Source organism: Triticum urartu, chromosome 4A, assembly GCF_056163025.1.
Source record: "Triticum urartu cultivar PI428250 chromosome 4A, HENAU_Tu73, whole genome shotgun sequence".
Classification (NCBI taxonomy): domain Eukaryota; kingdom Viridiplantae; phylum Streptophyta; class Magnoliopsida; order Poales; family Poaceae; genus Triticum; species Triticum urartu.
Genome location: NC_141876.1, coordinates 575452725 through 575596903, shown reverse-complemented (window position 1 = coordinate 575596903; position 144179 = coordinate 575452725).

The window sequence follows — 144179 nt, the reverse complement described above, 5'->3', positions numbered from 1 at the left end:
ATCGGAATGCCCATCCCTTTCAATGTTTCAGCATACAATATGTTCAGGCCACTGCCACCATCCATCAGGACTTTGGTCAGTCAAGTGCCTTCGACAACTGGGTCGACCACCAAAGCTTGCCTCCCAGGGGTGGCAATGTGCGTAGGGTGATCGGACTGGTCGAATGTGATGGTAGTCTGAGACCACTTCAGATAACTGGGTGTCGCTGGAGCAACCATATTCACCTCACGGTTAATGACTTTCAGTCGACTTTTGCTTTCGACATCAGCAAAAATCATCAGGGTGGAATTGATTTGGGGGTATCCGTCGTCGCTATCTTCCTTGTCCTCGACCCTGTCCGACTCTTTTCCCTTATCTTTGGGCTGTTTGCCCTGAAACTGCCGGATCAGGAGCCGGCACTGTCGAGTGGTATGCTTTGGGTAAATGAAATTACCCTCTTCATCTTTCTTGGTGTGGATGTGACATGGCAGATCCAAAACATCATTTCCATCTTGATCCTTGACTTTCTTGGGCTTCCAGGGGCCTTTGGGTTTTCCCTTGAAATTTCCCTGGGTTGCGGCCAGGGCCTCCCCAGGGGCGGCTGGCTCGGCCTTCCGCTTCTGCTTCCGACTGGAATTGCCTCCGGTTTCCTGGGCGACTGCTTTCTTCTTGCCACTCCGGAGTCGATCTTCATCTTCTCCATTAGCGTATTTGGTGGCAATTTCCATCATCCGATTCAGGGACATTTCTCCGGTCCGACCGAACTTCAGGTTCAACTCTCTGTTCTTGACGCCTTCTTTAAAGGCACAAACTGCTTGGTGATCCGGTACGTTCTCAACTGTGTGATGCAAAGTGATCCACCTCTGGATGTAATCCCTCAGAGTTTCACTCGGCTTCTGCACGCAAGACCGCAATTCTGTAAGGCCTGCGGGTCGCTTGCATGTTCCCTCAAAGGTTGTGACAAACACTCAAGAGAGATCCTCCCAAGTGTAGATGCTGCTGGGTGCTAACTGATTCAGCCACGCTCTGGCCGAGCCCTCTAACAGGAAAGGCAGATGCTTCATAGCCACCTCATCATTGCCACCGCCAATCTGTACAGCCACTCGGTAATCTTCGAGCCAAGTGTCAGGCTTAGACTCACCGGTGAACTTGCTGACTCCAGTCGCCAACCGAAAGTTGGGAGGAATCACCGCAGCCCTGATGGCTCGACTGAAACACTCTGGCCCTGAAACACGTATTCTGCTGCTGGCAGGCGCATCTCTGTTCCGGCCTTCCCGATGAGCCCTATTCCTGTCAACCAAGCCTTGAACGAGGACAGATCTCGTGTCAAAGCCTGGGTCCCTGGGGTCGACGGGAATCCTCTGCCCAACGCTATGAGGGCGCCTGTCATCTCGATGTCGAGGCGCATATGACCCACTCCTCGGGGGAGGGGTTGGCACTCGACGTCGATCATCACGATTGGATCGGTGATCATACTGCTCATTCCTTCTGTACTGATCATGCCGGTCGCCACGTCCCTCACGCCCGGGGGCGACCGCGAGCTGTGAGCCGACTGGACTGTATCTGTCACAACAGATCGACTGTGGATCCTATTCCGCGACTGAGAAACAGCGGAATTTTGGTTTCCCGCCGCCCGGAGCAACGCTCTGATCTGTAACAAGCCCCTGCCAGCCTCCGACTGGGAGGGCTGAATCGATTCCGCTATACGGGCCGCGGCGGCCAAATTCTGAACTGGGGTTCGGTATACCTGCGTCGGCGGGAAGAGCTGGCGTCGACTAGACTCGGGAGCCCGCTGACGCGCTTGCTCGTCGAGTGCTCACTGGAGATTCTCTAGTCGAGTGCGCTCGGCCAAATTAGCCAAGTGCGCGTCCTCCAAGGCCCGGGCCTCGGGGGACTCTCCGACGATAGGAGTGCGGAGTGCGTCCGTGTTCCGGCGGCGAAGCTCCTCTCGCTGTAATGACGTGAGAGGTTCGGGGAGATACTCATCGTGGGGACTCGACGGGTCGCCCCCACCCGCGCCTCCATCAGCGCGAGGGAAACCGGGAGGACTGTGCGTTCCATCGACCGCCAGGATCTTAGCCGCTGGGTCGCTGCTATCGCACTCGGATGCGGTCTCCGCGGAGCCAGTCGACAGGTCGAACAGGCCGCAGAGGGATTCGCAGGCTCGATTGCCATGACTTGCGGGGCGGCCGACTGGCGAGCCACTGCATGCCTCACCCACCTTTGAAGTCTCGACCGACCGGAGCGCTTGCGCCAGTGGGAGACAGAGCGGGGAGACGATACGGGGGCCGACCGATACGGGGTCGACGGCTGCCGCAGGAGGACGCCACGAACGCATGCACGGAAATGCGTCCCACCGCGGACGGGGAGCGCGTCGATGTTGAGTGGCGCCTCCTGAAGCCAGGCGGAGTCGTCGGCGATGAACGTGAGCGCGCCGAGGCGGATCTCGCGGCCCTCCACCAAAACTCCGCACGAAACCATGATCAAAGGGATCGGAAAAATCGCAACTTCTCCAATCAGGCGCTAAGATTCCGGCCCCACGGTGGGTGCCAACTGTCGTGGTTCTAACTCTGATAGTGATGTAGGGGGGTATGTATGGATAGGCTAGATCTCAGCTATTGGGAAGTTGTAAACACACCAAGATGTACGAGTTCAGGCCCTTCGCGGAGGAAGTAACAGCCCTACATCTCGGTGCCCGGAGGCGGTCGACTGGATTACTGGCGTGTGAATAACAGGGGTGTGAACCCTTCATACTGAGGAGGGGGGTGGCTTATATAGAGTTCACCGGCCCCCTCCTGCCCTCAGTAATGCAGGGTTTAAGGTACATTTAAGGTTGGGCGTTACCGGTAACGCCCTTAATAAAGTGTGATAATGACCATAAAGACTACTTAATAGCCGACTGCTTGCCTGCGGAGTGACTCTAGGTCTCCTGGCAGTCGAGTGGTTGGCTTCATGGTCGAGTGGTTGGCTTCATGGTCGAGTGGTTGGCTTCATGGTCGAGTGTCTTGAACTCGTCGAGTGGGATACCTTCAAGTCGATTGAAAGGTGACTTCTCCTAGGGATGTCCCAGGGTAGGGCTTTTTGGACAGGCCCGTGCCCCTACCCTAGGTACATGGCTTCATCAATGATCAAACCCAGAACTCATTGAGTATTAATCACATAGTGATGTGAACTAGATTAGTGACTCTAGTAAACTCTTTAGATGTTGGTCACATGGCGATGTGACCTGTGAGTGTTAATCACATGGCGATGTGAACTAGATTACTGACTCTAGTGCAAGTGGGAGACTGTTGGAAATATGCCCTAGAGGCAATAGTAAATTAGTTATTATTATATTATATTTCATTGTTCATGATAATCGTTTATTATCCATGCTAGAATTGTATTGATAGGAAACTCAGATACATGTGTGGATACATAGACAACACCATGTCCCTAGTAAGCCTCTAGTTGACTAGCTCGTTGATCAATAGATGGTTACAGTTTCCTGACCATGGACCTTGGATGTCGTTGATAACGGGATCACATCATTAGGAGAATGATGTGATGGACAAGACCCAATCCTAAGCCTAGCACAAGATCATGTAGTTCGTATGCTAAAGCTTTTCTAATGTCAAGTATCATTTCCTTAGACCATGAGATTGTGCAACTCCCAGATACCGTAGGAGTGCTTTGGGTGTACCAAACGTCACAACGTAACTGGGTGGCTATAAAGGTGCACTACGGGTATCTCCGAAAGTGTCTGTTGGGTTGGCACGAATCGAGACTGGGATTTGTCACTCCGTGTAAACGGAGAGGTATCTCTGGGCCCACTCGGTAGGACATCATCATAATGTGCACAATGTGACCAAGGAGTTGATCACGGGATGATGTGTTATAGAACGAGTAAAGAGACTTGCCGGTAACGAGATTGAACAAGGTATGGGGATACCGACGATCGAATCTCGGGCAAGTATTGTACCGCTAGACAAAGGGAATTGTATACGGGATTTATTGAATCCTTGACATCGTGGTTCATCTGATGAGATCATCGTGGATCATGTGGGAGCCAACATGGGTATCTAGATCCCGCTGTTGGTTATTGACCGGAGAGTTGTTTCGGCCATGTCTGCATGACTCCCGAACCCGTAGGGTCTACACACTTAAGGTTCGATGATGCTAGGGTTATAGGGAAGGTATGTACGCGGTTACCTAGTATTGTTCGGAGTCCCGGATGAGATCCTGGACGTCATGAGGAGTTCCGGAATGGTCCGGAGGTAAAGATTGATATATAGGAAGTATGATTTTGGCCACCGGAAGTGTTCCGGGCGTCACCGGTAGTGTATCGGGACCATCGGAGGGGTCCGGGGGTCCACCAGGTGGGGCCACCAGCCCCGGAGGCCTACATGGGCCAATAGTGGGAAGGGACCAGCCCCTAGGTGGGCTGGGGCGCCTCCCACCAATGCCCAAGGCGCAAGGGAGAGTGGGAGGGGGCAAACCCTAGGTCCAGATGGGCCTTAAGGCCCACCCTAGGTGCGGCCCCCTCTCTCCCCCCTTGGCCGCAACCCTAGATGGGTTTTGGGGCTGCCGCCACCCCTAGGGAGGAACCCTAGATGGGGGCGCAACCCCTCCCCTTCCCCTATATATACTTGAGGTATTGGGGGCTGCAACATACACGAGATCATCTCCCTCTTGGCGCAGCCCTACCTCTCTCCCTCCTCGTCTCTCGTAGTGCTTGGCTAAGCCCTGCTGGAGTTCCGCGCTCCTCCACCACCACCACGCCGTCGTGCTGCTGCTGGACGGAGTCTTCCCCAACCTCTCCTTCTCCCCTTGCTGGATCAAGGTGTAGGAGACGTCACCGGGCTGTACGTGTGTTGAACGCGGAGGCACCGTGGTTCGGCGCTTAGATCGGAATCAACCGCGATCTGAATCGCTATGAGTACGACTCCTTCATCCGCGTTCTTGCAACGCTTCTGCTTAGCGATCTACAAGGGTATGTAGATGCACTCCCCTTCCCCTCGTTGCTAGATTACTCCATATATTGATCTTGGTGATGCGTAGAAAATATTAAATTTCTGCTAAGATCCCCAACAATTAAGGAGGCAGCAAAACCAAACAAAATAGCTTTGGTCTATATACAGAACTTATTCTGGTGAACCCATGTAAAATATTAGTTGTATTTTATTGCAAAGTACATAATAAAACCAGGTTCCAAACATATGACCATGTACCATCGCTAATGTATTGTCTATTTCTTCACATTGTATTGAGGGCTAAGGATAAAGAGACGAAGTTTATAATACGGTAAGCATAGTATGACATCATTCATATCACAAAACAACTGAGAACAGACAAACATGCAATTGTAACGTTGTGTGGGCAAGTCCAGCACGGAACTAGATTACGGGTCAAGATCAAAGGAACATCACTCCTCTCTTTTAAACCTTGTAAGGTGCAATGATACGCTAAGACAATTGTGTATAAAATTGAAAAGAGTAATAGACATTGGCTGCAAACCATGCAGTTCAAGGCACAAGTCAGAGTAAGTAGTAGTTAAAAGGCATGAGGATTAAGGACTTACAACCGCGGCTTTGACTGGTGTAGTCATGCCCTTCTTCTTGCTGGTGTGACAGTCCTTGAAGATTTCCACAGCATTTGGTTCAGGTACTTTTTGGTCCTTGTGGGCTTTCCTTTGCATTTGGAACAAGTCAATATAGATCTGATAATATGGTACAGCGAAAAGAGTGAAACATCAGCTAATTACAAGAGCCTCGCAGTGTGCAATATAGCTACGAGATCCTGTCGTCTGTTGGAATTTCACTTTCATACTGTTGGCCTTGTTCTTTGAACAGTTCACCTACAAGAAGATAGATTTGTGTGGCACATGCGTAAATAGGACTGCAACATGTGATCTAATGACATATATATAATGCACCTGATACTTCGGATCGGACCAGTGTTTAACGAGGCCTCTCCAGTCTTCATCAGATATATTTTCCACTGGAGATGTTTGGGCAAGTTCACTGTTAGCCTTGCCTTCAAAGTGAGTTTTCCTCAAGTTATACCGATACTGTCGCAGAGCAGACTTGAAAACATGGGTGCAAGCTTGTCTGGTTGCATCATCTTGGCTATCCAACTTGACCCTCATTTGTTGAAAATTATGGGAGTCTCATTATCAGCAACCTAGAAAGTATTGGACAGAGCAAGACGATATTACTAGTTTCCATACATAACCATACTTACAGATAAATGGTCGAGGAATATGTTGAACTGGGTTTCATCTTTGTCATTCCTATACTGAATCCATGTTGGGAGGATACGTACATGACACCTAACAGCAACCGCTGCCTCTGATACTAACTTGGTTGACTCTGTAGCATCACGTGGCCTTTTTAAACCTGCCTCAAAACGGATCTCCATTCTTCCTCCTTTAGATTTAGTTAACCTATCGAGTATTATCCCTGATGTTTGTTTCCTCTTGCGCCTAGGTGCTAGTCCAACAACAAACATAGGAAGTGTTAGTGTACATCAAACTGCGAGATTACATATAAAGAAGCATGCAACTGTAACTTGACTCCAGCAACTACCTTCTTGCTGTTGAAGCTCACAAGGTTCATCTGATATTGCCAACTCGTCTTGTGTCAATAGTGCTTGGGAAGTAGTGTTAGGTGGCAAGGGAGCTTGGGAACGTGCTGCTAGCTCAGTTGACACACGAGTACGTCGTGCTGCTGGTAGTACTGTGGTAGGTGTTGCAAGAACTAGGGTTGTCTCTGCTTGTTTGGTGGCAGCTATTTGTTTCTGTTTGTCTTTTTTTGCAACCCGTGTAGCATGGGATGCCGTGTTTGTAGAATTTTCTACTGGACTTTGACCTTCTATTGCACCATCAGTACCAGCAGAATCTGTAGGATTCATCCGCTTCTCATTCCATGTCATTCTGTGTTTCTTCCTCTTTCTCTGTGCCATGTTAAGTCAAGCCGACAAGAAAAACGAATAACAATTTAGTTCTTCAGAACAAATTGATGCGTGATGCAGACGAACCGAACTTTGATGTTAGACAACCACATGATAGGAGGATGCAATATGTATGAAAAACAGGACGGAAGAGATAACCAGAACTATGATGTGTAAACTAAGAAGAAGACATTTCACCAGATTAGAAGCAATGCAATGGAAGGTAGACACCATATGAATCGCTCTGCCAAGTTAATAGTGTCTCATCATAAATGGCATTTAAACAAATGTGAAGCAGTACAAGAAATAAATCATATGCAAGATGCAAACAACATCACACTACCATGTTAGAGGTCTCTTGTCATTAGTGCCATTGCATATTCACAGCATTGCATATTCATAGCTTATGATGTGTAAACTAAGGAGAATGCATTTCAACAAATTAGAAGCAATGAAAGCTAGACACCATATGAAAGATGCAACGAATATCACTCTACCAAGTTAAAACTATCTCGTCATAAGTGCCATTTCAACAAATTAGTAATACAAGCTAGAAAAGAATGTGAGATGTAATCTATATCACACTCCGAATTCAAACGTGTCTTATGATAAGTGATTGTTGCAGGTTACACAACAGTAGTAATTTGATGTAAGAACATGGTGTGATAGACAGATATTGTATGTTCTAGAAACAGGAACACGTGTCTTATTCAAGTATAATGTGTAAAGTAAGCAGATGGAATTTAACAAAATTAGAAGCAATACAAGCTAGACATCACACATAACATGCAACCACATATAATAGTGCCAAGTTAGAGGGAGCACCGGTGATGCTGCACTAGGGGAGACGTGCTCATCATAAACACAACTTTGTTGAGTGTCTATGCATGTGTTGTCTTGGAAATCATCTTGGGGGTGTGGAGGAGTAGAAACTGTAGAGGCCCTCCGTTCGGAAGGAGCACCTTTATCCGCTGCCTTGCTAACTTCCTTCCGCTTTATTGATTTTGAATTGTCAAGTAAAACCGACAAGAAAAAGCAATAAAATTCTCTCTTCAGAACTCATTCATGCATGATACTGACAATCACTACTTTGATGTAAGGCAAACACATGATACCAGGATGGAATATGTACGAAAAACAAGACGGCATGGCATGTTCACAACTGTTTGTGTAAACTAAGCAGAAACCATTCCAGCAAATAAGAAGCAATGCAAGCTAGACACCACATGAAAGATGCAACCAATATGACTCTGCCAAGTTAAAAGCGTCCCATCATAAATGGAATTTCAACAAATTAGAAGCAGCGCATGCTATAAATCATATGAAAGATGCAACTAATATCGCACTGCATATACTAAAGGTGTCTCGTCATGTTGATTGATGCGGGATACAAAAAAACAATAGTTTTATGTAAGGACATGCTTAATAGACAGATGTACTATGTAATAAATACAGGAAGGCATGTCACATTAATAGGTATAATGTATAAGCTAAGCAGACTAGCACATGCAGTTTAACCAGATTGGAAGAATTATAATCTAGACACCATATGCAACATGCAACCACATATCACGCTGCCAAGTTAGAGCAAGCACCTGCGATGCTAGTGTAGGGGAAATGCTGTAATCAACTACAGAGCTACGTTCACTATCTTCATCTAGCATTTCTGTTTCTTGAGAATCATGTCAGGAGGCTGACGCTGCATTCTTTAAATGAGGAGTAGTCCCCTTGCCTGCCTGCCTCATCATAAGTGATTGATGAGGGATACACAAGAACATTAGTTTGATGTAAGAACATGGTTAATACACAGATGTACTAGTATGTACCAAAAACAGAAAGGCATGTCATATTCAAAGGTATAATGTGTAAGCTAAGCAGATGCAATTTAACCAAATTGGAAGCAATACAAGCAAGACATCCGGCTGGAGTGGTGGGCATGATCATCTAAGACCTGAGAGCCTGGTGGGAGACGGGCTGCTTCGCCACCATCACAGATTTTTAGTTGGCTTCCAGGTGATGCCTATCTTTGCTGGGCTTGTCACTGGCTCGGCCAGTGCCCTAACTAGCTATTTGTCTTCTGGTGCTCACGGGATGGTGGTTCATGTAAAAAAATATATTTCCTTATCTTACCGACTTCGGCCTTTCGAATACAAGCTAGACACCATATGGAACATGCAACCACATATGACACCGCAAAGTTAAAGCAAGCACATGGGATGGTGGTTCATTGCGAGCGAGGTCATCAACTCCAGAGCTACGTTCCCCGTCTCCATCTGCTGACACTACACCCTTTAAAGCGTTGAAACGTGTCTTGCCTAGCCGCACACCAAACTGGAGCGACTTCTCTCTTTTCTTTTTGGCTTCTCTCATGGCAGCAGAGTCTGAAATACCCTTGCATAAATACACAACAGTGAGAGTAAGGGTGAAGTGTGTGCAGAACTAGTGCACTGTAAAAGTAACAGATAGCAGGTGGCTGAAAAATAAATGACAAGAGACATATGATATCTCTACAACATTGCATGGCAAACAAAATTAGATTCTACCCTGTATGATTTTGTAATATATGAGCACAGGAAATGCAGGTACTCCTCCAGCACACCACCACATGTGGTCATATCTAAGATAACAGTCGACTGAAAATAAATAGGTCAGTCGATTTTTTTAATGAACCGTCCGATCTATAAGGAACGGGCAGATGGCCTTCATCTACCTCCCGCCAGTCACTATTGACGATCTTTCTCGAACCGCCAGCGACCACCGGCCCAGACCCCTGCCTCCGCCGCCCCGCTGTCCCATCGACCTCACACCACCGCCGTGCTTGGCAGCGCCCCCAGGCCATCCCTTCAATCCCGGCCGATCTCCAGATCAGGCGCCAGTAGCTCTAGGCCACACACGCCCCTAAGATAAACACCAAGGTGCTGCTTCCCCGGCGTAATAGGCATACTAGCGCTTGTTACGCCGGGGAATGCTTCCGTTAATTGGGAATCAAGTGGCCAGAAATTGAAATTCAGGGGGGCGACGGACCTCTAGCTAAGGTGAAATAGTATATGAGGAGAAACCTTGTGCATCGCGAGTTACTAGGAACATCTAGTATCAAGAAGAAGTGGTCAACTAGTGTCTTCTGTGGGATGAATACCGTGCAAGCAGAGACGTAAGATTTGCACGAATAAGGGAAGAGGAGTACCTTTTTCGGTTGCCGGTGTGGTCACCTCCACAAGTCGCGCTGATTTTCTTCTTTTTACTGGGGAAACCGATGTTCTAGAGGGTGCAGGCTTGGACGAATCCATGGCCAAATTGTTGACTATGTTGCCATGGCCGTATGTCGGTAGAGGGGAAGCAGATCCGAGGCGGCGAAGGACGGCGTAGCAGGAACAACTCTGGTGCGGTGGAGGGTGGTGAAGTTGGAGTGGCAGCGGTGAGGCGCAGGACGGCGTGGTTGAACTGGCTCGGGTACGGACAGCTCGGCCTCGGCTTCAACTACTAGCCGTGGAGGGCGTTGCGGTTGAGGTTGCGGTGGACGACGACGTCGGGGTATCGGCTCCAGCGTGATGGAGGAGGGTGGCGGTCGATGGGTGGGATGGGGTGGCGGACGGAGGACGCCGGGGTTTCGCGGCTAGTGGAGAGGTAGTTTTGGCACCCACGGAGTACGAATGAGGAATCATACGGGTGGGGGGAACCATGTTTCGGTCTGGGACACGCTTGTTTTTGGCTTTTTTGAACAGAAATGGGACGCGCTTGTTTGAAATTTGGGGAAAGTACAAACTTTGCCCCCCTCTTAAATTCCGGACCTACTGCGGGTCGGGGGTAGGATTGTAATCCCAGGTGTCCCAAATAGTGGGTGGGAGCGATTTCGGCCGCGCGCATGTGTGCTTAGGCGACCATTGTGTATGAATGTTTTTCGGATGCGGTTGCGTGGCATCCAGATGAAGCTACAAACCTACCCTGGTTTAGACCTTTGGACATCGGGCCGGTAGGTTTCACGGGTCGGAGTTATTAGAAAAGTAATTTCCTTGTACTACCAAACATTGGTCTCACGCGGTTTCGGGCAAGTAGAGGCTCTTTTGGCGCTTCGTTCGAAATTTTGAAACACAAGCATTCACGTTTAGAGTACTCTTGAACTATGAGGATTGACCTAAATATACAACGTTATATTTGACCTTGTATGTTTGAAAACCTCATTAAATTATCCGCTTCTTTTTGAAATTTTGACACTTGAAAATCCTACAACTACAATTATTTTGGAATGGAGGAGCTAAATTTGAATCTATTTTGTACACGACTACATATGCTATTATGTACAAAATCAGAGCAAAGATTGGTGCCCCCATAATTTAGGTATGGTTTACAAATGCCATGATATCAAATTCAAATAATTGAATGGACTTCATGTTGAATTCGATTTTTTTAAACCACCTTAAGTTGAATCCAAATGTATGCTAGTTCATAGGTAGTAGCTATTTATAATGTCCATTGTGTAACTTTCGTATGTATAATGTGCTTTACACACACAACATGAACTATACTCACGTTTATATTCGATTGCTAAAGCAATGCATTGTCTGGAGTTCAAAATACTAACTATGTGGATCAATTGTGTCGAATAATAACATAGACATGCTCAAATTCGATAGAATCTAGATGTCTGATGGATCAATGACCGCTCCTTACGCGAATTGCAAATATCATGATCCCATCCTAATATTTGGATACAATTTATATCTTTAATCAATGTGTAGAGCAGTCTTTTACGTGTAGTTTCACTCTCCATCGGTGGTCTCTCACACATGCTCACACACTCTCTCCCGAGGTGTCTTTCTCGCACACATGCTCTAGATATAACCCTCCCTCCCTCTCGTAACCATTTACAACTGTTTTCACTAACCTTTATCACAATCACTCTTCCTCTCGCAAACATACACACACACAATCCTCATCGACCCTTTCTATATACATGGACCTGCCTACGTGTCTCATGTACGCACATTATCTTTACGCCTATCTCTCACGCATTATCTCACACCTCTCTTCCTAATCGACGAGTATGATTCTAGCAGAGCATTCTGTAGGATGCCCCTTAAAGTTAGGTTGGATGAATAGTAATATCAGAGATAAAGGGGTTACCTTAGTCCGAGAACCTAGGGTTACAAATCCTAGCCGGCTTTGTCAGTGGACACAGAGTCCTTCACAATTCTGCTATCTTTGTCTTGTACGACTAGTCATCCATGGGTCTTCCTAAATGCATCACGGGCCGACCAATGTGGCGCAGGACGGAACAGAACGAAGGGCCTCACCTCGACCCACCGGACCTCACGCGGTGACACACCCTCTGCCCCCACGTCTCATTATCTTCTCACACCCACACATACCAACACAAACACCACACACACAGAAAATTTCTCCTGGTGCCTCTATTCCCTCCCCCCTTGCATATACACACTCAAGGGAATGGAATCTCTTGCCGTGACGTCATATTCGTCTCTCTCTCTAGACCACTCTCATTTCTCGTGCTATCTCTCCCACGCCCCCCATCAGCTCCTCTATCCATGCCTCTCTCGAATACGTAATACACACACATACCTCTCTAGGCCCCGCCAAATGCATCAACTACACATTCACACATGTTACATCACGTACCCCATTGATCTAAAAAGCCCTCTCTTCACGTTTATTTCGCATACAACATTCCTTTTGAATAAAGTGTGGCCAAAAAAATTATTTTAGAGTTTCTACATATATACAACATTACAAAGTTATATGGAGGAGTACGAACGCTAATTTGCATTGCATGGTGCCCACAATGATATTTATTCCGCACTGTGAATTTGTATATTTTTATACTATATACAAAGTTAGTCATAATAAAGAGAAACGAAGAGCATCTATCTCTCCATCGCATACCCCCCCGTATGCCCCTTTCACGTATGCACACAAAACTATCTCCAGGTCCTCTAAAAGTAAGCCCCCAGAAAATTCACGCATGTTTCATCTTTCTCTCGCGATATATGCAATGACGATCATTGTATTTGAAGTGAAAGCACGATACGTACATTGGACTTCAGAATCCACTCATTACGGTCACCATTTACGTTTAGTGGTTATTATGCAGTCATGGGCTCACCGTACAACTCTATATTTGCTCATGACATGACTAGTTGACCAGTTAAACGCTCCACATGGCACCTCTAGTGTTGCATCACATTATCTCACTACCATCGTGCCCACCTGTCAACTTGTATCTACTCTACATCTACACTCTTATAAAATACATAAAATACACTCTTATAAAAAACAGAGTTGGTGATGATGGTGTGCCTGCCATCCTGCAATATAGGCCGTCCGATTTATATCTGACGGATAGGAAAGAAACTATGGCAATTTTGCAAAAAGGTACCCACACACCTCTCCACATTTGCAAATAAGGCCTTCCCTCGTTCATCCTTTTCTCTCACAAGATAAACAGGTCATACAAATGCATCTTGATGTTACATGCAACGCACGGGCATCTTGCTAGTAAGAATGAAAACAAACGACAAAAAATATTTGGACGGTGGTTCGAAGTCATGACCGCGGGCACAACGGACAAGGTGGCCTTCTATTGGTATGCTGAGCCGTCTGTTTTAACACACAGGAGCTGGTGTGGTGATTATACACACACACGCATGCACACGAACTGCATCCACGCAACACTCACACAAACACATGCACCCACGCACGCACGCAACACTCACACGTACACACGCAGCCATGCACGCACGCACGCAACACTCACACGCACACACACACGCATGCATGCACACACCAGTACACCACATGATCAACACACACTCTCACGCTCAAGTGCTCAACCTACACGTGCATGCGCACACATCAGACCCTGACAAACACATACACAACCAGGTGATTTCCGCGCACGGGTTGGAGCCTTGTCGCGCCTGTATAAATTTGTGTTTATCTGACCTTTTGCCTATGCGAACTGACAAGTGGGACCCACAACGAACGTGGTCAATTTAACTAGTCAACATGGCGCCACGCAGACTATTTGGCCGGTCAACAGAGTGCAATCCGATGCTGAGCTGTGAGCAAGTGACCGTATAATCACCACAAAACGTATATAGTGACCGTAATCAGCTTATTCTGAAGTTCGGTGACCGTATTACGCTTTTCTCTCTGTAGGCCCTCCAAAACTACATCTCTACACGTTCTCGAATGTTACATCTAACAACTATGCAATACAGCACTACTACTACACTCTAACACAATAAATCATATGTGTTTTTAGTTTTACTAGATATCATATTGTTACTTATAATTATTCAGTTTGCATACATTAAAATTGCCTTTGAAATGTATGGCCAGTATCATCTACCGCGCGGGAAAAATCCCGCCCTTTCCTGTTTAATTGGGTTTGTATCGATGGATTGTGCGAAACAGCAAAACTATAGTACTATACAGTACAAGTGACAGTTCACTGGGCCGTCGTGTCGTCTACTCCTCCGTCGTAAGAGTGGAGCGCTCGCTTTCATAAATCTTCTAGTCCCTTTCGCCGACATGTGGGACATCAAGCTACCGGGTCCACATGCCATACCGGAATATAGTGCAGAGCAGCCGAGGTGAAGCACCCCAGTCATGGCGCCGGCGTAGTAATGAGCAATGAGGCGTCAAATCACAAAGCTGCACCTTTCCTGCGGTTAAGTTGGAGGGACGAAGCAACCATCATTTCACTCATTGCTGAATCCGCTTCTCCCTCATCTTCTTCAACTTAACCACGTGTTGCTTCTGCCATTGTTCTGCCTCATGTGGGATGCGGATCGGCTTGGTAAATCACTGACACGTGGGACCGCATGTTAGCAAACCGCCAGGACAACGTCCTCCGAAAATAAGAAGCCTAATCCTAGACTTACAAAGGGCTACGTAGCTGCTATTTATACTTTCCATCTAATCTATATATGCCCCCCCTGATTTTCAGGTGGGGTGGGCCTAATCCTCTCCTTTAATCCAATCAAATAGTCCCACATCACATCAGTTCGTAACTTTACGTAAACCATTACGTGGATGTACCATTGCTCAAATAAGAAACCTCCCCCGCCATCCGCGCGGCAAAATCACCTCCTTTTTACTAATCTCGATTCTATAATTTTTTAGATCAATATAATTGAGATTTGTATTGATAGCACACAGGAGCAAAACCAAGTGGTACGGTTAAGGGCATCCACAATGTGTAGCCAAATGTGAAAATAGCTTTTGGCATCATGGGAACCATTGTGGACGGCGTTGCCAAAGCCAAAAAGAGGGAACCAAAGCTCCCTGATTGATTCATTGAAGGAATAAAAAAATGCAACGTCTCTCCTCTTTCTCCCATGCTTGGACGCATGTAGTACAGTATAGAGCACAGAGTCTACTCCCCTGTCCCTTCTATCACAAATCACAAAGCAGTGAGGCGTCAAATCACAAAAGCACAGACGAATCAACCATCATTTCACTCTTCGCTGACTCCACTTCTCCATCGTCCTCTTCGAGAAGCCATCTCACCACATTAGTTATAGTAGTACTAGTAAAGGACTTCCTGGATGCAAATAAGGCGGTTGTCTCGGCTTGCAGGCGGCACTTGCGAACGACTTACCGTGGTCTCCCTCAATGGTGTTCTCCGTCGAACGCACTTCGCCAAACCATCAAAAAAATATCGTCGATGTCACTACAATGGGGAAGGAAGTCAAATATAGTTACTACCTCCATTTTTTTGTACACAAGGCTAGTATATCAAAATTACAATTTGCAAAGGGCCACTAACACTAATCGAGGCAAAATTGATGGGGTTAGCAACCAAGGACATTAATATCCCCTGCATGCATGCGGAAGTGAGAAGGTTGGTTTGCATGGCGCTGCATTAATCAAGCGATGAGGAGTGAGATGGTTAGCTCTTTGGTCTTTGGAGAAAAAATACGCATTAATTGACACGTGAAACGAGGATTTGTATCGATTAAATCCCGTGAAGGAAAACCCAACCTTTCCTTTTTAACACTAGTACTCCTAGTACGTACGTACTTATCCTGTTTGGGTCTAGGCCTTGCATTGCCAAACTTCGCCACACATTTTTTCCAAGCTTGCCTAAAGTTTTCAAAATGAGAAGGAGATACACTTGCGCACGGCTATCGCGGTCGCACCGCACCCTCACACGGTCGCTCCTGCATGCCGCGGTCGCACCGCACCCTCACACGGTCGCTCCTGCACGCCGCAAACCCAACCAAGGTAATGCACCCTCACTGACACATGCTGTCGCATGTGAACACACCAAACTCAGCCATCCTATCGTTGACACATAATTTTCGTTCATAGAGTATGTTTATCCAACCGCATGTTGGGGAGTATCCGTATGGCCCATGCGGTGGTCTGTTGGGGAAGAAGAAGAGGTGAGGAAGAAGGAAAGAAGGGTTAGGAGACGTAGGATATTCATCCAACCGCCTGAAATGGTAGACTGACCCAAGTTAGGCGACTTGCATAACAAATACTTCCTCCGTCCGAAAATACTTGTCATCAAAATGGACAAAAAGGGATGTATCTAGAACTAAATACATCTAGATACATCCCCTTTTATTTATTTTGATGACAAGTATTGGACGGAGGGAGTATATGTTTTTACACAGTAAAAGATCCATAAAAACAACAACATAAAGAAAAACTATCACTGCTAGCGGAAAGAGATGACCTCGTCGTCTTTGGCTGCCGGCGCGAACCAGCCGTCGCTGCCGACGTGTGTCTCCGCACCATGGTTGTCCCCAGCCTCCAGATACTCGTTCAAGTGGAGCGTGCGGGCGCTCTGCACGGACGAGAGCACAACCCGGTTCAATTCGAGGACATCCGGTTCCGCCTGCAGGAGGGCCTCGATGGCAGCGGCATCCGCGCGCTCCGCGTCGAGTCAAGCCTCCGCCGCCCGGTTCAAGTCCAAGACGTCCGGTTCCGCCTGCTGGAGGGCGTCGATGAGAGCGGCATCCACGCGCTCTGCATCGAGTTGAGCCTCTGCCGCCCGGTTCAAGTCCAGGACGTCCGGTTCCGCCTGCAGGAGGGCCTCGATGGCAGCGGCATCCGCGCGCTCTGCCTCAAGTTGAGCCTCCGCCGCCCGGTTCACATCCACGACATCCGGTTCTGCCTACAGGAGAGCCTCGATGGAAGCGGCATGCGCGCGCTCCACGTCGAGTTGAGCCTCTGCCTCTCGGTCCTCCTTTAGTATCGCCATGTTGAACCGCTGGTCCGCTTGCACCATGGGGGACTCGGACGCCGGCACGAAGTCGACGTCCATCGTCTCATACCCATCGGGGGCCTTCTGCGCCGTGACCTCCGCCATGAACATTGGATCAGCTTCCTCCTCCTCGTAGCTTGGCTCCAGAGAACTCAGGGATTGGCCCACCACAAAGCGAGCTTGGGAACGGAGGTCTGTGGCGCCGACTGCCGCCACGATTTCTGCGCGGCGCTCCGGCGTCAGCATCTTGTAGTAAGTGATCTTGCGGCGCACCATGTCTTTCCAGCGAACTAGGGGACGCTTGATGCGGGCTAGGGGATCGAAAGGTGGGGGAATGGGCTGGAGATTTGGTGTGGTTTTAGGGCAGTGGCTGGCGTAGGCCGAGCAGCGAAGGTTCTGGTGTGAATAGTGGTTCCGGTGACGACCGGTCAATCGGTTTTGACTGTACATCGCTCTTGTCGCGTTCGCGTTGCAGCCTGGCACGCTGGACCCTCCATGTCGCTCACCGAATGGAATGCGCTTCGTCTTGCGTTTTTGCTCGCTTGTGGGACCGCAGTTGAGAGCAAACCGACGTCCCTCCCCCTCCCCCGCCCGCATCATTTATTATACCACCACTCCCTCTGTTTTATGCGGAGTAAATAAAAACAAAGGGAGTATACTACAGATGAGGATCCCCTGACGTGGCTGAACCCATTGAGTAACTGACATGCGGGGCCTAGCAAGCATGGGGTCCGCCAGTAAGTGACCGAAAGGGAGGGTAAGGCAGGGATACCTACGTCAGAGGATCCACTTCCACTATACTACTTTGACCAAATGTTAGAGTAATAATACATGACATGCAACTTACACAAATGTTAGAGTAATAATATATGACATGCAACTTACACAAAGCATACAGGGTCTAATGCGTTTTTCGAGGCTAACTTTGACCAAATGTTAGAGTAATAATATATGACATGCAACTTACACAAAGCATACGGTCAAATTCGTATGTGAAAGGAGTTTCCAATGATATAATTTTCACATTATACATCTCATGTACTATTAATCTTGTCAATAGTCAAATTGGAAACCATCTCGAGTACAAATCTAGGAGTACGTACGAATCTAACAATATTGATTGGGAATTGTTGAATGTTGATACCTTTTTGATCAAAGTAGATATACTTTGACTACACATAAAACTTATATGTAAACTAGAAAGGATAGGAGGGAGTATATTGTACGTTCAAAAACGAAACAAACATTGAATACCCTTTATATATGATTTGCAGATGCTATGATCACCGGTTCAAAATTTTGAATCCGCCTTAGGTATCACGTGCCCCCACTTGTTCCCTCTCGATTTCATCTCGGGGTCTGGAGATCTATTGAAAGAGGACTAGGGTGGGTACATGCGAATGATACTCGGCGGAATGTTCAAATGAGGCATGCGGGAGGATGGACTCAACTGGAGGGCGACATGATCGATGGAGAAGAGGGTTGGAGAGGAATGAGAAATAAGCAAACGCCACATGATTATACTTGAACGGCTCAAATAAACAATAAGTTGTCTCGCTTGGCCTACATAGTGAAAGGCCTAATGCGCAACGCGGAGCACTGACGCTCGAATATGGCCGAGAAAATAGGGAAACAGACATGTGGGGCACACCCGTCAGAACAACGTAGCGCAGACTAGTCCAATGGAGGAGCTGGCCCACGACCTCCTCGCCACCGACAACCGTTCATGTGGGTCGTTGGGGCCAACAATGGGCGCAGCTCTAGCACCGCCTCTGGACACGGCGACCGCGGTGAGCGACACACTCATATCGTCGCTAGACACGGTCGATTTCAGTTTGCCGAGGGTGGCGTTAGTGCTGTGGCACGACCAACGGTATGTTTGGTTTGTGCCCAAGGTTGCCCCATCAAAGCATTGGGTAGCCAAAATTTTGGTTGAGGTATTGGTTGCCCATGATTTGGCCGACATTGGCAAGAAAAATGAACTTGAGTTGGCTAGAGTTCATTGGCATGCCAAAGAAATGGCAACCATCCAAACAAAGACCAATCTTCGGGTCATGACCAAAATTTTGGTTGAGGTATTGGTTGCCCATGATTTGGCCGACATTGGCAAGAAAAATGAACTAGAGTTGGCTAGAGTTCATTGGCATGCCAAAAAATGGCAACCATCCAAACAAAGACCAATCTTTGGGTCATGACCAAAATTTTGGCAAGGTGCACTTTGGCCACAATCCAAACACACCCCAACACCCGGCTCGTCGAGGATGCACGGGGCGTCGCACCACGTCCGCGGAGTGGTGTAGCGCGGCCAACTGCATCCTCTGGACCTGAGACCATGCCGGGTCGTCTTGCTTTTCCAATGACATGCGGGGATCGCATGTGAGCAAACGGCATCTCCAACGTTGCCATGACCGTACCTGACTACCCTGGCACACCAAAAACCTCGTCCCGCGCGCCGTCGCGCGGTGTGTTCCCAGCCGGCGCCAGCTGCCCGCATTCATGCCGTCTGTTCGTATGTCATCATTAAGAGACTCGGTGCGCGCGGAACCAACTCCGGCGACTTAATGACGCACCTTGGCCTCACCAGAATGCGCTACTTAAAGCGGCAACGCCCAGCTAACCTCCACACCATAGCGCATCGTCCTCCTACCTGGAACCACATCCGCCATGACCGCAAGCGTGAACGCTCTACGGGAGAGCTTGTCTTCGGGGATGGAGCTCGAGGTCGCCGCCCTTGCTCAAGTCGCCGCACAAGCGGTGGCCACGCTGGCGGCCGACGACGGGAGCACCGTCAGCCACGCATCCTACTTGCCGCCGTCCAACTTCCGGCACCACCGAGGTCGGGGACTCCTCCGAGGATGAGTAGGGCATGGGAGGCGGCAGGGCATGGTGTGCCAACTGGCCGGTCCGTCTCCCGTGTTCTACTTTTCCTCGCCGGAGACCGCACCTTCACTTCACGGGTCTTGAACCCCGCCCCGTACATGGAGATCACAGATGGAGGACGTCGGTCGCCGCCGTAGAATAGGTTTAGGGTCTGGTTTCTTTTTATTTTTTTGTCCTATAAAAGTTCGAAATGTAATGAAAATCTGTCGTGTTTGCATTAATCTCGGCCGGTGTATATGAACTTGCACAATAATATACATATTGTAGGAGTACTAGCAAGATGCCCATGCGTTGCACGGAAGATCAAGATCTTGTGGGAGAAAAGGATGAATGAGGGAAAGCCTTATCTGAAAATGTGGAGAGGAGTGCGGGTAAATTGTCATAGTTTCCTTCCTATCCGTTAGATATAGATCGGACGGCCTATATTGCAGGATCGGACACATCTTTCTACATCTACGGGAACCTACGAAAGGGTTAACGTAAATTGCCTCTCTCTCTCCTCCCCTGATTTTCATGGTGGTGGGCCCCTCCCTCCCCCCAATCTACAATCAACAGCTCACACGTTTCACATTACGTTAATTACGTAACTGGGATTACGTAGGTGTAGCATTACTCGTCCTAAAAAACCCAACTAAGCAAACCTCCCAGCATATCGCGCGGGAAAAGACCCGGCCGCGCCGTTTTAGTTGGGATTACCGGATTACTAGTAGTAGTATCGATGGATCGCGTGAAGAAACATATTTTTTTTGAGGGGGCGAAGCACCTAGTTTAAAAGGAAAAAATGCGGTACACTCACAGCACTCCTGTCGCGGTCGCATTGCACCCCACACACGTTCGGTCCTGCACACGGCTCACGCAAACGGAACGCGCTTCAGCTTGCCCCTTCACTGACACGTGGGACTGCACTTGGAGAAACTGACCATGCGCCAAACTCCCCCCGCCCACCGCGCGAAAATCCTCCCCCCACACCCAAAAATTCCCCCCCAAATCCAATTCAACCGCCCTTCAGCCAACTAGCCAATAATATTCCCCAAACCCCCCTCCCCCCTGTCCCCCTCCACTCCATTCGCTCTGCCAAAGCTGCCCTCCCCGCCGCGCCGATACGTCGGCGCCGCGGTTCGGCGATCCTCTCGCTCCCACATTACGCTCTCGTAGACTGCCGTCCTCTAGCCGCGCCACCACCTCTGGCTATATTCTTGTGGAGGCGCATGGCAGTCAGCGCCGCCACCGCTTGCAACATTCGTGTGGAGATGCACGGCGGTTAGCTTCTCCCATGGTACGCGCATTCTAGACTGAGGCCCCGTTCATGTCGGTGTAGCGCTGAATGTTAGCTGATAGACGCTGTTAATCTCACTGTTTGCCGAAGTAGTATACTGTCAATATGCTCTGCTTAAGAAGCTTCCTTGCCTGTTCTGCACTCAATCTGCTTAGCTGAGATGGCATGCCAAGGCCGATTAGTTGCTAAAATATCCTGCCATATATTTATTGTGACGTAGATTGCCATGGTCAAGTAGCCAATCTGTTAGCTGAAATAGCTCTACACCGTTTTATACTCGATCTTTGTTGCTGCGATGGCCTTCGATAGTTCGATGGCTGTGTGCTTGGCCTCATTGACTGCTGAAACAGCCTGCCATAATTTGGCACTCAAATCTGTTTGCTGAATTAGCTTTACATATATTTTGTTACTTAGATCTGCTCGTCCAAATATCTTGCCATAGCTTTAGACATCGACCTAGGTATTTTTTTCTGGACTTCATAAAAAAGCATATATGTTTTTCCTGTAATATCTAGTAGAAGAACTAATTTGTATGTCTAACAGATGGACATGACTTGGATAACTTCTGCTCGAAGATTCTCCGCTGCATATGTCGAGGGGGTTGAAAACTTCATGAACTTTATCAGAGCTGAGTACGATGGTCCGAAATCAGATGTGCTTTGCCCGTGTAGCAGTTGTATGAATTCAGTTACAAGACCCCAGTCAACTGTGCAAAATCATCTACACTTGTATGGGATGTCGGTCACATATACAAGGTGGGTTCATCATGGTGAAGCTGTGAACGTCAATGTTATTGACTACGTGGAAGCAGCAGATCACCATCTTGATCTGCCTGATGCTCAGGTGGAAGAGGAGGAGGTGGTGGCGGAGCCAGTGAGTTTGACCAACATTGAAACAATGCTACGAAATGCTCGTGCATTCCGTGAACTTTCACCTGCAGAAGAAAAACGGTGGGCCCGCATGTTGGAACAATGCAACGTTGCTATCACCCCAGGAAATAAGCTGTCAGTATTCTCAGCTATTGTCACCTTTCTTCAGGTGAAGACCTCTGAGCGGATGACCAACAAATCATTTGATGCGATGTTGGCTGCTTTCCGCGAATCTTTCCCAGATGCGTCTGAGCTGCCACACACCTACAGTAAAATGAAGAATTTCCTTCGTGCAGTTGGAATTGGATATGATATGATCCATGTTTGTAAGAATAATTGTGTTCTGTTCCGGAAGGATTATGCCAACTTAAGTGAATGCCCGAAATGAAAATCATCAAGATGGAAAGATGGCGATGCTGTGAAGAGGATTCCTCATAATGTTCTGAGACATTTTCCAATTACACCAAGATTGCAGAGGTTGTTTCATGATGCTGAAACAAGAGAGGATGTACTTTGGCATTCTAGGAACCAGGAGTACAGAGATCATAATATAATGAGCCATCCATCTCATGGTAGTGAGTGGAAAAGCTTCAATGATAAACACAAAGAGTTTGCTGCTGACCCGAGAAACATTAGACTTGGCTTAGCTTCAGATGGATTTAACCCATTTGGCCACCAGAGCGCCACATATAGCATGTGGCCAGTGCTTGTTATCCCTTACAACATGCCTCCAAATGTCTGCACCAAAGAATCAAACTACATGATGGCCTTGCTCATCCCACGTCCAAAAAGTCCTGGAAAGGATTTTGATTTGTTCATGGAGCCTCTTGTGGAGGAACTTCAACAACTATGGAAGGGTGTTCTCACTCGAGACCTATATAGCAGCCCACCAGCTGATTTCTTTCTGCGTGCTATTATAATTTGGTGCATCCATGATTATCCGGCTTTGGGCACTATGTCAGGGAGAACGACACATGGTTACAATGCATGTGTTCGCTGTGACAGGAATCCGCTGTCATACGCAATACTTAGCAAGACCTGTTACATTGGACACCGCCGTTTCCTTGCCAAGGACAAGCCGCATCCTAGAAAATACCGAAGACATGTGTTCAATGCAAAGCATGAAAACCGTGATGCGCCAAAGAGGCTCACCCCGATGAGTTGCAAGTGGAATTAGAGAAGGTCAGGCATATTACACCAGGAAACCATCCTGGTAATGGTAGCGGGAAAAGGAAGCGTGGCAGGGTAGAAGAGAGATTATTGTTTACCCGCAGGTCCACTTTGTGGGACTTGGAGTATTGGAAAGATTTGGATCTAAGGCATAATCTTGATGTGATGCACATCGAGAAAAATATATGTGACAGCATTATCGGCACACTTCTTAATATTGAAGGCAAGACCAAAGATACCTTAAAATCTAGGATTGATTTGACACACCTGGGTATCAGAAAGGATTTGCAGGTGCAGGATGAAGGTAAACCACGGTATATGGCACCAGCTGTGTACGTCTTGGACAAGGTAAAAAGAAAAGAATTCTGCGAGGTCCTGTCACGTGTGAGATTCCCACATGGATTTGCTTCCAATCCTGAAAGGAGTCGGTGCAGATGGAAACAAGGTACAAGGGTTGAAAACTCATGACTGCCACGTCCTACTTCAAAGGGTTTTTCCTGTTATCCTTAGAGGATTGGGCCGCCCTGACTTATACAGAGCAGTTGCAGAGTTGGGACAATTCTTCAGGGAACTCTGTAGTAGGAATATCAGGATAGATGCTTTGGAGCGTCTTAGAGACAAGATACCAACTATCCTATGCGACCTTGAGAAGATATATCCTCCAGCCTTCTTTGATATGATGGTGCATTTGGCTGTTCATCTACCTGATGAGGCACTACTTAGAGGTCCATCACAGTATGGCTGGATGTACCCTATTGAAAGGCGGCTAGGCACTTTCAAGGGCTATGTTAGGAACAGAGCTAGACCCGAGGGTTCCATTGCAGAGGCCTACATTGCTAAAGAAGCATTGACATTCTGCTCAAAATACATTGAAACAGCTGATCAGCTTAGCAAAGAGGTGGGTGAAGACAATCCCGGGCTCAATGTTTTCGATTATTCTGTTCGAGTTACAGGGAAGAGTCGACAAGAGGACAAACCTAAAGATTTGGACAAAATGGTTTGATATGTGTTGAATAACTGTCCTGAGATACTACCTTATATCAAGTAAGTGCAGTACTGCAGCTTATACATCGTAATCTACTAAACTTGCAGCACATTCTTATATATTTAGATGTTTGACGCGATCACTATGTTGTGCAGCATCTACAAAGAGGAGTTACTGCCGCAAAATCCAAGAAACATCGACAAACTGGTTATGGCAGGATTTGCGAAATGGTTCAAGAACCATGTAAGCTTTTGAAGTGCACTGTCAGTTTTTTTAATATATTGAGTACATAAGATGATCAGCTTGTCTATTTTCTAACCATAGGTTAAGAAGATGCGGGAGGATGGGCAGGCAATTGATGATGCCCTTTACTCACTAGCAATGGGTCCTGATACTCGGGTAAGACATTATGAATCTTGCGTTGTTGGAGATGTGCGCTACAACACCCTTGCACGAGACGAAGGCAGGAAGACACAAAACAATGCCATCATGAGCACGGATACGTATGACGAAGAGACAACTGAAATTTATGCTAACATAACAGACATTATTCAGTTGCAGTATATCTCCAGTTTCAAGGATCATTGGTGTGTGGTTCTGTTGTGCTGTCGTTGGTATAACCTGTTTTCCAGGATCGCAAAACCCAGAGCTGATGATTATTTCAAATCCATCAATGTCAAGGCGGCGTACCAGACCAACGAGCCTTTTATTTTGGCAAATCAAGCAACACATATATTTTTCTTGGAAGACACATTTGCACGTAGCGATGACTGGAGAGTATTGCAAAGGTTTGAGCAGAGGAATTCGTTTAATGAAGTTGCACAACAAGATGATGCTTACACTGCTCTTGATGTACAAGATAACACAAATGTTCCTAATATCTTTGAGAACCATCACGTCAATGACGCCGGCGAAAAGATTGTCTGTCGTGCTGTGGACATACAATAGTTGATCAAGAAGAAGCCAACATTCGAGGACGTTGAGGACGAAGAAGAAGATGACACTGTGGGGAATTACGATTCAGACTGATACACATGGTGAAGATGTTGACGCTGCTGCTGTGGATGATGATTACATTGCTTTTGTCGTATTTGCCCGTCCGAAGACGTTTTTTTATCTACTATGTGAAATTGTGTTTGCTATGACAACTGAAACCTGATGAACATGTTGTTTAGTATTTTGCTGTGAGAACATCACTTGTTATGTATGCTGATTTGTGTTTGGTGATTGTATGACAACTAAAACATGATGACATTGTTATTTAGTTGTACTCATATTTGGCTGTGAAACTTGAATTTGATGACATAGTTTGTTGTTGGACTACAATTTGCTCGACGTCTTTGAATGAGAACAAAGCTGACCCGACAGGGCCTATGCTATTTATTTATTTATATGAGCAAAAGGGGATACCCCCTGATTTCCGTTAATAGAAATCATTAGATGTTCACAACACTACGCACAGCCTGCTACACAGGTTTCATTCATTACTAGTTTCAGCAAAGTGCTCATGTCGTAGCCACTGAATACATCACGAGTGCTACATACACTGCAAATAAAGAGACAATCATCCTACAGAGCACATCGATTTTTCCCATTATCTTCACAAGCTCTTTCATCTCCTCATTGCTGTTAAGGCCGTTCAGCAGCTATTGCTTGGCCATGATCAGAGGAACTGCATCTTTAAGCTTCTGCTCTGCATCTTCCTCTTCTGCCGTTCCTTCAGTTACTTGTCCAACACCCCAACCTGCTGGTATTGGGATTCCTCGGCTAACCAAATAATCAGCGTAGTTGCATTCCCCCACACCAGCAACTTCCCTAAAATACAAATCACACGAATCTTCCCTTTTCTGCATGAATCAAATTGGTAGATCATCAACCAAACTATTAAAAAAATCAGCAACTGAAAGCAGGAGAACAACACTTAAACATATTACTACCCCATGATTCGGGCATTTGTAGAAGACTTGGCCAGGGTTGCGGATTGTGGTTGAGACGCGACGGATGACTCTGCGTGATTTGCAGCAGTGGCACCACACCAACGATAGCGGGTTGCGATGAGCAATCGGCTGCGGTGCGCGTGCCGGCGAGGGTGTGATGAGACCCACAGGCGATGGTACGGGTTGCGACTTGGCGCATATCTGGTTGTTACCTGCTGAAGAGCAGGTGGACGAGCAGCCAGCGGACATGGTTGCTGCGGCCAGAGCTTCTGATGCTAGGCAGAGTAAGTAGAAAAGAGGAGAAGCGAATGTTGGATATGTCAGTTTCATTACTTGCATAGTAGTACAACACCATATATAGTCATAGTCTAGGTTTGGATTCGAACCAGCTACAGGAGCACGTCTTTCTTTTTTCTAAAACTCGGCAACGTCTCATTACTGGTACACTAGCTTGTTCTGTACGCCTTCCCAAGTCTTTGATTTTCTTTCCCTTTTTTTGCGAGGGAGGAAGGAGGACAAAATTGAGAGTTCCTGGGACTCGAACCCAAGACCTCTCGGTTGAAAACCAAGGGTGCTAGTCACTTATGTGGCGAACGTTCCCTGTGAGGAGGACGGCAGACAAACGCATTTTCCTCGCAGTTTTCTTCCTATATATAAAAAAGTATGCTACTTGGTGTCCTCTTAGTCAACAAAATGATTGTGCCAACCTTGACCGTTGGATTGACATTCAACGTCTATCGCGTTTCTTCAGTCTCTTCTTCCTCGAGCCGCCAAAGCCAAACCAGCGCCGGCGGGACCGCCTGTTCCCGCCTCCCATGGCTGGCTGTGATCTGCCCCGGCTCCTATTTGTTCCCGTTCGAGGCCTCACCATCGTCCTCTGCCTTGGTTCGCTCGCCGCGGCGCCGCCCTCCGGTGTTGTCAACATGGTCAACAACCGAGAGGAATAAGGAGATGACTGTACATGGTGAGGATGACAGTAGGGACCCAGCAGCGTGCGCAGTAATTTTGTTTTTTCGGGACGGAGAAGGGTATCAACTAGGTTGTGCGGGACCCGTGGCCCGTCTAGCCTAGGCTTTTATTTCATATGTTTAGCACATGGCCAGCCCAGCTTGTTTTTTTCCTTTCTGAAAATTGCTAGCCAGCTATTTTGTTTTTTGCAGAATAACCAACGTAGGCCTACTTGCTTTTCTACGCCCTGCTGGGCCGGAAATTTTTCAAGACGAGGAGGGATGCATTTTGGCCAGAAAATGGGCTATAAGTAATAAGAAATGGGCTATAAGTAATAATAAATGGGCTATAAGTAATAATAAATGGGCTGTAAAATGAAAAAATACAGCAAACAGACAATTAGTTCCAAAATACTGTTTTCTTTCGGATTTTGATATTTTAAATTTCATTGTTTTTGTGCGGGTAAAATTTCATTGAATTTAAATTAAGGTATGTTTAGATTTAAAATTAATTTGAATCTGGCTAGAAATTTCGGGCTGTATGCTGTTTGGGACAGATTTGGAGGCTGACTTGTGGGTCTACTAGGTTGACGTGTACTTTGGCTTTGTCAACTTAGTCCACAAACGATTCTAGCAGCAGTTACTGTTGGATGTTAATCCAACGGCCATGCTGGTTCTTCAATATCTGATCTTTTTGGTCCAGCCGCCCAAACCAGCTCCGGTGGGACTGCCTGCTCCCGCCTCCCGTGGCCGGCTGTGCTGCCGCACAGGCCGCACCACCCCACCCTACTTCATTGCTGGCTAGGCCATTCCTCTACTCACCCACACCTCCTGTTATTTTCGGGCGACGGCAGCTGGACCAGTAAACCCTCGTACTCCCCACCGCATGGGAAACCATTGCCGAGTCTTCCCCGGCTCCGTGTTGTTCCCTTCCTAGGCCTCACCGTCGTCCACCGCCATGGTGCTCTCGGCGTGGCCTGGTCAACTTGGTCAACGAACGACATCCATCGGCCGTGGACTGTACCTGCAAAACAATGATTCCTCCACCTGATAGCTGGGACCCACCGGAAGGGCCTCTGTATTTTGCAAAAAAACGTTCCCCCCGCTGACATGTCGGACCCACCAGCTATATCTTCGCATGCAAGGAAGTGCCTCCTTATTACGCACAAAAAAATGAATACCCCCCTGCTAGCTGGGACCCACCATAGTGGGAGGATGACTTGTGGGCCAACAAAGTTGACGGGGACGGAGGGCTTTGTCAACTTAGTCAATATGGACGATTCTAGCTCTAGTGACTGTACGATGTCCATCCAACGGCCGTAGTGCTTCTTCAACCTCTAGTCTTCTTGCTCCAGCCGCCCAAAGCAGCGCCGGTCGTGCCGCATGCTGCTGCCTCCCGTGGCCGGCTGTGCTGCCGCGGAGGCCTCACCGCCCCCTACTATTCCCACCACTGGCCAGGCCCTGCGGCGACAGCATCCTCACACCGCAGCCGAACCAGTGAACCCTAGTACTCCTCTCCGCGCGGGCTTCCACTGCCGCGTCCTCCCCGGCTCCGCGTCGTCCCCTTCCTAGGCCTTGCCGTCGTCCACCGCCGTGGTGCTCTCCACGCGGCGTGGTCAACGTGGTCAAGGAACGACTTCCATCGGAAGAGTACTGTACGTGGAGAGGCTGACAGCTGGGTCCACGGCCACATCCCAGTTTTTTTTGTGATTTGCCAAGTAAGTTGCTTTGTGAGGCCTGTTGGGCTGCAAATCTTTCAAGACGAGGAGAGCTTTCATTCGGCTGGCCGAGAAAATGGCCCATCAGTAATGAGAAATGGGATGTACATTTTTAAAACACATCAAACCGGCAATTAGTTTCAAATATCTTTTTTTTTTCATTTCAAGATTTTAAATTACATTAATTTTTATGCGTGGAGAATTTGTTGGATTTTATATTGATATACATTTATTTTTAAAACCAGTTTGAATGTGAGTAGAAATTTCGGGATTAAAAACAGTTTGGACTGCACCAAAATATGCAAAATTTCGTATAATTTTTTAACCGTGGCCACAATTTGGGCTGTAATGCTAACAAAAAGAATATGAGCTCCAAAAAAACCTTAAGAATTAGCAAATGGGCTGAAAATTATTAGAAATAATGGCAGATGGGCTGTATGCTGTTTTCCACAGATTTGAGGCTTTCCTAAAAAAAGGTTGACGCACAAGCAGTGACTGTTGGATGTCCATCCAATGGCCGTCGTGCTTCTTCAATCTCTGCTCTTCCTGCTCCAGCCGCTCAAACAAGCGCTGGCGAGACTGCCTGCTCCCTCCTCCCCGTGGCCGGCTGTGCTGCCGCGTAGGCCTCACCGCCCCACCGTACTCCCATCGCTGGCCTAGCCAGCCCTCTACTCACCCACACCTGCTGTTATTCTCCGGCGATGGCAGACGAACCAGTAAACCCTCGTACAGTCGTACTCCCCTCCGCGTGGGAAACAACTACCAAGTCTTCCCTATCTCCGTGTCGTTCCCTTCCTAGGCCTCGCCGTCGTCCACCGCCCTGGTGCTCTCGGCGCGGCCTAGTCAACATGGTCAACGACCGACATGCATCTGAAGTGGATTGTACGTGGAGAGGCCGACAACTGGGTCCATGGCCGCACGCAAGGAAATGCCTCCTTATTACGCGCAAAATAATGATTCCTCCACCTGACATCAGGGACCCACCAAAAGGGCCTCTGTATTTCACAAAAAAAACGTTACCGCCGCTGACAGCTCGGCCCCACCAACTATATCTTCGCACACAAGGAAGTGCCTCCTTATTACGCACAAAAAATGAATACCCCCCTTTTAGCTGGGACCCAGTATAGTGGCAGGCTGACTTGTGGGCCTACTAAGTTGACGGGGACGGAGGGCTTTGTCAACTTAGTCAATATGCACGATTCTAGCTCCAGTGAGCGTACGATGTCCATCCAACGGCCGTAGTGCTTCTTCAACCTCTGATCTTCTTGCTCTAGCCGCCCAAACCAGCGCCGGTTGTGCCTTGTGCTCCTGCCTCTCGTGGCCGGCTGCGATGCGGCGGAGGCCTCACCGCACCCTACTACTCCCACCGCTGGCCAGGCCATCCGTCTACTCATCCACACCCCCTGTTACTCTACGGCGACAGCAGCCTCACACCGCAGTGAACCAGTGCCCTCTTACTCCTCTACGCGTGGGCATCCACTGCTACGTCTTCCCCGGCTCCATGTCGTCCCCTTCCTAGGCCTCACCGTCGTCCACCGCCCTGGTGCTCTCGGCGCGGCGTGGTCAAGGAACGGCTTCCATCGGACATGGACTGTACGTGGAGAGGCTGACAGCTGGGTCCACGGCCGCAGCAAGGAAGTGCCTCCTTATTACGTGCAAAATAATTATTCCTCCACGTGACAGCAGGGACCCATCGGACGGGCCACCATATTTTGCCCCCCTGACTGCTGGGACCCACCAGCTACATCTTCGCACGCAAGGAAGTGCCTGACAGTCGGGACCCACCTGGTCGAAGCGTACGTGGCGTTGTCATTCTGGCCGCGAAGGTGTACATACATATATACTGGTGGATGTAGAGGCGCGCACGTGTCGTAGTAGAGGCGGCCAGGGTGCAAGAAAGAAAATACGGCCATGTATGTGTACATATGGGCGGGGTCTCGAACGCCTACTCGCGCATACGTACGACGAGGGCTCGTTGACATGGCTGGGTCGGAACGGAGAAACATCGTCGTCGTCGTGTTCATGGGGAGGCAACGGAATGCGTCGTGTTCATGGGGAGGCAACGGAATGCGTCGTGTTCATGGGGAGGCAACGGAATGCGTCGTGTTCATGGGGAGGCAACGGAACGCGTGGGAGCCAACCGGCTGGGTCGGAACGGAATGCGTGGTCGTGTTCATCGGGAGGGCTTGGACGGAACAGGCGATGGAAACGAGGCCTGGCGTACCGCACAACGGAGGAAACAAACCTCCTACGTTCGAAACGGGGTCCTGTTGATCAGGAGGGGTCTGGCGTACCGCAAAACGGAGGAAACGGACCTCCTACGGTCGAAACGGGGGTCCTGTTGATCGGGAGGGGTGTGGCGTACCGCAAAATGGACGAAACGGACTTGTGTTGGAGCGCTACGGTCGAAACGGGGGTCCTGTTCATCGGGAGGGGTGTGGCGTACCGCCAAACAGGACTCCACGGGATACTGTTCATCTCCACCATCGACCCCCTCCAGCCTCCACGAGCTACTGTTCATCCACCGTTGACCTCCTCCAGCCTCCACCTACGACTGTTCATCCATGGGCTCCTGTTCATCCAGCCTCCACCGCGCGCTACTCCACCGGCTACTGTTCAACCAGCCCTCTCCACGGGCTCCTGTTCAACCACCCCTCCATGGGCTACTGTTCATCCTACCCTCCACCGTCTAATGTTCATCCTGCCCTCCACGGGGTGGTCCTGTTCATCCAGCCCTCGACGGGGTCCTGTTCATCTAGCCCCAACCGGCTTGATCGATCAGGGTCCTGTTCATCCAGAGGCAACACCACGGGGTCCTGTTCATCCACCCCCACCGGGAACTGTTCATCCAAACCCCCCGCAACGCTCACTGTTCATCCAGAGGCAGCATCGACCGGCTTCAGTTAGCAGCAGTAGCGAAGGAATCGCTCGATCGGGTTCAGTTAACAACCATCGGTCGATCGCTTGGGTTCAGTAACACGTAGCCTGCCATGCAATCGCTCGGGTTCAGTTAGAGCCAACGCCTCGCACACACGTGCGTACGTGTACGAGAGAAACGCGCATCGCTCGGCCCCCGACCTCTCACCATAACCGGGAACTCCCCGAAATTTTCCTCCCCCTCGCTTCTACCACGGTTTTTTCCGTCATGGACGACCCAAAGAATGTCATGCAGCTGCGTCTCCGGCCCGCCCAGGACGAAAAGCCCATTTTCTGTCATGGTTTTTTGTCATAGAAGTAGGAGCCCACCACATCTATGATGATACCGGGTTTTGTCACAATTATCGTCATAGAAGTGTCATATGTATGACAGAAAAAATTTCGTTCGGCCCAAAATGTCATGGATGTGTCTTTTTTTGTAGTGTACCCGCGGAGACTTGATCTTCGACGGATTTGAGCCCCTGCCTTGTGCGCCGCGCGGTCACGATGAGTACGATTTAGCTCTACCATCGGACAGTGTTCGAGAAATCGCACCGGCAGCCGCTCCGACCCTCAATTTGGAGCCAGTTTCGCCATCCGTGGACGGGTGGATAGACCCCGCCATGGAGGCCGTATCCCCTACGGCGATCGAGCCGAATATCGACCTTACCCTTCACGAGAGCCGTGTTGCCAAACTGCCGGATCCTTCTCCGGCCACGGACTCCGAACCGCCTGGCCCGTTCCTATTGAATCCGATTGGGCGCCGATCATGGAGTTTACCTCCGCGGATATTTTTCAGCACTCGCCTTTAGGCGACATACTGAACTCATTAAGGTCTCTCTCTCCTTGTCAGGAGGATCCTGGCTGAACCACGTCCGGCAGGATTGGGACGCGGATGACAAAGAAATTCGCCGCCCACCCACCACCCACTTAGTAGCCACTGTCGATGACCTAACCGACATGCTCGACTTCGACTCCGAAGACATCGACGGTATGGATGACGATGCGGGAGTAGAAGAAGAACCACTGCCCACAGGGCACTGGACAGCCACCTCATCATACGATATATACATGGTGGACACACCCAAAGAAGGCAATGGCGACGAGACAATGGAGGATGACCCCTCCAAGAAGCAACCCAAGCGCCAGCGTCAGCGGCGCCGCTCTAAGTCCCGCTAAGGCAAAAGTGGTGATATTGGCACCGGAGATAATAGCACTCCGGACAGTGCCGAAGACAACAACAATCCCCTCCAGCAAGATTTAGAGCAGGAGGATGGAGGAGCCAGCCCTCCTGAGAGAGCGGCAGATGGAGAGGCGGAGGATGATAATTACATGCCTCCCTCCGAAGACGAGGCAAGCCTCGGCGATGACGAATTCGTCATGCCAGAGGATCCCGTCGAACAAGATCGCTTCAAGAGCCGGCTTATAGCCATGGCAAATAGCCTTAAGAAAAAGCAGCAACAGCTTCAAGCTGATCAAGATTTGCTAGCTGACAAATGGACTGAAGTCCTGGCGGCCGAGGAATATAAACTCGAACGCCCCTCCAAGAGTTACCCAAAGTGCAGGTTGCTACCCCGACTGGAGGAGGAAGCACCAAAACCTACATCCCCGGCGTATGACGCGGCTGATCGGCCACCTCGTGGCCGCGACAGAGAGACATTCCAGCCAAAAGCTCATCCCGCACCCCAACGTCATTAAAATAAAAAGGCATGGGGAAATACGCCAAACCTGCGAGACGTATTGTGTTGGGGAACGTTGCAGAAAACAAAAATTTTCCTACGGTTTCACCAAGATCCATCTATGAGTTCATCTAGCAACGAATGATCGGATGCATCTACATACCTTTGTAGATCGCGAGCGGAAGCGTCCAAAGAACGGGGATGAGGTAGTCGAACACGACGTGATCCAAATCACCGGAGATCCTAGCACCGAACGGACGGCACCTCCGCGTTCAACACACGTACGGTCAGCGTAACGTCTCCTTCTTCTTGATCCAGCAAGAGGGAAGGAGAGGTTGAGGAAGATGGCTCCAGCAGCAGCACGACGGTGTGGTGGTGATGGAGCTGCAGTACTCCGTCAGGGCTTCGCCAAGCGCTATGGAGGAGGAGGAGGTGTTGGAGAGGGAGAAGGAGGCAACCAAAGGCGTGGATGAAAAAGCCCTCCTTCCCCCACTATATATAGGAGGGCCCAGGGGGGGGGGGGCGCCGGCCCTAGGAGATCCAATCTCCTAGGGGGGGCGGCGGCCAAGGGAGGTTTCCCTCCCCCCCAAGGCACCTAGGAGGTGCCTTCCACTAGTGGGACTCTTCCCTTTTGTGAACCCTAGGCGCATGGGCCCCTTGGGGTTGGTGCCCTTGGCCCATGTAGTCCAAGGCGCACCCCCTTACAGCCCATGTGGCCCCCGGGGCAGGTGGACCCACCCGGTGGACCCCCGGGACCCTTCCGGTGGTCCCGGTACAATACCGGTGACCCCGAAACTTGTCCCGATGGCCGAAACAGCACTTCCTATATATAATTCTTTACCTCCGGACCATTTCGGAACTCCTCGTGACGTCCAGGATCTCATCCGGGACTCCGAACAACATTCGGGTTACTGCATATACATATCCCTACAACCCTAGCGTCACCGAACCTTAAGTGTGTAGACCCGACGGGTTCGGGAGATATGTAGACATGACCGAGACGACTCTCCGGTCAATAACCAACAGTGGGATCTGGATACCCATGTTGGCTCCCACATACTCCACGATGATCTCATCGGATGAACCACGATGTCGAGGATTCAAGCAACCCCGTATACAATTCCCTTTGTCAATCGATATGTTACTTGCCCGAGATTCGATCGTCGGTATCCCAATACCTCGTTCAATCTCGTTACCGGCAAGTCACTTTACTCGTACCGTAATGCATGATCCCGTGACCAGACACTTGGTCACTCTGAGCTCATAATGATGATGCATTACCGAGTGGGCCCAGTGATACCTCTCCGTCATACGGAGTGACAAATCCCAGTCTTGATCCGTGTCAACCCAACAGACACTTTCGGAGATACCCGTAGCATACCTTTATAGTCACCCAGTTACGTTGTGACGTTTGATACACCCAAAGCACTCCTACGGTATCCGGGAGTTACACGATCTCATGGTCTAAGGAAAGGATACTTGACATTGGAAAACTCTAGCAAACGAACTATACGATCTTATGCTATGTTTAGGATTGGGTCTTGTCCATCACATCATTCTCCTAATGATGTGATCTCGTTATCAATGACATCCAATGTCCATAGTCAGGAAACCATGACTATCTGTTGATCAACGAGCTAGTCAACTAGAGGCTTACTAGGGACATGTTGGTGTCTATTATTCACACATGTATTACGATTTTCGGATAATACAATTATAGCATGAATAAAGACAATTATCATGAACAAGGAAATATAATAATAATGCTTTTATTATTGCCTCTAGGGCATATTTCCAACAGTCTCCCACTTGCACTAGAGTCAATAATCTAGTTACATTGTGATGAATCGAACACCCATGGAATTCTGGTGTTGATCATGTTTTGCTCTAGGGAGAGGTTTAGTCAACGGATCCGCTACATTCAGGTCCGTATGTACTTTACAAATCTCTATGTCTCCATCTTGAACATTTTCACGAATGGAGTTGAAGCGACGCTCGATGTGCCTTGTCTTCTTGTGAAACCTGGGCTCCTTGGCAAGAGCAATAGCTCCAGTGTTGTCACAGGAGAGCTTGATCGTCCCCGACGCATTGGGTATGACTCCTAGGTCAGTGATGAACTCCTTCACCCAAATTGCTTCATGCGCTGCCTCCGAGGCTGCCATGTACTCCGCTTCACATGTAGATCCCGCCACGACGCTCTGCTTGCAACTGCACCAGCTTACTGCCCCACCATTCAAAATATACACGTATCCGGTTTGTGACTTAGAGTCATCCAGATCTGTGTCGAAGCTAGCGTCGACGTAACCTTTTACGACGAGCTCTTCGTCACCTCCATAAACGAGAAACATTTCCTTAGTCCTTTTCAGGTACTTCAGGATATTGTTGACCGCTGTCCAGTGTTCCTTGCCGGGATTACTTTGGTACCTTCCTACCAAACTTACGGCAAGGTTTACATCAGGTCTGGTGCACAACATGGCATACATAATAGAACCTATGGCTGAGGCATAGGGGATGACACTCATCTCTTCTATATCTTCTGCCGTGGTCGGACATTGAGCCGAGCTCAATTTTACACCTTGCAACACAGGCAAGAACCCCTTCTTAGACTGATCCATATTGAACTTCTTCAATATCTTATCAAGGTATGTGCTTTGTGAAAGACCTATGAGGCGTCTTGATCTATCTCTGTAGATCTTGATGCCTAATATATAAGCAGCTTCTCCAAGGTCCTTCATTGAAAAACTTTTATTCAAGTAGGCCTTAATGCTGTCCAAGAGTTCTATATCATTTCCCATCAAAAGTATGTCATCTACATATAATATGAGAAATGCTACAGAGCTCCCACTCACTTTCTTGTAAACACAGGCTTCTCCATAAGTCTGCATAAACCCAAACGCTTTGATCATCTCATCAAAGCGAATGTTCCAACTCCGAGATGCTTGCACCAGCCCATAAATCGAGCGTTGGAGCTTGCACACCTTGTCAGCATTCTTAGGATCGACAAAACCTTCCGGCTGCATCATATACAATTCTTCCTTAAGGAAACCATTAAGGAATGCTGTTTTGACGTCCATTTGCCATATCTCATAATCATAGAAAGCGGCAATTGCTAACATGATTCGGACGGACTTTAGCTTCGCTACCGGTGAGAAAGTCTCATCGTAGTCAACCCCTTGAACTTGTCGATAACCCTTAGCGACAAGCCGAGCTTTATAGATGGTCACATTACCATCCGCGTCTGTCTTCTTCTTAAAGATCCATTTATTTTCTATGGCTCGCCGCTCAACGGGCAAGTCAGTCAAAGTCCATACTTCATTTTCATACATGGATCCTATCTCGGATTTCATGGCTTCTAGCCATTTGTCGGAATCCGGGCCCGCCATCGCTTCTTCATAGTTCGAAGGTTCACCGTTGTCTAACAACATGATTTCCAAGATAGGGTTGCCGTACCACTCTGGTGCGGAACGTGTCCTTGTGGACCTTCGAATTTCAGCAGGAGCTTGATCAGAAGTATCTTGATCATCATCATTAACTTCCTCTCTAGTCGGTGCAGGCACCTCAGGAACATTTTCTTGAGTTGTGCCCTTTTCCGGTTCAAGAGGTAATACTTCATCAAGTTCTACTTTCCTCCCACTTACTTCTTTCGAGAGAAACTCTTTCTCTAGAAAGGATCCATTCTTGGCAACAAAGATCTTGCCTTCGGATCTAAGGTAGAAGGTATACCCAATAGTTTCTTTAGGGTATCCTATGAAGACGCATTTTTCCGACTTGGGTTCGAGCTTTTCAGGTTGAAGTTTCTTGACATAAGCATCGCATCCCCAAACTTTTAGAAACGACATCTTAGGTTTCTTCCCAAACCATAATTCATACGGTGTCGTCTCAACGGATTTCGACGGAGCCCTATTTAAAGTGAATGCGGCAGTCTCTAAAGCATAGCCCCAAAAAGATAGTGGTAAATCGGTAAGAGACATCATAGATCGCACCATATCTAATAGAGTGCGATTACGACGTTCGGACACACCATTACGCTGAGGTGTTCCAGGTGGCGTGAGTTGTGAAACTATTCCACATTTTCTTAAGTGTGTGCCAAACTCATGACTCAAGTATTCTCCTCCACGATCTGATCGCAGGAACTTGATTTTCCTGTCACGTTGATTCTCAACCTCACTCTAAAATTCCTTGAACTTTTCAAAGGTCTCAGACTTGTGTTTCATTAAGTAGACATACCCATATCTACTCAAGTCATCAGTGAGGGTGAGAACATAACAATAGCCACCGCGAGCCTCAACACTCATTGGACCGCACACATCTGTATGTATGATTTCCAATAAGTTGGTTGCTCGCTCCATTGTTCCTGAGAACGGAGTCTTGGTCATTTTACCCATGAGGCATGGTTCGCACGTGTCAAATGATTCATAATCAAGAGACTCTAAAAGTCCATCTGCATGGAGCTTCTTCATGCGTTTGACACCTATGTGACCAAGGCGGCAGTGCCACAAGTATGTGGGACTATCATTATCAACTTTACATCTTTTGGCATTCACACTATGAATATGTGTACCATTATGCTCGAGATTCATTAAGAATAAACCATTCACCATAGGAGCATGACCATAAAACATATCTCTCATATAAATAGAACAACCATTATTCTCGGATTTAAATGAGTAGCCATCTCGAATTAAACGAGATCCCGATACAATATTCATGCTCAAAGCTGGCACTAAATAACAATTATTAAGGTTTAAAACTAATCCCGAAGGTAAATGTAGAGGTAGCGTGCCGACGGTGATCACATTGACGTTGGAACCATTCCCGACGCGCAACGTCACCTCGTCCTTTGCCAATCTCTGCTTATTCCGCAGCCCCTGCTTTGAGTTACAAATGTGAGCAACTGCACCGGTATCAAATACCCAGGAGCTACTACGGATACTGGTAAGGTACACATCAATTACATGTATATCACATATACCTTTTGTTTTGCCGGCCTTCTTGTCCGCTAAGTATTTGGGGCAGTTCCGCTTCCAGTGACCACTTCCCTTGAAATAAAAGCACTCAGTCTCGGGCTTGGGTCCATTCTTTGGCTTCTTCCTGGCAGCTTGCTTGCCGGGCGCGGCAACTCCCTTGCCGTCCTTCTTGAAGTTCTTTTTACCCTTGCCCTTCTTGAACTTAGTGGTTTTATTGACCACCAACACTTGATGTTCCTTCTTGACTTCTACCTCTGCTGATTTCAGCATTGCAAATACCTCAGGAATGGTCTTTTGCATCCCCTGCATATTGAAGTTCATCACAAAGCTCTTGTAGCTTGGTGGAAGCGACTGGAGGATTCTGTCAATGACCGCGTCATCCAGGAGATTAACTCCCAGCTGAGTCAAGCGGTTATGTAACCCAGACATAGTGAGTATGTGCTCGCTGACAGAACTATTTTCCTCCATCTTGCAGCTGAAGAATTTGTCGGAGACCTCATATCTCTCGATCCGGGCATGAGCTTGAAAAACCATTTTCATCTCTTCGAACATCTCATATGCTCCATGTCTCTCAAAACGCTTTTGGAGTCCCGGCTCTAAGCTGTAAAGCATGCTGCACTGAACGAGGGAGTAGTCATCAACACGTGTCTGCCAAGCGTTCATAACGTCTTTGGTTCTGTGGGACGGGAGCTTCACCTAGCGGTGCTTGTAGGACATAATCTTTCTTGGCAGCTATGAGGATGATCCTCAGGTTCCGGACCCAGTCCGTGTAGTTGCTGCCATCGTCTTTTAGCTTGGTTTTCTCTAGGAACACGTTGAAGTTGAGGACTACGTTGGCCATTTGATCTACAAGACATATTGTAAATATTTTAGACTAAGTTCATGACAATTAAGTTCATCTAATCAAATTATTCAATGAACTCCCACTTAGATAGACATCCCTCCTGTCATCTAAGTATAACATGATCCGAGTTGACTAGGCCGTGTCCGATCATCACGTGAGACGGTTTAGTCAACATCGGTGAACATCTTCATGCTGATCGTATCTTCTATACGACTCATGCTCAACCTTTCGGTCTTCTGTGTTTCGAGGCCATGTCTGTACATGCTAGGCTCGTCAAGTCAACCTAAGTGTTTGCATGTGTAAATCTGTCTTACACCCGTTGTATGTGAATGTCTGAATCAAACACCCGATCATCACGTGGTGATTTGAAACAACGAACTGTCGCAACGGTGCACAGTTAGGGAAACACTTTCTTGAAATTATTATGAGGGATCATCTTATTTACTACCGTCGTTCTAAGTAAACAAGATGCAAAACATGATAAACATCACATGCAATCAAATAATAATAGTGACATGATATGGCCAATATCACATAGCTCCTTTGATCTCCATCTTGGGGCTCCATGATAATCTTGTCACCGGCATGACACCATGATCTCCATCATCATGATCTCCATCATTGTGTCTCCATGAAGTTGCTTGCCAACTATTACTTCTACTACTATGGCTAACGCGTTTAGCAATAAAGTAAAGTAATTTACATGGCGTTTCTCAATGACACGCAGGTCATACAAAAATAAAAGACAACTCCTATGGCTCCTGCCGGTTGTCATACTCATCGACATGCAAGTCGTGATTCCTATTACAATAGCATGAACATCTCATACATCACATATAGATCATTCATCATTCATCACAACTTTGGCCATATCATATCACAAAGCACTTGCTGCAAAAACAAGTTAGACGTCCTCTAATTGTTGTTGCAAGTTTTACGTGGCTGAAGTAGGATTCTAGCAAAAACGTTTTCTTACCTACGTGAAAGCCACAACGTGATTTGTCAACTTCTATTTACCCTTCATAAGGACCCTTTTCATCGAATCCGCTCCAACTAAAGTAGGAGAGACAGACACCCGCCAGCCACCTTTATGCAACTTGTGCATGTCTAGTCGGTGGAACCGGTCTCATGTAAGCGTACGTGTAAGGTTGGTCCGGGCCGCTTCATCCCACAATACCGTTGAAGCAAGATAAGACTAGTAGCGGCAAGAAAGTTGACAACATCAACGCCCACAACAAATTGTGTTCTACTCGTGCAAGAGAACTACCCATAGACCTAGCTCTGATACCACTGTTGGGGAACGTTGCAGAAAACAAAAATTTTCCTACGGTTTCACCAAGATCCATCTATGAGTTCTTCTAGAAACGAATGATCGGATGCATCTACATACCTTTGTAGATCACGAGCGGAAGCGTTCAAAGAACGGGGATGAGGTAGTCGAACACGACGTGATCCAAATCACCGGAGATCCTAGCACCGAACGGACGGCACCTCCGCGTTCAACACACGTACGGTCAGCGTAACGTCTCCTTCTTCTTGATCCAGCAAGAGGGAAGGAGAGGTTGAGGAAGACGGCTCCAACAGCAGCACGACGGCGTGGTGGTGATGAAGCTGCAGTACTCCGTCAGGGCTTCGCCAAGCGCTATGGAGGAGGAGGAGGTGTTGGAGAGGGAGAAGGAGGCAACCAAAGGCGTGGATGAAAAAGCCCTCCTTCCCCCACTATATATAGGAGGGCCCAGGGGGGCGCCGGCCCTAGGAGATCCAATCTCCTAGGGGGGGCGGCGGCCAAGGGAGGTTTCCCTCCCCCCCAAGGCACCTAGGAGGTGCCTTCCACTAGTGGGACTCTTCCCTTTTGTGAACCCTAGGCGCATGGGCCCCTTGGGGCTGGTGCCCTTGGCCCATGTAGGACAAGGCGCACCCCCTTACAGCCCATGTGGCCCCCGGGGCAGGTGGACCCACCCGGTGGACCCCCGGGACCCTTCCGGTGGTCCCGGTACAATACCGGTGACCCCGAAACTTGTCCCGATGGCCGAAACAGCACTTCCTATATATAATTCTTTACCTCCGGACCATTCCGGAATGCCTCGTGACGTCCGGGATCTCATCCGAGACTCCGAACAACATTCGGGTTACTGCATATACATATCCCTACAACCCTAGCATCACCGAACCTTAAGTGTGTAGACCCTATGGGTTCGGGAGATATGTAGACATGACCGAGACGACTCTCCGGTCAATAACCAACAGCGGGATCTGGATACCCATGTTGGCTCCCACATACTCCACGATGATCTCATCGGATGAACCACGATGTCGAGGATTCAAGCAACCCCGTATACAATTCCCTTTGTCAATCGATATGTTACTTGCCCGAGATTCGATCGTCGGTATCCCAATACCTCGTTCAATCTTGTTACCGGCAAGTCACTTTACTCGTACCGTAATGCATGATCCCGTGAACAGACACTTGGTCACTTTGAGCTCATAATGATGATGCATTACCGAGTGGGCCCAGTGATACCTCTCCGTCATACGGAGTGACAAATCCCAGTCTTGATCCGTGTCAACCCAACAGACACTTTCGGAGATACCCGTAGCATACCTTTATAGTCACCCAGTTACGTTGTGACGTTTGATACACCCAAAGCACTCCTACGGTATCCGGGAGTTACACGATCTCATGGTCTAAGGAAAGGATACTTGACATTGGAAAACTGTAGCAAACGAACTATACGATCTTATGCTATGTTTAGGATTGGGTCTTGTCCATCACATCATTCTCCTAATGATGTGATCTCATTATCAATGACATCCAATGTCCATAGTCAGGAAACCATGACTATCTGTTGATCAACGAGCTAGTCAACTAGAGGCTTACTAGGGACATGTTGGTGTCTATTATTCACACATGTATTACGATTTCCGGATAATACAATTATAGCATGAATAAAGACAATTATCATGAACAAGGAAATATAATAATAATGCTTTTATTATTGCCTCTAGGGCATATTTCCAACATATTGGAGGACAAAGCAAAACATGCAAGATCGATCTAAGGATCACGAAGGCGTGCCACTATGCGAGACGATAATCGTCACGCCGGATACAGTAAAAGTAAGTCCGGCCGGTCCGAACACAGCGGGCAAGACTCATTTGAGCTGCGCCGCGATATAGCCCAGTACAGAGGCGCCGCACGCCCCTTATGATTCACAGACGAAGTAATGGATCATCAAATCCCAGAGGGTTTCAAACCCGTAAATATAGAATCATATGACAGCACAACAGATCCCGCAGTATGGATCAAGGATTTCCTCCTGCACATACACATGGCCCATAGTGATGACCTACACGCCATCAAATACCTCCCACTCAAACTCAAAGGACCAGCTCGGCATTGGCTCAACAGCTTGCCAGCAGAGTCCATTGGCTGTTGGGAAGATCTGGAAGCCGCAGTCCTCGACAACTTTCAGGGCACTTACGTGCGACCACCAGATGCCGATGACTTGAGCCACATAATTCAGCAGCCAAAGGAATCGGCCAGGCAATTCTAGACACGGTTCCTAATAAAGAAAAATCAAATCGTCGACTGTCCGGATGCAGAGGCCCTAGTAGCTTTCAAGCACAACATCCGCGACGAGTGGCTAGCCCGGCACCTTGGTCAGGAAAAGCCGAAATCTATGGCAGCCCTCACGACACTCATGACCCGCTTTTGTGCGGGAGAAGACAGCTGGCTGGCTCGCAGTAATAACATATCAAAGAACCATGGTACTTCGGATACCAAGGACGACAATGGCAGGTCACGTCGCAACAAACATAAGCGCCGCATTAACAACGACAATACTGAGGATACGATAGTCAATGCCGGATTCAAAGGCTCTAAACCCGGTCAGCGGAAAAAGCCATTCAAAAGAAGCACTCCGGGCCTGTCCAGTTTGGACGGTATACTCGATCGCTCGTGCCAAATACACGACACCCCCGACAAGCCAGCCAACCACACCAACAGGGATTGTTGGGTGTTCAAGCAGGCCGGCAAGTTAAATGCCGAAAATAAAGACAAGGGGTCACATAGCGATGACGAGGAGGAGCCCCAGCAGCCGAACACCGGAGGACAGAAGAGGTTCCCCCCTCAAGTGCGGATGGTGAACATGATATACGCAACCCACATCCCCAAGAGGGAGCGGAAGCGTGCACTCAGGGACGTATATGCGTTGGAGCCGGTCGCCCCAAAGTTCAACCCATGGTCTTCCTGTCTGATCACCTTCGACCACAGGGACCATCCCATTAGTATCCGTCATGGCGGATTCGCCGCATTGGTTCTAGACCCAATCATTGACGGATTTCACCTCACTCGAGTCCTTATGGATGGCGGCAGCAGCCTGAACCTGCTTTATCAGGACAGAGTGTGCAAAATGGGTATCGACCCCTCAAGGATCAAACCCACAAAAACGACCTTTAAACCAATGTCGGTGTCAAAAACGGCGGATCTCGGGTAGGGGGTCCTGAACTGTGCGTCTATGCCGGATGGTAACAGGAGGCAGGGGACACGAAGTTTTACCCAGGTTCGGGCCCTCTTGATGGAGGTAAAGCGTACGTCCTGCTTGATTAATATTGATGATATGGGTAGTACAAGAGTAGATCTACCACGAGATCAGAGAGGCTAAACCCTAGAAGCTAGCCTATGGTATGATTGTATGTTGTGATTGTTGTCCTATGGACTAAAACTCTTCGGTTTATATAGACACCAGAGAGGGTTAGGGTTACACAAGGTCGGTTACAAAGGAGGAGATATCCATATACGTATCGCCTAGCTTGCCTTCCACGCCAAGTAGTGTCCCATCCGGACATGAGACGAAGTCTTCAATCTTGTATCTTCATAGTCTAATAGTCCGGCCAATGGAGATAGTCTGGCTGTCCGGAGACCCCCTAATCCAGGACTCCCACAGTAGCCCCTGAACCAGGCTTCAATGACGATGAGTCCGGCGCGCAGTATTGTCTTCGGCATTGCAAGGCGGGTTCCTTCTCCGAATACATCACAGAAGAATTTGAATATGAGGATAGTGTCCGACCCTGCAAAATAAGTTCCACATTCCACCGTAGAGAGAATAATATTTTCACAGATCTAATGACGTTATGTCATGGCCCGGTGATTATTCAAACCATTTCTTTTAACCAGCCCCGCACATAACGCGAGGCGGTTTCTTGACACGTCTTGCCGAAGCGGAGATCGTGTTCCCCCAATTACGGGATTCTCATTAATGCGGTCGTGGGTAACCCAACCGTGTCTAGGACTCCTAGATTATAGGCAAGTCCCAAACGGCTACAGAGAGGACGCTTGATATTCACCCCCTTTATAAGGGGACAAAGTTTTCGCTTTTTCCCTCTCGTGCTCAATCGAACCCTTCCCCCGCCTTGAGTTCTAACACCCAAAGCCCAGGTTAGGTGCTCCAGATCTTCAACCATGTCCGGATCCAGCCTTCAAGGCCGATGGACGCCCTCCTCCGTTACGGAAGAGGACATTAAGAAGTTGAGGGAGGCCAGATACCTGACCGCCGAGGTTTCGCATCGGCTGCCTGCTCGAGGGCAGATCGTCCCCACGCCCGAACCCAACGAGAACGTTGTATTTGTCTCCCACTTCCTCCGAGGTCTAGGCCTCACTCTGGATCCTTTCGTCAGAGGTTTGATGTTCTATTACGGGCTATATTTCCATGATCTAGCTCCGGACTCCTTTCTCCACATCTCAACATTTATTGTCGTGTGTGAAGCCTTCCTCCGTGTTACCCATCACTTCGGCCTGTGGCTCAAGACCTTTGAAGTAAAGCCAAAGATGATCGAGGGGCAACAAGCAGCGTGCGGAGGTGCATCAATAGGCAGGATGGCAGGAGCTCCATGGCCGAAAGGTTCCTTTCCAGAGGTGTCCGAATTATGGCAACGGGAGTGGTTTTACGTCATGGCTCCCAGAAGCGCCAAGTGGGCGGCTGCCCCCGCTTTCCGCTCGGGCACCCAACCACAACTGATGTCATGGATTAGCAGAGGTCTGAGCTGGGGTCCAGCCAAGGACGTGCCAATACTGCAAAGCCGCATCCGAGATCTCTTCGAGGGAGATTTCAGTTTGGTTGCGGTAATACAAGTTATGCTGGTTCGTCAATGCCGGCCACTTCGCTTGTGGGAGTTCAACCCAGAGGGACCTCTTGCCATTCAAAGTTTCCTCGGCCTGACGCATGAGGAGATGGAGATGTACAAGTCATTCTTCGGACCTCAAGTAGAATGTCCGGACATTACCGAGGACGTGGGCCTGAGCAGTAACCGCGCCGTCGAACAAGTCAGAAATCCTCTAGCCGAACACACTATCTTTTATTCGAAGTTATTTCTGAGAGTTCGCTTTTTGACCAGGACCGGCTAACAAAGGCGAAGATGATTCGGTGTTTGGCCCCCCTCCCTGAGGGTTTGGAAAATCCGGTATTGGAAAAGATGCTCGAAGTCGCACCTTGCCCGGAGCCCTTGAAGGAAGATACTGGGGGGGGGGGGATAATACGGGCGGACGCGGGCCCCCATCGCTACCCGTTCCAACCGAGGGAATGAGCGTCTCCACGAAGGAGGATGACCGGGGGAGGAAAAGGACTGCTTCCGAGGATCCAGAAGCCGAAGCCTCCAAACAGGAGAAGAAGTCTCCCACAGAGGGTCCTGCCTCGGGGGGTGCTTTTGCCGCACAAATTCCGCGGGGGGATCAGCCCTCCAACGAGTCGTAAGTGATCCAAAATATTTTAATAGTAAAGGTATGCTATCTTTTTCCTCTGAGAAAATAACCACCGCATATATCTTGCAGTTTGGGCCTTAGCCCCTCTCAAATGAGCTCATCTTCGGGGGATCTTCTTCCAGAGATGATGGAGAGCGAAACGCCTCCCCCGAACTCCTCCGCTCCAGAAGCGGGCGACCCCGAAGTGTCGTCACGGAGGGCCTCTCCGGATCCGGTGAGGCCAGAAGATAATCCCGTAGACCCCCGAAGTCCCCAGTGTCCGGCTCCCGAAGAGAGCATACAAAAGAGTTCGGCACCGTCTGGTGTGCGGTCGGACATTCTGAGGGAGTTGGTGGGGCGAGCGGCCATCTCAGAAGAACACCGTATGCTGATGGGTACGGTGATGGAGAGAATCTCGTCCGCCGAAAGCGGATTACATGAAGCCTTTATGAGTCTACTGACAGGCTTTGAGGTACGTGAGATAATATGTGATAGTACTGCACATGTTAGGTGTGCCCTGTGTAGATAGTAGCCCCTGAGACTCTGGTTGTCATCGAGAACGGCGGCGAACAGAGGATCATATTCCCAGGCAATAACCAGACTGCCCCTATGTGCAGGTGGTGGAAGCTCCGGTGGCTAGCCGGACTAGTGAGTTTGCCAAATTAAAACGGCAACTGGATGCGGCAGACACCGACATCGAGCTTGTTAACAAGATGCTTGACGAGGCACAAGGTAAGTGTTATTATCCGGTGAACACCACATAGTAAGAGCAGGATGATGCCAGTATCTTTAATATGTTGTGACTGCAGATGGAGCTGCCACCGTAGAAGCCTTGCGGGCAGAACTTGCCCGAGCCAAGGAACAAGCGAGGATTAGTAATGCGGCTGCTTTGAAGGCGGCCGAAGAGTTGAAAGCTGAGAAGGCCGCACATTGCGAGAGCCAAGAGAAGATGGCCAAGATAGCCGTAGAATTGAAAGATACTGCTGACCGTTGCCAGGTACTTGAAAAATAAAACCGAGCGAAGGCAACGGACCTTGAGAAGGCCGCGGCGGCGGACAAAGACACCCGTTCTGCTATGAGAGCGACGAAGGAGGAGCTGCGGGAAGCCGAGGATATTGCGGCTGGGAAACCCTTCATGTTACAAAGGAAGTTCGGAGATCCACGGTATGCCCCTCTGGATCGGCTGTGGAGTTCGGCAGATGCGTATATGGATTTGGCGGCGAGCGCTGCCAATGCGGCTAAGTATTTCTAAGGTCAGACAGATCGTGAAGTGGACAAGCTGTTCTGCACGCAATTCCACATTCTAGAGCATCCATTACATTGACTGACCAGCTAGCCGAATGGGCCTAACTGAATAGGTTGTCCGGACTCGCCATGAGGTCTGTTGTGGATCAGCTATGGCAGGAAAGGCCAAAGCCAAACAACTATTTCAGCTTAGTGCAGCAGTTCCTTGATGCGGTGCCGCGCATTAATGCGATGAAGAGGTCGGCATGCATAGAAGGCTCGCGGATGGCCCTTGCCCGTGTTAAAGCATACTGGGCGGAGATGGACGCTACCACTGTTGCGGCGCAGGGTTCGGCCATAGGCCGGGTTGCTGCCGAGCACTATTTTGAGGAGGTTCTCGAGGTTGCTCGTTTGATAGAGGCCCAGTGCTCGAAGAATATTATGTTTGAGTGATATGTATTCTCATTGTAAGCACAATGCTTGTATGAAGTTTTTATAAGGTTATGTTTATACTTTTGTCTGAAAGTAGTATGATGCCTCCTGCGCGGCCGTTTATGTATACATGTGTATAACCTGAAAGATTGCAGCCGTCGGCTTCAACCCCCACGCATATAATGCGGAGGTGCTCGCAAAAAACGCGTGTTCACACTTAACCCAACGTCTTGGTCCTATTAAGGAGGTGATAGCATAGCGAGCGAGGCAACCAGACTATAATGCTTTAACACTTTCACTTAGCCATAGGAGTTTGACAGTGGGGCTACTAGATAGCCCCTGGTGGCTCCGCACTCTCCCGATCGTGGGGTGTGTACATGCCTAGCCAGAAAACGGCCCTTCGTTAAGGCGGAGGAATTCTAACATTTTGATAGGTCACCGAGTGGTTGACCAGTCTCACGCTATATCATGACAGTCAGTTTTCGGCTTTCTCTACTGAGGTGCTCGTCCGGATGAACCAGGGCAAAATCGCAGTAGTTCTCCTGGTGCTACCTTAGCCGGTAAAACGGAACGTAAGGCACCAAAAAACAAGAGCCGGGCAAACCCAACATTTGACCAAAGACAATGATTCGGAGCTGATGCATATAAGGCCAAACTCACGACGCCGAACACTCCCGAAGGTATTCGATCTTTGTGGTATAAACCGGGCCTAAATAGTGCCCCTCGTAAGAAGCCCCTTGTGTCCAGGTACGTGCATTATTCTGACGTGGCCACATGCCAAGACATCAGCATCCTTATCAACTATGCTGAGAATTCGGTGGATATGTATCAACAAGAGACAGTAAAAAGGTTTACGCAGGGTCTTAATCTAAAAAGAATCCTTGGAGTGGGTTCCTGCTGCACGTCTGCGCCTGTGTCTCCATTGTGCCGTATCCTGGACGGGTGTAGCACGATGATCATCTGTAAAAGAGAGGAACTTAGGTGAAAAAGTTGTCATGCAAAAGGATAGTTTTTAAGGGAACCAAATATAATTCAAGATGAGTAAAAATTGCCACTTGTCTGCGTGTGTTGAGCCCCTTGTATAGGGGTGTGACCATTGATCCACCATGAATTACACATAGCTGTGCCGGACTCGTCTAACCGTTTCCGAGGTCTTGACGACGTGTTAAATGCTTTAGTTGGTGAGGCCGTTTTTAGTGTGCGGCTGTCAAGGCAGCTGCACTCTCTTTGGCGCGCAAAGATCGCTTAATACTTCCGTTTACTATAATGATGCCACGTGGACCGGGCATCTTGAGCGTGAGGGAAGCGTAGTGCAGTATTGCATTAAAGCGAGTGAAAGCTTCGCGTTCGAATAGTGCTTGATAGCCACTTTGGAACGGAGTGATGTGGAAGGTTAAATGTTCGCTACAGAAGTTATCGGGGGAGCCGAATATAACTTTTAGCAGCAGGGAGCCCGTGCAATGAGCCCATGGGCTTGGCGTTACTCCTTTAAAGGTAGTATTGCTATGGCAAATTTTTGTTGGGCCTATCCCCATTTCGCGGATTGTATCCTGATATATCAGGTTTAGACTGCTGCCACCATCCATCAGGACTCGTGTGAAGTGATATCCGTCAATTATTGGGTCTAAGACCAGGGCAGCCCATCCTGCACGCCGGATACTTGCCGAGTAATCACGATGGTCGAAAGTGATCGGTTGAGACGACCAGTGGCAGGACTCCGCGGTGATAGGCCCTTAGGCATATTTTTTGGGGAGTGCCGTTTTGTTGCTTCCCTTGATCACGTGTAACACGTTTACTGTTTTGACTTCTGGTGGAAATTTCTTTTGTTCCCCAGTGTCTTGCTTGAGAGGCTCATCCTCGTCTTCGCTTGGTATATCCTCCCCCTTGTGTACGGCGTTGAGCTTATCGGACTGCTTGAAGACCCAACATTCTCTATGGGTATGATTAGCAGGTTTACCAGGGGTGCTATGGATCTGACATATTTGGTCCAGAATTTTGTTTAGGCTGGACAGTTCGTCTCTGGCGCCTTTAGAGGGCGGCTTTTGCTGACCTGGCCGAGAGCTTTTGAATCCGGTGTTTACTGCTGTGCTCTTCGTGCTGTCTTCTTTATTCCGGCGTTTGTTACTGCTGTTGCGCCATGATTTTCCGTTTCCATCTCTAACTTCAGATGTACTGGGGTCACTGGTGCTGCATCTGGCTAGCCAGTTGTCCTCACCCGCGCAAAAGCGGGTCATGAGGCTTGTTAATGCTGCCATTGTTCTTGGCTTTTCTTGGCCGAGGTGTCTGGCGAGCCATTTGTCACGGACGCTATGCTTAAAAGCTGCCAAGGCTTCAGCGTCCGGACAGTCGACAATTTGGTTCTTTTTAGTAAGATACCTGTTCCAAAGTTTTCGGGCTGACTCTCCGAGCTGTTGAGTTATATGACTCAAATCGTCCGCGTCCGGAGGTCGGACATAAGTCCCTTGAAAATTTGCCCGAAAAGCGTCTTCGAGCTCTTCCCAGCTTCCAATGGAGTTTTCGGGGAGGCCTTTAAGCTAGTGACGAGCTGGCCCTTTGAGCTTGAGGGGTAAGTACTTGATGGCGTGGAGATCATCTCCTCGAGCCATATGGATGTGGAGGATATAATCCTCAATCCAGACCCCAGGGTCTGTTGTTCCGCCGTATGCCTCTATGTTTACGGGTTTGAATCCCTCTGGAAATTCATGGTCCATCACCTCATCGGTGAAACATAGGGGATGTGCGGCACCCCTGTATCTGGGTGTACCGCATTGTTCGGATGTTTTTTGTGTTACATTGTATGCTGGGGCGCGCTTGCGTGGTCCATAGATGGATTTGGTTGTGCCATCCTTTTGGTGCGAGCCCTCGCGTAGATCGCGTATTGGCTTGTGAGCGGCGTTCTTTGCTGCTCGATGTTGTCCGTGAGGTTGTCTATCCGGCATGTTTTGATTTTTGGGTTTGGGGGGTCTGAGGCCTCCTCATCGAATTCAGGTAGCAACTTCCGCTTTGGGTAGCTCTTGGTGGGGCGATTGTCGCCGTACCTCGCTGCTGTTTTGAGTACTTTACTCCATCTGAGTTGGAGTGTGTCTTGCGCAACCTTGAGCCTTTGCTTCTGCTTTTTCAGACTCCTCGCGGTGGCAACAAGCCTTTGACGGGCATTCTGCTGCTCCGGGTGCCTGTCCGGCGTTATGTCGCCCGGACTATTATCTTTAACAGAATCGGTTTGTTCGGTTTGATTCTCTGTATTGCCGTGGTCTGGTAGTGGTTCGCCCTGCTCCAACGCTGGGTCTGTATGATCGTTATTTCTGCCGAGGCGGGATTTGGGGCGGCGCTTGCGCCGCCGCTTTGACTGCTTCTCGAGGGAACAAGCCTTTGGTGCGTCCTCCCATTCCTCGTCGTCGTCTTCTTTTGGTGTGTCCACCATGTATACGTCATATGATGAAGTGGACGTCCAGCGCCCTATGGGCGGTGGTTCCTCTTCGCCTACCGCATCGTCGTCTATACCGTCGATGTCTTCGGAGTCGAAGTCGAGCATGTCGGTTGAGTCGTCGACAGTGGCTATTAAGTGGGTGGTGGGTGGGCGTCGAATTTCTTCATCGTCCGCATCCCAATCCTGTTGGCCATAATCCGGCCAGGGCTCTCCTGACAAAGAGAGAGACCTTAGTGAATTTAGAATGTCGCCGAAGGGCGAGTGCTGAAAGATATCCGCGGTGGTGAATTCCATGATCGACGCCCAATCGGATTCGATTGAGAGGGGCGCGGGCGGTTCGGAGTCAGAAAAAGAGTCCGGCACCTTGGAGTCACGGGCTGCGCAGAGGGGTATGCTGGTGTTCGGCTCGATCGCCGTTGAGACTGCAGCCCCTGAGGCGGTGTCTAACCACCCGTCCTCAATTGGCGCAGTTGGCTCCAAACTAAGGGTCGAAGCTGATGCGGGCGCGGCTACTGGGGTACTGTTCGGCGGCAGAGCTAGGTCATACCCATTGCGACAGTGCGGCGTGCCCGGCTGTGGCTCGAATCCGTCGAAGATCAAGTCTCCGCGGATGTCGGCCATGTAGTTCAAACTTCAAAATCTGACCTGATGGCCAGGGGCGTAGCTTTCAATCTGCTCCAGATGGCAAGCGAATTAGCCCGCAGTGCAAAGCCGCCGAATACGAAGATCTGTCCGGGGAGAAAAGTCTCACCCTGGACCGCATCGCTATCGATGATAGTAGGAGGCATCTAGCCTAACAGCGACGACACAGAGGAACTCTCAATGAAAGCACCAATGTCGGTGTCAAAACCGGTGGATCTCGGGTAGGGGGTCCCGAACTGTGCGTCTAGGCCGGATGGTAACAGGAGGTAGGGGACACGAAGTGTTACCCAGGTTTGGGCCCTCTTGATGGAGGTAAAACCCTACGTCTTGCTTGATTAATATTGATGATATGGGTAGTACAAGAGTAGATCTACCACGAGATCAGAGAGGCTAAACCCTAGAAGCTAGCCTATGGTATGATTGTATGTTGTGATTGTCGTCCTACGGACTAAAACTCTTCGGTTTATATAGACACCGGAGAGGGTTAGGGTTACACAAGGTCGGTTACAAAGGAGGAGATATCCATATACGTATCGCCTAGCTTGCCTTCCACGCCAAGTAGAGTCCCATCCGGACATGAGACGAAGTCTTCAATCTTGTATCTTCATAGTCTAACAGTCCGGCCAATGGAGATAGTCCGGCTGTCCGGAGACCCCCTAATCCATGACTCCCACAGCGTCATACCAGGTGCAGAGGCCCATTGCACAGGCTCAGTCACACTGGAAGTGGTCTTCGGATCCCCGGATAACTTCCGAATTGAAGAGTTAATCTTCGACATAGTCCCATTCCGCAGTGGCTACCATGCACTGCTCGGGCGAACCACATTCGCAAGATTCAATGCGGTACCGCATTATGCACATCTCAAGCTCAAGATGCCAGGACCTCGGGGGGTCATCACAGTCAATGGAAACACAAAGCGCTCTCTCCGCACGGAGGAGCACACTGCGGCCCTCGCAGCAGAAGCACAAAGCAGCCTCTTAAGGCAATCCACTAGTTCGGCGATTAAGGACCCGCACACCTTCAAGCGCGCCCGGAGTAATCGGCAACAGGACCGCCTGGCACGTTCCGAGCTCACATAGCAATGCGGCCCCCACCCCGGTCCCAGCCAAACGGCGAAATCCGTGCCACGCGTACATAATTATGCATTAAAAATACCATGGGCACAGGCGGGGAGGGGGGCACGACTACAGCACACCCCAAGTCGCAGCTTAAACCGCACTAGGGGCTTCCCGCTTTGTTATTTTTCTCTTTTAGGACTTTAATCTCTGGAAACCCTGTCCGACAGCATGATTGCCGAACACATGATGCAGCAACCAAGGAGGCAGAAAGCTACGTCACACCACCGAACTCCCAGGTGGATTACGATAACGAGTGAAATATTTGCTTTAATACTATTCCTCAGCTTGCCCTTGGAAGGGACATGCCAAACAGTCCTACATTTTGCTTATCGCACTACTTGTATCATTCTGCTTTAACGCACCTTTTTGAATAAACAACGCATAGCATTAAGACTATTATTGCATTCTTCCTTTTTATATATATGTTCATTCACGACATCTAGCACCCGTACACTCTGGTACGGCCAATACACTAGGGGCTTAAGCATACCCCATAATACGGCGTGAGAAGTCCGAACACTTTCGATAGTGCGGCACCCCGAACTTATAGCATTATATGCATCAGCTCCGAATGATGTCTTGGGTCAATAGTTGGGTTTGCCCGGCTCCCATGTTTTGGTACCTTACGTTCCGCTATATCGGCTAAGGTAGCACTAGGAGAACTACTGCGATTGTGCCCCGGTTCTGCTAGGCTAAGCACCTCAGTAGAGAAAGCTAAAACTGACTGTCATGATAAGGTGAGAGACTGGTCGCTGTTCGAGAGGTTTCGAGTCCCTAAAGACTTATGCCGCTTAGAGCGAGGAGTCAGCTCTGTCCGGCTTAAGGCATGTATCGCGCCCCAAATTCGGCCTTCCGAATACTAGGGGCTTCGCCGAAATTTAAAATTATAGAATTCTATGGCTAAGTGAGAGTGATAACGCATTATAGTCTGATTGCCTTGTTCGTTGTGCCGAGCACCTCCCTCGAAGGACCCAACAATGGGAACAAGAGTGCTCAGGTTTATCCCGAATACCCCAGCACTCGTGGCGTGGGGGTAGAAGCCGACGACTAGCCATCTCTCAGATTTGATAAACAGCCGAACAGAAGGCAATATTTTAAATTCAGACAAGCGTTGCATAGCGCATATGGACAAGTTTTTCATAATACAGGATTACACGAGCAAGTTCATTCAAATATTACATCTTTTGCACACTCGTCTACTACAATACGGGCACCCTTCAGGACACCCTCATAGTACATCTCGGGGTGGCGATGCTCCTTGCCCTCCGGCGGCCCTTCCTTCACCAGCTTCATGGCGTCCATCTTGGCCCATTGCACCTTCACACGGGTGAAAGCCCAGCGTGCACCTTCGATGCAGACGGACCGCTTGATGACCTCCAGCCGTGGGTAGGCATCCATAAGCCGCCTCACCAGGCCGAAGTAGCTATGAGGAAGGGCGTCGCCAGGCCACATCCGAACTATAAAGCCCTTCATGGCCTGTTCAGCCGCCTTGTGCAGCTCGACCAGTTGCTTCAACTGGTCGCTCAGAGGCATCGAGTGTTCCGTCCCAGTATACTGAGACCAGAACAGCTTCTCCGTTGAGCTTCCCTCCTCGGCATGGTAAAACTGTGGGGCATCCGACACGCTGCGGGGTAAATCTGCGAATGCTCCTGGAGAGCTCCGGATTCGGGTAAGTAACAAGTAATTTACTTTCACATGCTTGCTTTGCATATAGAATGCCTTACCCGCCGCTATCTTCTTCATCGCATCATTCTCCTAGAGGGCCTTTTGGGCTTCGGCCTTGGCATTCTTTGCGATCTCGAGGGCCATGGCAAGCTCGGACTCTCGCGTCTTCAAGTCAAGCTCCAACGCCTCGTGCTTCGTTACGAGAGCATGGAGCTCTTGGTGCACCTCACCAACCCGAGCCTCCTGCCTTTCCCGCTCAGTGCGCTCCTTGGACGCTTTGTTTTCGGCCTCGGATAGCGCTTGCTTCAGGGTCGCCACCTCGGTCGTGGCCCCTGGCAAATTTACGATGATCCTGTCATTTTGCAATCGCATTCTTTTTATATATATCCATAGACTAGGTACTACTTACCTTTGTTCTCCTCGAGCTGCCTCTTGGCAAGGCCGAGCTCTTCCTTGGACCCTTTGAGGTCCTGCTTCAGTGCGGCGACTTCCGCAGTCAGTGCAGCAGAGGCCATCAGCGAAGCCTGCATACGCATATAGACATACTTATATTAGACTCCTGCGATATTGTTTGATCCTCTGTTTGGCTTTTCTTTGTGAACACCGAAAAGAGCATCAGGGGCTACTGTCTATGCGGTAATATTTTTCCCATATTTCAAAAACTTACCTCAAAGCCTGTTAGAAGGCTAGCACAGGCTTCAGTCAGTCCGCTCTTGGCGGACTGAACCTTCTGGACCACCGCACTCATAATAGTGCGGTGCTCTTCGTCGATGGAAGCGCTGCGAAGCGCTCCCAGCAGATTGTCTGGTGCCTCTAGATGGACAGAGGTCACCAGCACAGGCGTCTTGCCCCTTTTGGAAGGAGGCCGCCTGCCTGAGTCCGGAACCACTAGGGGTTCCGGCGCGGTGTTCGGCTGAGGGCCGAACTCGGAGCCCTCGGGAGCCTTGCTCCCTCTGCTCCCGGAGTCCGGAAGGTCTCCTTGAGGCGCCTCCGGGACTGTCTCCCCTCGACCGGGTGCCTCTTGAGACAATACCTCGGCATTGTCCATAGGGCAAGGGGAGGTGGCGGTCGGAAGTGGATCGCTATCCATATCCGACGAGCCCAGGGAGCCGTCCGACGAAGATACATCGATACGGGCTCGTGGCGGTCTGCATAATCATAATTCGGCATTAGGAGAAGCAGCGCGACAAAGGTATGCTATGAGTTACTCTGGCATCCGAATACTTACGACTTCGCCAGGGGCTTGGCCCCGAGCAGCCACTCGTCTTCGCCTTCGGCGGCGGTGGCGGAGTAGTCCGGAAGGAGAGTCCTTCCCTTCTTGGACCCTTCGCCCCCCCGGTTGGGGCGGCCTTCCTTTTCTTGTCTCCCCCGTCTGGAGGGGGAGCATCTTCATCTTCCTCCTCGTCTTCGGGGGAGGAGTACATCACGGAGTTATCGGATGATGAGTCCGATAACACCTAGCGTCGGGAACTCTTTCGGGTTCCCTTGGCCTTCTTGGTCTTCTCCGGCACCTTGTAAGGAGCCGGAGTCAGCATCTCCGTCAGGAGAGCGTCCGCAGTGTCTTCGGGCAGAGGGGCCGGACAGTTAATGTACCCCGATGTCTCCACCCAGTCCTGTCAAAGGCATGGAGCTCAGACCCCGCACATGGTTAAGCTAGGGGAAATAAATATCTTACCAGATGTATAGAACTCACCGAATGCGCTAGGCACTTTGCGCTTAGCCCACGGTCCTCGGTGAGAGAGGGAGGGACCTCGGCGCCCTTGAACAGCACCCTCCAAACGTCCTTGTGCGTCGTGTCGAAGAGCTCGCTTAGAGTCTGGTGCTGGGCCGGGTCGAACTCCCACAAGTTGAAATCCCGTTGTTGACATGGGAGGATCCGGCGGATGAGCATGACCTGGACTATGTTGACAAGCTTGAGCTTCTTGCCTGCCATATTCCGGATACATTTCTGGAGTCCGTCCAGCTCCACCGATGAACCCCAGGACATGCCCTTCTCTTTCCAGGAGGTGAGCCGCATGGGGATTCTGGATCGAAACTCGGGGGCAGCCACCCAGTTGGTGTCGCGCGGCTCGGTGATGTAGAACCATGCCAATTGCCACCCCTTTATGGTCTCCACGAAGGAGCCTTCAAGCCATATAACATTGGGCATCTTGCCCACCATGGCTCCGCCGCATTCTGCTTATTGGCCTCCCACCACCTTCGGCTTGATATTGAAGGTCTTTAACCACAGGCCGAAGTGGGGCCGGATGCGGAGGAAAGCCTCACACACGACGATGAACACCGAAATGTTGAGGATGAAGTTCGGGGCGAGATCATGGGAGTCCAGCCCGTAGTAGAACATGAGACCACGGACGAATGGATGGAGGGGAAACCCCAGTCTGCGGAGGAAGTGGTGGAGGAAAACTACCCTCTCATGAGGTTTAGGGGTAGGAACGATCTGCCCCGCAACGGGCAGCCAATGCGCGATATTCACTGCTAAGTATCCAGCTCCGCGCTGCTTCTTGATGTTTTCCTCCATAACGGAGGAAGCCATCCATTTGCCTCCCACTCCGGACATGATTGGAGAAGGTTGAGGGGAAGGATGTGGACTTGGGCATTGGAGCTCGAGTGCGCAAGAATGGATGAGCAAGGAGGAAGAAGGCGTGGGTAGAAAAAGGTTAAACCTTATCCGTTTATAAGGGCGGCTGAAACTATGCGCCCCACTAGCCTGGTAAAACTCGATTATCCCCCAAGCGCCGTAATCAATGGCGCGGTTGGGTTACCCACGCCCGTATTGATGAGAATCCCGTAATAAGGGGGACACGATCTCTGCTTTGACAAGACGTGTCAAGAAACTGCCTCGCGTTATGTGCAGGGCTAGTTAAAGGAAACGGTTCGAATAATCACCGGGCCATGGCATAATGTCAGGTTGCCAAAACTTGTCAGCAGATTAGATTTGTGGAAATATTATTCTCTCTATGGTGGTATGTGGAACTTATTTTGCAGGGTCGGACACTATCCTTGTATTCAAATTCTTCCGTGGTGTATTCGGAGGAGGAACCCGCCTTGCAATGCCGAAGACAACACTACACGCCGGACTCATCGCCATTGAAGCCTGGTTCAGGGGCTACTGAGGGAGTCCTGGATTAGGGGGTATCCGGACAGCCGGATTATATCCTTTGACGGACTGTTGGACTATGAAGATACAAGATTGAAGACTTCGTCTCGTGTCCGGATGGGACTCTACTTGGCGTGGAAGGCAAGCTAGGCAATACGGATATGTATATCTCCTCCTTTGTAACCAACCTTGTGTAACCCTAGCCCCCTCTGGTGTCTATATAAACTAGAGGGTTTTAGTCCGTAGGACAACATACAATCATACCATAGGCTAGCTTCTAGGGTTTAGCTTCTCCGATCTCGTGGTAGATCAACTCTTGTAATACTCATATCATCAAGAATAAATCAAGCAGGACGTAGGGTTTTACCTCCATCAAGATGGCCCGAACCTGGGTAAAACAACGTGTCCCCTGCCTCCTGTTACCATCCGCCTTAGACGCATAGTTCGGGACCCCCTACCCGAGATCCGCCGGTTTTGACAACGACAGGCACCGAGGTGCTTACTTAAGCAGGGATTTATTACTGCTTAGATCATAAAGTTTATAAGAGAGCTTAATCAAACCAAGGGAAAGGAAAATGTGTCTATCAAACTTAACAGAACAATGGAAAGGAAAATGTGTTTCACACAAGAATTGGGAGTATATCCTTCCCAAAGAAAAGCGGAGCATGATATACATGATAGGACATTAAGTGCAAAAGCATTTAAATAATGGGCAAGCGAAGAATTAGGATATTACCCATACAAGGGTGTTTGGATAATAGATCAAGAAGCATTTAGCATTTTGCTTCAAATGTTCGTGTTGATATTCGGAATACCACAGTCATTCTTCGAGATAGCACTGATATGGGTGTTTCAATTAAGGATTGGGTCTGTAGATCATAAGAGATTCAAAGGAACATTTCCAAGATTATCTCGGAACGTAAGGTATAACCAAACAAAATCAGGTCTGTGTTGGCAGGAAGTCAATGATGTTGTCGATGATAACACAATCGTCGAGGGGGAGGATGGTATTTCTCATCATGAATTCGATTGATAGCCTGAAACAAGTCAGTATATTGATGGGGATCACGACAGATTTTGTTGAGGTACTATGAAGAGGCCATCGAACAGCGACGACATCAAGCAAAAGGAATGATGAAGCGAAAGGTTATTGGAACCACAGATGCGACACAAGCTCGAAATCAAGCTTGTTATTTGAGGTGAAATGATAAGATGAGGAGGATCGACGTAAGCTTAGCTCGTCGTCGGAAGTTGTGCTCCGAGAAGAAGGACCGATTAGCACAGTTAAAATTAGCTTGATAATGATATAGCTAATCAAGCTAGGAATGATGTGATGGAGTATCATTCCAATGAGAATTCACAAGAGGTAGTGCAATGACACAATATCCTCGAGATAACAAGGGGCAATACTCGAGGTAGATCAAAAATAGAGGTTGGACAGATGAAATGATCTGCAGAAGACAAGCATTTTAACTTGTCCGGGAAATAGAATCAAGGAGGAAATATGGTCGGAACCATGATTGCAAATGATCAATTTACAGATGCAAGATGAGCTTATACCAAGGGAACATTTGATTATAATAGAAGCTTCCATGATAAGATCTACATCGTGTCTATGGGCATGAACACAAAGTTCAAGGTCGACTCCCACTTCAATGCATAACGTCTCATTTACATCTTGCTTTTGACGAAGTTGTAGTGTAGAAATTTTTATCCGGCATAACACCAGTAGAGTATGACCCATAGAAATTTCCAGGTTCACACAAATTAGGGAAATCATTAGTTCAACCCGTCGGGGCATCTTAGGAACATTTGCAAAAACTTCAAAGGTAATTAACTTAAGCTCGGAAGAAGAGCATGGTTGACAAAGCAGAGAATACAATTTACCAAAGGCAATATGTATCAGGGGAAGAGCGCACAAAATTTGAAAATAAAGGACACTAGCGGATCTGATGTGAGTATCAGTACTCAATTAGAAGGAGGAAATAATGCAAGGGAATTGGATTATAAAACATCTGAATAATTTGAAAGTTTAATTAACAAAGGAATTATGATTTCAAAAATGAAGGATCAGAAGCAGACGCTCTGATCAAATGATGGGCAAGTTGAATAAAATTAGAATGGCAATCAACCAAGGTTTGATTTACCGAGATCTAGCTCATATAAATAATGACGTCTAAGCCGGAAGGATGAATTCTAGGACTCGACTAATGATTGCAAGCATTCGCAACAGATTGAATCAAGGGACTCAAATGGCATCGACAAAGGATGTCAACGAAGATTGCTAAACATATGGAATTAACCATTATGCAAGCAGCCAAGAATTTCAAGAGTGATAAGCTACGGAGGATTCTCAGGAGATCAGTTAGTATTTCAAAGTATTTTAGGAATCACATGAACCACTAAGGATGAACGAATCCCTGATAATCATGAGGAGTTATCCGCGGTGCGGAAAGAAACTACAAGGCAGTAGGCTCAAAGGATTCTCGGAGCAATGGAAGGTATTCTGGGGTATCTTGTGAAAACAAGGGCGACTGGGAATAAAGATACAAATGGCAAGGATGTGTAGTTATCCACGGGGATTTATCGGTGATAGGGAACTGCAAAAACAAGGGGCTCAAGGGTCTTGGGAACTTCAAGGAGTATCTTCGGGGGGGGGGGGGGGCTCTCCGGGATAAAGTGGTTTCGAGAACCTAGGGTTAGAGTTAGTAAAATATTTAACTCGAATAGATGAGAGATCAGAGTCCTAGAGTATAGACAAGGAGTAAAAGATCCTAATACCACCCAATGGCAACGTGAGACCGTAATACACACAACCAATGTTAGTAAAAGTTTTTCAGTGACTAGACTCAACTTCGGCCAAGGAGTTGGAAAGGGGGCTACCTACAGGCATTCGGCTCTCATACCAACTTGTGACGCCCCCGATTCAATCATACACTAATCATACACGCAAATGTGTACGATCAAGATTAGGGACTCACGGGAAGATACCACAACACAACTCTAGACACAAATTAAAATAATACAAGCTTTATATTAGAAGCCAGGGGCCTCGAGGGCTCGAATACATAAGCTCGAATACAAACGAGTCAGTGGAAGCAGCAATATCTGAGTACAGACATAAGTTAAACAAGGATGCCTTAAGAAGGCTAGCACAAAGCAACATCGATAAAAAAGGCAAGGCCTCCTGCCTGGGACCTCCTAACTACTCCTGGTCTTCGGCGGCATCCACGTAGGAGTAGGCACCCTCGGGGTAGTAGTAGTCGTCGGTGGGGTCATCTGGATCTTGGTCTCCACCATCTGGTTGCGACATCCGAGAAGAATGGAAAAGGGGAAAAGAGGGAGCAAAGCAACCGTGAGTACTCATCCAAAGTACTCGCAAGCAAGGATCTACACTACATATGCATCGGTGTCAATGAAAAGGGGTAGTATCTGTTGACTGAACTGCAGATTGCCAGAAGAGAAGGGGAAAGCCTAGCCTATCGAAGACTAGCATCTTCAGCATCTTCAGCGGTCTTGCAGCATTAGAAGAGTGCATACTAGCATAAGTAGTAGTAGTGTTATCCTCCTCACCCAGAGATTCTTCCTAGACTCCCTGTGAGAAAGCAATCCCAGAGCCATACTATCCATTTCTCGTCACAAGTATCCAGTTCTAGTTGTATCAATTGGGATACAACTCCGAGTGTCCGTTACCATAGATGTTTTCTTCCCTGCAGGGGTGCACCAACTTAGCCACCACGCTTGATTAACTCCGGCCGGACACACTTTCCTGGGTCTTGCCCGGCCTCGGCCAAACAATACGCCGCAACCTAACCTAGGATTAATAGAGAGGTCAGCCCGCCGGACTAAACCTATGGCCCCAGGGGTCTTGGGCCATCGCCCCGGGAACTCCTGCATCTTGCGTCGGCGGCCGGTGAGCAGAATGATGCGGAGCATCCCAAGATCATCCCCATGGATGCACCTACACCTCCAATGACACCACTTGGACCAATGACACGAGCCCTAGCCAAGGCTATCGAAGATAAGGTGAACTCACTCCTCTCCAAACTTCCACTTTCTATGCATGAGACATGGCTACTACCTAAGTCTGAGGTGTTGTGCATGATTAGGCACCAAGAGGACCCTCCCAAAGATGCGCATGAAGGTATACAAGTCCCCAAGTCCACGGATGAGGAGAACCAACGGAAGGAGCCAAGAACATCTCCTAGGCCCCGGACATCTGGCCAAGACCCCGGACATCCGGCCCCTGGAGTGTCATCCACTACAGCAGCACAGCCGCCAGAAGCTATAGGCCCCAGACATCCGGCCTCGACAGCCCGGACATCCAACCTCTCCCGAGCCCCCAGACATCCGGCCACTGATACGTCTCCGTCGTATCTATATTTTTTGATTGTTCCATGCCAATATTCTACAACTTCCATATACTTTTTGGCAACTTTTTATACTATTTTTGGGACTAACATATTGATCCAGTGCCTAGTGCCAGTCCTATCTATTGCATATTTTTGGTTTTGCAGAATATCCATATCAAACGGAATCCAAACGGGACAAAAACGGACGGAGAATTATTTTGGAATATTTGTGATTTTTGGGAAGAAAATCAACACGAGACGGTGCACGAGGTGGCCATGAGGGTGGGGCCCACGACCACTACATGCAGGCGCGCCCCACCCTCGTGGGCCCCTCGTAAGGCGGTTGATGCTCTAATTTGGCCGCAAGAGAGATAATTTTTGGAAAAAGATCTGGGTGAAGGTTTCAATCCAATCAGAATTTCGGATCTCCAGATATAAAAGAAACGGTGAAAGGGCAACAGAATAGAACGCAAAAACAGAGAGAGAGACAGAGAGACAGATCCAATCTCGGAGGGGCTCTCGCCCCTCCCATGCCATGGAGGACAAGGACCAGAGGGGAAACCCTTCTCCCATCTAGGGAGGAGGTCAAGGAAGAAGAAGACGAAGGGCCCCCCTCTCCCCTTCTCTTCCGGTGGCGCCGAAACGTTGTCGTGGCCATCATCATCACCGCAATCTTCACCAACAACTTCACCGCCATCATCACCAACTCTCCCCCCTCTATGTAGCGGTGTAACCTCTGTCTTACCCGCTATAATCTCTACTTATACATGGTGCTCAGCGCTATATATTATTTCCCAATGATGTATGGCTATCCTACGATGTTTGAGTAGATCCGTTTTGTCCTATGGGCTATTTGATGATCAAGATTGGTTTGAGTTGCATGTTTTATTATTGGTGTTGTCCTATGGTGCTCTCCGTGTTGCGCAAGGTGAGGGATCCCCGCTATAGGGTGTTGCAATATGTTCATGATTCGCTTATAGTGGGTTGCGTGAGTGACTGAAACACAAACCCGAGTAAGGGGTTGTTGCGTATGGGATAAAGAGGACTTGATGCTTTAATGCTATGGTTGGGTTTTACCTTAATGATCTTTAGTAGTTGCGAATGCTTGCTAGAGTTCCAATCATAAGTGCAGATGATCCATGTAGAGAAAGTATGTTAGCTTATGCCTCTCCCTCATATAAAATTGCAATAATGATTACCGGTCTAGTTATCGATTGCCTAGGGACAAATAACTTTCTCGTAACAAAAAGCTCTTTAATTAAACTAATTTAGTTGTGTCTTTATCTAAACAGCCCCTACTTTTTATTTACGTAATCTTTATTATCCTGCAAACCTATCCAACAACACCTACAAAGTACTTCTAGTTTCATACTTGTTCTAGGTAAAGCGAACATCAAGCGTGCGTAGAGTTGTATCGGTGGTCGATAGAACTTGAGGGAATACTTGTTCTGCCTTTAGCTCCTCGTTGGGTTCGACACTCTTACTTATCGAAAACTGTTGCGATCCCCTATACTTGTGGGTTATCAAGACCTTTTTCTGGCGCCGTTGTCGGGGAGCAATAGCGTGGGGTGAATATTCTCGTGTGTGCTTGTTTGCTTTATCACTAAGTAATTTTTATTTGCTGTTCTTAGTTGTTCTTTATCTTTAGTTATGGATATGGAACACTGAATACCAAAAAAATTAGGTGTACTTGCTACTCATGGAGATGGGGAACCTCCTAAAACCCTCGATGCTGGTTATGTGAAAGATATTATGTACTACTTTAATAATCCTGAGAAAACCCCATTCAATTATGTAATGGGAGTAACGTTGGATCAACGCAAATACTTTAGGGATTATCGCTTGACACAAAAGGGAAACTATTATGGGATCAAATTCATATATTGAATTGGTATGCTAGGCAACTATGCTTCAGATATGATTATACTTGTTGCTCTAGGATGAAGGCTCCACACCTTCCCTTTTTATGAAAATTTAATGATAATAAAACCTTAGCTTCTTATGCTAATGGTATATATGATTACTATGATGTGGAACAAATATAAGAATTTGTTGCTTTTATGGGTGCTTATGAAATTGAATCTATGTTTAAAGAGTTTGAAGATTTTGATGATCCGGTTTATAGACCTGAAAATTTAGCTATCCTTAAATATTGCTATGAGAATTATGGATACAATTCCGATATTAATGCACTTATTGAGAAAGTCTCCGCTGTCCAAGAAGAGATTAATATTTTGCAGGAATCTATGGAAGAAGAAGTTGATGAAATTGTGAGCTCATTGGATGAAAAAGATGAGGAGGAGAGAGAAGAACAAAAGAAGGAAGAGCGGATTGATCACCCGTTCCCACCTTCTAATGAGAGTAACTCTTCAACTCATACATTGTTTAATTTCCCTTCGTGCTTATCAAAGGATGAATACTATGATAATTGCTATGACCCCATTGATTCTTTTAAAATATCCCTTTTTGATGATGCTTGCTATGCTTGTGGCCAAGATATCAATATGAATTATGCTTATGGAGATGAACTTGCTATAGTTCCTTATGTTAAACATGAAATTGTTGCTATTGCACCCACACATGATAGTCCTATTATCTTTTTGAATTCTCCAAACTACACTATATCGGAGAAGTTTGTGCTTATTAAGGATTATATTGATGGGTTGCCTTTTACTACTACACATGATGTTTTTGATGAGTATAATATGCATGTGCTTGCTGCTCCTATGTGCAATTATTATGAGAGAGGAACTATATCTCCACCTCTCTATGTTTCCAATACGATAAAATTGCAAGAAACTGCTTATACTATGCATTGGCCTTTACTAGGTGTGCATGAATTGTTCTTTTATGACATGCCGATGCATAGGAAGAGAGTTAGACTTCGTCATTGCTTGATATATGTTACTTTGTGCTCAGTACTAAATGCTAAATCATTGTTAATTAAAATTGGCTTTGATATACCTTGGGATCCGGGTGGATTCATTACTTGAGCACTATATGCCTAGCTTAATGGCTTTAAAGAAAGCGCTGCCAGGGAGACAACCTGAAAGTTTTAGAGAGTCATTTATTTCTGTTGAGTGCTTTTATATAGTTTAAAAACAACAAAAATAAAGAGGGGAACCCAAAACTTTTTCAAAAAGGAAAGTGAAAGTGAGAAAGACAAGCATTGTTGAAGTGGGAGAGCTCCTTGAACTTTGTTCATGCTCACTGAAAGTTGGTGAATCTTGATTATATAAAATTTTCAACAAAAATAATTATCCCCTTGTACAATTCCATCGTATTATAAAAATAATGTGCCAAGGTTTGCCTTTAGGATGTTTACAAAGCTTGTTGGTCTGTACGGTGCAGGAAAGAAACTTTGGCTGTAGTGCGCGATTTTACATTTTTAGATGGACCGTCAAATGGTTCTGATTCTTTTTGAACTGTATTTATATACAAATTTTTTATTTTTACCAATTTTTGTAGAATTTTTCAAGTATCAGAGTATGGTGAATGTTCAGATTATTACAGACTGTTCTGTTTTAGACAGATTCTGTTTTTTGATGCATAGTTTGCTTGTTTTGATGAAACTAACGATTTATATCAGTGGATTAAGCCATGGAAAAGTTATATTACAGTAGACAAAATGCAAAAACAAAATATGAATTGGTTTGCAACAGTACTTATAGTAGTGATTTGCTTTATTATACTAATGGATCTTACCGAGTTTTCTGTTGAAGTTTTGTGTGGATGAAGTGTTCGATGATCGAGAAGGTCTCGATGTGAGAAGAAGGAAGAGAGGCAAGAGCTCAAGCTTGGGGATTCCCGAGGCACGCCAAGTAAATATTCAAGGATACTCAAGTGTCTAAGCTTGGGGATGCCCCGGAAGGCATCCCCTCTTTCTTCAACAAGTATCGGTATGTTTTCGGATTCGTTTCGTTCATGCGATATGTGCAACCTTGGAGCGTCTTTTGCATTTAGTTTTCATTTTTCTTTTATGCACCATGATGGTATAAGGTAGTCCTTGGTTGATTTATAGAATGCTCTTTGCACTTCACTTATATCTTTTGAGTATGGCTCTATAGAATGCTTCATGTGCTTCACTTATATCATTTGAAGTTTGGATTGCCTGTTTCTCTTTACATAGAAAACCACCATTTGTAGAATGCTCTTTTGCTTCACTTATACTTGTTAGAGCATGGGCATATCTTTTGTAGAAAGAATTATACTCTCTTGCTTCACTTATATCTATTTAGAGAGATGACAGGAACCGGTCATTCAGATGGTTAGTCATAAAATCCTACATAAAACTTGTAGATCACTGAATATGATATGTTTGATTCTTGCAATAGTTTTGCGATATAAAGATGGTGATATTAGAGTCATGCTAGTGGGTAGTTGTGGATTGTAGAAATACTTGTGTTGAGGTTTGTGATTCCCGTAGCATGCACGTATGGTGAACTGTTATGTAACGAAGTCGGAGCATGATTTATTTATTGATTGTCTTCCTTATGAGTGGCGGTCGGGGATGAGCGATGGTCTTTTCCTACCAATCTATCCCCCTAGGAGCATGCATGTAGTACTTTGTTTCGATGACTAATAGATTTTTGCAATAAGTATGTGAGTTCTTTATGACTAATGTTGAGTCCATGGATTATACGCACTTTCACCCTTCCACCATTGCTAGCCTCTCTAGTACCGCGCAACTTTCGTCGATACCTTAAACCCACCATATACCTTCCTCAAAACAGCCACCATACCTACCTATCATGGCATCTCCATAGCCATTCCGAGATATATTTCCATGCATCTTCCATCATCATATACATGACTTGAGCATTCATTTTCATATTGCTTTGCATGATCGTAAGATAGCTAGCATGATGTTTTCATGGCTTGTCCGTTTTTGGATGTCATTGCTACACTAGATCATTGCACATCCTGGTACACCGCCGGAGGCATTCATATAGAGTCATATATTTGTTCTAGTATTGAGTTGTAATATTGAGTTGTAAGTAAATAAAAGTGTGATGATCATCATTATTAGAGCATTGCCCTAGTGAGGAAAGGCTGATGGAGACTATGATTCCCCCACAAGTCGGGATGAGACTCCGGACGAACAAAATAAAAAAAGAAAAAAAAGAGAAAGGACAAAAAAAGGGAAGGCCCAAAAACAATAAAAAATGAGAGAAAAAGAGAGAAGGGGCAATGTTACTATCCTTTTACCACACTTGTGCTTCAAAGTAGCACCATGTTCTTCATATAGAGAGTCTCTTGAGTTATCACTTTCATATACTAGTGGGAATTTTCATTATAGAACTTGGCTTGTATATTCCGATGATGGGCTTCCTCAAACGCCCGAGGTCTTCATGAGCAAGCAAGTTGGATGCACACCCACTTAGTTTCAGTTTGAGCTTTCATACACTTATAGCTCTAGTGCATCCGTTGCATGGCAATCCCTACTCACTCACATTGATATCTATTGATGGGCATCTCTATAGCCTGTTGATACGCCTGGTTGATGTGAGACTATCTTCTCATTTTGTCTCCTCCACAACCACCATTCTATTCCACCTATATTGCTATGTCCATGTCTCACGCTCATGTATTGCGTGGAAGTTGAAAAGGTTTGAGAACGTCATCGGGGTTGTGCATGATGTGAATATTTTGTGTGGTGAAGATGAAGCATAGCCAGACTATATGATTTTGTAGGGATAACATTCTTTGGCCATGTTATTTTGAAAAGACATGATTGCTTTATTAGTAGGCTTGAAGTATTATTATTTTTATGTCAAATGATAGACTATTGCTTTGAATCACTCGTGTCTTAATATTCTTGCCATGATTAGACATATGATCAAGATTATGCTAGGTAGCATTCCACATCAAAAAATATCTTTTTTATCATTTACCTACTCGAGGACGACCAGGAATTAAGCTTGGGGATGCTGATACGTCTCCATCGTATCTATAATTTTTGATTGTTCCATGCCAATATTCTACAACTTCCATATACTTTTTGGCAACTTTTTATACTATTTTTGGGACTAACATATTGATCCAGTGCCCAGTGCCAGTTCCTGTCTGTTGCATGTTTTTGGTTTCGCAGAATATCCATATCAAATGGAATCCAAACGGGACAAAAATGGATGGAGGATTATTTTGGAATATTTGTGATTTTTGGGAAGAAAATCAACGCGAGACGGTGCCCGAGGTGGCCATGAGGGTGGGGCCCACGACCACTACAGGCAGGCGCGCCCCCCACCCTCGTGGGCCCCTCATAAGGCGGTTGATGATATACTTTGGCTGCAAGAGAGCTAATTATTGGAAAAAGATCTGGGCGAAGGTTTCAACCCAATCGGAGTTACGGATCTCCGGATATAAAAGAAACGGTGAAAGGGCAACAGAACAGAACGCAGAAACAGAGAGGGACAGAGAGACAGATCCAATCTCGGAGGGGCTCTCGCCCCTCCCACTCCATGGAGGCCAAGGACCAGAGGGGAAACCCTTCTCCCATCTAGGGAGGAGGTCAAGGAAGAAGAAGACAAAGGGCCCCCCCTCTCCCCTTCTCTTCCGGTGGCGCCGGAATGCTGCCGTGGCCATCATCATCACCGCAATCTTCACCAACAACTTCACCGCCATCATCACCAACTCTTCCCCCCTCTATGCAGCGGTGTAACCTCTCTATTACCCGCTGTAATCTCTACTTAAACATGGTGCTCAACGCTATATATTATTTCCCAATGATGTCTGGCTATCCTATGATGTTTGAGTAGATCCGTTTTGTCCTATGGGCTATTTGATGATCAAGATTGGTTTGAGTTGCATGTTTTATTATTTGTGTTGTCCTATGGTGCTCTCCGTGTCGCGCAAGCGTGAGGGATCCCCGCTGGAGGGTGTTGCAATACGTTTGATTCGCTTATAGTGGGTTGCATGTGTGACTGAAACACAAACCCGAGTAAGGGGGTTGTTGCGTATGGGATAAAGAGGACTTGATGCTTTAATGCTTTGGTTGGGTTTTACCTTAATGATCTTTAGTAGTTGCGGATGCTTGCTAGAGTTCCAATCATAAGTGCATATGATCCAAGTAGAGAAAGTACGTTAGCTTATGCCTCTCCCTCATATAAAATCGCAATAATGATTACCGGTCTAGTTATCGATTGCCTAGGGACAAATAACTTTCTCGTAACAAAAAGCTCTTTACTAAAACTAATTTAGTTGTGTCTTTATCTAAACAGCCCCTACTTTTTATTTGCGTAATCTTTATTATCTTGCAAACCTATCCAACAACACCTACAAAGTACTTCTAGTTTCATACTAGTTCTAGGTAAAGTGAACATCAAACATGGTGGCTATCCTGTTCACAAAAGAGAGCGAGAAGAGGAGGCAAAGAGCGAGCGAGAAACTAGAGAACAACCTGCGCAAGCATTACTCCAACACCGTGTCCACTTCCCGGGCTTCGCCGAGAAGAGGCCATCACGGCAACACACTCAGTTGATTCATTTTAATTAAGTTAAGGTTCAAGTTATCTACAACCGGACATTAACAAATTCCCATCTTCCCATAACCGCGGGCACACCATTCGAAAGTTCAAATCCCTGCAAGGGAGTGCCAACTTAGCCCATGACAAGCTCTCATGGTCAACGAAGGAATAGACCTCCTCCCAAGATGTTCCGATCAGACTCGGTATCTCGGTTATTCAAGACACTTCGACAGGTTAAAACAAGACCAGCAACACCGCCCGAATGTGCCGACAAATCCCGATAGGAGCTGCACATATCTCTTTCTCAGGGCACACTCAGATGAGCGATCCATACAACTAAAACCAAACCTCGAGTTTCCCCGAGGGGGCGCTGCACAGGACTCTAGTTTGGACCAACACTCAGAGGAGCACTGGCCCGGGGGGGGGGGGTTAAAATAAGATGACCCTCGGGCTCCGGAAACCCAAGGGAAAAGAGGCTAGGTCCCAAATGGTAAAACCAAGGTTGGGCATTGCTGGAAAAGCTTTAATCAAGGCGAACTATCAAGGGGTTCCCATTATAACCCAACCACGTAAGGAACACAAAAATCCAGGAACATAACACCGATATGACGGAAACTAGGGCGGCAAGAGTGGAACAAAACACTAGGCGAGAGGCCGAGCCTTCCACCCTTTACCAAGTATATAGATGCATTAAAATAACATGGCAATATAATGATATCCCAACAAGCAAATAAATGTTCCAACAAGGAACGGCCTTCAATCTTCACCTGCAACTAGCAACGCTATAAGAAGGGCTGAGCAAAGCGGTAACATAGCCAATCAACGGTTTGCTAGGACATGGTGGGTTAGAGGTTTTACATGGCAATTTGGGAGGCTTGGAAGCAAGTGGTAGGCATCGTAGCATTGGCAAAGCAAAAGAGCGAGCAAATCTAGCATAGCAAAGATAGTAGTGATTTCGAGGGTATGATCATCTTGCCTGCACAGTTGTCAGAGTTGACTGGATCCTTGAAAGTAAACTCAACGGGCTCCTCGTTAGCGAACTCGTCTCCCGGCTCTACCCAAACAAGACAAACAAACAACATGGACACAATCAACCACGTGCAAGGAACAAACGAAATGATGCAAAGATGGAATGCTATGCGGGATGCATATGCAAGATCTGACAAAGGATGCATGAACCTGGCCTCAACATGGAAATCCAAGTGTGCCACTGTAAAGATGAGATGAAATCGCTTGAAAACGATATAAAGAACGCCGGAATCGGAGTTACGGTTTGGAAATGGCAAGCGATTCAAATATGACACCGGTCTGCGATTTACAGCAAGTAGCCATCTAAATGCAACGAGATGTACATGCTAAAGCACCCAAACATGACAAAAAAATACATGGAAGGGATGAATTCATGATTCTTAACAAAAGTCTAGCACTGAGATATGGCCAATTCATCCATTAATAGGTTCAAACAAGCATGGCAAAAATGCATATGGTAAACAGATTTCAGACTTAGTGAAATTAACACTTGTCTGGAATTTCGGATCAGGTTGCACTCTTCGGAGCATCAAAACTACATGCTACAGGACCTGAACATGGCAAAGTAAAGCATGGAATGGAGCTACTCAAAGAGCTTAACAAAAGTCCCTTAGTGACCTTGAGCCAAAAGGGATCAGAAAATATAATTGCAAGCATGTGAACATGGAAAAAACATAACCAGTTTTCAGACTTAGTGAAAACTGGCACATGCTGAAACATATCTCAAGTAGGCATGTTTACGAGCTCGATGCACTCACTACGGAGCAAGTCATGACCAACTAAGCATACATCCATCAAGAATACACAAAATGCAAGTTAGACATGGCAAGAACAATAGCATAGCATGCACGGATCAACTACAACATCATCGGCAAAATTGCAAACAAGTTGACAATCTGCCTAGGTTCACAAAGTAGCAAAAGTAGAGCTCTATTGACTCAAGCTAGGGTGCTCCATAAATGCAAACAAAGGCATGGATGGATAGAGCACTACAATATTAACAAAACATCCTTACTGATCATCCTCAAAAGAGGCACGGATCACTAGGAAACAACATGAACATATGGCCATATGAGATAAACAGCTCAATGACTTAGTGGAATTGCTAAGTCCCTGAAATCAGAATTACCAAGTGCCTCATTTGGTAAGCTTGTGCTAGTCACCACACACATCACAAAAATATATGGGTTGCACCTCTGGAAAGATGACAAAACCCCTAACAAAACATATGTAGGACCCATGGTCATAACATGCACACAATAATCATGGCAAAAATGACAAAAAGCTAAATGGAGTAGCAGATCTGACAAATAACTCAAGTAGCACTCTTCTAACAGCATTTCGGGCATCAAGATGAACTCAAATGAAAATGATGCAATGGAATGAAATGATGTACTCTCTGGGATGAGCATTTTGATATGCTATATGCCTAAAACGGAGCTACGGATGCAGAGTTATAGCATGATGAAGATGGGTAGATGGATTAGGGTTTCAAGAGAAAAAATCAACCTGAGGAGACACTTTCAGATCTGGAACGCACGCGGATCGAGGTTCGACAGAGGAGTCGCCGGAGTTCTTGCCGGACTTGACGAAGGCGACGGCGGACCCGGGCGAGGAGGAGGGCGGCGGGCGGCCGGAGAGGTCGTTGGACGGCGGCGGTCACCGGGCGGCGGGGCGGCGCCCGGCGGAGGCGGCGGCGACCGGGCGGCGGGGCGGCGATGACGGCGCGGTGGCGGCGCAGTCCGGCCGGGCGGGGTCGGGCACAGGGAGGCGAAGGGCGGCGGCGCGGGGAACGGGCTCGGGGGCCGGATCTGGGCTTCCCGGCCCACGGCGGCAGCGAGCGGCGGGCGCCACGTGGCATGCCCGGAGTGGCTGCGGGCGACGGCACGCAGGTCGGACACGTCCGACTCGGCGCGGACGTTGTCCGGCGGCGCGAAGAGGAGCAGATCTAGGGTTTTTGACGAGGGGGATCCGGAATTTCGGGGAGAGACCTATTTATAGGCATAGAGGGAGCTAGGAGAGTCCAAATGAGGTGCGGTTTTCGGCCACGCAATCGTGATCGAACGCTCTAGATGATGGAGCAGGTTTAGGTGGGTTTTGGGCCAAATTGGAGGGGTGTTGGGATGCAACACGCACGATGCCTTTTCGGTCGCTTGGTTAACCGTTGGAGTATCAAACGAAGTCCAAATGATACGAAACTTGACAGGCGGTCTACCGGTAGTAAACCAAGGCCGCTTGTCAAGTCTCGGTCCAATCCAGAAATGTTTAATCTCCACACACGAAAGAAAGGTAGAAATGACCACCGGAGGAGAACGAAGCGCCGGAATGCAAAACAGACAACGGGGAAAATGCTCGAATGCATGAGAAGAACACGTATGCAAATGCAATGCACATGATGACATGATAAGAGATGCATGACAATGAAAACAACACACGGAGACAAAGACCCGAACCCGAGAAAAATAAAATAACTTAACGCCGGAAACGGCAAGAGTTGGAGTACAAATTGGGAAAGTTACATCCGGGGTATTACAACACTCCACCACTACGAAAGGATCTCGTCCCGAGATCTAGGACTGAAAGAACGCCGGGTATTCAGAACGGAGGTGATCCTCGCGTTCCCAGGTAGCTTCACGGTCGGAATGGTGTGACCACTTGACTTTGAGAAATTTGATTGACTTGTTGCGAGTCTTGCATTCCGTCTCTTCAAGAATAGCAACTGGGTGCTCACGATAGGAGAGATCTTCTTGGAGCTCAATGTCCTCGAAGTTGACGGTGCGGTCAGGAGTCTTGAAGCACTTTCGAAGCTGACAGACATGGAACACGTCATGAACATTTGCAAAGTTTGAAGGAAGCTCGAGTTGATAGGCGAGATCGCCTCTCTTGCTGACAATCTTGAAAGGTCCCACGTATCTAGGGGCAAGCTTCTCTTTGATACCGAAGCGACGAGTACCTTTCATAGGAGAGACACGGAGGTAAACATGATCTCCGATCTCGAAAGCCAAATCACGGTGCTTACTATCATAGTAGCTCTTCTGGCGGGATTGGGCTGCTTTGAGGTTATCTCGAATGACTTTGCACATCTCCTCTGCCTCTGTGATTAAGTCATTACCCAAAAGCTGACGTTCACCGGTTTCAGACCAGTTGAGAGGGGTACGGCACTTCCTGCCATACAGAATTTCAAATGGGGCCTTGCCCGAACTTGCTTGAAAACTGTTGTTGTAGGAGAATTCAGCATAAGGAAGACAATCCTCCCACTTCATGCCGAAGGAGATCACACAAGCCCTGAGCATATCTTCAAGAATCTGGTTGACACGCTCGACTTGACCGCTAGTTTGAGGATGGAAAGCTGTGCTAAAGCGGATGTTGGTGCCCATGGCCTTCTGAAAAGAATCCCAAAACTTTGATGTAAAGATGCTGCCACGGTCTAAAGAGATCACTTGTGGAATACCGTGCAGAGAGACAATCCGAGAGGTATAGAGTTCCGCCAATTGAGCTGCAGTGATTGACTCTTTGATAGGCAGAAAATGAGCCACTTTGATGAGTTTGTCGATGACAACGAATATAGCATCGTTGCCACGCTTGGACTTTGGAAAACCAGTCACGAAGTCCATTTCAATGTGGTCAAACTTCCATTCTGGAATGGAAAGAGGTTGGAGGAGACCAACTGGCCTTTGGTGTTCTGCCTTCACTCTTCTGCAGACATCACATTCATTCACGAACTGAGCAATCTCGTGCTTCATTCGAGTCCACCAATAAGCCTGCTTAAGGTCCTGATACATCTTCGTGCTCCCAGGGTGGATGGAGAGGAGAGACTTGTGAGCCTCATTCAAGATCACTTTACGAAGGTCACCTTTGGGTACAACAATACGATCCTCGAAGTAGAGAGTATCCTTGTCATCAAGGCGGTAGCACTTGTACTTGGGTTGACTCTTGGCAATCCCAATCTTCAACTTTTTCACCATAGCATCAAGAAGCTGGGCTTGGCAAATCTGGTCTTCCAAGGTAGGAGAGACTTGAAGGTTGGCGAGGAAACCTTGAGGAACAATTTGCAGATTAAGTTTGCGGAAAGCTTCACAAAGCTCGGGTTGATAAAGCTTGAGAATCAGACTGTTGCAATAAGCCTTTCTTCTCAATGCGTCAGCAATCACATTGGCCTTGCCCGGAGTATACTCGATACTCGGATTATACTCTTGAATCATTTCGACCCATCGAGTTTGCCTGAGGTTGAGATTAGGCTGAGTGAAGATGTACTTGAGACTCTTGTGGTCAGTGAAAATGTCCACTTTTCTTCCCAATAGAAGATGTCTCCAAGTCAAAAGAGCATGCACAACTGTCGCCAATTCGAGATCATGAGTGGGGTAGTTCTTCTCATTAGGCTTCAACTGGCGAGAGGTATAAGCAACAACTTTCTTCTCTTGCATCAATACTGCGCCAAGACCTTGGAGAGAGGCATCACAAAAGACCTCGTACGGCTTGGATTCATCAGGCGGAGTCAGAACTGGAGCAGTGATCAATTTCTCTTTCAAAGTGTTGAAAGCAATGTCACACTCCGAAGACCAAACGTACTTGACGTGCTTCTGGAGAATATTAGAGAGAGGCTTCGCGATCTTAGAAAAGTTTTCAACGAATCTTCGACAGTAGCTTGCGAGGCCGAGGAAGCTACGGAGTTGCTTCACGTTCTGAGGAGGTTCCCAATTCACAATTGCAGACACCTTCTCAGGATTCACGGCAATACCCTTGGCAGAGATGATATGACCAAGATAAAGAACCTCATCGAGCCAAAATTCACACTTGGGGAACTTGGCGTAGAACTGATGTTCCCTCAACTTATCGAGTACCAAACGCAAGTGCTTGGCATGATCTTCCTTGTTTTTCGGGAAAACCAGAATGTCGTCGAGATAGACCAAAACAAAGTCATTGGTGTAGGCGTTGAAGATGAAGTTCATCATGCGAGAGAACGTCGGAGGAGCGTTGACGAGGCCAAAAGACATTACAGTGTATTCATATGAACTATAGCTTGTCCTGAAAGCCGTCTTTGGAATATCTTGCTCACGGATTCGAATCTGATGATAACCCATACGGAGATCGAGCTTGGAGAATACTTGGGCACCTTTGAGTTGTTCGAACAGCTCATTGATGTTGGGAAGTGGGTATTTGTTCTTGATGGTCTTCTTGTTCAATGGCCGGTAATCAACACAAAGTCAGTCCGTTCCATCCTTCTTCTTCACAAAAAGAACACCACAACCCCATGGAAAAGAACTAGGCCGGATGAGACCCATTTTCTCTTGAATATCGAGTTGCTTCTTCAGCTCCTTCAACTCTTCAGGTCCGAGCTTGTAAGGACGTTTGCACACAGGTTCCGTGCCAGGCTCAAGATCAATGACGAATTCAACTGGCCGGTGCGGAGGCATTCCTGGAAGCTCTTCTGGAAAGACGTCTTGATATTCGCAAACGACTGGAATTTGCGAGATAGCATCCAGTTCACCCTTCTCATTGAGAGAAAACAGACGGATGGTATTATCCCGAGCGGCAAAGACAATTACATCCTCAGACGAATGAGTCAATTGAATCTGCCTGGCAGCACAATCAAGATGTGCCTTGTGCTTAGAAAGCCAATCCATTCCGAGAATAAGATCAATATCCGAGTTACCAAGAACAATTGGGGAAGAAAGGAACTTGTAGTCGCCCAATGTGATAGTAACCTCTGGGATGCAGATGTTAGCTGTCATCTGCTTGCCCGGTGACACAATTTGCAAGGAACTTTGCAGATACTGATAATCGCACTCATACTTTGATGAAAAAGGTTTGGAAATGAAACAATGCGATGCACCAGTGTCAAAAAGAACTCTTGCAGGAATATCGTTAACAGGAAGGTTACCCATGATGACATCTGGCGAGTCCTCTGCCTGAGCTGCGCTCATCAAATTGACCTTGGCATGCTTGGGGTTATGCTTGACCACAGCTGTACTTGCCGATCTGACAAGAGGAGGAGGAGGAAGACGCCTCTGGTTGAAACACTTGTTGGCATAGTGACCCTTCTGTTGGCACTTGTTGCACGTGACCTCTGAAAGCGGACGGTGATACGGAGCACTCGATCTTGGAGCTTGAGACGAAGTCTTGTTCTGAAAGCCAGGGTGGGGTGGGTGGGAAGAACCATTGCCACCTTTGCTCTTCTGCTGATATGGCTGACGGAACGGAGGAGGAGGAAGCCAATACTTCTGCTGCTTGGCCACTTGAGTAGAGGAAGAAGGAGTAACATCTCTGACTCGCTTCTTGGAAGCATCACACCTCAACTGAGCAGCCTCTTGCTTCAGTGCCATGTTGTAGAACTCATCGTATCTCAAGGGCTTGAAGAGAACAAAAGCTAGCTGGATTTCTTCTCTGAGACCACCCCTGAACTGGTATATCATGCTCTTCTCATCAGGCACGTCCTGCTTGGCAAAGCGGGCGAGCTTCTGGAACAACTTGTTGTAGTCATAGACAGACAAAGAGCCTTGCTTCAGGTTGCGGAATTCTTCACGCTTGCTTTCAACCACGCTCTGGGGAATATGATGAGCTCGGAAATCTTGACGGAATTCATCCCAGGTGATAACACGTCCACCTCTGGAATCCTTGTATTGCTGGAACCATTCTGCACCTTAATCTTTGATTGGGAAGGAAGCAAACTTGACAAAGTCCTCAGGCCTGGCGTTACTGCACTCGAAATGCTTGCACAGATCCACAAGCCAATCGTTAGCATCAGTTGCCTCAACACAATTGCTGAAAGTCTTTGGCCCGTTAGCAAGGAACTGGTTGAGTGTAGCAAAGTGATTCTGATTGTTGCCTTGGTTCCCTTGGTTGCCTTGATTGCGCTCTTGAAGAATTTGCATGATCAACTGTGTGTTTGCATTGGTTGCGGCCATCACAGCTTGCCATGCCTCCGAAGGAGGGGGAGGTGGTGGCGGATCCTGATTCTGATTCTGATTGGTGCTCTTAGCGGGAGCCATCCTGAAGAGGTTGACCATCGTTAGCACATAGACAGATAAATGAAGCTGAATCCAACGGAATGAAAATTGCAACATATAGTCTTCATATCCGAACAAAATGAATGAATGCATTCCTCTTGAAATGGTCACATATCCATAAATTGAGAAGCCACGTAGAATTAAGGTAGAGAAATAAATCAACAAGGGACGGATCAAGAACGAATAATCGGTAAGAAATCCCAATCTCAAACCAATATCCGTGGAAGAAGAACTAGAGCTACTAGAATTCCCACCTATGAAACTCCCGAACCTTTCCGGTTATGCAATTAGGTGTTGGGGATACAGGGGAAGCATAATATCTCACCCAAACTAGCAAATCCAACATCCAGCTGTATCCATCCTTCAGCACATAACCGAGAAAAACTTCGGAAACCATCTACCTCAACCTTCGAAAAGCATCCGTTATACAAGTTATGGCGATACTCCCGAACTCCCGCCCCAGTACTGGGTGGCGTCGAGGTTATCTCACCAACGAACTGCATAAAAGAGATTTTCAATGTCGGCGTACTAAACTCAGGTATTCCAGAACTGCAACGATAAGTTATGACGACAACACCTCAGAGCTCAACTCCCCGGGACACTTCCACAAAAACCCCTGACAGGAGGCACCAAGACAATGTTCTCATCATAAAACCATCGGAACGATTCCAAGATACCCGCGTGATCCTAATTTTTTTTAGTGAAATTGAGAAGAGAAGAGTCAAAACTCTACGTCATGATGCCTTACCAGAGCGATGAGGAGACTGGGAAGTAAAAAGAATTCCTAAACTCTCCGATATATACTCCCTCCGTTCCTTTATATAAGGTATATTTGGTTTTTGATAAAATTCCAGAATGTAAGGTGCACTTCTTCTTATTCCTCATAATTCCCTTGTTAGCCCTCCAGAAAAAGGAAAGTATATCTCTCCTGATTGTCTGTATCTCTCCTTGTAGCAAAAGAAGGAAACTATCTCTATGTCGATTGCATGTATCTCTTATTTTCCTGGACTAATTGATTTACTTGCCACTAACCAATAAATTTGCCAAGGGTAATTTCGTCCTAACACATCTATAATTATGTGTCTTGGTCACCGTGCCAAAAATAATACACCTTAGATAAAGGAATGGAGGGAGTAATTCCTAAATGACTCAAAACATTTTTCTAGACACAACTCGGCCGCTAAAAACGATCAAGCAATGGGGCTCCTAAGGTCGGGGAAGGCTCTGATTACCAACTTATAACACCCTCGATGCGACTATATCTCCCACGTGTCGAGGCACGACTTAGAGGCATAATCGCATTGAAGGCATATGTCGCAAGTTAGGCAATCTTCACAACATCCCATGTAATATATATAAATAAAAGGGGAGATAACATAGTTGGCTTACACTCGCCACGTCAATCAAGTACATAAATAACATTACATCATCCAAACACTCATGGCCCATCTACGGTGCCAAAATAAAAGAGAACCCAACATGCGACACGGTCCCGATCACCCCCAACTGGGCACCACTACTGATCATCAGGAAAGGAAACATAGTAACATTGAGAGTCTTCGTCGAACTCCCACTTGAGCTCAAACGCGTCTCCTGGATCGGAATCATCAGGCCCTGCATCTGGTGTAATGGTAATCTGTGAGCCACAGGGACTCAGCAATCTCGCACCCTCGCGATCAAGACTATTTAAGCTTATAGGTAAGGCAAGGTAAAAATATATGTGGAGCTGCAGCAAGCGACTAGCAAATATGGTGGCTATCCTGTTCGCAAAAGAGAGCGAGAAGAGGAGGCAAAGCGCGAGTGAGAAACTAGAGAACAACCTGCGCAAGCATTACTCCAACACCGTGTCCACTTCCCGGGCTCCGCCGAGAAGAGGCCATCACGGCAACACACTCAGTTGATTCATTTTAATTAAGTTAAGGTTTAAGTTATCTTCAACCGGACATTAACAAATTCCCATCTGCCCATAACCGCGGGCATAGCTTTCGAAAGTTCAAATCCCTGCAGGGGAGTCCCAACTTAGCCCATGACAAGCTCTCATGATCAACGAAGGAATAGACCTCCTCCCAAGACGTTCCGATCAGACCGGTATCTCGGTTATTCAAGACACTTCGACAGGTTAAAACAAGACCAGCAACACCGCCCGAATGTGCCGACAAATCCTGATAGGAGCTGCACATATCTCTTTCTCAGGGCACACTCAGATGAGCGATCCATACAACTAAAACCAAACCTCGAGTTTCCCCGAGGGGGCGCTGCACAAGACTCTGGTTTGGACCAACACTCAGAGGAGCACTGGCCCGGGGGGGTGGGGGTGGGGGTTTAAAATAAGATGACCCTCGGGCTCCGGAAACCCAAGGGAAAAGAGGCTAGGTGGAAAATGGTAAAACCAAGGTTGGGCATTGCTGGAAAAGCTTTAATCAAGGCGAACTATCAAGGGGTTCCCATTATAACCCAACCACGTAAGGAACACAAAAATTCGGGAACATAACACCGATATGACGGAAACTAGGGCGGAAAGAGTGGAACAAAACACTAGGCGAGAGGCCGAGCCTTCCACCCTTTACCAAGTATATAGATGCATTAAAATAACATGGCAATATAATAATATCCCAACAAGCAAATAAATGTTCCAACAAGGAACGGCCTTCAATCTTCACCTGCAACTAGCAACGCTATAAGAAGGGCTGAGCAAAGCGGTAACATAGCCAATCAACAGTTTGCTAGGACATGGTGGGTTAGAGGTTTGACATGGCAATTTGGGAGGCTTGGAAGCAAGTGGTAGGCATCGTAGCATTGGCAAAGCAAAAGAGCGAGCAAATCTAGCATAGCAAAGATAGTAGTGATTTCGAGGGTATGATCATCTTGCCTGCACAGTTGTCAGAGTTGACCGGATCCTCGAAAGCAAACTCAATGGGCTCCTCGTTAGCGAACTCGTCTCCCGGCTCTACCCAAACAATACAAATAAGCAACATGGACACAATCAACCACGTGCAAGGAACAAACGAAATGATGCAAAGATGGAATGCTATGCGGGATGCATATGCAAGATCTGACAAAGGATGCATGAACCTGGCCTCAACTTGGAAATCCAAGTGTTCCACTGGAAAGATGAGATGAAATCGCTTGAAAACGATATAAAGAACGCTGGAATCGGAGTTACGGTTTGGAAATGGCAAGCGATTCAAATATGACACCGGTCTGTGATTTACAGCAAGTAGCCATCTAAATGCAACAAGATGTACATGCTACACCACCCAAACATGACAACAAAATACATGGAAGGGATGCATTCATGATTCTTAACAAAAGTCTAGCACTGAGCTATGGCCAATTCATCCATTAACAGGTTCAAACAAGCATGGCAAAAATGCATATGGTAAACAGATTTCAGACAGTGAAATTAACACTTGTCTGGAATTTCAGATCAGGTAGCACTCTTCGGAGCATCAAAACTACATGCTACAGGACCTGATCATGGAAAAGTAAAGCATGGTATGGAGCTACTCAAAGATCTTAACAAAAGTCCCTTAGTGACCTTGAGCCAAAAGAGATCAGAAAATACAATTGCAAGCATGTGAACATGGCAAAAACATAACCAGTTTTCAGACAGTGAAAACTGGCACATGCTGAAACATATCTCAAGTAGGCATGTTTACGAGCTCGATGCACTCACTACGGAGCAAGTCATGACCAACTAAGCATACATCCATCATGAATACACAAAATGCAAGCTAGACATGGCAAGAACAATAGCATAGCATGCACGGATCAACTACAACATCATCGGCAAAATTGCAAACAAGTTGACAATCTGCCCAGGTTCACAAAGTAGCAAAAGTAGAGCTCGATTGACTCAAGCTAGGGTGCTCCATAAATGCAAAAAAAGGCATGGATGGATAGAGCACTACAATATTAACAAAACATCCTTACTGATCATCCTCAAAAGAGGCACGGATCACTAGGAAACAACATGAACATATGGCCATATGAGATAAACGGCTCAAGGACTTAGTGGAATTGCTAAGTCCCTGAAATCAGAATTACCAAGTGCCTCACTTGGTAAGCTTGTGCTAGTCACCACACACATCACAAAAATACATGGGTTGCACCTCTGGAAAGATGACAAAACCCCTAACAAAACATATGTAGGACCCATGGTCATAACATGCACACAATAATCATGGCAAAAATGACAAAAAGCTAAATGGAGTAGCAGATCTGACAAATAACTCAAGTAGCACTCTTCTAACAGCATTTCGGGCATCAAGATGAACTCAAATGAAAATGATGCAATGGAATGAAATGATATACTCTCTGAGATGAGCATTTTGATATGCTATATGCCTAAAACGGATCTACGGATGCAGAGTTATAGCATGATGAAGATGGCCACATGGATTAGGGTTTCGAGAGAAAAAGTCAACCCGAGGAGATATTTTCAGATCTGGATCGCACGCGGATGGAGGTTCGATGGAGGAGTCGCCGGACTTCTTGCCGGACTTGACGAAGGCGACGGCGGACCCGGGCGAGGAGGAGGGCGGCGGGCGGCTGGATAGGTCGCCGGACGGCGGCGGTCACCGGGCGGCGGGGCGGCGCGCACTGGGCGGCGGGGTGGCGCCGGGCGGAGGCGGCTGGAGGCGGCGGCGACTGGGCGGCGGGGCGGCGATGACGGCTCGGTGGTGGCGCAGTCCGGCCGGGCGGGGTCGGGCGCGAGGAGGCGAAGGGCGGCGGCGCGGGGAACGGGCTCGGGGGCCGGATCTGGGCTTCCCGGCCCGCGGCGGCGGCGAGCGGCGGGCGCCACGTGGCACGCCCGGAGTGGCTGCGGGCGGCGGCGCGCAGGTCGGACACGTCTGACTCGGCGCGGACGTTGTCCGGCGGCGCGAGGAGGAGCGGATCTAGGGTTTTTGACGAGGGGGATCCGGAATTTCAGGGAGAGACCTATTTATAGGCATAGAGGGAGCTAGGAGAGTCCAAATGAGGTGCGGTTTTCGGCCACGTGATCGTGATCGAATGCTCTAGATGATGGAGCAGGTTTAGGTGGGTTTTGGGCCAAATTGGAGGGGTGTTGGGCTGCAACACGCATGATGCCTTTTCGGAGGGGCAAGCTTCTCTTTGATACCGAAGCGACGAGTACCTTCCATAGGAGAGACACGGAGGTAAACATGATCTCCGATCTCGAAAGCCAAATCACGGTGCTTACTATCATAGAAGCTCTTCTGGCGGGATTGGGCTGCTTTGAGGTTAACTCGATTGACTTTGCACATCTCCTCTGCCTCTGTGATTAAGTCATTACCCAAAAGCTGACGTTCACCGGTTTCAGACCAGTTGAGAGGGGTACGGCACTTCCTGCCATACAGAATTTCAAATGGGGCCTTGCCCGAACTTGCTTGAAAACTGTTGTTGTAGGAGAATTCAGCATAAGGAAGACAATCCTCCCACTTCATGCCGAAGGAGATCACACAAGCCCTGAGCATATCTTCAAGAATCTGGTTGACACGCTCGACTTGACCGCTAGTTTGAGGATGGAAAGCTGTGCTAAAGCGGATGTTGGTGCCCATGGCCTTCTGAAAAGAATCCCAAAACTTTGATGTAAAGATGCTGCCACGGTCTAAAGAGATCACTTGTGGAATACCGTGCAGAGAGACAATCCGAGAGGTATAGAGTTCCGCCAATTGAGCTGCAGTGATCGACTCTTTCATAGGAAGAAATGAGCCACTTTGGTGAGTTTGTCGATGACAACGAATATAGCATCATTGCCACGCTTGGACTTTGGAAAACCAGTCACGAAGTCCACTTCAATGTGGTCAAACTTCCATTCTGGAATGGAAAGAGGTTGGAGGAGACCAGCTGGCCTTTGGTGTTCTGCCTTCACTCTTCTGCAGACATCACATTCATTCACGAACTGAGCAATCTCGCGCTTCATTCGAGTCCACCAATAAGCCTGCTTAAGGTCCTGATACATGTTCGTGCTCCCAGGCTGGATGGAGAGGAGAGAATTGTGAACCTCATTCAAGATCATTTTACGAAGGTCACCTTTGGGTACAACAATACGATCCTCGAAGAAGAGAGTATCCTTGTCATCAAGGCGGTAGCACTTGTACTTGGGTTGACTCTTGGCAATCCCAATCTTCACCTTTTTCACCATAGCATCAAGAAGCCGAGCTTGGCGAATCTGGTCTTCCAAGGTAGGAGAGACTTGAAGGTTGGCGAGGAAACCTTGAGGAACAATTTGCAGATTAAGTTTGCGGAAAGCTTCACAAAGCTCGAGTTGATAAGGCTTGAGAATCAGACTGTTGCAATAAGCCTTTCTGCTCAATGCGTCAGCAATCACATTGGCCTTGCCTGGAGTATACTCGATTCTCGGATTATACTCTTGAATCATTTCGACCCATCGAGTTTGCCTGAGGTTGAGATTAGGCTGACTGAAGATGTACTTGAGACTCTTGTGGTCAGTGAAAATGTCCACTTTTCTTCCCAATAGAAGATGTCTCCAAGTCAAAAGAGCATGCACAACTGCCGCCAATTCGAGATCATGAGTGGGGTAGTTCTTCTCATTAGGCTTCAACTGGCGAGAGGTATAAGCAACAACTTTCTTCTCTTGCATCAATACTGCGCCAAGACCTTGGAGAGAGGCATCACAAAAGACCTCGTACGGCTTGGATTCATCAGGCGGAGTCAGAACTGGAGCAGTGATCAATTTCTCTTTCAAAGTGTTGAAAGCAATGTCACACTCCGAAGACCAAACGTACTTGACGTGCTTCTGGAGAATATTAGAGAGAGGCTTCGCGATCTTAGAAAAGTTTTCAACGAATCTTCGACAGTAGCTTGAGAGGCCGAGGAAGCTACGGAGTTGCTTCACGTTCTGAGGAGGTTCCCAGTTCACAATTGCAGACACCTTCTCAGGATTCACGGCAATACCCTTGGCAGATATGATATGACCAAGATAAAGAACCTCATCGAGCCAAAATTCATGCTTGGAGAACTTGGCGTAGAACTGATGTTCCCTCAACTTATCGAGTACCAAACGCAAGTGCTTGGCATGATCTTCCTTGTTTTTCGGGAAAACCAGAATGTCGTCGAGATAGACCAAAACGAAGTCATTGGTGTAGGCATTGAAGATGAAGTTCATCATGCGAGAGAACGTCGGAGGAGCGTTGACGAGGCCAAAAGACATGACAGTGTATTCATATGAACCATAGCTTTTCCTGAAAGCCGTCTTTGGAATATCTTGCTCACGGATTCGAATCTGATGATAACCCATACGGAGATCAAGCTTGGAGAATACTTGGGCACCTTTGAGTTGTTCGAACAGCTCATTGATGTTGGGAAGTGGGTATTTGTTCTTGATGGTCTTCTTGTTCAATGGCCGGTAATCAACACAAAGTCGGTCCGTTCCATCCTTATTCTTCAGAAAAAGAACACCACAACCCCATGGAGAAGAACTAGGCCGGATGAGACCCATTTTCTCTTGAATATCGAGTTGCTTCTTCAGCTCCTTCAACTCTTCAGGTCCGAGCTTGTAAGGACGTTTGCACACAGGTTCCGTGCCAGGCTCAAGATCAATGACGAATTCAACTGGCCGGTGCGGAGGCATTCCTGGAAGCTCTTCTGGAAAGACGTCTTGATATTCGCAAACGACTGGAATTTGCGAGATAGCATCCAGTTCACCGTTCTCATTGAGAGAAAACAGACGGATGGTATTATCCCGAGCGGCAAAGACAATTACATCCTCAAACGAATGAGTCAATTGAATCTGCCTGGCAGCACAATCAAGATGTGCCTTGTGCTTAGAAAGCCAATCCATTCCGAGAATAAGATCAATATCCGAGTTACCAAGAACAATTGGGGAAGAAAGGAACTTGTAGTCGCCCAATGTGATAGTAACCTCCGGGATGCAGGTGTTAGCTGTCATCTGCTTGCCCGGTGATGCAATTTGCAAGGAACTTTGCAGATACTGATAATCGCACTCATACTTTGATGAAAATGGTTTGGAAATGAAACAATGCGATGCTATAGGATCTAGAAGTAGATGTGTCTAGAAGGGGGGGGTTAGACACTTAATGCTAAAGTTGCAATTTTTAAGCTTTTTCGGATTAAGTGGAGTTTAGGCACAATTTCAACATACACAATACACATCGAGCAAGCATGCAAAGAGTATATGAGCAGCGGAATGTAAAGCATGCAACTTGCAAGAATGTAGAACAAGTGGCAAACTGTTTTTCTGATTGCAAAGTCGGTGGCACCAAGTGGCACATTTCGGTGGTACCGAAAAGATTCGGTTGGACCGAAAATTGCAAGTCGGTGAAACCGAGTTTACACAGAGAAAAACACTTGTCACCTCAGCTCACTAGACATGTAGGATCTCACAAAGATTTGCAATGAATTTCCTGAAGGATTTGCAAGGAATTAAGTGCAGAAAATGCAGAACAAAAACAAAGAGAAAAGAGAAGAAACTGAAAGATCTAGATGAAGTTTTTTTTTGTTTTTGAAAGAGGAGAGAGAAAATAAACATGCATGAGACAAATGCAATAACACAAAGAAAGAACACAAGAGAGCTTCATCTAGAGTTGGGCGGTGACATAGTCACCTATGTTAGAGTATATTGACTTAGGAGTCAAGTGAGAACACTTGATCATAGGTCATACTCATTGTTTAAGCTCAAAATGGGGTTACCATTTTTCGTTTAAGCATCTTGATGTATTCACATCTTGTTGAGTTGCTTTGACTCATGTCTTGGAGTAAAGCTTCTCTAAGATGGAATAACATACCTTGGGTGGTGGTGTGGTTCTTGCTCATGTAGTTGAACTTGTGTGGGTGCTCAAGGTTGATGTAGCTCATCAAGAGTTGGGAGCACCACTTGGAGTTTGAGTTCACCTACCTACATGGGTTAGTTCTTGCAAGGAAGAGCACTTGTGTATCGAAAAATGACAATCATGAAGCTTAACATAGAATTTGTCAAAGGATATGTTTGAATGGTTTTGTGCTTCCTTGTCTTCAACCACTATTGTGTAGAGTCTTGGTGATGTAGAGATTGCTCAAGATGTGAGTGAGTCGCAATATCATGGAATTAGATTCAACCAAGCACCCACATGGGTTAGACAACATGCAAGGTGCAAATATATCCAAGACATAAGATAGTTAACATAAGAGATATATCATGGATTAGTCATAAGCTCATGTCTTGCATGTATCTAATGGAGTTTCTACTCCAAGTTCGAAGCATCAATGATGTTCAATTCTCCTCTCAACCTGCAAAACACTTTCTCATCAAGTGGTTTAGTGAATATATCCGCTAATTGCTTATCGGTGCGAACATGCTTAAGATTGATGTCACCCTTAGCAACATGATCTCAATGAAATGATGACGAACTTCAATATGCTTAGTTCGAGAATGTTGTACAGGATTATGACCAATTTTGATAGAACTTTCATTGTCACAAAGCAGTGGAACATGTTTCACATAAATTCCATAATCTTTAAGAGTTTGGGTCATCCAAAGTAATTGAGCACAACATGAACCAGCGGCAATGTATTCCGCTTCGGCGGTGGATAAGGATACCGAGTTTTGTTTCTTGGAAGACCAAGACACAAGAGATCTACCAAGAAATTGACAAGTACCCGAAGTGGACTTTCTATCAACCTTGTCTCCGGCATAATCCGAGTCGGAATAGCCAACAAGATCAAGAGAAGACCTCTTAGGATACCAAATGCCAAAATTTGGTGTATGGATTAAATATCTCACTATCCTTTTCACAGCCTTAAGATGACAATCTTTAGGAGCAGCTTGATATCGTGCACACATGCACACACTTAGCATAATATCGGGACGTGAAGCACATAGGTATAACAATGAACCAATCATAGAGCGATAAACCTTTTGATCAACTGGTTCACCATCTTTGGTTAAATCATTATGTCCACTAGTAGGCATGGGTGTAGACATACCTTTGCATTCTTTCATATTGAACTTCTTGAATAAGTCCTTGGTGTACTTTGTTTGAGAGACAAATGTACCTTCCTTAGTTTGCTTGATTTGCAACCCGAGAAAGAATTTGAGTTCACTCTTCATAGACATCTCAAACTTCTCTGACATTAGCTTTCCAAACTTTTCACTAAAGAGAGGGTTAGTTGAACCAAATATGATATTATCAACATAAATTTGGCATACAAATAGTTCTCCATTAACCCTTTTAGTAAAAAGAGTAGAATCAATTTTACCAATTTCAAAACCACTTGTAGTAAGGAACTTGGTCAAGCATTTATACCATGCTCTAGGAGCTTGTTTAAGACCATAAAGAGCTTTGTGAAGTTTGTAAATATGATTTGGTTTCTTAGGATTGATAAAGCCGGGAGGTTGTTTGACATAAACTTCCTCCTCTATTTCACCATTTAGAAAAGCACTTTTAATGTCCATTTGGTACAAGGTGATATTATGGTGATTAGCATAGGCAAGTAAGATGCGAATGGACTCAAGTCTAGCAACGGGAGCATACGTCTCACCACAGTCCATACCTTCGACTTGTGTGTACCCTTGGGTGACGAGACGTGCTTTGTTGCGAACCACTTGTCCATCTTCATCTTGCTTGTTGCGAAACACCCATTTGGTACCAATGATGTTGTGGTTGTTGTCGGGCTTCTCAACCAATGTCCAAACTTGGTTTCTCTCAAAATTATGTAGCTCTTCATGCATAGCATTTATCCAATCCGGATCTTCCAATGCTTCTTCAACCTTCATAGGTTCAATGCTAGAGATGAATGAATAGTTTTCACAAAAGTTAGCTAAACGAGTTTTTGAGCGAGTGATTCTCCCGGTTTGTATATCATTGAGGATTTGCTCGACGGGATGATCTTTGGCAATTCTTGCTCGAACTCGTGAGAGCTTTTGCTTGGGTCTTCGTTGAACATCTTCTTCATCTTGTTCTTCTTCTTGGCCTTCTTCATTGTTGACATCGTCGTTCTCTTGTCGTGGTGGAGAAGGAGGTTGTTGATGTTCATCTTGATGTATTTCCTCGTTTTCTTCATCTTGGTGTGTCCCACTTGTGGATGCTTCCGTGTCGATTCTTGGTTCACCTTGTCGTGAAGTAGAAGCTTCCACTTGGACGGATGAAGTACTCTCCTTCACCTCCGTTGGACGAATTTTGCCAATGGACAAGTCTTGAATTGCTTCTGAAGGGTCTTTGTCTCCTACATCAATTGGCAATTGCTCTACTTGCGAGCCATTAGATTCATCAAACTTCACATCTACCGTCTCTTCAACCTTTCAGGTGAAATTGTTGTAGACACGGTAAGTGTGAGAGTTTGAGCCATAACCAAGTAGAAAACCTTCATGAGATTTAGGAGCAAACTTTGAACGATGATGCTTATCAAGAATGTAGCACTTTGAGCCGAATACTCGAAAGTATCCAACTTGGGGTTTGTTACCGATGAGAAGCTCGTATGCCGTCTTGCCGAGTAGCTTGTGAAGATATAAGCGATTTGTTGCGTGACAAGCTGTCTCAACCGCTTCTGCCCAAAAGTGCTTTGGCGTCTTGTATTCATCAAGCATCGTTCTTGCCATTTCGATCAGCGTCCGGTTCTTCCTCTCAACAACTCCATTTTGTTGAGGTGTGTACGTAGCCGAGAACTCGTGTGAAATCCCTTCTTCGTCAAGAAAGGTGTCCACATTTGCGTTCTTGAACTCCGTTCCGTTGTCACTCCGAACCTTCTTGATCTTCACATCAAACTGATTTTGGGCCTTCCTAGCGAAGTTTCTAAAGATCTTCTGGACCCGCGACTTGTCATTAAGAAAGAACACCCACGTAAATCTTGAAAAATCATCAACTATAACTAGACCAAAAGAATTTCCACCGAGACTCTTGTAGGCGTTGGGACCAAAAAGATCCATGTGAAGTAGCTCGAGTGGCCTCCTTGTGGTCATGATGTTCTTCACGGGATGTCTTCCTCCAACCTGTTTACCTGCTTGACAAGCACTGCAAAGTCTATCCTTATCAAATATGACATCGTTAACTCCAAGGATATGATTTCCTTTAATAAGCTTGTCAAGGTTTCTCATGCCAACGTGACCTAGTCGTCTATGCCACAACCAACCTTTTGAGGATTTAGCAACAAAGCAAGTTTTAGGTTGTGCCTTTTTAGAGAAATCGACAATGTAAAGATCACCTCTACGCATACCCGTAAAGACCATTTTATGATTGTCTCGACAAAATACTTGGCAATCTACCTCAGTAAATAGGACATTCAAACCGAAATCAGCAAGTCTAGATACTGAAAGTAAGTTGTAGCCAAGAGATTCAACGAGCATGATATTTTGAATGGAACTATCATGTGAGATGGCCACCTTACCAAGGCCAACCACTTTACCCTTTGAATTATCACCAAAGTTGACATATTTTCGAGGGCCGTCATTTTCAGCAAGCTCACGAAACATCTCTTCATCTCCGATCATATGATCAGTACATCCACTATCAAGAACCCATTCCTTTCCTCCTGATTCATATCCCCGAAGATTTGCCATAAGACCAAAATGTCTCATTGCATCATCAAGATCAAAGTCACTATCATCATCATCATCATCATCATCATAGTATCCATGTTCATCATGATCTTGTGACTCATCATTTCCTAGAGAGGGTAATTTATTAGATAAATGATCATCAAAGTGGTCATTTTTATGAATTCTTATAGCTTTGAGTATGATATCATTAATGATTCCAACATCTCCTTTAGCATGCTTAAGATTGGTAAGTTCAAATAGACAATTACCACAACTAGGATCACTAGAGTTCATCTTACTCAAGGCAATAGATTTATGGAGAATTTCATCCAAAGTTTTCAAGGAATGATCGGGAAATCGTTCCTCAAGAAATTTCCATATAGTATAGGCACAATTTAGAGTAGGCAAACTAGCAATCAAATTTTTGGGCAATCCTCTAATGATGAGCTCAACAGTTCTAAGATTGCGAATCATGTCAATATCTTCATCTAGGGTAGGATGCAAAGGATCAATATGAGGTGCACAAGGGCTAGCAATATACTTGTTCAAATGATATTGATTGAAGATTACAAGCATCTCATTTTTCCACTCATGAAAATACTCTCCATCAAGAATAGGCACTCTATGTCTAAGACTCCCTAAGGTAGACACATCCATCTTCCTCCAATGGTGATTAAACCAAGGCAATGGAGACCAATGCTCTGATACCACTTGTAGGATCTAGAAGTAGATGTGTCTAGAAGGGGGGGGGTTAGACACTTAATGCTAAAGTTGCAATTTTTAAGCTTTTTCGGTTTAAGTGGAGTTTAGGCACAATTTCAACATACACAATACATATCGAGCAAGCATGCAAAGAGTATATGAGCAGCGGAATGTAAAGCATGCAACTTGCAAGAATGTAAAGGGAAGGGTTTGGAGAATTCAAACGCAATTGGAGACACGGATGTTTTTCCCGTGGTTCAGATAGGTGGTGCTATCCTACATCCACGTTGATGGAGACTTCAACCCACAAAGGGTAACGGTTGCGCGAGTCCAGAAAGGGCTCCACCCACAAAGGATGAAGGTTGTGCGAGTCCACAAAGGGCTCCACCCACAAAGGGTCCACGAAAAAGCAACCACCCACAAAGGGTCCACGAAGAAGCAACCTTGTCTATCCCACCATGGCCATCGCCCACACAGGACTTGCCTCACTAGCGGTAGATCTTAACGAAGTAGGCGATCTCCTTGCCCTTACAAACTCCTTGGTTCAACTCCACAATCTTGTCGGAGGCTCCCAAGTGACACCTAGCCAATCTAGGAGACACCACTCTCCAAGAAGTAACAAATGGTGTGTAGGTAATGAACTCCTTGCTCTTGTGCTTCAAATGATAGTCTCCCCAACACTCAACTCTCTCTCATAGGATTTGGATTTTGTGGAAAGAAGATTTGAGTGGAAAGCAACTTGGGAAGGCTAGAGATCAAGATTCGTATGGTAGGAATGGAATATCTTGGTCTCAACACATGAGTAGGTGGTTCTCTCTCAGAAATAGGATGCTGGAAGTGTAGGCTTAGTCTGATGGCTCTCTCCACGAATGAAGAGGAGGTGGAGGGGTATATATAGCCTCCACACAAAATCCAACCGTTACACACAGTTTTCCAATCTCGGTGGGACCGAATCAACAAACTCGGTCAGACCGAAAAGGTAAACCTAGTGACCGTTAGAGATTTCGGTGGGACCGACTGGATCAACTCGGTGGGACCGATGTGCTAGGGTTAGGGTAAATCCAAAACTCGGTTTGACCGATTACTCAAACTCGGTGGGACCGATTTGGGTAATAAGTGAAACTGAGATTTGGCCAAGCAAACTCGGTGGGACCGATTGCATATCTCGGTGGGACCGAGAATATTGCAATGGGTAACAGAGAGTTTGCAAGCCCATCTCGGTGAGACCGAGATCCCATCGGTGAGACCGAACTGATTAGGGTTTGGCAGTGGCTTATGACAAGTGAAACTCGGTGGCGCCGGATAGGAAGAATCGGTAGGACCGAGTTTGGCTTAGGGTTTAGGTCATATGTGGAAGTGGGAAAGTAGCTGAGGATTTTGGAGCATATCATTAAGCACATGAAGCAAGAGGCTCATTAAGCAACACCTCATCCCTCCTTGATAGTATTGGCTTTTCCTATGGACTCAATGTGATCTTGGATCACTAAAATGTAAAATGAAGAGTCTTGAGCTTTAAGCTTTAGCCAATCCTTTGTCCTTAGCATCTTGAAGTAGTTCCCACAACCTTTAGTCCATGCCACTCCATTGTTGAACTTATCTGAAACATGCTAGATAGAAATGTTAGTCCAACAAGAGATATGTTGTCATCAATTATCAAAACCACCTAGGGAGCACTTGTGCTTTCAGATGCACCAGTGTCAAAAAGAACTCTTGCAGGAATATCGTTAACAGGAAGGTTACCCATGATGATATCTGATGAGTCCTCTGCCTGAGCTGCGTTCATCAAATTGACCTTGGCGTGCTTGGGGTTATGCTTGACCACAGCTGTACTTGCCGATCTGACAGGAGGAGGAGGAGGAAGACGCCTCTGGTTGAAACACTTGTTGGCATAGTGACCCTTCTGTTGGCACTTTTTGCACGTGACCTCTGAAAGCGGACGGTGATACGGAGCACTCGATCTTGGAGCTTGAGATGAAGTCTTGTTCTGAAAGCCAGGGTTGGGTGGGTGGGAAGAACCACTGCCACCTTTGCTCTTCTGCTGATACGGCTGACGGAACGGAGGAGGAGGAAGCCAATACTTCTGCTGCTTGGCCACTTGAGTAGAGGAAGAAGGAGTAACATCTCTGACTCGCTTCTTGGAAGCATCACACCTCAACTGAGCAGCCTCTTGCTTCAGTGCCATGTTGTAGAACTCATCGTATCTCAAGGGCTCGAAGAGAACAAGATCTAGCTGGATTTCTTCTCTGAGACCACCCCCGAACTGGTATATCATGCTCTTCTCATCAGGCACGTCCTGCTTGGCAAAGCGGGCAAGCTTCTGGAACAACTTGTTGTAGTCATAGACAGACAAAGAGCCTTGCTTCAGGTTGCGGAATTCTTCACGCTTGCTTTCAACCACGCTCTGGGGAATATGATGAGCTCGGAAATCTTGACGGAATTCATCCCAGGTGATAACACGTCCACCTCTGGAATCCTTGTATTGCTGGAACCATTCTGCAGCTTGATCTTTGAGTTGGAAGGAAGCGAACTTGACAAAGTCCTTAGGCCTGACGTTACTTCAATCGAAATGCTTGCACAGATCCACAAGCCAATCGTCAGCATCAGTTGCCTCAACACAATTGCTGAAAGTCTTTGGCCCGTTAGCAAGGAACTGGTTGAGTGTAGCAAAGTGATTCTGATTGTTTCCTTGGTTCCCTTGGTTGCCTTGATTGTGCTCTTGAAGAATTTGCATGATCAACTGTGTGTTTGCATTGGTTGCGGCCATCACAGCTTGCCATGCCTCCGGAGGAGGGGGAGGTGGTGGCGGATCCTGATTCTGATTCTTATTGGTGCTATTAGCGGGAGCCATCCTGAACAGGTTGACCATCGTTAGCACATAGACAGATAAATGAAGCTGAATCCAACGGAATGAAAATTGCAACATATAGTCTTCATATCCGAACAAAATAAACGAATGCATTCCTCTTGAAATGGTCACATATCCATAAATTGAGAAGCCACGTAGAATTAAGGTAGAGAAATAAATCAACAAGGTACGGATCAAGAACGAATAATCAGTAAGAAATCCCAATCTCAAACCAATATCCGTGGAAGAAGAACTAGAGCTACTAGAATTCCCACCTATGAAACTCCCGTACCTTTCCGGTTATGCAATCAGGTGTTGGGGATACAGGGGAAGCATAATATCTCACCCAAACTAGCAAATCCTACATCCAGCTGTATCCATCCTTCAGCACATAACCGAGAAAAACTTCGGAAACCATCTACCTCAACCATCAAAAAGCATCCGTTATACAAGTTATGGCGATACTCCCAAACTCCCGCCCCAGTACTGGGTGGCGTCGAGGTTATCTCACCAACAAACTGCATAAAAGAGATTTTCGATGTCGGCGTACTAGACTCAGGTATTCCAGAACTGCAACGATAAAATTATGACGACAACACCTCAGAGCTCAACTCCCCGGGACACTTCCACAAAAACCCCTGACATGAGGCACCAAGACAATGTTCTCATCATAAAACCATCGGAACGATTCCAAGATACCCGCGTGATCCTAAATTTTTTTTAGTGAAATTGAGAAGAGAAGAGTCAAAACTCTACGTCAGGATGCCTTACCAGAGCGATGAGGAGACTGGGAAGTAAAAAGAATTCCTAAACTCTCCGATATATAATTCCTAAATGACTCAAAACATTTTTCTAGACACAACTCGGTCGCTAAAAATGATCAAGCAACGGGGCTCCTAAGGTCGGGGAAGGCTCTGATTACCAACTTATAACACCCTCGATGCGACTATATCTCCCACGTGTCGAGGCACGACTTAGAGGCATAATCGCATTGAAGGCATATGTCGCAAGTTAGGCAATCTTCACAACATCCCATGTAATATATATAAATAAAAGGGGAGATAACATAGTTGGCTTACACTCGCCACGTCAATCAAGTACATAAATAACATTACATCATCCAAACACTCATGGCCCGTCTACGGCGCCAAAATAAAAGAGAACCCAACATGCGACACGGTCCCGATCACTCCCAACTGGGCACCACTACTGATCATCAGTAAAGGAAACATAGTAACGTTGAGAGTCTTCGTCGAACTCCCACTTGAGCTCAAACGCGTCTCCTGGAGCGGAATCATCAGGCCCTGCATCTAGTGTAATGGTAATCTGTGAGCCACAGGGACTCAGCAATCTCGCACCCTCGCGATCAAGACTATTTAAGCTTATAGGTAAGGCAAGGTAAAAATATATGTGGAGCTGCAGCAAGCGACTAGCAAATATGGTGGCTATCCTATTCGCAAAAGAGAGTGAGAAGAGGAGGCAAAGCGCGAGCGAGAAACTAGAGAACAACCCGTGCAAGCATTACTCCAACACCGCGTCCACTTCCCGGGCTCCGCCGAGAAGAGGCCATCACGGCAACACACTCAGTTGATTCATTTTAATTAAGTTAAGGTTCAAGTTATCTTCAACCGGACATTAACAAATTCCCATCTGCCCATAACCGCGGGCATAGCTTTCGAAAGTTCAAATCCCTGCAGGGGAGTCCCAACTTAGCCCATGACAAGCTCTCACGATCAACGAAGGAATAGACCTCCTCCCAAGACGTTCCGATCAGACTCGGTATCTCGGTTATTCAAGACACTTCGACAGGTTAAAACAAGACCAGCAACACCGCCCGAATGTGCCGACAAATCCTGATAGGAGCTGCACATATCTCTTTCTCAGGGCACACTCAGATGAGCGATCCATACAACTAAAACCAAACCTCGAGTTTCCCCGAGGGGCGCTGCACAAGACTCTGGTTTGGACCAACACTCAGAGGAGCACTGCCCGGGGGGGTGGGGGGGTTTAAAATAAGATGACCCTCGGGCTCCGGAAACCCAAGGGAAAAGAGGCTAGGTGGAAAATGGTAAAACCAAGGTTGGGCATTGCTGGAAAAGCTATAATCAAGGTGAACTATCAAGGGTTTCCCATTATAACCCAACCGCGTAAGGAACGCAAAAATTCGGGAACATAACACCGATATGACGGAAACTAGGGCGGAAAGAGTGGAACAAAACACTAGGCGAGAGGCCGAGCCTTCCACCCTTTACCAAGTATATAGATGCATTAAAATAACATGGCAATATAATAATATCCCAACAAGCAAATAAATGTTCCAACAAGGAACGGCCTTCAATCTTCACCTGCAACTAGCAACGCTATAAGAAGGGCTGAGCAAAGCGGTAACATAGCCAATCAACAGTTTCCTAGGACATGGTGGGTTAGAGGTTTGACATGGCAATTTGGGAGGCTTGGAAGCAGGTGGTAGGCATCATAGCATTGGCAAAGCAAAAGAGCGAGCAAATCTAGCATAGCAAAGATAGTAGTGATTTCGAGGGTATGATCATCTTGCCTGCACAGTTGTCAGAGTTGACCGGATCCTCGAAAGCAAACTCAATGGGCTCCTTGTTAGCGAACTCGTCTCCCGGCTCTACCCAAACAATATAAATAAGCAACATGGACACAATCAACCACGTGCAAGGAACAAACGAAATGATGCAAAGATGGAATGCTATGCGGGATGCGATGCGGGATGCATATGCAAGATCTGAAAAAGGATGCATGAACCTGGCCACAACTTGGAAATCCAAGTGTGCCACTGGAAAGATGAGATGCAATCGCTTGAAAACGATATAAAGAACGCCGGAATCGGAGTTACGGTTTGGAAATGGCAAGCGATTCAAATATGACACCGGTCTGCGATTTACAGCAAGTAGCCATCTAAATGCAACGAGATGTACATGCTACAGCACCCAAACATGACAACAAAATACATGGCAGGGATCCATTCATGATGCTTAACAAAAGTCTAGCACTAAGCTATGGCCAATTCATCCATTAACAGGTTCAAACAAGCATGGCAAAAATGCATATGGTAAACAGATTTCAGACTTAGTGAAATTAACACTTGTCTGGAATTTCAGATCAGGTAGCACTCTTCGGAGCATCAAAACTACATGCTACAGGACCTGAACATGGCAAAGTAAAGCATGGATGGAGCTACTCAAAGATCTTAACAAAAGTCCCTTAGTGACCTTGAGCCAAAAGGTATCAGAAAATACAATTGCAAGCATGTGAACATGGCAAAAACATAACCAGTTTTCAGACTTGGTGAAAACTATCACATGCTGAAACATATCTCAAGTAGGCATGTTTACGAGCTCGATGCACTCACTACGGAGCAAGTCATGACCAACTAAGCATACATCCATCAAGAATACACAAAACGCAAGCTAGACATGGCAAGAACAATAGCATAGCATCCACGGATCAACTACAACATCATCGGCAAAATTGCAAACAAGTTGACAATCTGCCCAGGTTCACAAAGTAGCAAAAGTAGAGCTCGATTGACTCAAGCTAGGATGCTCCATAAATGCAAACAAAGACATGGATGGATAGAGCACTATAATATTAACAAAACATCCTTACTGATCATCCTCAAAAGAGGCACGGATCACTAGGAAACAACATGAACATATGGCCATATGAGATAAACAGCTCAAGGACTTAGTGGAATTGCTAAGTCCCTCAAATCAGAATTACCAAGTGCCTCACTTGGTAAGCTTGTGCTAATCACCACACACATCACAAAAATACATGGGTTGTACCTCTGGAAAGATGACAAAACCCCTAACAAAACATATGTAGGACCCATGGTCATAACATGCACACAATAATCATGGCAAAAATGACAAAAAGCTAAATGGAGTAGCAGATCTGACAAATAACTCAAGTAGCACTCTTCTAACAGCATTTCGAGCATCAAGATGAACTCAAATGAAAATGATTTTATGGATCGAGGTTCGACGGAGGAGTCGCCGGAGTTCTTGCCGGACTTGATGAAGGCGACGGTGGACCCGGGCGAGGAGGAGGGCGGCGGGCGGCCGGAGAGGTCGGCGGACGGCGGCGGTCACCGGGCGGCGGGGCGGCGCCGGGAGGAGGCGGCGGAGACCGGGCGGCGGGGCGGCGATGACGGCGCGGTGGCGGCGCAGTCCGGCCGGGTGGGGTCGGGCGCGAGGAGGCGAAGGGCGGCGGCGCGGGGAACGGGCTCGGGGGCCGGATCTAGGCCTCCCGGCCCGCGGCGGCGGCGAGTAGCGGGCGCCACATGGCATGCCCGGAGTGGCTGCGGGCGGCGGCGCGCAGGTCGGACACGTCCGACTCGGCGCGGACGTTGTCCGGCGGCGCGAGGAGGAGCGGATCTAGGGTTTTTGACGAGGGGGATCCGGAATTTTGGGGAGAGACCTATTTATAAGCATAGATGGAGCTAGGAGAGTCCAAATGAGGTGCGGTTTTCGGCCACGCAATCGTGATTGAACGCTCTAGATGATGGAGCAGGTTTAGGTGGGTTTTGGGCCAAATTTGAGGGGTGTTGGGCTGCAACACGCACGATGCCTTTTCGGTCCCTCGGTTAACCGTTGGAGTATCAAACGAAGTCCAAATGATACGAAACTTGACAGGCGGTCTACCGGTAGTAAACCAAGGCCGCTTGGCAAGTCTCGGTCCAATCCGGAAATGTTTAATCTCCACACACGAAAGAAAGGTAGAAATGACCACCGGAGGAGACCGAAGCGCCGGAATGCAAAACGGACAACGGGGAAAATGCTCGAATGCATGAGAAGAACACGTATGCAAATGCAATGCACATGATGACATGATAAGAGATGCATGACAACGAAAACAACACACGGAGACAAAGACCCAAACCCGAGAAAAATAAAATAACTTAATGCCGGAAACGGCAAGAGTTGGAGTACAAAGTGGGAAAGTTACATCCGGGGTGTTACACAAGAGCAACAAATGCCACCAGTCCAGCCCGGACATCCGGCCTCCCCAGCCCGGACATCCGGCGTCGCCTGAAAGCCCGGACATCTGGACCAACCAGCCCGGACATCCGGCCTCCCCTGTCTGCGCACAGTGAAGGGCCGAGGCCCGTGTATCCCTTCTCCCCCTAGACTATATATACTCCACCTCGCCCAACTTTCTAGGGTTATCAAAGGTTTAGCTCATGTTTGTGTGAGAGCTTTGCTCATCCACTTAGCTACCTTCTCCAGGGAGATTCGAGCCTCCACCGAAGAAGATCCCCCGAGCGGATTCAAGACCCCTTTTAGGGAAGAACTCAAGACCTCATTACGGAGAAGACCGGCTACCCTTGTATCGTCCTTAGTTGTCCGTGGATCATGTATCTTTCCTTATGTACTCGAGGATCTAGCACATGTGTGACTATTTCTTGTTGGTTGAGTGATTCTCTCATGTTTCCCCTCGTGATTTCCCTTGTTTTCCCACTCGTGTTCCTCGTGTTCTTCGTGGGATCCGCTCCTTTCGTGAAAGATCGGCCGATTAGGGTTCTACCCCACATCATCTTGGTATCATGAGCCACGTGGATCACGATTTTGGAGCCTCCCCTTTGTGTTTCTAGCCTTGTTTTGTTGTTTTTCGTCCTAATTCGGAAATTCCCTCCCAAAAAATAGCCCCAATTTTTTGTGATTTGTTGGTGTGTTGAGATTTTGTTGGTTTGGATCCGTGGATTTGCTTTGTTTTGAGTGGATCTAGCTTTCCATCCATTTTACCCCAATTTCCATCCGCAAATTCCTCCGAATTTTGCCCGATTTGACCTCTCCACGCGGTGTTCATCCCGTTCGTCCCCGGATCCAGAGCCCGGACATCCAGCCCGTCAAGCCCGGACATCCCGCCTCCCACCCGGACATCCGACCCCTGGCAGTAACATCTCCATCCACCGCCCCGTTTTCCGTCCATTTTTCACCAAATTTTGTTTCGGTGCCCACCATATACCACATATACTTCCGCATACCTCCACCACTTCCGCATAACCCAACCATTTTGGACCGTTTCGCTCTCTAACACATTTGCTACTTCGAGGTTTTGAGAATTTGAGTTGCGGTACCGTATCCTTTTGTGTTTCGGCTATATAGGTACGGTTCGACATCGACATCACCACCGCTCATTTTCGCCACGGACGCGTCCTACATCATCACCGCCGTCCTACATCATCATCAACAACGACCACCTCGACTACACCTTGGTATTCGTGCCACCATTTTGACACCATACCGGAAGCAAGACCGGTAACCTCATCTTGGTATTGGACATATCACTCTTGCCATTACATTGATAGCCATCATAGCCTTACTCCTTTGCGTTGCTTACCCATCGAGACTAGACATTGAGTATTGCCGGCAATGAGACTTGTGCACATTAGTGATCATACTTCTCATATCATCCATATATCATTGTTGCATATATTGGTATCATCTCTTGTGTCACAAAGTTGTCACCGCATACTCACTTGCTATATCGGTTCGTCAAGCATTGCATGAGAAAAGATCTCAAACATCAAAGAGCCAAACAAGCTTTTAAGCAAAGAGGAAAGATAAGCAAAGAGCTTTTAAGCAAGAACCATAACATCATACAACATTAAGATTGTCATACTCGATCATCTTGGATCATATCATAGCAACACCTTGCATAGAGCATACTTGGGATAGAAGTCGTTGCATTTTTGCTAAGTAGGTTGTGCACAAGTTCTTGTATCCGCCTATTGTGCAATCGTGCTAGCATCTCTCTAGTGTTGTGCAACAAGAGCATTTTTTGTGGATTCCACATTTTGGCTCACCCTTGGTTGCACGACCCCACTTATCTTTTTGCGTGTGTGTTTCTGTGTACCTTATATGCTTGGTCTACTTGTTACATTGCATCTTGTGAATCTTTTCCAACATTATTGAAGCTCACTTACAATTGCATCAAATTTTGTGCCATCATCCTAACCAAGCTCCACCAAAAGCTTTTACTTGTGTAGGTGTGAGAAACCGACAAGAGCTAGTACCAATTGTGCTATTTCCTTGTCCTACATTGGAGTGATCCTCGATCCACTTTCAACTCCGGTCAAGGTACATTTGGTACTCGTTCTTCTCTTTCTACCACTCACATTTGTTTTGGAATGATGGATAGGCCAAGTACTTCTACCAACCCACTCTTCATGGAGCAAGACGACGATATGAACTCCTTCGTCACCAAGAGTCACCTCTTTGGTGCACAACGTGCTTTGCATCAAGAGCAACAAGCTATGAGTGAACGCATCGCAACCTTGCCACTGACTTGCGACTTTCCGAGCAACATACAAGGGACTACTTCGACCTCAAGCTCGACGATCACAAGCAAGAGAATGACGCAAGGATGGACGAGATTCGCGCTTTGTTGCTCAACCGCTCTTCTTCCACTTCAAGAAGGAGCCGTTCAAGCCGCCACTCCGACTTCACCCTCTCCGGCTCAAGTACACCGACATCAAACACCCTTCGCCGAGCCGCGCGCAACGATCGTCAAGCAAGCCTTAATCCCCTACCTGACACCAACTCTCAAGAGCTCTGACAACGTCAAACTCAAGAGGCCTTTGCGCTAGCACGAGAACGGCAACGACAACACCAACATGAAGAGGAAGAGCGAGCGCGTCTACACCAAAATTCTCAAGATGCCGAAGCACAATGCCAAGAACAACAACTCCGTGACGCTCAAGCACTTGCGGCGCAACAAGCTCTACGCGATTCAAGTTGAGCCGTAGCCGATCGAGGCCGACAAGCCCGTGAACAAGAGGAAGCACTTCACGAAGAAATTCAAGAACGACGATTTCAAGCTCGTGTGCATCGTAAAGTTCCTCCTCGAGCTCGACAAGCTCCTCCACAAGCACATCAAGAACAACAAGTTCCTCAAGATCATGAAGACAATGGAGATCCTCCACGACAAGAGCAACATGAGGTTGACAACCCTCCACGCCAAGAGCACCACGAGTTGAACAATCATCAACAACATGGGCGTCATCATCCTCGACCCCAACACAATGAAGAACAACGCTATGACAAACTCAAGTTCACCATGCCCAAGTTCAACGGAAGCAACGATCTCGAAGAGTGCCTTTCATGGGCATTGAAAGTTGACAAGATCTTCCGTTTGCACAATTGTGAAGAAGAGAAGAAGATCACGATGGCATCCCTTGAGTTCCAAGACTATGTCCTCATTTGGTGGAAACAAATCATAGAGCGCCGAGAGGCAAGAGGTGAACCACCCATCACTACTTGGGCGCAAATGAAGGATGTCATGAGAGCACGCTTCGTACCTACCTACTACAACCGCGACCTCTTCAAGAAACTCCAATAACTCAAGCAAGGAACCAAGAGCGTTGAAGAGTACTACAAGGAGATGGAGATTTCAATAATATGAACCAATGTCACGGAAGATGATGAGAAAACAATGGCACGTTTCTTGAATGGACTCAATCATCCCATCAAGAATATCGCCGACTTCCAACCATACTCAAATCTCATCGAGCTAGTGCACCAAGATACCAAAGCGCAACGCCAAGTGCAAGATGATTTCAAGTATGCCAAGTTCTCATCCAAGTCCTACGGCTTCTCCAACAACCGAGCTTCAACGACTCCAACATCGACTACAAAGCCTTCTACTACCAACATCGACAAGTCGAGTTCCAAGAAAGCTTCATCAACTACAAGCCATCCTACTACGAGCAACTTCAAGCCGAGAGCTTCATCATCATCAACCCTAACTGATGAGACCGTCAAGACGAGTTCCTTCAAGTGTTTCACTTGCGGAGGCCGAGGCCACAAGTCCTATGAGTGCACCAACAAGCGAACCATGGTCTTCAACGACGATGGCACTTATGACTCCAAGAGTGAAGGAGAAATGGAAGCCCTTGAGCAAGTCGCCATGCACCGCCAAGTGAACAATGGAGAAGAACAAGTCTTTTGCGATGAAGACTCAAGTCCCGCCCTTGTTGTCTCAAAAGTCTTGACTCTCCAAAATCACCAAGAAGAAGACCAAAGATGCCACATATTCCACACCAGGACGACATCAATGGATGATCCGTCAAGGTCATCATCGATGGAGGGAGTTGTCATAATCTCGCAAGTGAAGAACTTTGCTCCAAGCTCCAATTGCCCAAGACGAAGCATCCACATCCATACAAAGTGCAATGGCTTAGTGACTCCGGCACCATCCAAGTCGAGCACTGAGTACAAGTCTCCTTCAAAATCGGCGCCTACGAAGACACCTTGTAGTGCGACGTCGTTCCAATGACCGTTTGTCATATTCTCCTTGGACGGCCATGGCAATTCGATAGAGGAGTCGTCCACAACGGCTGAACGAACCACTACATCTTCAAGATGAAGGGCAAGCAGTACGTCCTCCGTCCAATGTCGCCAAGTCAAGTGATCGCCGACAAGCAAGCCACCCATCATGGATATCATAGTGAGAGAGCGAGCCACCAAAAAGAGAGTGAGCGCCACAAGCCCAAATTGAGTGCCTCCACGATGAGCAAAAACAAGAACCTAGTTCTATTTGCCACCAAACGTGAGATAAGAGAAGTGTGTGAGAACCCATCTAGTGTCCTACACTACGTCCTCGTGTGCAAGGACAATGCACCACAAACAAACACTTCTCACACTCTTCCTCTAGTGTTGTCTTCTATTTTGCAGGAATTTCACGATGTTTTCCCCGATGAGCTACCTCCGGGTCTACCTCCTCTACGAGGCATTGAGCACTGAATCGACCTCATCCCCGGAGCACCTCTTCCGAACAAAGCTCCATACCGCGTCAACCCTGAAGAAACCAACGAAATGCAAAGGCAAGTAAAGCATCTCATAGACCATGGACATGTGCGTGAAAGTTTGAGCTCTTGTGCCGTCTTGGTCATTCTTGTGCCAAAACATGACGGTAGCTTTCGCATGTGCTCCGATTGTAGACCTATCAATGCTTGATGAGCTTAGCGGTGCCACTATCTTTTCCAAAATTGATCTTAAGAGTGGTTACTATCAAATCTGCATACAAGAGGGTGATGAATGGAAAACCGCCTTCAAAACCAAGTTTGGTTTGTATGAGTGGCTAGTCATGCCTATGGGTCTCTCGGAGGCACCGGGCACTTTTATGCGCCTTATGAATCATGTCTTTCGCCCTTACATTGGTATATTTGTTGTGGTTTACTTCGATGACATTCTTGTGTTTAGCAAATCTATCAAAGAGCATGTCACCCATGTCCGCACCGTTTTGCAAACTCTTAGAAAAGAGCGCCTCTATGCTAACATGGAGAAATGCCTTTTTGGTGTTGATAAGCTCGTTTTCTTGGGTTTTGTTGTTTCTTCTAAGGGTGTTCATGTTGATGAGTCCAAGATCAATGCTATTAAGACTTGGCCGCAACCAACCAACTTGCATCAAGTGTGTAGTTTTCTTGGCCTTGTGGGTTTCTATCGTCGCTTTGTGAAGGATTTTAGCACCATTGCTTCGCCTTTGCATGCTTTGAGCAAGAAGAATGCGCCTTTTGTTTGGGGACCATCCCAAGATACCACATTCAATGAGCTTAAGAATTTGCTTACTCATGCTCCTGTGCTTGCTTTACCCAACTTTGAAAAGCCTTTTGAGATTCATTGCGATGCTAGTGGTAATGGCATAGGAGGTGTGTTAACGCAAGAGAAGCGCCCCATAGCTTACTTTAGTGAGAAACTTTCCGGAGCGCAACTCAATTACCCCATCTATGAAAAAGAGCTATATGCTTTAGTCCGCGTTTTGCATGAATGGGAACATTACCTTCGTCCCCATGAGTTTATCATTCATAACGATCTTGAGACTCTCAAGTATCTTAAGGGTCAAACCAAGTTGAACAAGCATCATGCTAAATGGAGTGAACTTATTGAGTATTTTCCTCATGTCATCAAGTACATCAAGGGTAAAGAAAACATCATAGCGGATGCTCTTTCCCGCATATGCATGCTTGTTACACAACTTGAGTTAGATGTCATTGGCTTCGAGCATATCAAAGACTTGTATGAGCATGATGCAACTTTTGCTACTCCTTATGCCAAGTGTTTGTCGCATACATCTTGGGAACGCTATTACATCAAAGATGGATATCTTATGCGAGCTAACAAACTTTGCATCCCCGAGTCTTCTCTTCGTTTATTTCTTTTGCAGGAATCTAATGGAGGAGGCTTAATGGGACATTTCGGACACGACAAGACGTTCTCCACGCTCTTGAAGAACTACTTTTGGCCCAAGATGTTTCGGGACGTCAATCGTTTCACCAACCGATGCTCTACATGTCGCAAAGCTAAGTCCAAAGCTCAATCTCATGGCCTCTATATGCCTCTACCAATTCCATACCAACCATGGGAAGACATTAGCATGGACTTTGTACTTGGTTTGCCTAGGACCCGAAATGGGAAAGATTCAATATTTGTCGTTGTGGACCGTTTCTCAAAAATGACACATTTTATTCCTTGCAACAAGATAGACGATGCTTCACATGTTGCTAATATCTTTTGTAGGGAAATATTGCATCTACATGGAGTGCCAAAGACAATTGTCTCGGACCGCGACATCAAGTTCCTAAGCTTCTTTTGGAAGACCCTATGCGCCAAGCTCGGAATCAAGCTACTCTTCTCCACGGCATACCATCCTCAAACCGATGGCCAAACGGAGGTGACCAACCGCACACTCTCTGCTCTACTTCGAGTACTCATCAAGAAGAACATCAAGGAGTGGGAGGAGTGCCTACCTATCGCCGAGTTCGCCTACAACCGAGCAAGACACTCAACAATCGGCAAGTCCCCCTTCGAGGCCGTCTACGGATTCAACCCATTGTTACCATTGGACATTCTTCCTCTACCACTCCAAGAGCGCATAAATTTGGACGCAAGTGCACGAGCGACCCATCTCAAGAAGGTGCATGAAGATACAAGAAACACCATCGAGCGCCAAGTACAACACCTTGCGACCAAGCTCAACGTCAACAAGCACCCTATGATATTCAACATTGGAGACCTCGTGTGGCTACACCTTCGCAAGGACCGCTTTCCTGAAGAACGCAAGTCCAAACTTCGACCACGCGTGGATGGACCATTCAAGGTGCTTGCACTCTACAACAACAACGCATACAAGATCGACATCCCTTGTGACAAGTACTCCGTGAGCGACATCTTCAACATCAAAGATCTCTCGCCCTACCATGGTGATGAGGATTTCGATCCGAGGACGGATCTTCCCCAAGGGAGGGGAGATGATGCGGAGCATCCCAAGATTATCCCCACGGACGCACCTACACCTCCAACGACACCACTTGGACCAATGACACGAGCCCGAGACAAGGCTATCGAAGATAAGGTGAAGTCACTCCTCTCTGAACTTCCACTTTCTATGCATGAGACATGGCTACTACCTAAGTCCGAGGTGTTGTGCATGATTAGGCACCAAGAGGACCCTCCCAAAGATGCGCATGAAGGTATACAAGTCCCCAAGTCCACGGATGAGGAGAACCAATGGAAGGAGCCAAGAACATCTCCCAGGCCCCGGACATCTGGTCAAGACCCCAGACATCCGGCCCCTTGAGTGTCATCCACTACAGCAGCACAGCCGCCAGAAGCTACAGGCCCCGGACATCCGGCCTCGACAGCTCGGACATCCAGCCTCGACAGCCCGGACATCCGGCCTCTTCCAAGCCCCCGGACATCCAGCCACCAGCCTGGAAATCCAGCCCCTCCGAATCCCGAGAGCAACAAATGCCACCACTCCAGCCCGGACATCCGGCCTCCCCAGCCCGGACATCCGGCGTCGCCTGAAAGCCCGGACATCCGGCCTCCCCTGTCTGCGCACAGTGAAGGGCCGAGGCCCGTGTATCCCTTCTCCCCCTAGACTATATATACTCCACCTCGCCCAACTTTCTAGGTTTAGCAAAGGTTTAGCTCATGTTTGTGTGAGAGCTTTGCTCATCCACTTGGTTACCTTCTCCATGGAGATTCGAGCCTCCACCGGAGAAGATCCCCAAAGCGGATTCAAGACCCCTTTTAGGGAAGAACTCAAGACCTCCTCACGGAGAAGACCGGCTACCCTTGTATCGTCCTTAGTTGTCCGTGGATCATGTATCTTTCCTTATGTACTCGAGGATCTAGCACATGTGTGACTATTTCTTGTTGGTTGAGTTATTCTCTTGTGTTCTTCGCGGGATCCGCTCCTTTCGTGAAAGATCGGCCGATTAGGGTTCTACCCTACATCATAGACCTAGCTACCTCCTTAAAAAGGCAGGAGCTTACCAGTCCAACCCGGTGCGCGCCGCTCAGTCGCTGACGTCTAATAAGCTTCGGCTGATGCATACGACGCATAACGCCCATACAATGCCCACATGATGGTTAGTGCTATCAGTCCAGAGGCCCCTCGGATCAAATATCCAAATCATAGTGGATTAGGAACACGCAGCAACAAGCAGAGACTCACGAAAGATGTGACCCTGTCGCCGAGTCTCGAGTGCTTGCGGCAAGGGCTAAGAATGCCCGACCATGCCTCGTAAGTATCTCACGGGCACCTTCCAGGACAACCCGAGTCCACATCACTCGCAATTAAGCTCGCGCGGGTACCCCTTAGGGCTGACCCGTCTTTAGTAACATGGTTCAGTGTAAAGTCATAGTAACCATAGGAACTGTGTGTCTAACACCAAGGGAAACCCTGAGGAACCACCCTCGGTGGATTCCACTCGATGTAATCATCAAGGTGAACATAAGAGGAACCACCCTCGAGGTTCACACTTGAGGGGTTGCACGACAGAGTCGTATTGGAAGTGGTTAAGGAGGAAATCACCCTCGATGACCACGACCGAATAGCTACACTACAGAGATCTCATCAGGAGTGATGTATGATGTGTCACCCTCGGCACTCGATAGTAACTCTATAGAGTCGTACAACTAGGGGGGTGATGTGCAGTGTCGGGGCCTGGACGTCGATCATGTTGATCGAGTCATCGAACATAAATTGGGGTAACACGGACAAGGTGGGGGTCACTGATGGATCACTAACCAACCTATTCTAAGAAGTTTAGGATAAGCAGGTAAGGTAACAATAAGCAGGTTACAAAAGCAGGCTATGCATCAGGATAGGAGCAAACAGTAACAGTAGCAAAATCTAATGCAAGCATGAGAGAATGGAATGGGTGATATCGGGATGATCAAAGAGGGGGCTTGTCTGGAAGCTCTGCTGAAAAGGAAGAAGGGTCGTCGTCGACGTAGTCGATCACAGGGACGTCATCAACGGTCTTGGGGTCTACCGAAGAACAAGAGAGGGAAGAAACAGTAAATACAGAGCAAACAGAGGCATGGCATGACAATAGACAAAGCTAGGGTGTTCTAACACGGTGCTACATGATACCGGCGAAGGGGGAAACATCCGGGAAAATTTTCCCGAAGTTTGGCATTTTCGGACAGATGAATCGGAGGGAGACGGTTGCATTTCGCTATGCTAGGGACATGTAACAGATGAACGGAGAGCGTATTCCGATTCATCTCATCGTTCTGAGCAACTTTCATGTAGAAAATTTTTGCATTCGAGTTACGGTTTATTTTATATTATTTTTCAAAGGTTTATAAGATTTTCTATTATTATTATTTCGAAAATAAACAGTAAATGCTACGGGTACACCGAAGTGTACCCAACATAATGGACATGTGGCTGACAGATGGGGCTAGAGGGCCTAGTTTGACCAAGTCAACATAGACTAGTCAAGCAGTGAATAGTAGAAGTGGGCCCGCATGTCATCCTCACAGTAGCTAATCTAACAGTTAAAATTATTCTAATTGTAATTAGGTTAATTAAAAAAATTTAATTAGTTAGTTAATTAACTTAATAATTAATTAACATTATTTTTATGTGTACTAGTATATTTATTTTTGTTTCTAGGGGCTGGGCCCCGCCTGTAAGTGGCCTAGGAGGCCAACTGGGGCGGGCGTAGCGGGGCGAAGGAGAGGCTAGCGCGGGCGCAGGCAGCGATGGCCTCGGCGAGGGGCGACGAGTGGTGCCGGTAGCGGATGTAGCCGGCGAGCGAGGCAGCCACTGGACCGAGCAGTCAGGAGGTCGGAGCGCCATGGGGAGACGGCGGTAGCGGTAGCGGCCGGGGCCAAATGCGAGCAGAGCGCGAGGTGCGGCACGGGCAGCGCCGACCGGCACGTGCAGGGCGGCGCTGGCCGGCGAGCGGGGATGCAGGGGAGGGGTAGCGTCGGCTGTGGCATAGGGCAGCATCAGTAATTAGCAAGGGAGCAGCGGCAGCTGTTCGCACATGAACACGTCACCGTGTACCCTCGACGCCGAGGGTGATGCACTGCAGCTCATGTCGAAGGAGACCCGGCCGGAAGCGCGGTACGCAGGCAATTCGGCGGGCGCTTTTGATGACCCGAAACCCCGCACGCCCGGGAGGGACCCCGTCTGGACGCGCAGCGGCTATGGGCTGCCCTAGGTCGACCTGATCGCCCCTAGGACCTCGAGGTTCGCCGCCCTACAAAGAAGGAGAATAGACGAAGAACGAGGAAGAAGAAGAACTAGGGTTGGGGAGAAAAGATAAAAGATAAAAAGTGCTAGATAATTTGATCGATTGTGTGTTTTTTAATCGGCCGTCACCCCTTAGATATATAAGAGGCGGCTGGACTTCCCATGCAAGGAAAAGGCTTGGAGTCACGTCCAAAACCCTAATTGAATTCAGATTGGTTTTGTCCGAACTTTCCAAAACTGTTCGGTTTAAACTGGTTGCACCTTGCGGGTCCTTTTTGTGGTGGTAAACGATCTCAGATGGAAACGAGCCCAAAAGAAATCTTGACCGTTTCGACGAGACGAACAACTTTCATGTTGAACGTTTTTCGATTTGAGGCCATCTTCTCAGCCAAAACGGTCACGCAGAACACCTGTTCGCTCGCACTACCCATCAGACCTATGTGTGGTGGGGCGCGCCATATCTCGCCTCGTGAGAGGGCTGTACTCCAATAGCTCTAACTTTTGCATATGAACTCGGATTGGGATGATTTTTATATGAAATTCAACCGTTTCGACGAGATGAAGACAATTCGTGTTGATCATTTTTCCATATGAGGACATATTAATTGTGTTTCAAGCCATACTTTAATCTGGTGTCAACATGAGCATCTCTGAAGTTGTTATAACTTTTCCATCCGAACTCCATTTTAGACCATCTTCATATTCATCTTGATCTTCTCGAAGAGAGCCATCTCGTAGTGACTTTCAATAGTAAGTTTGAATTACTCTTGACATAGCTTCAAGCCACTCTTTATAAACGTGCCACTTTTGACCGTCAACACATGCCCCCTGTTTGTCGGCAAAGCTAGCGTGCCGAAAAATAACTTGTACCAAGTTTGTTCTAAGGAAGATGTCAACACTCCATCAGCCATTTATATGTCCTTAGGACGATAAGTATATATCAACCATGTCTTGTGTGAACTTTCTAATGCAAACTTGGATGAAACCTTCTCAGCTTCATTTAACAATCCGGTGATAAAGTACCATAGATATGTATCTCAAGGTCATCCTCCGAACCATATTGTTCACCCTTTTGCTAGGATTTTGTAGATAATCAACAATACTTTCTCCAATCCTTACTTTCGCCTGATGACGAATTCCATGGCATATGCATTAATGGCATAGTTGAAGAATATGGATAATGTGTAGACCAAAGATGTTGAAACCTTCGGCTTGGTCCTTCATAGTTTTCACTCTTTTCCTTCTTCACCTTTGCCGCACTTCTTGTAATGGAAGCTTGCACATAATTCTTATTTTGAGCACTTCCTTTGGGAACCCATGCCATGTTCCTTTCTTCAAGTTCTTGTGCACTAAGTTTTTGTAATTTCTTCTTTTGCCAATACGATAAGCTGAGCAGCCATCTCGGTTGTGATTCTGTTTTGACCAGTGGCAATTCCTTTTTGGCCTTGTGCACTCTCAACTTCTTTTCTTCAGATTTGGCACTTCGACTCTCAATAATTGGTTGCTTTGTCTCATTGTCTTTAGTAGCCAATGTCAACACATTAATTGGCTCTTTTTCATTTGAGATCAAATCTGAAGTTGCACTCTTATGGCCATCTCTTTTAACACGGTAAACTTGCTTGACCACCTCTTTCTTCTTCCTTGAGCTCTGCACCGATTCCTTATGATTGAAACGGTCTTTAACATGTGATTGTTCAAATGTTGATCTTCTTGGAGCTGCATAATATTGGTGAGATGGTCTAAAATAAGATGGAGAATGTGCCCTTATATCATACCTATCCCATGAGGAATATGGATCTATATGAGCATAGGGAGGCATCCACGGCATTGGCATTGGCGGCCCAAAATAAGGATATGAATATGTTGCATTAAAATTCTCACTTTGCCAATAGCGATCCTCATATTTGCGCCTTGGGGGTGATCTTGGTTTCTTTGCATGATTTGGCCGATAAGCATTCTTCTCTTCAATCTTCTTTTGATATTTATCCAATAGTTTAGCAAAGGTGATTTTTGATCTCTTACACTTGCACTTATTTCGACCTTTGTTTTCTTTTGGTTTGCTTTCATTGATCATTGGATTTTCTTGCTGCCCCCTAGTCCTTGGCGTCTCCATTGTAGCTTCGATGGAATTCTCGCCCTTAAGATTATGTTCATTATGCTCTTCAACAACTTCTTTACTTGAAAGATTGATCCCATCACCTGGAGTTTTTACCTTCTCTTTAAATGGATCGGCTTGAAGCAGCCGATGCAAAAACTTTTTGCCATCGGGTCCAATCAGAATAGACTGTTCATCTCTTGGTATTTCAACAAACTTCAATCGTCCTTTTTCAATGGCCGATTTAACTATTTGACGAAACATGTTGCAATCCTCAAAATTATGCTTGGACGAATCATGCAACTTACAATACATTCGTCCTTGGATTGATGGCTTAACATGGTGATCAAGAATTGTAATGTAATTATTTTTCAGCAAAAAATCAAATATTTGACCACACATGCTTGAATTGAAGGTATACTTCTTGTTTTCTAGCCGATCGTGTTGTGAGAACAGCTTTGGAGTTAAGCAAACGAATGGTTCAGATTTTGCATCACCCCATTCGGCTATGCATTGTGTTTTGCACTCTATCTCCGATGTCTTTGGATAAGAAACTATACTGGCATCGGTTTGCTCAGAAGATTTTAACCTTGGCTTTAAATTTCTGAAACGAAAATAGCTAGAACACACATGTCTCAATTGAGACCAAGTGTAAGCCAAGTAAGAAATAAGCAGAGCTACCCAATTAGATATGAGCTTTAGATAAAGCAATGGGGAAAGCCTTGGTTGCAATAATTTTTCGCAATCGGTCTTTCTGAATGGTGCAATATGTTGACTGATATGCTTTGTGACAATCTTATTGCTAACCGATAAATTACCCTTCTTCATTGGTCTCTCAATATTTCTTATGAAGATTTTTCTAATATATGCATCAACAACTAAGTCATGACCAAATCTGAAAACAGGTAAATTAATTGCTAGACATACCTCTTCAAATATGTTGGGAGAGCATGATGGTGGTGTGACTTGAAGAATATCTTGCTCCGCCTTCGGATAGCTCCCCAGCGCCTTGTCATCATCTTTCTCTTGATTTCGTGCATCATTAGTTTGAAGAACTTCGTCCACCAAACTTTTTTCGGCCACTTGTTCTTGTTCTTGAAGCACATCAATTTCTATGGCACGAAACTCATAGGGCAGGAAGTAGGTTCCATTAACTTCAGAAAAATCAAGTATGGCTGTCTTGCTATACTTTCCATGCCCTTTCTCAACAATGTTTGCCTCTTTGGATTTGTTGGATTCGGAATATATACTACTTGATTCGGCTTTTTCAACCAAAGCACTTTTAGTTTCCGAATCATCATTCTTTTCATCGGTTATATCAATTGGCAACACTTCTTTTCTTTGAGCTAATTCCCTATTAATTCTCTCTTGGCGAAGTACTTGCACCCTATCGCGCAAAGCTTTAACTCCCCTCTCAATCTTAGCCCGCTCTAGATTAGTTTGCCTCCCAATGCTTTTACAATCTTTCGGCAATGAAGTATTAGTGTTGCCGAAATTTTGCAATTGTGTAGGGGGTGTATAATATGCTACGGTACTAGGTGGAGGTGTATGCACTGCTGTATAACCATATGCTCTTTCGCCAATTCTATCAATGCATGTAGTTTCATCTTCTTGCAAAACTCTATCCTTTATTGCAGCATAATCAGGAAACAACCCCTTTTCATATTGTTCAAGGCAAAGAGCACTAATTTTCTTGTTTTGTGCCAAGCTCTTTTTTAACGCAGCCGCAAGTGCTTCCGGAAGGGATTGCTCCACAATACTTTCATATTCTTTCGGTAATGATTCGTGAGTGTTGCCGAAATTCTCGAATTGCGTAGAGTATGCATTATATGCTACAGTATTTGATGACGGCACATGTGTTCCTGTAAAATTTTCTCTTATTCGGCTATGACCATGAAGATGCGGGGCCGAATTATGAAGATCTACAGTTGCATACGGTGCTGAAAAATTACTAAAATGAGGTGTAGCATATGATGGTTGAGAGTAACTGGCCGAATAGCTAGTAGTAGCATGGCCAATTCTCCCATCCATCGGCAAGGTTGGATTCACATACTGCAAATTAGTTGCCAATGAATAAAAAGGTGAAACACTTTCTTCTATGCTATTGGAAATTTTAACATGAGGTGTTTCAAGTTGATTAACCGAACCCATCTTGTTGTTCATCGGCATATGGATTCGTGGGGTTGCCGATGCATGAGAGTTAGGATACATGTGTTGTATGTTACTAGTTTCATAAGAAGTTGAAACATGTAAATTACTTTGAATCGGCCTATGCATGTAATTAGATGCATTATTGAAAAAACTAGGGCTGGCCCATAGAGTATAATCATTGAACGATCTAGTAACATCATATGAATTATCTGCATCTACAGTAGGGAATTGGGTATTCATATTATCTTTGTAGATTGCAAACCCTAGATGACGATCTCTTCGTAGCAAGAACGGGCCGGAGACCGTTCAAAGCTTCGTCCCCAGCGGAGTCGCCAAAAAGTGTGTTCGCACACGAACACGTCACCGTGTACCCTCGACGCCGAGGGTGATGCACCGCAGCTCATGTTGAAGGAGACCCGGCCGGAAGCGCGGTATGCAGGCAATCCGGCGGGCGCTTTTGAAGACCCGGAACCCCGCACGCCCGGTAGTGTTCGGCGACAATCGAGGTCAAGCCGTAAACACTTCGGCTAATGTTATGAATGGCCCATCATTTAATACAGTCATCGGATTGCTGACCAGTTTACAGTTATTGTGACAGTCAGTTTTCGGCTTTCTCCACTGAGGTGCTTAACCAAGTGAGCTGGAAGCACAATCGTAGTGGTTCTCCCTGTGCAAACCTAGCCGAACAGAGCGGAACGTAGGAGGCAAGCGCAGGAGCCGGGCAACCCAACTATTGACCGAAGACACAATTCGACACGGATGCATATATAGAAATATCCGAGAATGTTTTTGCAGAATCTCTAAAGGTGTCCGGCGTTGCACTGCGAGACTTGTGCTGAAAAGACACAAAAAGTGCCAAAAGCTTGAAAAACCAAAAAACGTTAGTAAAAACATGACGTCCGAACAAGATCAAGTGTTCGGTGCCAATCCGAAAATTGGAAGAGAAAGAATAAATTGTGCTTCTGTCGTGTTTTGACAACGACCAAGAAGAAAACACATTTACAGCTCATATATAAATATTAAGAGCCCCCAAGTGACTTGGGTAAGAATTTTATGTATAATGATTGTGTGTACCGAAGTACTTGTATCATATTTGTGTTCACCCGAACTTTAAACGCGTCTTAACCGACCGTCGGCTTCTCCCTCTTCGGCCAAGGGCCGAAAAGTGTCATGTACTCCACCCGTCGAGAGTATCGACGGTGTTTCCGATGACCAGGCAATCAGGCCATGAGGCTGTAACAGACAAAGCGCGCTCAGGGAACTTATGCTATATTACTAACAAAGTGTAAGAAGCATCTTCGAAGAAAATAGTACCCCCACCGATACCTTTCTTCGGTGCTCATTATTGCTATGAGACTTGTGCAATAGATTTTTTGTACTCATGAGTTCCGTTGTGTGCCGACCATGTTTGAAAACAATAAGAGCGCTAGCTTTTGGCTTCACCCAGTCTGAGGTCAGAGCTCGGATGACCCGGTCGTAACAATCGCAGAGGTGCTCCCTTTACTCCCTAGCCGAACAATCGGGAACATAGGGGTAAGCATAGGAGCCAGGCAACCCAGCTTGCAAATCACTTATGTCAATATGGTGCATATTGTGGCGTAATACACGAACAAGGAACGAAGCCGTACAAGTATAATCATATGCAAGAGGAAAAGCTCCGTCAAGGGAGCCCCCAAATAAACGGGGTATTTGAATTTGCATGTCACAAACAAAGTTTTGACAAGGAGATTTTTTACAAGCATCTTTTTTCCAAAAAAGTATAATGCTTGGTCGAACCGAACACAAGTTAAAAATTAAAACTTTGAGCATGAAAGCGACTTAGCTGGTTAATGTGTTCGGCATTGATGACACGGGCCGAGCTTGATGCGGGATAAGGTTCCATCCCCCAAGCCGGTCCCGAGGTGGCGGAGCGGAGAGCTCGACACGCCGAAGTGGTGACATAACACGGTCAATGCAGGCCAGCAGAGTGATGCCGAAGTCTCCGGCATGGGGTAATGAAGTGTTGACGAAGCCCCCCGTCTAGCCGAGGTGGCGTGGTATGTCAGTACTTCGAGTTGACGATACTGCCCAACCCGGATCATTTTCCTGTGCACAAAAAATAGTGCAAACCGGAGATAATAATAATAATGATAATAAAATTTTTTTGCATAATAAATAATTTATGCAAAGTGAGTAATAAAAGAAATATGGCCTGACGCCGAAGTCAATGTCGATGCAGGGTGTTGGCGTGATGCGGTAAAGGCGTGGCAAAGCCTGAATTCACAGGTCGGTCCAAGTTCCGGATGCGGCATTCGCCGGACTATGTACAGAGACTGACCGAACCACAATGCGACCGTCGTTAATGTGGCCACCATTTGATAGACCCGTGTACATATGATGGACAAGCCAGAGTAATAATTCCTTGAGAAAAATGAACCCAAACAAAAAATACTTGGATTAATAGCACCTGGTTTATTTGTTGTAGCAATCCGAAGGAAGGTGATTCCCGAAATTGGGACTCGATCTGCACACCCATTGCCTGATGGGCGATAAAACGACGGCATGGCAATGCTGGCAAAGGTTGGCTCGCCGAGGCAAAGCCCTCGGTCCAGCTAACGTGACGGAGCTTGTCGGCTAGTGACGCCGAAGTGTCGGGAGTAGGTTGATGAAGAGATGGCGAAGCCCCCGGTCCAGCCGAGATGTCGAAGCCTCGATGTCAGCTGATGAGTCGAAGTAGGTCGGTGTGATGGACACCAGCTTGAAGAAGCAATAGTGCGGCCCTGCCGATGCAGGTCGTGACGTGGTCGATGCCGGCTTGATGAAGCGACCATGCGACGATGCCGGTTATGCCCGCTCCGTGTAATCCGTGGGGCGGCGATGTTGGTGATGATTTATCCTTCGCAATCCCGGACTCTTGTTCGGCTTGCTGAAATGACGATCTGAAGAAGTTGAGTTCGGCTCAATAAAGTGACGACGTGTCTAGCGCAGGTCGGCAGCCGTGGAGCAATATTGCCGGACTGGTTTGACACCAGAATGATGTTGAAGATCATGTTCAAAAGATCTTAAAGTTGGTGGGATGTGTTTGGGAACAAAACACAATACCCCATACAAAACTTCCTTCAAAAGGGATGTCTGAAATCCCGTTCATAAAAAAGACGAACTCGGGTCGGATTCGTTTTCACGCAGAAAACAGATCCGAAAAGTGATGCACTAATCGGAAGGTTCCCGGAGTTTGGACGGTCGGATCAAGCTGAAATTTTGAGAGGTGGTAGATATAGGAATTCCGCAGCCGATCAACGGTTGGATTTTCCAAAGGACGTCCGAGATAGAAGCTGGACACCACGCCCTAAACTTGTCAAGATTCTCGTCCAGATTTGACAGGGCTCCGGTATATCGTGAATTGCCAGAGATTCCTTCATCGGAACTCGACGAAATTTTCCAGAGTTGTTGTAGACTCAATTCTGCACAATTCCACCGAAGTAATTGTTAAAAAGACATTTGAGGAGGCGGTGACGGCGGACACAAGTTTGCTGTCCAGAAAAACAGCACGGTCGCCCGAGGGCAATGTTGATGTTGAGCCCCCGGGCTCCCTGGATGATTCCTCCATGATCTTGATAGAGATCGGAGTTGATGTTTATAAAGGCCCTCATCCGAACATGACGATGGGAGGTAGGGCACAGTCCTTGGTCGAACCAAGGTGACCAGTCGAGCTGGTGACGAAGATGCCGAAGTCGCAGTTGATCTGCAGGCGAGCCATCAACCTTTTGCCGAACACACAGCGGAACTCTCAATGAAAGCAACAATGTCGGTGTCAAAACCGGCGGATCTCGGGTAGGAGGTCCCGAACTATGCGTCTAAGGCGGATGGTAACAGGAGGCAGGGGACACGATGTTTTACCCAGGTTCGGGCCCTCTTGATGGAGGTAAAACCCTACATCGTTGATCTACCACGAGATCAGAGAGGCTAAACCCTAGAAGCTAGCCTATGGTATGGTTGTTGTATATCATCTATCAACTAGCCTGGCCTCAGTTTATATAATGCACCAGAGGCCTAGGATAACAAGAGTCCTAGCCGAATACACCGGTGGGGAGGAGTCCTTGTCTTGATCACCAAGTCTTGTGGAATGTTCCATGTATGCGGCAGCTGTCCAAACTGACCCATGAGTATACGACCATGGGGGTCCTCGGCCCAATCTAACAGATCGGGAGACGACGTGGTGAGTACCCCCTAGTCCACGACACCATCAACCCCGTCTGGACGCGCGGCAGCTATGGGCTGCCCTAGGTCGACCTGATCGCCCCTAGGGCCTCGAGGTTCGCCGCCCTGCAAAGAAGGAGAACAGACGAAGAACGAGGAAGAAGAAGAACTAGGATTAGGGAGAAAAGAAAAAGATAAAAAGTGCTAGATAATTTGATCGATTGTGTGTTGTTTAATCTGCCGTCACCCCTTAGAGATATAAGAGGTGGCTGGACTTCCCGTGCAAGGAAAAGTCTTGGATTCACGTCCAAAACCCTAATCGAATTCGGATTGGCTTTGTCCAAATTTTGCAAAACTGTTCGGTTTAAACTGGATGCACCTTGCGGGTCCTTTTTGTGGTGGTAAACAATCTCGGATGGAAACGAGCCCAAAAGCAATCTTGACCGTTTCGACGAGACAAACAACTTTCATGGTGAACATTTTTCGATTTGAGGCCATCTTCTGGACCAAAACGGTCACGCAGAACACCTGTTCGCTCGCGCTACCTATCAGACCTATGTGTGGTGGGGCGCGCCACATCTCGCCTCGTGAGAGGGTTGTACTCCGATAGCTATAACTTTTGCATATGAACTCGGATTGGGACGATTTTTATATCAAAATCGACCGTTTCAACGATACGAAGACAACTCGTGTTGATCATTTTTCCATATGAGGACATATTAATTGGGTTTCAAGCCATTCTTTAATCTGGTGTCAACATGAGCATCTCTGAAGTTGTTATAACTTTTCCATCCGAACTCCATTTTAGACCATCTTCATATTCATCTTGATCTTCTAGAAGAGATCCATCTCATAGTGACTTTAAATAGTAAGTTTGAATTACTCTTGACATACCTTCAAGCCACTCTTTATAAATGTGCCACTTTTGAGCTTCAACAACAGCGTAGCACCAACAGCGCAGCAACGACGACAGGCTCAGGGCGAGCAGCAGGAACGCGGTGAGCGACGCGGGGGCAGGCATGACTGAGGGGAGGCGGGGCGCACTTGGGCGTGGCCACGAGCGGCTCGTGTGGCTAGGCCGTGGCCCGGACGCGACCAGGGGCCGGGGATGCATGACCACAGGCGCGGCGCCCGTGAGCTGGGGCGCGGTGGTGATGGCGGCCTATGGCAACGGAAATGTACGAGAGGGAGGGGAAAGAAGCGGTGGCTCATCGGGAGCCGTAGGGAGGTGGCAATGTGCTCGAAGAGGCGCGGAGCCTCTGGAATCGACGGTGACAGACGGCAGCGATCTGAGGAAGGAGAAGAAGATAGCGGCAGTGTAGAGGCTACCCGGCTTGTTCCGTTCGGTGTAGTCGACGGAGTTGACGTCGGTGGAGGGGGGTGGGGGGGGGCTTTCGAGCACGTCGGCGAGTCGAACGGGAGGCGGTGGCCGCGGAATCGACGCGGAGACAGCGACGATGGCGCTCGGCCGTTGTGGGGAAGATGGAGTGAGCGAGAGGAGGGAGAGAGCGGGCAAGTGGGCGAGTGGATGTGGCGGATGCGGGAGAAATATCTGGGGGGAGGCCTTATCCTCTCCGGGCGTCGCCGGTGAGGTGGTCGGGGCAGCCATGCCCCTGTAGCGACCGAGACAGAGGAACAGGAAGGGAGGGGGGAGCGACCGAGAGGGCAAGGTGGGCCGGCTGGGTCGAGTCTACAGGGCTAGGCCCAGTGGGAGTCAAAGGGGGTTTCCTTTTTCTTTTGCTTCTTTTCTTTTTCTTTTAGCTAGCAAAAGTATTTTGTCCAAAGTGGGACTGGGCCAGATAAATACCTCGCATTTACTAGCACTGCCACAAAAAGTTTGGGAGGCTTTCGAGTTTCTTTGAAATTTTTCATAAATGGAAAGGCATTTAAATGATTGTTTAAGCCACTGTTATATTCAAAAAGGGATTTAAACACTTCACAAAAGTGTTGGGTCACAACCATAATATGTTATGGAATATCAGCAACACTTTGAACATTTTAGTTTGCATGTTTGAGAAATCTGAATTTTGGACTTTAGTTTGAACTTGAATTAGAATTAAGATTTGGATCAAGCGAGGATTAGCAATAGTAATGTGATGACAAGGCACCATAGTAGAGGATTACTATAGCTTAACTATCCGGGCGTCACACAACGGCAGGCCACGACGCAACAAACACAAGCGTCGAAGCAATAATGAAGATACTGAAGACACGATGGTCAACGCCGGATTTAGTGGTGCTAAATCCGTTCAGTGGAAGAAGCCATTCAAAGGAAATAAGGATGGCCCATCCAACTTGGACAAAATACTTGATCGGCCTTGCCAGATTCATGGCACCCCTGATAAGCCTGCCAACCACTCCAACAGAAATTGTCGCGTCTTTAAACAAGCCGGTAAGTTAAACACCGAACATAAGGGGAAAGGACCACCAAGCGAGGACGATGAAGAGCCCCGCCCACCGAACATAGGGGGAAAAAGAAATTTGCACCTGAGGTGAAAATGATGAACATGATCTACATCACGCATATCCCCAAGAGGGAATGCAAACGTGCGCTAAGGGACGTCTACGCCGTAGATCCTGTCGCCCCTAAATTCAACCCGTGGTCGGCTTGTTCGATCACCTTCGATCGCAGGGACCACCCGACCAGTATCCTCCATGGAGGTTCGGCAACTCTGGTCCTCGATCCAATAATTAACGGATACCATCTCACTAGAGTCCTCATGGACGGTGGGAGCAGTCTTAACTTGATTTATCAAGACACGGTACGCAAAATGGGTATTGACCCATCAAGAATCAAGCCTACTAACACCACCTTTAAAGGAGTGATACCCGGCGTAGAAGCCCGCTGCACGGGCTCAATAACATTGGAAGTAGTCTTCGGTTCACCAGATAACTTCCGAAGCGAAGACTTGATCTTCGACGTCGTCCCCTTCCACAGTGGTTATCATGCACTGCTCGGATGAACCGCCTTCGCCCGCTTCAATGTGGTCCCGCATTATGCTTACATAAAGCTCAAAATGCCCGGTCCCCGCAGCGTTGATACATCTCCAACGTGTGTATAATTTTTTATTGTTCCATACTGTTATATTATCATTCTTGGATGTTTTATAATCATTTTGTATCATTCTTTGGGACTAAGCTACTGACATAGTGCCAAGTGCTAGTTGTTGTTTTTTGCATGTTTTTTACATCGCGGAAAATCAATATCAAACGGAGTCCAAACACCGTGAAACTTTTTGGAGAATTTTTATGGACCTGAACACACATGATGGGCCAGAGCAGCACCTGGGGGGTGCCCCGAGGGGGCACAACCCACCAGGGCGCGCCTGGGGGCCCAGGCCCTCCCAGGTCGGTTGTGCCCACCTCGGTGGCCTCCCGCACACCCTCTTTACCCTATAAATTCCCAAATATTTCGAAAACCCTAGGGGTTAACCTAGATCAGAAGTTCCACTGCCGCAAGGCTCTGTAGCCACCGAAAACCAATCTAGACCCCGTTCCGACACCCTGCTGGAGGGGGGAATCATCTCTGGTCGCCATCTTCATCATCTCGGCGGCCACCACGATGAGGAGGGAGTAGTCCACCCTCTGGGCTGAGGGTTTGTACCAGTAGCTATGTGTTTAATCTCTCTTTCTCTCTCTCTCATGTTCTTGAGATGTCACGATCTTGATGTATCGCGGGCTTGGTTAATATAGTCAGATCATATGGTGTTTTCCCCTCTCTATATTGTTGTGATGAATTGAGTTTTTCCCTTTGAGACTTCGTTGTTATCAGATTGAATACTTATATGGATTTGAGAACACTTGGTATATGTCTTGCAGTTGAATATTCGTGGTGACAATGGGGTATCGTATTGGTTCACTTGATATATGTTTTGGCACTCAACTCCCAGATTCCTGAGGTGACATTGGGATAATCTATGCATAGGGGTTGATGCACATTCTTGTCCTTGTTTCTCCGGTAGAAATCTTGGGGCACTCTTTGAAGTTCTTTGTGTTGGATTGAATATTATGAATCTGAATTTGCTCTGGTGTTATTTTAGTACGAACTCTAGGATAGATTGAACGGAAAGAATAGCTTAGTGTTATTTTAGTACGGACTCTTGAATAGATTGATCGGAAAGAATAACTTTGAGGTGGTTTCGTACCCTACAAACAATTATGTCTTATGTTCTCCGCTAGATAGGAACTTTGGAGTGATTCTTCGTTGCACGTTGAGGGACGGTTATATGATCCAATTATATTAGTATTGTTGAGAGGTTGCAGTAGCGAAAGTACGGACCCTAGGCCTCATTTTCAAGCATTGCAATACCGTTTTTGTGCCCGTTTACTATTTGCTACCTTGCTGTTTTTATTTATTCAGATTATAAAAAATATTTCTACCATCAATATTACACTTTTATCACCATCTCTTTGCCGAACTAGTGCACCTATACAATTTGCCATTGTATTGGGTGTGTTGGGGACACAAGAGATTTCTTGTATTTGGTTGCGGGAACGTTTGAGAGAGACCATCTTCATCCTACACCTCCCACAGAATGATAAACCTTAGGTTATACACTTGAGGGAAAATAGCTACTCTCCTACAAAACTCTGCGCTTGGAGGCCCAACACGAGTCTACAACAATAAAGTTGCATAGTAGACATCAGGCATTATCACAGTCAATGGAAACACGAAGCGCTCCCTCCGAACTGAGGAGCACACCGCGGCCCTCGCGGCTGAAGTGCAGAGCGGCCTCCCTAGGCCGAACACGTCATCGACCATCAAGCCCCCGGACACCGTTAAACGCGTCTGGTATACTATGCATGATGACAGCTCGGCGACTCCAGAGCTAGGCTAGCAGTTTTGCCTCCGTCGAGCGCCACACACATCCACGTCATATGTACTGCGTGTGCATAATTACGCACTCAAAATACCCTGGGCAACGACGGAGGCACAATACGGATAAGTCCATAGTGCGGCTCGACCCTATGTGACCTTGCCCCTTTTTTCCTTTGATCTTTTTTCTCTCAAATACCACATGTGCATTAAAGTCTAGCTACTTCACGGTCGTGCAGGGACTCTTTCCAGGCCCGTTTTTGTATAAACGACCATGGACCGTTCCTTTCAAGGAATCTTTTCCACAAGGATGAAAGCGACGCAAACGTGCGGCAGGGCATCAATGAGATCTTCAAGACCATCTTTTTTAGGCCCCATATATAGCTTTCCCTTGTGTACACATTTTGGCATGTAAAATACCCTTGGCACTATCTGTAATAGCACGTCTTGACGTATCAAACAGATTACAAGGAAAACAAGTTTTCACCAACCCTCGTTCGGTCTTGGTTTGTTTCATAATCTGCATTCCTCGTTTGTGCTAAGATTGCCACATATACATTCTGGTATAGATTCAATACCAGGGGCTCTATTCAACCACACATACGTTCAAGAAAGAAAAGTCTGAATAATTTTAGAAGTACCCTTCCGCGTTCCGAATATTGCATTATATGCATCTGTAACAACCCCAAAATTGGGTTATCAATTTTTGTGTTGTTATTCCTTCCTGGCACTCATGTTTCAAAATTTTCTCCTGAGTTTGCTAAGATGACTCTGACAATTCTTGTCATTTTCAACCTTTCAAAAACCTTGCTCATGTATTTGTCAATGGGCAAGCCCTCATCTGCATCATCCCAACTCTCTCAACCCCTAATTCCAAATTTTTGGAATTTGTATATGTCCTTTGTGGTTACAAAGGAGCCATCATTTTCTTTGATCTGTTGACCCTCCCTTTTGTTCCCAGAGATCCTCCTATCTTTCTGATCCTTGGATGTGCAACAATATTGCTAAGTCCTATGCAATATTCTTGACTGTGATTTATCCCTTTTCTTGCCTTTCTGAGGAATAAAATCCAAAGGCATAACTAGCCATCTCCTAAATTCATGAGAATTGGTGTAATTGATGCTTATGCCTAATCCAAGCTCTGGCAAATTTATTAGCCATAATTAAATAAGGAAAATTGTCTTTTCCTATTTAATGCCAATATTGCATTTCTGCCATTTTCCAAAGGAACTACTATTTTTATAGCAGAGAAAATTCCCACATAAATTGTGGAGCTTGTCCTTACTATATAATCACTAGTTCCATCCTTATCTCATGTTCCATAGATCAAAAATTGGGCACATGATACAATGCAGGTTTCTGCCTTCTTTGAAATTTTGCAAAGGGAGTGCTTTATTCCTAATTCTAATTGAGATGTAATTTGGTAGGGTGATTAACATTGTTAAATAATCCATGGATGCCAAATATGAGCTCAACCCATTCATCCTAGATCCCTATGCAATTTTTCAAAGTTTCTGACTAGAACACAACTTTGTGAAGGAAGTACCTTCATAGAGTTTCCAAATAGGATGAAACTTTTCCATACTCTCAAGTATCTCAAATAATTAGGCTCCACCTAAATTTAGTTCATTTCCTGGAACTATGTGAGCACAGGAGCAATTCTTGGGTTTTGTCAAAACTTTCAGTTTGTGAAGAAAGTATATTTTATCTTGCTCCATCTCGGCTGAAACTTTTTCCAGACCTTATACTATCCTTATGATCCATCTCCACAAAGTTTTGGCTCATTTCTATTAGCCATTTGTCCTGAGGATTTTTCTGAAGTTTTTGGACATAAATGATAGATCTGAAGGAAGTACCAGTTTGGTGAGTCCATTTGGTATGAAATTTTTACAGCACCATGGTATGTCCAAATCATAAGGCTTTGGCAAGTTTTAGCTTAATTCATCACTCCTAGTGAGTGCTCCTCCATGATTTAATTTTTGGGTCAGATTTAGCAATTGTACAACAACTATGGTAAATGGTTGTCCATTTTACCTCATAAATTACCAGGACCGTAGTCCTTGTTACCCTAAGCCTACGAGACATCCATTTTACCATTTAACCTCTCTAGTTTTATCTCTAAGATGTTGCCATGTTTGCAACAACAAACTTGTGGAGCTTGGTTTACTCAACTCAATTTGTCTTTGCCCGTTTCTTTACCGTAGTAACACTCAAGTTACGAAGGACTACGTGGTAGACATGAGCAGGCCTCAGTAAAAATTCCAGAGCGTGCCATGTTAATGGTGACTACGAGGGTAGCCAGCCAAAACGGTGGTCTAGACACTGTTCGCGTCGGCATCGCTGCTCCGACCATCTCTGACCTCACCATTAATGTCCTACAGCTCCCCCTCGACGTCGTATTCCCCCTGGACCACTGGCCCCCTTCGTTTTCTTCTCCGGCGAGCCATGCCAGCGACTGAAATGGTGCGCTCCTGTGCATCGTCGCCTTCCTCCCCGGTGTCCTCTTCCTCCGTTCGTCCGCGAGCTTTGCTCGATTCCGTGAGCCTCTGGTGCTCGTCCACTCCCTCCTCGTCGGCTTCCCCCTTCCCCCCGTGACTGCTGCGGCCGGCAAAGCCTCGGCTGGAAGCGCTCGGCGGAGACCAGCTCGGGTGCCTTTGCCCCGGCTATAAATAGCCCACCCTCGAGCCTCTGGAGATCATCAGCAGCCTGTCCCCACCTCTCTACGCCTCCCCAACCCCTCCTCTCGTCCCCGGAGTCGCTCCTCAACCACCATCGCCGCCGTGGTCGCGACCTCGTGTCTCGCCGGATTCCGGCGATGCCATGCTTCCCTCTCTGTTCCTCCACCACCACCGCATTCCCATGCTCCAGAGAGCCACCCCATAGCCTTGGCCTCCTCTCTCCCTCCCTAGAACCCCGTGTCCACCCGAGCCCGAAGCCCCTCTCTGCTGCGTGCCCCGCTGTTTCTTCTCCCACGCTCCTCGCCGGCTACAGAGCCCACCATGAGATGCGCCTTGTCCTCCTGAGCTCGTGGGTAGGTCGGCCATCGCGAGAGGTGGCCGGACGCGCAGGCGGTCGTTGTCGGGGCGATTCCCTCCTGCTTCCTCGCACGACCCCGAGCGTGAGGAAGAAGAAGGCCAGGCGGACCCCGCCCCGCGTTGACCCCACCTCTTGGCCCCGCCTGTCGGCCTCTGCGCGCTGACCGGGCCGGCTCGCTGACCTGGCGTAAGTGGAGACGCCCCGTGAGAATGTGCTTTCGTTTTGCAAAAGCGTATTTCGTCGCGGCTTCAGAGAGAAAGGCGTTTTCGCTTTCTGAAAATGTACTTTCTGCCGCCTGCGGTCAGTAATGCGCTTTCCCTTCTCTGAAAACGTATTTTCCTTAGTGCGCTTTCTGTTTTAACCGACAAGGGCCTGTCTGTGAATATTTATTTTACAGATTAGTCCCTGTCATTCAAACGACCGTATCTTTGCAACCACAACTCCGATTGAGGTGATTCCAACGCTCACGTTCTCTGTTCGTCGAGCTCTTTCTGTTGGTGTCATTTTCATAATGTTTTCACATAGTGAAAATGACAATTTTTCCCTTGTCCATAAACAGCCCCCTTTGAGGGAGAACTGTTCCGACAAATCTTTCCGCAATCGTTCCACACTTCTTCCCGAAGTATTTGTCGACCCAGGAAAGCCAACCTCTTATCATGAGCCCCGAACCTGCATGTTGACTTTGCTTGAACCTTGTGTGTGTGTAGTTGTAGTTGTTTCATATCATTTTCGTCTGCAGTTATTCCATTATGCCTGTCATGCATGCTTGTGTTTTCACGATATCGTTTGCCATGCTACTTAGAATGTTGTTATTGATAATGCCATGTCACTACTCTACTTTATTTGCATGTCATCATTATAAAATGTTATGAGGTTTGTAATGCACCATTGATATACTATTACTTGGTATTGTCATGTTCTTTATGCTATAGTTGTGCACTTGAGAAGTTCAATATTTTGTTCATGCATTTGTATGCTGCATGCTCATTGTTGCATTCGTGTTCATGATGATGGAGAAGGAATTAAAATGACTTAATAATAACAAACCTCCTCCGTTATCGATGGGATCGAGTCATAGTGCCACCAAATCGAACTTTTTTTAGTGTAGCCACATTTGCCTTTATGGGAAGGCCTTAATGCGATCTAATGTCGTGCCTCTCGCCGGTGCCTCCAACTAGGGAAGGTTATGGGCGTGCTTACCCTGATCAGATAGGCGGATATAACCTTGTGTGCCCGTTGTTAAATTTTTTGGTACCGGTCCCCGTGAGGGACGTTTTGGCCACGACGGTGGTCGTTGTGTCTTTGGTAGACACGGGTCCACCCAGGACTAGCCCAGTTGGTAGTGGGTCGGAGTGGCCGGGAGAGTGTCAAGGTAGTAGGTCAGTTTCGTCAGAATGCCATTGGTCCACCCGAATGGGATGACGAGGCCATGGGTTCCGTGGTGTGGGGACAGTGTGCTGCCTCTGCAGAGTGTATATAAAGTCTATCGATGGCAACACAGTTCGTAGTAGGTCACACTATCAGGTCTTGGTCAAAATGGAGGATAAACCTAAAAGAATTAAGTAAATTAATGTGATAACGAGAATATGGTGACTTGGACTATGAGATAGTCGTGAGAAGTCACGACAATGTTTTGATATGATCACGAGACGAGGTCTCGGTGAGTGTTGAAGACCAAGTGCTAGTCGTGGTTGTGATCACCGGAAAGATCCCTGTTTGGTTGCGAGGCAACCCGTTGGTAAGAGAGTCCGAGGGACTGAGTGCACAAGTTTGATTGCATTGCATGAGTAATTTGTTTCTATTTGCATTTAAAGAACCATGCCAGAACAGAAGATGGCTGTATAAAGTTAACATGTTATGTCTGCATTGAATATGATCAGTAGTTTATTTTCTGCATAGTTTCATGATGCCATGCCATGTTCGGATTGATTATGCCATTAGATGATATGCTATGTTTTTCTATTGCCATGTTAGAAGCCTATTTTGATATGCCATGTGATTGCCATGTTAGTAGATGCTATGATGTTGTTCATGCTTAGTTGATATTTTTATCCTGCCATCTTCAGTAATTGATATGAGATAAGTTGTTGCATGCGCTTGGTTCTTTCTTTGTCTTCTGCTTGTTTGGATGCTATATAATTGGTTGTCTTGCAAGTACATTCAATGTACTGACCTCGCGTGTCATGCCAGTTTTGTAGGTCATACCCGGAGTGTTCGCTTTACCCGTCGTACTAGGCCGTAACCTTGCCAGTCCTGTGAGTCGTGGAGCCCAGCCAGAGTTGTTGTGCTGCCAACCCAAGACTTCCGCCTCCATTTAAATAAGTTTCCACTACCATTTATATAGCCTTAGGGCTATGCCAAATATTTGTATTCATCAATCATGTACTCTTCTATACATGTATTTGATGAATATTCTTGTACCTGGATTGCTGTATTATGGACCTGCCATGCGTCAGGTGTTATCCTGGGCTGACGTGCGAAGGCTCCCTGCTCCATGTGGATCGGGGTGCAACAGGACATGGCATCAGAGCCGCCAGGCTGGCATAGGTTATCCTAGTATTAGATCACCGCTACCATTAAACCGTGATAACCCTAAGGGATTTGACTCATCCCTGGCATCCGGCATGGCCACTGTTAATCCAAAGGTGGCGCAGTCGGGACCGACATGTCCTCACCCCGCTGTTCCCGCCTAGTTATATCCATGGAACGTATAGCAGCCACATCCTTTCTGGTCGGCCGCACCGCTTGCCCTTCGCCATTTAGGGAAAGGGGCCACACCTTGCGGGCATGTCCCGCATAGCTGCCTATAAAAGCCCCCTTTCCGCTAGCCGTATCGCTCGCTCCTCATTCAGCCATGTCCCTGCAGAGAAGCCTAGCTAGTAACACCCCAGTCATGGCTAGCACTCTCAAAACTACCAAGTTTCACAGCCGCACAAGCGTCGTCAACCATGCTGGCTTCCCACCCCTTCTTGCTGAGATGCTCACCCAAGCCTTTGACTATGATGCTAGCCCCGACTATCTGGTGTTCCAGTCAACACCCGTTCCTCACCTTCATCGCTATGATGCAAAGGCGAACATCAACCCCGGTTCTGCAGCAGATGGCCAGCCGTTGGTTTTTCAGGGTAGAGCCATGCCTACCACTGACTTGGCCATCCAGACCGCTACTGTGGAGGCAATCCTATACCTCCGAACCAAGTTCCCGCAAGTGGCAGATTGAAGGGAGTTCTGTTTCTTCCCCATTGCTACAGCGTCAGGAATTCAACCATCCCCCTCTATCCAAGGGAATGACCCCGCAATCGCTCACCTGGTGCAGTATATCACTGCCCAGGGAATGATGATTTCAAGGATGCTTGCTGAATTCAGAACCTTGGACAACGATGCGATGCGAGTTGTCAAGGAAGCTTATCATGAGGCTCGTAAGTTCGCATCTCAAGCGGTTCACCCAACGCTCTCCGAGCCAGTGCTACCCTCTCAGCCGGTGTTATGGCCTCGGCCAAACATCATCATCCTCGATAAGACTCTTTTCCGGATCCACCAGCAGCATATGCTTGGATCAATTTCATCCACACCCCCAGTGGCCGAACCCCAACCCATAGTGATCTCGGACGATGAAGAAGGGAATTGGCTCAGTCTTCGTCCTCCCGGAGAACCCCAGCAAAGCAATCCCTCAGCTTGATCTCAGCCGCGCCACCAGTTGTTTCTGCAAGTAGGTCAGTCTGTCAGTTCATTCCCGATATGAGGATAGAACCATGTATCCCGAAGTGAGTAGTTTTGTTTAGCGCGTAGAGCGCTCATGCTTTGTTGTATGCTTGCACTGTATGATGTGTTTATGCTTGCTTTCTTGCTTTTGATTGTTGTGTTGGTTTGTCTCTCTGTCAAACAGAGATGTTTGACAGGGTTGGCAATGTGTGTTAACAAAATTTTAATCAGTAGAGCACATACACTAAAAACAACATTGACTCATCCCGAGTCTTTAATAAAATGTGCGCTGGTGTAGGTATATGTATGCCAGGAGTACATATACCCACTAGCATTAAAACACTCTAGTATGATTTTTCTATTGTGTTTCTCCGTTGCATGTTTATTGCATCTGTCTGTTTGCTAGTTTAGATTATTCTGCATACTGCACGCATACCCGGTTCACCCACAAGTACATTCAGGCAGTACTCGGGGGAATGCAAATTCACATGTCCCTATCTATCCGTGCATACTCCGTGTACCGGATTTCTAAACCAGAGCCTCGCAGAGGCATTTCCATCTGGTAGTTCCTCATCTCGAATTCTTTTCCCCGATTTCATTTCTGGGGGAAACACTACCCACTTTAATTCATTCGATCCAGTACAACTACCCTGATACAGATTTCAACTCCGATTCTACCTCGACACCTACTGTTCATGGAGCAATCCACGAAATTTTCCCGTACCCCCAGTATGCTTCCGGAGCTGGCGCAACCACCTCTCCTGCACATGGACCCCACCCCCACCATCTTCTGTGCCTTGCGAGGCGCAAGCGAGTCGCCACCCCACTCCACCGCCACACGCGGTTACTCCGCCGGTGCAAAGCGACGGAGGACCACGCAATGCACCATCTTCTCCCGCATCTCGAGCACCCGCACCCAGCCGCGTGTTCTCCTGAGCCCGATCATTCCTTATGAGTATCAGCAGGAGGATCGACGAGCCGATGAGCATTCCCAACAGCGCCGCGAGGAATAACCGCAACGCTGCCAAGAACATTTCTTCGCTGAAGGAGCTCGGCTCGATCTCGTCCAAACCAAAGAGGTAGTAGAGCGGCATTGTGTTGGTGTGTTGGAGGAGAGCCGCGCTGCCATCTTTTATAGCCCAACCCCGGTGTACGGTGAGCGAGGTCTAGGAGAACCTCTCGTCGCTCGATCACCGGCGTCCAGGAGGCGAATCCGTGAGTAGTGCCGACAAGGTGCTGGCCCGCAACGTGAGCGCTCGCTGCACCAGTGCCGTGCATTCCGCGCACTACGGCACTAGGGTCCTCATCGCCCTAGGAGCTAGATGCGCGCTGCGCCAAGCCGCACGCGGAGCAGCGACGAAGAAGAAGAAGCAGCCAGCTGGAGGTAGAAGAAGGAGGCTGCCAGTGGGCCCTGGACACACGTGTCAGCAGGTGAAACCGCTGTTCATTGGGTGCATCCAGTATTTTTTGGGAGTCTGATCTCGAGTGCCCCTAGCAGTGGTTATATACAGGTTTGCCATATCCATTCCCGAGTGTACCAATTATCGGTGCCCCTATCTCGTTTGAATTCGACCAAAGGGTTAAAATTAACCCCGAGGTTTTCCCCCGGAGTGGTTATTCTTTCATTTGTGCTGTAACCCTAGAAATCTCGGGGACGAGTGATACGTCTCCGTCGTATCTACTTTTCCAAACACTTTTGCCCTTGTTTTGGACTCTAACTTGTATGATTTGAATGGAACTAACCCGAGCTGACACTGTTTTCAACAGAATTGCCATGATGTTGTTTTATGTGCAGAAAACAAATATTCTTGGAATGACCTGAAACTCCACGGAACATCTTAGAAAAAATAATAATAAATCCTCGCCAAAGATGAAGACCAGGGGGCCCACACTCTGTCCACGAGGGTGGGGGGCGCCCCCCCTTAGGGCGCGCCCCCTACCTCGTGGGCCTCCTGGATGCCCTCCGACGCCAACTCCAACTCTATATATTTGCTTTCGGAGAGAAAAAATCAAAGAGAAGAAATCATCGCATTTTACGATACGGATCCGCTGCCAAGCCCTAAAACCTCTCGGGAGGGCTGATCTGGAGTCCGTTCGGGGCTCCGGAGAGGGGGATTCGTCGCCGTCATCACCATCAACCATCCTCCATCACCAATTTCATGATGCTCACCGCCGTGCGTGAGTAATTCCATCGTAGTCTTGCTGGACGGTGATGGGTTGGACAAGATTTATCATGTAGTCGAGTTAGTTTTGTTAGGGTTTGATCCCTAGTATCCACTATGTTCTAAGATTGATGTTGCTATGACTTTGCTATGCTTAATGCTTGTCACTAGGGCCCGAGTGCCATGATTTCAGATCTGAACCTATTATGTTTTCATGAATATATGTGAGTTCTTGATCCTATCTTGCAAGTCTATAGTCACCTACTATGTGTTATGATCCGACAACCCCGAAGTGACAATAATCGGGACCACTCCCGGTGATGACCATAGTTTGAGGAGTTCATGTATTCACTATGTGCTAATTCTTTATTCTGGTTCTCTATTCAAAGGAGGCCTTAATATCCCTTAGTTTCCGATAGAACCCCACTGCCACGGGACGGTAGGACAAAATATGTCATGCAAGTTCTTTTCCATAAGCACGTATGACTATATACGGAATACATGCCTACATTACATTGATGAATTGGAGCTAGTTCTGTGTCACCCTATGTTATGACTGTTACATGATGAACTGCATCCGGCATAATTATCCATCACTGATCCGGTGCCTACGAGTTTTCCATAAACTGGTTTACGCTTATTTACTTTCCCGCTGCTACTGTTACAACCACTACGAAATACCAAAAACATTACTTTTGCTATCTTTACTTTTGTTGCTATTACCACCACTATCATATTACTGTGCTACTAAACACTTTGCCGCAGATACTAAGTTTCCAGGTGTGGTTGAATTGACAACTCAAATGCTAATACTTGAGAATATTCTTTGGCTCCCCTTGTGTCAAATCAATAAATTTGGGTTGAATACTCTACCCTCGAAAGCTGTTGCGATCCCCTATACTTGTGGGTTATCAAGACTAGTTTATGGCGCCGTTGCCGGGGAGCATAGCTCTATTCTTTGAGTCACTTGGGGTTTATATCTGTTGGACACTATGAAGAACTTGAAAGACGCTAAGACAACAATTTATCCCTCAACTACGAGGGGAGGTAAGGAACTGCCATCTAGCTCTGCACTTGATTCACCTTCTGTTATGAGTAAGCTAGCAACACCTAAACCTGCTTCTGCTATTCGTTCCGATATGCCGCATGTTATTGATGATGCCACTTCTGCTATGCATGATACTTATGATGAAACTGCTTCTATGCCTGATACTACTGTGCCCCTTGGTGAATTTCTTGATGAACAAATTGCTAGGGCTAGAGAAAAAGAAATTATTGAATCTGAATACGATGATGATAGTGATGATGAAAATATGCCTGTTATTCCTGAGGGTTATGTTTTTGATAAAGAATCTTCTTTAGGTATTTTAGCTTGGAGGGATAGATATGAGCTTAAGAGGTTATTAGTTAAATGGAACAAAGAATCACTTACAGATAAAATGAAACCGACTCTGCTTTTGCTACTTCACCTATATGTGTTTTTGATAAGGATTATGAATTCTCTGTTGATCCTGATATAATTACTTTGGTTGAATCTGATCCGTTTTATGGCTATGAATCTGAAACTGTTGTGGCACATCTTACTAAGTTAAATGATATATCCTCCCTGTTTACTAATGATGAGAGACCGCATTACTTTTATATACTCAAAATATTTCCGTTCTCATTAAAGGGTGATGCTAAGATATGGTTTAATTCTCTTGATCCTGGTTGTGTGCGTAGTCCCCAGGATATGATTTATTACTTCTCTGCTAAATATTTCCCTGCTCATAAGAAACAAGCTGCTTTGAGGGAAATATACAACTTCATGCAAATTAAAGAAGAGAGTCTCCCACAAGCTTGGGGGAGGCTTCTCAAGTTACTTAATGCTTTGCCTGATCATCCTCTTAAGAAACCTGAAATACTTGATATCTTTTATAATGGACTAACCGATGCTTCCAGAGATTACCTAGATAGTTGTGCTGGTTCTCTTTTCAGGGAAAGAACACCAGATGAAGCTGAAATTCTATTGAATAATATGTTGACAAATGAAAATAATTGGGCACCTCCTGAGCCAGCTCCTGAGCCAGCTCCTGCTCCAATTACTGAGTCTATTCCTAAACCAACTCTGAAGAAGAGAGGTGTTCTATTCCTCAGTCCCGAAGATATGCAAGAGGCAAAGAAATCTATGAAAGAAAAAGGTATTAAAGCTGAAGATGTTAAGAATTTACCTCCTATTGAAGAAATACATGGTCTTAATATACCGCCTGTTGAAGAAACATATGATCTCAATTCTTTATTTACTGAAGAACCTCCTGATCCCGATATCTCGGCACAGGTAGTAAAGGTAAATTCTCTCTATAGATATGATAAAGCTAAAGTCCCTCCTACTAAAATTGCTAGTCAGTGCTTGGATGAGTTTGATAACTTTATGTTTGAGCAAGACGACTCCAATGCTTATTTTGGTAGACAATTAAAAGAAAATGCTTCTATGATTAGACGCTTGGGTGATTATATGGCTAATATTAAAGGTGAACTTAAACTTGTTAGCAAACATGCTTCTATGGTTACCACTCAAGTAGAACAGGTACTTAAGGCTCAAAAAGAAGTGCTTGATGAAATGAATAGTAAGAAAAATGATTATGCTATTAGAGTGGCTACTAGAACTGGTAGAATGACTCATGAACCTTTGTATCCTGTAGGCCACCCTAAGAGAATCGAGCAAGATTCTCAAAGAAATAATATTGATGTTCCTAGTTCTTCTAAAAAGAAGAAGAAGAAAAATGATAGAACTGTGCAAACTTCTAGTGAACCTATTGCTGAACCACCTAATAATCCAAATGATATCTCTATGTTTGATGCTGAAACACAATCTGGTAATGAACATGAACCTAATGAAAATATTAATGATGATGTTCATGATGATGCTCAACCTAGTAATGATAATGATGTAGAAATTGAACCTGCTATTGATCTTGATAACCCACAATCAAAGAATCAACGTTATGATAAAAGAGACTTTGTTTCTAGGAAACATGGTAAAGAAAGGGAACCTTGGGTTCAGAAACCCATGCCTTTTCCTCCAAAACCATCCAATAAAAAGGATGATGAGGATTTTGAGCGCTTTGCTGAAATGATTAGGCCTATCTTTTTGCGTATGCGATTAACTGATGTGCTCAAAACAAATCCTTATGCTAAATATTTGAAGGATATCATTACTAATAAAAGAAAGATACCGGAAGCTGAAATTTCCACCATGCTTGCTAATTATACTTTTAAGGGTGGAATACCAAAGAAACTTGGAGACCCCGGAGTACCTACTATACCTTGCTCCATTAAAAGAAATTATATTAAAACTGCTTTATGTGATCTTGGAGCCGGTGTTAGTGTTATGCCTCTCTCTTTATATCGTAGACTTGACTTGAATAAGATGACACCTACTGAAATATCTTTGCAAATGGCTGATAAATCAACTACTATACCTGTCGGTATCTGTGAGGATGTGCCTGTTGTGGTTGCAAACGTTACTATTTTAATGAACTTTGTTATTCTTGATATTCCCGAGGATGATAGTATGTCTATTATTCTTGGAAGACCTTTTTTTAATACTGCAGGGGCTGTTATTGATTGCAACAAAGGCAATGTCACTTTTCATGTTAATGGTAATGAGCATACGGTACACTTTCCGAGGAAACAACCTCAAGTTCATAGTATCAACTCCATTGGAAAAATTCCATCGATTATAATTGGAGGTTTTGAATTTCCTCTTCCTACTGTCAAAAAGAAATATGATATACTTATTATTGGGGATGTGCATATCCCCGTTGAGGTAACTTAGTGTTATTCGAAATTTCTCCGGTTTCATGATTATCGGAATGAGTTTATTAACAAGACTTGATCAACCTTGTTAGTGGATTCTTTTTGATGAGCATGAGATGGATGAAACTAGAAGCACAAACTTCTGTACCCTCTCTATACTTTCTGTTAATTAGTAGAAATAAAGTAAAAATAGTTTTTTTTCTGTCTGTTTCCTGGCTTATCCGTGCAATATAAAAATATCCCGAAAATAAAAGTCCTCAGAATGCCATGCCAATTTAATATGATTTTTCGGGAATATTTGAGGATTTATTGTGCAAAAATTACCGCGGGAGGAGCTGCCACCTGGCCACGAGGGTGGTGGGCGCCCCCCCCTTAGGGCGCGCCCCCTGCCTCGTGGGCCCACGGTGGCCCTCCTCCACTTATCCCAGCACCCATCTTCTTCCTCTCTCTCACACAAACCCGAAAAACCAACTCAAGCACGAGTTCCAGCCACTTTTGCTGTGATTTTCGATCTCCTTACTCAAAGCACCTCTCACAAAACTGCTTGGGGAGATTGTTCCTTGGTATGTGACTCCTCCATTGGTCCAACTAGTTTTTTTTTCTAGTGCTTTATTCTTTGAAAATTTGTGTTGCATAGGTGACCATGTTCTTGAGCTTGCATGTCAAATTTATATGGTTCCAAGTAGTTCTAATGCTTGATATAGGCTCTAGGCACTTGTAGGAGTAGTTGCTATCAGTTTTATTGAAGTTGGTTCACTTTTGTTTAATGTTACTAAAAATTTCAGAATTTTTTAGAGAAAAACATTATGCTTAGGAAGATGTTCCAAGGTGGTTCCTCTAAGAAGCAGGGACCCAGGATTGCTATGCGCGATGCTGACGAGGATCCACCAAGAGACACTCCAATACGGCCTTGCGAATGGCCGTCGGAAAATTTTATGGACCGTGCGGGAATTAAAGAAGAATTCAAAGCATATTTGCGCAATGCCGGTCTTGAGGATTTTGAGGCTAACAAATTCCCCCAGTATCATGATCTCACAAGTTCCTTTGTGAGGAGGTTCGAGTATTCATCTTCGCGTAATTCTCCTTCAGTCATGTTTGATCTTTATGGCAAATCTTATACCATGGACCCAGAGGATTTCACTCTTGCTTGCAAACTTCCATAATGGGGTAGTATTAGGGATCCCCCTAAATCTGAATTTAGAAACTTTCTTGCTAGTATAACTGTAGGGGAATCCAGAGATATAACGCAGGCTACCATAGGGAGCATTCACTTTCCTGCTATACATTATTTTGCTCTCTTCATCAGTAGATGCATAAATGCGAAGGATGAAGCATGTCACATGTGTGTCCCTGACCTTAGCATTCTCAGGAGTGCTGTGTTAGGAGACCAATCTTATCATATGGGAGCCATTGTAGCTCGTAGGTTGCATTTATGCAACCCGCTTAGCTAATTTTCTTGAGATAGACATTCGTGAGAGTGATACAGAGTTGCCTCCTGCCTTTTTAGATTATAACTCTATGGTTTCGCACCAGTTTGTTGAGAGGCCTGAATCACCTCTCTTATATCGTTTAATTTTTAACAAACGACACGTTGTCCGTATTACTCTCCCTGCTCCTGCCTTCTTTGATGCTCAGGCAAAACGAAGATACACTATCACCAAAGAGGAGGCAGATGAATACGAGAGGAGAGCGGAGGCAGCCCGACTCCATGCTGCAGCTCAGTAGGCGATAACCGCTGCACATAAGTATGGTCCCAACTACTCTTCGTTGCAGTACGACCCCAGTTACACTTAAGGGTATCCGCTAGGCTATCCCTGGCAATAGACCAACTTAGGCCAAAAGCCTAAGCTTGGGGGAGTACGTATTTCTCACCGACATTACATTTATGTTCACACACACTCATTGGTAGATGTCGGTGCTCATACTCTTTCACTGTAATGTCGATGCTAGTTTATTTTCTTTTTCCCGCTTTCTTCTTGTGTGTTTGATAAACCTTAAGAAAAACAAAAAAAATTAATAGTAGTTTATTTTTCTGCTGTAGTAGTAATAATTAAAAAGAAAACCCAAAAATATTTCCCGTTCTTCTTTTGCTTGTTGGGAGCTTTCCCGTGTAAATAGTTTTATTTCTTTTCTTTTCTTTGGGGTCAGTAGGAGAAGACCATAATTAAATTATTGAAGTGGCTCTTATATGCATTATTGTTGAATTAACCCAGAGCCCATATTGCCTTGTCTTCTCCTGTTTATTGAATGCTCGCAGATTCCAGCTTAGTCCAATGCATGTGCACTCTTATTATTATTCACATCGTTCGGTCATGCAAGTGAAAGGCAATTATGATGATATATGATGGGCTGACTGAGATGAGAAAAGCTGGTATGAACTCGAGCTCTTTTGTTTTTGTAAACATGATGAGCCCCTCGTTCTTGATTCAGCTTATTATGAATAAACATATTTGCAATGACAATTAGAGATCATAGTTGCTTGTGCCATGTTTGATTAGCTATGAGTTATAATGGTTTACCTTGCATGCCAACATGCTATTGAGATGGTTATGATGTGGTATGATGGGGTGGTATCCTCCTTTGAATGATTTAGGTGACTTGACTTGGCACATGTTCACGCATGTAGTTGAAAAAAAATCAACATAGCCTTCATGATATTTATGTTCATGGTGGATTATATCCTACTCATGCTTGCATCCAATGTTTATTAATTTTAATGCATGTACATGGTTGTTGTCGCTCTCTGGTTGGTTGCTTCCCAGTCTTTTGCTAGCCTTCACTTGTACTAAGCTGGAATACTGCTTGTGCATCCAATCCCTTAAACCCCAAAGTTATTCCAGATGAGTCCACTATACCTTCCTATATGCGGTATCTACCTGCCGTTCCAAGTAAATGTGTATGTGCCAAACTCTAAACCTTCAAATAAACATTCTGTTTTGTATGCTCAAATAGCTCAGGTATCAACCAAGATTGTCCTTATCTTCCGTGTTAGGCGGGTTATTCTCAAGAGGAGTGGACTCCGCTCCTCACTCACGAGAAAATGGCTGGTCACAGGGATGCCCAGTCCCATGCTTTATGCAAACTAAATCAAAATTAATTGCAAACAAAACTCCCCCTGGGAACTGATGTATGTTGGAGACACTCGTTGTTTCGAGCAAGTCATGGATTGATGCTTGTTGGTGGAGGGGGAGTATAAACTTTACCATTCTGTTTGGGAACTGCCTATAATGTGTTTAGCATGGAAGATATCGCCATCTCTTAGTTGTTACGTTGACAATGAAAGTAGACCGCTCAAAATACAATTTATCTCTATTTCAAAACCGAGCTCTGGCACCTCTACAAATCCCTGCTTCCCTCTGCGAAGGGCCTATCCATTTACTTTTATGTTGAGTCATCACCCTCTTATTAAAAAGCACTAGCTGGAGAGCACAGCTGTCATTTGCATTCATCACTATTAATCTATGTTGGGTGTGACTATGATTGGATCTCTTTTACCATGAATTACAATGTCTAGTCATTCCTTGATCTTTAAAGGTGCTCTGCATTTATGTTTTGCGGTCTCAGAAAGGGCTAGCGACATACCATCTTGTTATATCATATTATGATTGTTTCGAGAAAGTGTTGTCATCCGAGATTTATTATTATGGCTTGCTAGTTGATTATACTATTGATATGAGTAATTATGAGACCTGAGAATTATTGAAAATGTGGTTAGTTATGATATATGCTGAAAACTTGAATACTGGCTTGACATAGTTACAACAACAAGAGCAAACAGAGTTCGTAAAAGTTTTTCTTTCTTTCTTTCAGTTTGTCAACTGAATTGCTTGAGGACAAGCAAGGGTTTAAGATTGGGGGAGTTGATACGTCTCCGTCGTATCTACTTTTCCAAACACTTTTGCCCTTGTTTTGGACTCTAACTTGTATGATTTGAATGAAACTAACCCGGACTGACGCTGTTTTCAGCAGAATTGCCATGATGTTGTTTTATGTGCAGAAAACAAATATTCTCGGAATGACCTGAAACTCCACGGAACATCTTAGAAAAAATAATAAAAAATCCTCGCCAAAGATGAAGACCAGGGGGCCCACACCCTGTCCATGAGGGTGGGGGGCGCGCCCCCCTCTAGGGCGCCCCCTACCTCGTGGGCCCCCTGGATGCCCTCCGACGCCCACTCCAACTCTATATATTTGCTTTCGGAGAGAAAAAAATCAGAGAGAAGAAATCATCGTGTTTTACGATACGAAGCCGCCGCCAAGCCCTAAAACCTCTCGGGAGGGCTGATCTGGAGTCCGTTCGAGGCTCCAGAGAGGGGGATTCATCGCCGTCATCATCATCAACGATCCTCCATCACCAATTTCATGATGCTCACCGCCGTGCGTGAGTAATTCCATCGTAGGCTTGCTGGATGGTGATGGGTTGGACGAGATTTATCATGTAATCGAGTTAGTTTTGTTAGGGTTTGATCCCTAGTATCCACTATGTTCTGAGATTGATGTTGCTATGACTTTGCTATGCTTAATGCTTGTCACTAGGGCCCGAGTGCCATGATTTCAGATCTGAACCTATTATGTTTTCATGAATATATGTGAGTTCTTGATCCTATCTTGCAAGTCTATAGTCACCTACTATGTGTTATGATCCAGCAACCCCGAAGTGACAATAATCGGGACCACTCCCCGTGATGACCATAGTTTGAGGAGTTCATGTATTCACTATGTGCTAATGTTTGTTCCGGTTCTCTATTAAAAGGAGGCCTTAATATCCCTTAGTTTCAGATAGGACCCCACTGCCACGGGAGGGTAGGACAAAAGATGTCATGCAAGTTCTTTTCCATAAGCACATATGACTATATACAGAATACATGCCTACATTACATTGATGAATTGGAGCTAGTTCTGTGTCACCCTATGTTATGACTGTTACATGATGAACCGCATCCGGCATAATTATCCATCACTGATCCAGTGCCTACGAGTTTTCCATATACTGGTTTACGCTTATTTACTTTCCCGCTGCTACTGTTACAATCACTACAAAATACCAAAAACATTACTTTTGCTGTCTTTACTTTGTTGCTTCTACCACCACTATGATATTACTGTGCTACTAAACACTTTGCTGCAGATACTAAGTTCCATGTGTGGTTGAATTGACAACTCAGCTGCTAATACTTGAGAATATTCTTTGGCTCCCCTTGTGTCGAATCAATAAATTTGGGTTGAATACTCTACCCTCGAAAGCTGTTGTGATCCCCTATACTTATGGGTTATCAATGAGACTCTTTTTAAGGGGGGAAGAGTTGTAACAGCCCCAAAATTGGGTTATCAATTTTTGTGTTGTTATTCCTTCCTAGCACTCATGTTTCAAAATTTTCTCCTGAGTTTGCTAAGATGACTCTGACAATTCTTGTTATTTTCAACCTTTCAAAAACCTTGCTCATGGATTTGTCAGTGGGCAAGCCCTCATCTGCATCATCCCAACTCTCTCAAACCCCAATTCCAAATTTTTGAATTTGTATATGTCCTTTGTGGTTACAAAGGAGCCATCATTTTCTTTGATCTGTTGACCCTCCCTTTTGTTCCCAGAGATCCTCCTATCTTTCTGATCCTTGGATGTGCAAAAATATTGCTAAGTCCCATGCAATATTCTTGACTGTGTTTTATCCCTTTTCTTGCCTTTCTGAGGAATAAAATCCAAAGGCATAACTAGGCATCTCCTAAATTCACGAGAATTGGTGTAGTTGATGCTTAAGCCTAATCCAAGCTCTGGGAAATATATTGGCCATAATTAAATAAGGAAAATTGTCTTTTCCTATTTAATGCCAGTATTGCATTTCTGCCATTTTCCAAAGGAACTACTATTTTTATAGCAGAGAAAATTCCCACATAAATTGTGGAGCTTGTCCTTACTATATAATCACTAGTTCCATCCTTATCTCGTGTTCCACAGATCAAAAATTGGGCACATGATCCAATGCAGGTTTCTGCCTTCTCTGAAATTTTGCAAAGGGAGTGCTTTATTCCTAATTCTAGTTGAGCTGTAATTTGGTAGGGTGATTAACAATGTTAAATAATCCATGGATGCCAAATATGAGCTCAATCCATTCATCCTAGCTCCCTGTGCAATTTTTCAAAGTTTCTGACCAGAACACAACTTTGTGAAGGAAGTACCTTCATAGAGTTTCCAAATAGGATGAAACTTTTCCATCCTCTCAAGTATCTCAAATAATTAGCCTCCACCTAAACTCAGTTCATTTCCTTGAACTATGTGAGCACAGTAGCAATTCTTGTGTTCTATCAAAATTTCAGTTTGTGAAGCAAGTATATTTTATCTTGCTCCATCTCGGCTGAAACTTTTTCCAGACCTTATCCTATCCTTATGATCCATCTCCACAAAGTTTTGGCTCATTTCTATTAGCCATTTGTCCTGAGGATTTTTATGAAGTTTTTGGACAGAAATGATAGCTGTGAAGGAAGTACCAGTTTGGTGAGTCCATTTGGTATGAACTTTTTACAGCACCATGGTATGTCCAAATCATCAGGCTTTGCCAAGTTTTAGCTTAATTCATCACTCCTAGTGAGTGCTCCTTCATGAGTTAAGTTTTGGGTCAGATTTAGCAATTGTACAGCAACTATAGTAAATGGTTGTCCATTTTACCTCATAAATTACCAGGACCATAGTCCTTGTTACCATAAGCCTACCAACCATCCATTTTACCATTTAACCTCTCTGGTTTTATCTCTAAGATGTTGCCAAGTTTGCAACAACATTCTTGTGGAGCTTGGTTTACTCAGCTCAATTTGTCTCTGCCCGTTTCTTTACCATAGTAACACTCAAGTTACGAAGGACTACGCGGTAGACATGAGCTGGCCTCAGTAAAAACTCCAAAGCGAGCCATGTCAGTGGTGACTACGAGGGCAGCCAGCCAAAACGGTGCTCTAGCCACTGTTCGCGTCGGCATCGCTGCTCCGACCGTCTCTGACCTCGCCATTAATGTCCTAAAGCTCCCCCTCGACGTCGTATTCCCCCTGGACCTCTGGCCCCCTTCGTTTTCTTTTTCGGCGAGCCATGCCAACGACCAAAATAGTGCGCTCCTGTGGATCGTCGCCTTCCTCCCCGGTGTCCTCTTCCTCCGTTCGTCCGCGAGCTTTGCTCGATTCCATGAGCCTCTGGCGCTCGTCCGCTCCCTCCTTGTGAGCTTCCCCCTTCCCCCCATGACTGCTGCGGCCGGCAGAGCCTCGACCGGACGCGCTCGGCAGAGACCAGCTCGGGTGCCTTTGCCCCTGCTATAAATAGCCCGCCCTCGAGCCTCTGGAGATCATCAGCAGCCTCTCCCCACCTCTCTACGGCTCCCCAACCCCTCATCTCGTCCTCGGAGTCGCTCCTCGACCACCACCGCCGCCATGGTCGCCGCCTCGGGTCTCTCCCGATTCTCGTGATGCCATGCTTCCCTCTCTGTTCCTCCACCACCACCGCATCCCCATGCTCCAGAGAGCCGCCCAATAGCCTTGGCCTCCTCTCTCCCTCCCTAGAACCCCGTGTCCAGCCGAGCCCGAAGCCCCTCTCCGCCGCGTGCCCCGTTGTTTCTTCTCCCATGCTCCTTGCCGGCAACAGAGCCCACCACGAGATGTGCCTTGTCCTCCTGAGCTCGTGGGTAGGTCGGCCGTTGCGAGAGGTGGCCGGACGTGCCGGCGATCGCCGTCGGGGCGATCCCGTCCTGCTTCCTCGCTCGACCCCGAGCGTGAGGAAGAAGAAGGCCAGGTGGACCCCGCCCCGCGTTGACCCCGCCTCTGGGCCCCGCCTGTCGGCCTCTACGCGCTGACCGGGCCGGCTCGCTGACCTGGCGTAAGTGGAGATGCCCCGTGAGAATGTGCTTTCGTTTCGCGGAAGTGTATTTCGTCGCGGCTTCAGAGAGAAAGGCGTTTTCGCTTTCTGAAAACGTACTTTCTATCGCCTGCGGTCAGTAATGCGCTTTCCCTTCTCTGAAAATGTATTTTCCTTAGTGCGCTTTCTGTTTTAACCGACAAGGGCCTGTCTGTGAATATTTATTTTATAGATTAGTCCCTGTCATTCAAACGGCCGTATCTTTGCAACCACAACTCCGATTGAGGTGATTCCAACGCTCACGTTCTCTGTTCGTCGAGCTCTTTCTGTTGGTGTCATTTTCATAATGTTTTCACATAGTGAAAATGACCATTTTGACCTTGTCCATAAACAACCCCCTCCGACGAAGAACTGTTCCAGCAAATCTTTCCGCAATCGTTCCACACTTCTTCCCGGAGTATTTGTCGACCCCAAGCAAGCCAACCTCTTATCATGAGCCCCGAACCTGCAGGTTGACTTTGCTTGCACCTTATGTGTGTGTGTAGTTGCAGTTGTTTCATACCATTTTCGTCTGCAGTTATTCCATTATGCCCATCATGCATGCTTGTGTTTTCACGATATCGTTTGCCATGCTACTTAGAATGTTGTTATTGATAATGCCATGTCACTACTCTACTTTATTTGCATGTCATCATTATAAAATGTTATGAGGTTTGTAATGCATCATTGATATGCTATTACTTGGTATTGTCATGTTCTTTATGCTATAGTTGTGCACTTGAGAAGTTCAATATTTTGTTCATGCATTTGTATGCTGCATGCTCATTGTTGCATTCATGTTCATGATGATGGAGAAGGAATTAAAATGACTTAATAATAACAAACCTCCTCCATCATCGACGGGATCGAGTCATAGTGCCACTAAATCGAACTTTTTTCAGTGCAGCCACATTTGCCTTTATGGGAAGGCCTTAATGCGATCTATTGTCGTGGCTCTCGCCGGTGCCTCCAACTAGGGAAGGTTATGGGCATGCTTACCCTGATCAGGTAGGCGGACATAACCTTGTGTGCCCGTTGTTAAATTTTTTGGTACCGGTCCTCGTGAGGGACGTTTTGGCCACGACGGTGGTCATTGTGCCTTTGGTAGACACGGGGCCACCCAGGACTAGCCCAATTGGGAGTGGGTCGGAGTGGCCGGGAGAGTGTCATGGTAGTAGGTCGGTGTCGGTGTCAAAACTGGCGGATCTCGGGTAGGGGGTCCCGAACTGTGCGTCTAAGGCGGATGGTAACAGGAGGCAGGGGACATGATGTTTACCCAGGTTCGG